General features: G+C 45.6%; 2 protein-coding genes across 2 annotated transcripts; both read right to left on the bottom strand.

Moving 5' to 3' along the window:
* Positions 1–11,428: 11,428 nt before the first annotated feature.
* On the bottom strand, positions 11,429–21,213 carry LOC144892154 (uncharacterized). Its single transcript, XM_078777389.1, has 4 exons — positions 20,962–21,213; positions 17,868–18,006; positions 13,390–13,500; positions 11,429–12,734 (listed from the first exon to the last, which is right to left on the bottom strand). The coding sequence occupies exons 1-4, from the start codon at positions 21,211–21,213 to the stop codon at positions 11,683–11,685; spliced, it is 1,554 nt and encodes a 517-aa protein (XP_078633515.1). The 3' UTR covers positions 11,429–11,682.
* Positions 21,214–60,105: 38,892 nt separating this feature from the next.
* Positions 60,106–128,419, bottom strand: LOC137428446 (uncharacterized). The gene is made up of 5 exons (XM_068118363.2): positions 128,317–128,419; positions 126,330–126,440; positions 64,130–64,264; positions 61,986–62,096; positions 60,106–61,328 (listed from the first exon to the last, which is right to left on the bottom strand). The coding sequence occupies exons 1-5, from the start codon at positions 128,417–128,419 to the stop codon at positions 60,106–60,108; spliced, it is 1,683 nt and encodes a 560-aa protein (XP_067974464.2).
* Positions 128,420–144,179: the final 15,760 nt, after the last annotated feature.

Genomic DNA, 144,179 nt, shown 5'->3' with positions numbered 1-144,179 from the left:
CCAGCTGCACCGAACCACGGCCTACCACCCCCAGGCCAACGGCCTGTGCGAGCGGTTCCACCGCTCGTTGAAGGCCGCACTCCGAGCCACCCTCAGCGACGGCGGCTGGGTCGACAGGCTCCGCTGGGTCCTGCTGGGCTTCCAGACGGCGCCCAAGGACGACCTGCGTGCATCCGCGGCGGAGCTGGTCTTCGGACAACCGCTGCGGGTGCCGGGTGAGTTCCTCCCCGACCCCACGGCACCATGGTCCGCGGCGCAAGAGCGCTCCATGTTGCAGGATACCGCCCGGAGGTTCACCCCGGTGCCAACGGCGCACCACGGGCACCCACCTACGCACGTCGCCCCGGAGCTTCGCACCGCGGAGTACGTCTTCGTCCGGCACAACGCCCACCAGACACCACTGCGGCCCCCGTACGACGGGCCTTTCCGCGTGCTGGAGACCGGGGTGAAACATTTCACCTTGGACATCGGCGGTACTCCCGACCGCGTCTCAGTGGATCGCCTCAAGCCGGCCCACCTCGACGTGGACCACCCACCGCCGGTGGCTCGGCCCCTGCGTCGAGGCCGCCCCCCTGTGGGCGGACCCCTGGCACCGCCCAGCCCCGCCGGCATGCCGCCCCCCGGTTCGGCACCCATCCCGGGTGCAGCCGGAGGCATCCCAGCTGGCATCCCTGCACCCCGGACGCCGCCAGAGGGTGCTTCGGCCGGGTCATCTGTTTGCCCCGCAAACTGGCCCTCCAGGTGCGCGGGAATTCTGTGGGGGGGGCGCGTGTGGCGGACACGAAAGCTCACTGGCGTGATGGCATCATTCCGCGCACCAAGTGGGCGGCGGCCACGCCCAAGGGGTAGGCGTGCCTCGGGATATACACCGGGCACGCAGCCCGGAGCGCTCCAGTGCTACAGTGGAGCTCTTGCAATAAAGACTCTTTTAACTTACCGCGTTGTCCGCTTCCTCCTTGCTAAACAAGTAGCGCGCGTAGCACCGCGCTTCAAGCCCCCAGTGTGGGCCCAGCTTCCTCTGCCAAGCCGTATGCCCCACCTCTTTTATATCCATCTTCCGGTTTAATCCCATGCAATACATAACATCTCCCCCCCCCTCCCATTAGCAGTGAAAATACCAATGTGAAAATAACAGTGAAAAGCATACCAATGCATACAAAAATATAGACATACAAAATTGCGAAATTTCAAATGCAAAATTGAATGCGAAAATTGAATTGAAATTGAAAATCGAATGCAAAATGCATACAAGAATATTAGCTACAAGTCAAGGCGAGAAGGCGCCTTTCGAACTCTGGATGATCGTCGGGGTGCAAAGCCGCCACACGGCTCCACTGGTGGTGCTGCAACAGCGTTATGGGGTTCAGCCTCGGGGAGTGGTGCAAAGACGTCACACGGCCCCACTGGTGGTGCTGCAACAGCGTTATGGAGTTCAGCCTCAGGGAGTGGTGCAGTGCTATCTGCGGGAACAATGTCGCTGTTCACAGGTTCAGGAAGTGGCGAGATATCCTTTGTGAAAATGACAGGAACACAGGACCGATACCGGACATGATCAAGGTGCCTCCGGACGACTCGATTGTCCTCTAGTTTGACAACGTAGGACAATGGTCCCTCATTTTTGTGAACCCGCCCTGGTAACCAAACCATTTCTCGACCAAGGTTTCTCGCAAACACCCGGTCCCCGACCTTTATAGAGCGCTGTACAGCATGTTTGTCATGGTGAAGTCTCTGTTTCCACTGATTTTGATGCACAACCGACACCACATCTGGTCTTAGACAATCCAGTCGTGTACGCAAACGTCGTTTCATCAGCAGCTCAGCCGGTGTCACCCCTGTTGTTGTGTGGGGAGTGATGTGGTGAGCGAAAAGCACACATGATAGTCTGGTCTAAAGGCTTCCGCCGGGTATCTTACTTAGACCAGACTTGACGAAACTCACAGAGCTTTCAGATAGTCCATTTGAAGCTTGATGGTGTGGGCTCACAAACTTGTGAATTATACCATTCAGGCGGGTGAATTCAGTGAATTCAGAACTTGAGAAACAGGTCCCATTGTCCGTGACTATCAAGCGTGGCAAACCATGAGTGGCAAAGCACTGGCGCAGCTTCTCTATGGTAGCGTGCGAGGTTGCTGTATGTGTTACATAGGTGTCGATCCATTTAGTGTGAGCGTCCATAACAACAAGGATCATACGGCCTTCGATGGGTCCAGCATAGTCAAGCTGAATCCTCTGCCATGGCTCAGTGGGCCATTCCCATGGGTGTAATGGTGCCTTAGCAGGGCAATTTCGACTGCTTTGGCATGGATAACAATGTTTCACACACTGTTTGATGTCAGAGTCGACGTGAGGCCACCAGACATAGTTCCTTGCCAGCGATTTCATTCTTACAATGCCTGGATGACAATCGTGAAGCTGGTCCAAAATCTTTGTGCGCAAGTTTGGGGGAATGACCACTCGGCATCCCCACAGCAAGCAGCCGTTCTCGACACTTAGTTGATTTTGCCTGACCTTGTAAGAATTCAATTCAGGGTCAGCATCACGTAGAAGGCCCCACCCATGCCCAGTAGCACGAATGACCTTGGAAATAAGTGGGTCACACCTGGTGTAGGTCCGTATCTGGTTGGCATCAATTGGGTTGTCATTCAAAAAGACCATCAGAGATATCACGCTGCCAGGTACAGGGGGGTCAAACACTTTGTCCGGAACTAGTAGGCGACTCATGGCGTCTGCATTTGAAATTGTGGAGCCAGGTCTGTACGTAATATCGTAATCATAAGCCGAGAGTGAAAGTGACCAGCGTATGATCCGAGGCGGTAAGACCTCTGAGGTAGCCTTTGGTGGACCAAACAAACGAATCAGTGGCTTGTGGTCCGTGTAAATCGTGAAATGCCGACCTAAAACGTACTGGTTAAATTTCTTAACTCCGAATACAATGCCGAGTCCTTCTTTGTCCAGCTGACTGTAGTTCTTCTCAGCAGGAGACAGTGTACGAGATGCGAATGCTATTGGTCTCTCTGTGCGATCTGGCATGATGTGTGACAGAACAGCACCAACCCTGTACTGACTCGCATCACACGACAGGACCATGTCTTTGTCTGGGTTGTAATGAACTAGCACATTTGAAGACCGCAGCATGTCTTTTGACTTCTGGAAGGCTGCTGACTCCGGAATGTCCCATTTCCAGCTGATGCCTTTTTTTAACAGGCAATACAGTGGGCCAAGCATGGTAGCAATGTTTGGGATATACCTGCTGTAGTACTGCAGCACGCCAATGTAAGCCTTGAGTTCAGTGATGTTGGTCGGAGCAGGGGCGTCTTTGATTGCTCTGATCTTCTCTTCTGTGGGATGTAAGCCTTCGGCGACGATACAATGGCCCAAATAGGTCACCGACGGAACCATGAACTCACACTTGTCTCTCCGCAGGCATAGTCCAGAGTCGGAAATAATACGTAGAACACGTTTGAGGTTGTCCAGATGATGAAGCTCTGAGCGGCCAGTGACTAGGATGTCGTCTTGGTAAACAACAACGTGTGGTTCAGCAGCGAACAGGCTATCCATACAACGTTGGTGGATTCCTGGTGCCGATTTGACACCAAAACTCAAGCGGTTGTATCTGTAGAGCCCCCGATGCGTGTTGATGGTGAGCTATTCTTTGGAATCCTCATCCAGACGACTTGTAGGTCGGCCGATCTCATGTCGAGCTTGGTGAAGGACTGTCCTCATGGGATATTTGTCCAAGGTGGAACATTTGTTGATCGACATTTTGTAATCCCCGCAAAGGCGTATCGATCTATCTGCCTTCACAACAGGAACAACTGGAGCAGCCCAATTTGAGTACTGAACTGACTCAATGACACCTAACTTTTCCAGTCTGGCTAATTCTGCATCAAATTTTTCTTGCAATGCGAGGGGGACTGGGCATGCTTTGCAGAAAATTGGCTCCACATCTTTCTCAACGTTGAGCTTGGCAGTGAAGTCCTTCAATGTCCCGAGTTCATCCTTGAAGATGTCCGGGTATCTCACGAGGAGGTGCTGCAGTACAGTTGCGGGCTTGGAAGCCTGTAGTTGGTGGATGTGTTCCCAATTGAGTTTGACAACATCGAGCCAGTTTCGCCCGAGAAGTGTGGGTCCATCCCCAGGGACGACCAAGAGTTGTAATTGGTGAGTGTTGTTTCCATAGGTTACTGTGACATCACATGACCCGCGGGCTTGTATTGACTCACCAATATATGTGGTGAGTTGGATTGGGGACCAATGGAGGCTGGGATGTTAACAATTCCCCCACAGGTTACGGAAAGCTGCTTCGCTCATGAGTGAGACGGCAGCCCCCATGTCTATCTCCATTTCCATGTTCCGTCCATCTATATCCACTATAAACCAGTATTGGAGTAGACTGTCTGCCAGACTTTGTGTGGAAAAGGTCATACGACTGAACACTGTGGCTGTTAGGGCTGTCTCCATCAGTCACATCTTCTTGGTTATGCTCTGAGTCAAGGAGATGGTTTTTGCATTCCTCTCCTTGCCCTCCATTTTTGAGAGAAGCACGCAGAGGCGATATGACCCACCTTGTGGCAGTAGTTGCAAGCGGCATTCTTGAAATGGCACGTAGTGGCAGAATGCTCCCCATTGCAGCGGAAACATTTGTCAGCACCAGCTGCCAAGCAGTTTCCAGGTGTTTTGGCGTTGGATTTTTTGGTCGGATGTTGTCCCACCCGGTTGACAGATGACAGGTCAGCTCTAGGCTGGTAAGTGATGGAGCATGCAATATCTGCAGCATTTTTGTCTGCACACCCCCATTGCGATAGCAATGTCCTTTGCACTGGAAAATGTCAGAGTCCTTTCAGCAAGTAGGCGCAGGCGAATCCGATCTTGCTCCACTCCCACTACGAGCAAGTCCCTTAGCATGTCGTCGAATGTAGCACCAAACTGGCAATGCTGGGTGTGATAAAATCGTCATCCAAGTTACTACACTGATGTTAATCTCCTCATTGCCGCTACGCGACACCACCGTGGCTCCTATAAAAGACTGCCTTTCAGTGCAGAGGGGAGTTCTGCATCTATCATCGCTATGTAACTCTATAGCACCTCTGGGCTTCCCTAGAATGGTGACGATTCTGCAATGTACACTATCTGCTCGCTTATTGAGATACCACCTTTATGCACCTGTATTCACCTGAAGTAATATTAATACAATGATTATTGGTTTCTCTCTAGATGCTGTTTGAGAACGATTACGATTAAACATACTCTTGGGACAATGTTGTATCTCTGATTTACAACAATTAATCGTAATCCTCTCCTGACATCCCTCGGAATCGAGATGATGCCCACGCTCCTGTGACTGCCCACCTCGGAGAAGAATGACCAGCGGAGGACCCGTCGAGCCAGCTCTAGCCACGGAGCACCAACTACTCTCGCTGCCGGTCTGCCATGAAGAGACCGGATGCATTGGAACCTCGCAAGCATTTCGTTCCGGAACTACGCCGTCTGAGCACGAACTGCTCTCCCGAGGTCCGAACGCCGGAGCAGGTGTGACAAACTCCAGCAAGACGCCTGGAGAACAATGCTACTGGGAAACGTCCTGCAGCTGAAACCCCGTCGGGTCGACGGACATGCTCGGAGCTGAAGGTACGAGTCTGGCTGTGACTGCCTCGGTTACGGGAAACGCCAGCGGCTGCTTATGCGAGAATCGGAGTCCTCTTGGATTTGCGTGCCGGGCACGAGATGTGATTTTCTACGCGGGTGTTCACGACGCGCCTGTCTAACGTGCCTCACTCCGCCGGCATATCCGACCACCGCTGGATGGAACCCCTTCTATGCGCGAATCGCACGCGCTGCTCCCATCGCTGGATGGAACCCCTTCTACACACGAATCGCACGCGCTGCTCCCACCGCTGGATGGAACCCCTTCTACGAGTGAATCGCGCGCGCTGCACCCATCGCGGGATGGACCCCTTCTACGGGCGAATCGCACGCGCTGCACCCATCGCTGGATGGAACCCCTTCAATGCGGAAATCGCATGCGCTGCACCCATTGCTGGATGGAAACCGGTCTATGCACGAATCGCGCGCACTGCACCCATCGCTGGATGGAACCCCTTCTATGCGTGAATCGCGCGCGCTGCACCCATCGCTGGATGGAATCCCTTCTATGCGCGAATCACGCGCACTGCACCCATCGCTGGATGGAACCCCTTTTATGCGCAAGTCGCGCGCGCTGCACCCATCGCTGGATGGAACCCCTTCTGCATGCGAATCGCGCACGTTTCCCCTCGCGGGCCCTACTCTGCGAGGCCGGCAGCCCCGATTGCTGCTTGTCGGAATCCCACCTACGCATAGCTACTCAGCGAGGCCGGCGAACGCCGCTGCCCGGAATCGCCTCAACGCTTGAAGCTCGTCTGGCACCACTCGAGGACTCGCCACAGCACGGATGCCCGGCTTGTTGGTGCCGTCATCTCTGTCCCGATTAACGGACAGGCAGCGAGCCTCGTCTGACGGCAGTTTCTGAGGCCATCGAGCGGGATCTTCATAGACTTTCACGGCACTCGGGCACTACAGGGGAATGTCGTATCAAGCTAGATGATTATACACCATAGCACGATGTATTCGGATGACCACCTACCGGTCTTGCCCACCATACTCTTTGCTCAGGTGATAGCAGGAATGGCTACCGCACTGTTGACGCTATTCCCCGCATCTAACTCCGGACAAACACGGCCCGATAGCTATCGAACGAGACGCTACTTCAGGACGTGCAATTTATCGCTGCCCAGCGTGCTCGCCCACTCGACTCGGCGTGCCGCGCTGGTTCGACAAGCCGAATTCGACTTTCGGTTTTCCCTCGAATGGAGTGCGCCCTAGGAAATACAATCCACTCGTCGAACAGGTTCGTATTCAGTACCCCAAACTCGAGACCGATCGAGTGCTGGTGCCAAATGGACGCGAGTCTATAGTTTCGGTGCGCCACTTTGCTCCTTGCAGGGATACCGCTCAGCTGGAACTCAGCTCGGGGAATCCAAGGATAGGGCGATTCACCGTCAATCCCGCCCGCACGCGCCCGAACCAATTGATGACGTCACCAACTAATCACGAGTTTGCCTGAAGGCGTCATTACCGTAATTGCGTGCTACAAGCGCTCTCGTCATCGGGGTTCGTTTACTCGAGTTTCCATGTACCTTGGTAACTCCACGGTTAGCGGAAATACTCAACCTGACCGCCCCAGCACATACGTGTGTGTCATAACGTTATCTGCGGCGCTACCTAGAGGTCGCGCGCCCGCGCCGTCTAGCCCTCAACGGGGACTCATGCCGTTGTTCGCTGGGGCCATAGTTCCTTCGGGGCATATAACACTCAACGGGGACTCATGCCGTTATTCGCGAGGACCACAGTGCCTTCGGGGCGTCTAGCACTCAACGGGGACTCATGCCGTTATTCGCTAGGACCATGGGGCATTTGGGGGTACACGGTGACCCATGAAATGGTAACATTGAGCGTAGCGCCCAACTCCCTTGTCTCCTGAGCTGGACACGGAGGCGCCATCCCGCCTGTTCGCCCTTGACTCTTGGCTTGTTGTTTCTAGGACAGAGCTCTTGGCTCGTTTCCACGACATTCGCGTCGGGATCGAGACTGCGAGATGCCTCGCCCGGCTGCTGCCTGTTTCCCTTTCCCTCCTGTTTCCAAAGGTGTTTTAGGTGAGCTATGAATGCCGAAATGGACTGCGTTGAGGTTTGGCGACACATGTAAAAATTGAATCGACTCACAATGACTGAGGGTGTAGGTTCGCAGTACTCCTTCATTGCTGCCACAAGCTCGGCGTGTGTTAAATCCATCGTGGTCCTGGGCATGGCGAGATTCTTCAGAATAGTAAACGTCTCGCTGCCGCATACCGACATCAGGATTGCTTTCTTCCTGGCATCATCCTCGATGCCGTCAGCTTGGGAGTAATACTGTAGACGCTCAATGTACGCCTCCCAGCTTCCTTCACACGGGTTGAACTCGTCAATCCGGCCGTAGGACATGGTGCTCAAGTAGCGTATGCTGTGAAATAACGAGTTGGTAGTCCAACAGCTAACTGCAATAGCTCAGCTTGCTTTGCATGCGCTCACCAGAATCCAATCCTCATCGCCATATAATGTATCAAGCTGGTAAGACAGTTTGAGTGCACCATCGGTAGTTTATTGCGCAGCCGGGAAAACCACAAGCCCCCAGTGTAGGCCCAGCTTCCTCTGCCAAGCCGTATGCCCCGCCTCTTTTATATCCACCTTCCAGTTTAATCCCCTGCAATACATAACAGACACGGAGAGTGTTGCTGTGTGAGGGAGATATGGACACGGAGAGTGTGGGTGTGTGAGGGAGAGATGGACATGGAGAGTGTGGGTGTGTGAGGGAGAGATGGACACGGAGAGTGTGGGTGTGTGAGGGAGAGATGGACACGGAGAGTGTGACTGTGTGAGGAAGAGATGGACTCGGAGAGTGTGACTGTGTGAGGAAGAGATGGACACGGAGAGTGTGGGTGTGTGAGGAAGAGATGGACACGGAGAGTGTGGCTGTGTGAGGAAGAGATGGACACGGAGAGTGTGACTGTGTGAGGAAGAGATGGACATGGAGTGTGACTGTGTGAGGGAGAGATGGACACGTAGAGTGTGGTTGTGTGAGGGAGAGATGGATATGGAGAGTGTGGCTGTGTGAGGAAGAGATGGACACGGAGAGTGTGACTGTGTGAGGGAGAGCGGGAAAGACAGCAGAAGCAGCATGTCCAGAGCAGAATAACCTGGTCTGAATCCAAATTGATGATCCGAGATCAAGCCATTGGAGAAGAGGAAGGATTTGAAGTCAGAAGCGATGATTGATTCCATGACCTTGCTGATTATTGGGAACAGGCTGATTGGTCTGTAGTTGCAGTGATCTGTTTTTGCCCCTTTTTTGTGTAAAGCGGTGATGTTGCTGATTTCCAAGCAGATGCCAGATGACCTTGAGCAAAGGATAGGGTGAAGAGAACAGAGAGAGGGTGAGACAGAGCAGCAGAGCAGGATTTTAGGACCGTGAGCTGATGCCGTCTGGTCCAGTTGCAGAATCAGAGTCGAGGTTTGACAAAAACTTCTCCACCTTGTCAAGAGAGAAAGACACAGAGTCCAGGAGCAGCTGGGTTCGACTGGGAAAGGTGGGTGCAGAGAGAGATGGGTTCGGGACACAAGATTTTGAGGCAAACACAGCGTTGAGGCATTCGGCTTTTTCACGTGCACACGATAATACAAAACAAGAAAGAGCAATCAGAGATTGCCAACCCTCGCCAGGATGTGTTTTCAGTGTTTTTTAAGGCTTTTGTGTTGAAAAATATATGGCGGCCGAAACACGTGACCGATGACATCATCATTTTTTTTTTCTCCACCAGTTTATGCTGACATGGTGCTCAAGAAATTGCATCTTGATTGGATGAAGTTTTGTACTTGTCGAATTATCGAATAATGACGTCATAATGGAGGCCTTGGGCCAAGAGAGTTAAAAATTGAGCAGAGTCTATTCCAGGGCAAGACCAATATGTGTGTAAAGTATGGCGATGCTATGTGCAATGATGTAGACATAGTACTGCGCACAAACAGACAGACAAACAAACCAACCAACATACCTGCCAGAATCTTTTCCGGCAAGTAACAAACGGACTCAAATGCAATACCCTCTCCTCAGGCGAGGGTAATAAGGCATGGTAAATACAACTAAAATCCTAAATTTAGGGACCCTCCACACAGACAAAGAGAAATATAACAGAACTAAAATAAATGTGTGTAATTTTAGTGGGGGACCAAGTTCAGGGCGTCTCCGAAATCTCGTCAGGGATCATCCAAGGCCTTGGCGGGGAAACGCACATTCTTTGGTGCGTAGCGCGTGGGCAGGAGTCCAGGCCTCGCTGTGAGTCTTTTCACTCCGGGTGTCACACGTGAATCGAACGGGCCGCGCCTGTCCACTCGCCATTCCTGCTTGGAAAACCGCGGTTCTCAGTCCGTGGCTTTTCCTCCTCATGACCACCAGCAAGATCTCGGCACACGGCCGTTCACGATCAGGTCCAAATCAGGAGGGGCAAGAGCAACAATAACAACCATTCGCTATTCGTGTCCAGAATGAGAAGCCAAGGCAGAGAAACAATAACGACCATCCGGTATGGCATCCAGAACAAGAAGGGGAAGATGTCCGCCGCTCCAACTATTTTGTACCCACCGCTCTGATGTCATCTGTCCTGCTTCACCAATCAGCGAGTCTCTTCTTACTCGTGCGTTCTGTCAATCAAACCCTCGACCAATCAATGCTCTTTTCGGGGCTTGGCTCTCGACCTGCCCATCCTTTGTCCTCTTACCAAGTCGGGGTAATCAGCAGTTGTGCTTCATGCCTGGCTTCCGGTTAGCCTTTTAATTTTTGAGCTTAATTAGGGTGTCGATTACGTGGCTTAGCTTTGTGTCTTGTGCGGTGTCATGAGGAACAAAGAATAAATCACAGAGGCAACGACATGCAGGGGATAAATTTACCTATAATCCTTGAGCTAATTAACACAAGAGGCACCCTCCGTATGGCCACACGTAACACTTATTCCGAACACCTGGAGCCGACTTATTTACATCAAGATGGCGATACAATATTCAGAGCATATTACCTCCACAATCTACCTGTACCAAAGTAATCGCTGCCTACCCCCGACAAACGTAACATATATACAAATATATCTATATATGTATACCTGACAAGCCGAGAAGGAGGTAGCATCCTGATGAGACTCAGCTAAATGCATAGAATGACAACTGTAGGATTGGCTAAGTAGGCGAAAACTTCAACAGACTACACAATCCAATGTGAGCGCAAACTCGAAGACAGAAACCCAGAGAAGGTACCACCAACCCCACTGAGAAAAATATTCCCAAAGACTGGTGTGAATTAAAGATGTCACAAATGAAACAGAAACAGCAATCAATACAAAGACCCGGTTGCAAAAAATATAAAGAAAAATATCAAGCAAAACATCAACAGACATACACCGACAACTAAGTCAACGACGACAAAAGAGCAATGACAACAAAAGAGCCTTTTCTCGGAATGCAAAAAAACTGTCAGAACATGAGCTCACATTAATTGATGAACGAATGTCCACTATTTTTGCATTTGCATGGAAATTCGCTTTGGTTGCAATCTCCTTGTTCTCCATTGTGAATTTTCAGGTGCATTTTCAGGTGGGGTGTCCAATTAATAGATTTTCTACAAATTGTGCTTTTGTACGGTCTCGTGTCAGAGATGATGTTGTTTCTTCCCGGAACATGCGAAGTGAGAAGCTGGGCTAAACAATTGGTTCATATCTAATATTATGTTGTTATACATGGAGTAGTTTGTGATAAGCAAGCAAAGAGAGTGTCCAGTCCATCCATACAATTGAAAAACTGTGGAAATCCTCGTTCACCATTATTTTATTTTTTCCCCCACATATTTTACATTTACAGAATACAGTATGTGCATTTTTCTTCTTTGCAATATTCTTTCTCCCCATTGTTAATTCATATATATTTTAAAGTTAGAGGAGCGAATAAAAACTTTTCACACAGTGAACATTTCTAGAGGCATTCTCCATCGTGTATTCTCATGTGCCTTTTATGGTTGCATGACTGACTACAAGATATTCCACAACTTGTGCATTTGTATCGGCGCTCACCATTGGGAATTTCCATGTCTTTTGAGGGTGGATGACTGATTAAAATATTTTCCACAACTTGTGCATTTGTATCGGCGCTCACCATTGTGAATTCTCATGTGTCTTTTAAGGTTGGATGAATGATTAAAATATTTTCCACAATTTGTGCATTTGTAAGAGCGTTCATCATTGTGAATTGACATGTGCATTTTAAGGGTGGATGAGCATTTAAAAGATTTCCCACAATTTGTGCATTTATATGGGCATTCATCATTGTGAATTTCCATGTGTCTTTTAAGGTTGAATGATCGATTAAAAGATTTTCCACAACTTGTGCATTTGCAAAGGCGTTCAGCATTGTGAATTCTCATGTGCCTTTTAAAGGTGGATGATTGGTTGAAAGATTTCCCACAATTTGTGCATTTATAAAGGCGTTCAGCATTGTGAATTGCCATGTGCCTTTTAAAGGTGGATGATTGATTGAAAGATTTCCCACAAATTGTGCATTTATAAAGGCGTTCAGCATTGTGAATTGCCATGTGTCTTTTAAAGGTGGATGATTGGTTGAAAGATTTCCCACAATTTGTGCATTTATAAAGGCGTTCAGCATTGTGAATTGCCATGTGCCTTTTAAAGGTGGATGATTGATTGAAAGATTTCCCACAAATTGTGCATTTATAAAGGCGTTCAGCATTGTGAATTGCCATGTGTCTTTTAAAGGTGGATGATTGGTTGAAAGATTTCCCACAATTTGTGCATTTATAAAGGCGTTCAGCATTGTGAATTGCCATGTGCCTTTTAAAGGTGGATGATTGGTTGAAAGATTTCCCACAAATTGTGCATTTATGAAGGCGTTCGACATTGTGAATTCTCATGTGTTTTTTAATGGTGGATGTTTTCTTTCCTTTGTCACCCTTACAGAAATTATTCTCTGCAACAATTTCCTTCTGAGGTTTTTCGTGTTTGTAAAAAGTCCTGTTGTTCATTTCATTTGGCGAGTCCTCCTGGCGTGTGGCTGCGTCGTTCGTAAAATGAAGTGCAGTCTCCCTTGTAGATTCCGTGGATTCACCTGTAAATACAGCATCACATGACCTGTAAAAAATAAATCAGATTCTGTTCAATACTTGTAATATCATTCTGACAAACGCAACCAAGTCCAACATGAACATTTGTATTTGTTCCACTTCATAAAAGTAAAAAATATTCTTTATGTAAATATACATTAAAATACCGTTCAAAACTTTGGGTTTTTCCAATGATATTCAAACTTTGGGATAAATCGATTCAATTATCAGTGACAGGTCATGTGCTTATTTTATTAAATTAACAGCTTTTATAAATGTGAATTTGCATGTGAAACACATGATAGGCTGGTACTGCATCCAGACCTCAACCAAAATCTAATCGGCCTGTCCTCATCACACACCAACCTGTCCACCAAGGTTTGTCCTCATCCAACCATAACATTTTGAGATATTTATAGACAGACAGACAGGGGTGAAAACACAACCTCCGTCCACCTCTGGTGGCAGAGGCAACAAGGTATATTCCAATCAAATGTTTGGTTCAAATCTTTCACATTACGATGAAGGAGATAATGGATGTTTGAGAAATTGCTCCATCGTGGAAATGTTTTTTCAAACAATTAAATCATAACGTATGGGTTTTTTAAGTAGTTCATCATCACATTGTCCAAAGCAAAATGTGGAAGCATTGATTATAACCTCCATGGTGATGGCTCTCGAAGAAAGAAGCTTCAGAGTCATTTGCCTCTGGTAGATCCAGGTGGACATCAATGTCATGCTCAGTTTTCACTTCCACTTTCTCAAATAAATCTGGAATAACAAGCAACCTTTATTTAATGCAGGCGTTAAAAAAAAACAAAAAAAAACTTTTCTTCAATGTCTTGTGTCATATACATGCAGTAGCTGGTTCCACACTCTTAAAATAGCGGCATAAATATTGCATCAAAATCATTCATTTGAGGTCTTCCTTGAAGAAAGAAAATAAAACATTTTCCCATTGGAATAGCATTGTAAAACATAACGATATCAAAGCATTACGTTCTGCACAAACTTCCTCAATGTTCCGAGACGTTTCATACCCGACCACAGCATCAGTGGGAATTTCACCACCACCCAGGCTGACAAGATGGCCTAAAGGTATGCAGACTCACCTCTGAGCTGATTAGTCTGGGTTTGAATCAAAAAATGTGCAATAAACTATCATCCCGGTGTTTCACAGGCAGCGTGATGCATAAACATGTATGCCGTCCCTCGGATGGACATTAAAGATCCCAGTGTCCTTCACGAAGAGTACGTCAGCTATCGCCGGTACCATGGCCAAGTTCCAATTTCCTGCCCTAATCAGCAGAGGGCATTGCATCAGCGGCACAGCCATGCCCTCAGCGAATGATGCCACTCCACAGCCTTTTGCTGCACACAAATGAGGAAGAAGACCACCACCCAATCTCTCAACAACCAAACTAAAGGCAAAGAAAAATATTTTTTCCCCAACCTACGTTATTTATCAAATTAAATACAATTTAGATCCAACATGTGACAAGTTGTTGTCTCAAAAGTCAACCCTCGTGGAAAACTCAATGACAGAATGTGGCAGGTTAACAGCTTGACAATGATTAGGCCAACAGGTTAACAGAATACCAAAGCCGGATTTCCAACAATGCTGCAAACCAAGAGCCAAGTGTTGCACACGAAATGAAGACTGAAGGACCTGAATTCCTCCACAGAAAAACATTCAGTCGATATTAGTGATTTTTTTTTTTTTTATATTTTTTTTTGTATACAAGATCGAGGCTCGTGAAAGAACTAACATTAATCACACAAAAAGTCAAACCGACACACAAAACACAAAAAACAAGGGGAGTGGCAGACAAGATGGGGAGAGAGGGGAAAGGACACAAACACAACATTTGAGAGCAGGGACATCGGGAGGACTTGGGGGGAGGTGGGAGAGGAATAAAACATATGAACACTGCAAGGACTCTGGGGTGAATTACCGGGGGTAGAAAAGATCAAGGTTTTCGATGGGGGAAGATAAGAGATGGTGGTGACAGCTGTTTTAAAGACCTGGAGGGAGGAGTGGGATTGAAGGGAGTGGGGGAGTTTGTTCCAGAGGCGGGATAAAAGGGGAATGAAAGAGTGAAGGTGAGCAGAGAGCCTAGACTTTGGCAGTTTAACCATAAGAGGGTTGCAGGCAGATCTTGTGCGACCTGAAGGAATATTGGGGGGACAGAGCACAGAGAGAGCTGGGGGAGCAAGGCCGGAGAGGAGTCGGTAGAAGACAGAAAGACCACCAACCTGCCTGCGGTGAGTGAGTGAAAGGCCCTCGGAGTTGACTTCATTGCAGGAGATTCCAATGATTCTGAAAGTTTTGGCCTCAACAGCTTGAAGCCGAGCAAGGTGTGAGGCAGAAGCACCAGCCCAGAGGGGAGAGCAGTATTCCATTGAGCTGCGGATGAAAGCCTTGTATGTGGTGAGGAGCTCAGGTGTGCCAAGGAAGGACTTCGCACGACGGAGGATGCCCAGTCGGCGACTGGCTTTGGAGGCCAGCTTGGAAATGTGGTTTTCCCAAGAAAGATCATGGCAGATAGTGAGACCCAAAAGCTTGAGCGACAGAACTTCTTGGAGAGGATTGTTGAGAAAGTAGATGGGAGGGTTTTCCAGTCGGTCCTTTCGGAGAGACATTGTAAGAGTGTGAGATTTGTCAGGATTGAAAGACATGTTCCACTTGTTTGACCAGTCTGTGATTTTGTCCAGGTCTGCAGAGAGTGAGGAGGCTGCAGACTGCCGATCTGAGGGATGAGGAATGGAGCGGCAGATAGTGGAGTCATCAGCAAAGAGATAGAGAGGATTTTCCAGAGAGTCGGAGAGATCATTGATGAAGACCAGAAATAGCACAGGGCCCAGAACACTACCTTGGGGAACTCCAGCCAGAACAGGAAGGGGAGATGAGAGAAATCCATTCAGGGCCACACGTTGCCTACGACCAGAGAGGAAGTCCGCAAGCCATGAGTGGAGATTTCCATGAATAACATAGGAGGTGAGTTTGGTGAGCAGAGCTGGGTGCCAGACCGTATCGAAGGCACGTGATATGTCAAGTGAGACAGCTCTGATTTCCTGTTTGGCATTGAGGACCTCCATCCATTGTTGATACAGCAGAAGCAACATGTCCAGAGTAGAATGACCTGGTCTGAATCCAAATTGATGATCAGAGATCAAGCCATTGGAGAAGAGGAAGGATTTGATATCCGAAGCAATGATGGATTCCATGACTGCTGATAATTGGGAGCAGGCTGATTGGTCTGTAGTTGCAAGGATCTGTTTTTGCACCTTTTTTGTGTAAAGCGGTAATGTTTGCTGATTTCCAAGATGCTGGCAGATGACCTTGAGCAAAAGAGAGGGTGAAAAGAACAGAGAGAGGGTGAGATAGAGAGACAGAGCAGGATTTTAGGACCCGAGGGCTGATGCCATCTGGTCCAGTTGCAGAATCAGAGTCGAGGTTTGATAACAACTTCTCCACCTTGTCAGGAGAGAAGGACACAGAGTCCAGGAGCAGTTGGGTTCGACTGGGAAAGGTGGGAACAGAGAGAGATGGGTTTGGGACACAAGATTTTGAGGCAAACACAGAGTTGAGGCATTCGGCTTTGTCACGTGCGGTGTCAACTGTGTCGCCATTTGAGGTAAGGGAGGGGATGGAGGGGGAACAAACACCAGAAACGGATTTGACCAGACGCCACCAGGATTTGGAGGAAGGAGACAGGTTTGAGAGTTCAATCTTGAGTGTGGAGAGATAGTGCTTCCTGGCACTCCTGAGGGTAGAAACACACTTGTTTCGAGCTTGGTGGACGGAACTGAGATTGCCTTCAGTTGGATTTGCCTTCCAGGACGCAAAGGCAAGTTGTTTCAGGGCAACTGCCTCACCACAAGATTCAGTGTACCATGGACGGGAGGAAGGGTAAGACAACTGAAGACGAGATGGGATAAATCTGTGCATGAGAGAGAGCAGTTTGCTTTGGAAGAATTCCCAGGAAGAATTGATGTCAGAGGCATTAGAGATGGGAGACCAGTCCAGTTGATTGATGGCTGTTTGCAGACCGTGCCATTCGGCCTGAGTGAAATGCCAGACTCGTCGTCGCTGAGGAGGCTCTCTGAGAATGGCCAGTGAGATGTCCACTTTAACAAGCACATGATCAGAAGAACCGATTGGAGCAGAAGAAACATGGCTGGCCTCCACACATGGCTGGATGAAACCAATCCAGCAGCTGATGTGAGCTTGTAGCATTGGGGTTTTCATTCTTGTGCTGCCTCGAAATGCCTGCAGCTGTGCAATAACTCACATGGAGCTTGACACAGTAAAGGTCTCAGCTTCTGCTCTCCCAACAATGGAGGCCCTCAATGGCACACAAGCAAAGGGCCATCTCTCATGCCAGATCTCGAGCTTTCTATCCAGGCTGGTACCTCATATCTTGCTCTCCAAACTCTCCGCGTATGGCATCCAAAGCCACCTCCACACATGGCTTACAGATTTCCTCTACTCTTCGATAAAACGTGTGCCTCTCACTGGAATCCTTTTACCTGCTCTCCCTGTCAAAGATGGAGTGCCAGTGTGCTGGGCCCAGACCACTTATTAATCACAAATCTCTCTGAATCTCTGGAAAATCCTCTTTATCTCTTGGATGATGACTCCAATTTCTGCCGTGACATCCCTCATTCCCCAGAAAAACAGGCAGAAGCATTTTCCCTCTTTTGACACCTGATAAAATCACAGGCAGCTCAAACACTCTGGATGTCTTTTCAATTCTGGCAAATACAACACTCTCACTATCTCTCTCTCTCTCAAAAAGAACCTTATGGCATCATCCTGCCCTACCCCCCACTCTCCCCAGGTTTCTGCCGAGAACACTTAGTCCACCAGAAACACCATTCTGGTGAAACTACCCAAATCCAGGATCAGTACTTGCTCCACTCCTTCCGCCTGTGGAACAAACAGTGAAACCAACAGTGGAACCAACAGTGGAACCAACAGTGGAACCAACTTCCACATTCTCTTCAATCTCTTCAAGACAGCTAATTACCACCATCTCAGATCATAACCTTAGTCAGGAGCGAGTGATGTTATCAAATATGATGGCAATCGCACAACTCTCCATTCGGCTGGTCCCTTTGCTCCTCTTCCAGACCCAAAGAGTCCACATCATCTATTTTTAACTGCAGAATTGCAGAAGATCCTTCCAGCTCCTCAATCTTCATTCCACTCCCAAGCACAGCCAGCTGTTCTGATTCCGGCGGCACACGACAGGAATCCGTCCAACAGCACACCTGAGGTCACATGATGGGTGAACCTTCAACGACGCAAGAAACATACAAACTTCCTGATGTTTGCTCCACATTGAGTACCTTGATTCAACAGTACCTACATGCAGTTTAAATTTTATACGTTTTTTAATTTTCTGACGTTGGAACTTGAGGAAGGACCTCCACAGTTTAAGTTGATAACGTTCAATGACAACTTTAAAGATGAGTGGGAAGAATAACTTTCATATTTTAAACTCCAACAGAAAGTGTGTGGTTAAATTGTAATGGACATGTAAATGGGGTGAAGAGAAGCAACAAAGAACGCCATTTTAACACACACCACGAGAGGATTGCAAGTGACTACCCTCCAAAAACGACCCCCAAGGAAGGTAAAAGTTAGAGCAGCTATGATTGCTTAATTTAAGATCATGCATGCATTTGCAAAGAAGAAGAATCCCTTTGAAGATGGTGACGTAATAAAGGAAGCTATATGCTGGCAGCTTCAAAAACGTTGAATTCAAGAATTCAAAAATTAGTCAGAAATTATGTCTGACAAACGATGTTCAGCTTTCTGGAAACTCAGTTACGAGGAGAACAAAATAAATGTTGAAAAATGTCACCTGGATGCATCAGCAGGATATGATGGGTTGTGAATTTTTCAGCATTGAAGTTGGCAAATCAAAGGATGTGTGTGACAACGCTCAGTTGTTCATTTTTGCCAATTATATTGATATGGAGGATTGTAGTTTTTCGTATACATAGTGGAGGCTGAACGGATCAGGACGCAATAGGACAAAAATAGCATTTTAAAGAGGAGGGAATCACAAACAGAGTGATTGTTTACAGAGTAACAGTAACAAGAGTAATTCTAAAGAGTAATTCTAAAGTGTAATTCGAAAGACTAATTCTAAAGAGTAATTCCAAAGAGTAATTCCAAAGAGCAATTCCAAAGAATAATTCCAAAGAGTAATTCGAAAGAATAATTCTAAAGAGTAATTCTAAAGAGTAATTCTAAAGAGTAATTCCAAAGAGTAATTCCAAAGAGTAATTCCAAAGAGTAATTCCAAAGAGTAATTCCAAAGAGTAATTCCGAAGAGTAATTCCGAAGAGTAATTCCGAAGAGTAATTCCAAAGAGTAATTCCAAAGAGTAATTCCAAAGAGTAATTCCAAAGAGTAATTCCAAAGAGTAATTCCAAAGAGTAATTCCAAAGAGTAATTCCAAAGAGTAATTCCAAAGAGTAATTCCAAAGAGTAATTCTGAAGAATAATTCTAAAGAGTAATTCCAAAGAATAATTCCAAAGAGTAATTCCAAAGAGTAATTCTTCAGAGTAATTCCAAAAAGTAATTCTAAAGAGTAATTCTAGAGTAATTCTAGAGAGTAATTCCAAAGAGTAATTCTAAAGAGTAACAGTAACAAGAGTCGCAGCATCATAACAGTAACAAGAGGGGAGAGTCTCTAATTTTCCCGAAACGCCCTGTATCTGGACACTCTGGCGTGTGGGTTTCAAAGTCGGTAATTGTCCCTTATTTATAGTACTGCTGGTCGCCCCCATATCCACCAAGAAATCTAGTGGCTGCCCATTTACATCTAAGGTCAAGGTCGGTTCTCATCTGGGGTCATCGTTATCAATGGACATTCCTTTGGCGGCCCGCGTTCGTCCCGTGAAAGAGGTGTTTCCCTACGGCAGCCCGTGCTGTCCCTTGGGCCCTCGTCGTCCCTTTGGACAATCCCGTCTCCAGTGGCCCATCTGCCCACATTTGAAGCATGCCCCTTGCCCTGGGGGCCCCTGTCCCGGAACCCCCTGTTGATTTGGCCTTCGCCCCCCTTTGTAGGGAGGTGGGGGCCCTTGCCCTCCCATTGGAATCTGTGGCCTGGGGCATGGGGCCCATACGGCACGCCCGAATTGGGGGGAGCCCACGGGGTGGGGCCCATGTTAGAGGGTCCCCATTGCGGTGCCCATCCTGTCATGGGTGTTTGTGGCGGCCAATAATAGTCAGGGCCCTTAGGGATATTTTGGGGCCGTTTGGTTCAAATTCTTCCAAAAGCACCAAATTTGGCCCAGATGTTGCCCATGCCATACTCTTTCGATTTTTGACGGGCGCCAAGACGGGCGCCCCCCCCCCCCCGGGGGCCTCATATTGGCGAAATACTAAATGGCCGCCACCCGGATTAGAGGAAAATCAGTTAAATAACCAAAAGGGTTGGAATCATGTATGATACCACTTTTCAGGGGTTTTCGAGGTCGAGGAATCCAATTATGATGTTATTTTGATGATTCGAGGTCAAGGTCAACCCTCAAGGTCATCTTAAAGGTCATTTTTGAGTCAAACATGTCGGTTTTTTAGTTTTTTGACAAGATTTACGTGAGGGTCACCATTTTATGTTTCTGGGTTGGGTAATCGAACTCTGACCTTATTTTTGACAATTAGAGGAAATATTTACATGTCTATTTTCTAATTTTCAGGCATATGCAGTTCATCAGTCTAATTACAAAGGTACGGATTTTGATGTTTTATGAACTGTATGCCATATCCTTGTGTTTAATTTTTGTGCGATCATGATCCGGGTTCATGTATACATGATTGTATACATGTCATAAATATGACGTCATAGGTCATGTGACCTGGCGGCCATATTGGATTTTATGAAAACCTTAAAAATAGATCCCTGCCTTCATTTTTCGATCGATTCATTTTGAACTTTGACCACTTATAGTACGCCATGTGATTGGATGCATATCCTAATTATGACGTCATAGGTCAGGTGACATGGCGGGATGGACCGGTATGGTCCCCGGATCATACCGCGCTTGGCACCCGTCAAAAATCGAAAGAGTATGGCATGGGCAACATCTGCACCAAATTTGATGCTTTTGGAAGAATTTGAACCAAAATATCCCTAAGGGCCCTGACTATAACCTGCCGGGGGTCTTGGCCCCGGATACGGTGGGGCGGCCCATTGGGGTTGGGGTGGTACCCACATCTGGTTCCCTGGCCCGCTGGGCCCTTGTGGTCCCTTTGGTATTTGCATTACGGCTGCCTGTGCTGAAGGGGTGGATGTGTCATCCTCGCTATCCCCATTCTCACTATCACTTCCCGTTATTTCTATTTCCATGCCGCCAGTTTTCTTCTTTTTCTTTCCCTTTGGTTTCTTAGCCTGTTGCTGCGCTATTTTATCTCGCACCAACATTTGCAGCATTTCCTCCTTAATTTCCCTCTTCTCCTCCATGGAGAAGCCCGGACATTGTTCGAGTTTCACACATAATTCATCGGTTCCCATTCCCTTCCAGCCGAAAAGGACGGTCTGCACTTGTTTCCTCGGTGCCGGCCGAAGCCCTTCTACGAAATAATTATTCACCAAGGGAGAGGGTAGTTCTGCGATTCGGATCGGCCCTAGTCCTCCCCATCGTGCTATTGCTTTTTCTATTCTCTCTCGAAAATCGCCAACCGTTTCTCCCGCCTTCTGTTTGATGTTCCCAATTTTTCCCCAATCTGATCCTCCCACAGGTGCCAATTCGTTATCAATACCTTGCAATAGCCGGTTTTTTAAACGGGTCCAATTAGCATGCGTCATCGGTGGGTTCAGCGCTAGGGGATCTTCAGCTGGCCAGTGCACACGAAGTTTGGCCTTTTCCCATACTTTAGGTGGCAGCACTGACGCTCCCAAATGACATATATCTCTCCAGTCCGCTTGTCCCTGTTCGATCCACTGGGTTAGGAGCGCGACTATTCCGGAGGGGTGATCAAGTAGTAGGTCCTTAACCCTATTTTTCATTGCCGTGAGATCCGTCTCTTTCCATGGCACCCGATCCCTCACTGAGGCGCCGTTTGCATCGATTCCCACGCATCGCACGTTCTACCGGTTCCTGATGCTCCACTAGTGAGGGATATAATTATTTTCACCCTGGAACTATCGGAGGTGGGAACCCCGGGGTATCAGTGCCACTATCTCCATCGTCCTCGACCTGAGGGGCCGATGGTTGTAGAGGTTTTTGAGTTCTGGGGGTGGGGGGGTAGCCCAATCATTCCCCCTACAGTGCCCTGGTGACGGGATGTACGTGCCTTAGATCCGTGCCTTAGAACGAACGAACGGCACACTGAAAGGTAAGTTGGCCAAGATTTGCGCCGAGACAGGCCTCAAGTGGCCGGAGGCCCTTCCGGTGGCGTTAATGAGCGTGCGTTCCACCCCATGGCGCACCACTGGCCTCTCTCCGCACGAGATACTGATGGGTCGGCCCATGAGCTTGCCGGTATCCGCGCCAGTGGACATGGCGGCACTTGAATTACCTATCATGGATGGCATGCTTTTAAAATTTTGCATAGGTTTGTCCCATGTGGCGCGCAGCATACATGAACGAGTTCGGGAGGCCCTACCAGAGCCAACGAGCAAGCCTATACACACCTTTGAGGCAGGAGATTACGCGCTGGTGAAGCATTTCACCCGGAAGACTGTGCTGGAACCAAGGTGGCAGGGACCGTTCCAGGTTCTCCTGACCACACCAACAGCGGTGTTTTGTGAGGGCAAGTCGTCTTGGGTACACGCCACGCATTGTAAGTTGGCCATACCCAAAGACACAGACACCATAGATGCACCACCTCAAACCAAGGATGTTGCTTCGCCACCTGTTAGTGGTGACGGTCATACTTAGCTTAATATATCTTGCCAGCACAGCACCCACCACCACGCAAGACCCCGAGTGGGTGAACATGGCCGAGTGGGCGGATATGGTGACATATGTTACAAAATTATATGAAAACCTCACCTCGAGGTCTCATGTCCATTATCAAAACGTCACCTGGGGTCAGAGGATAAACGTACCCTGTTGCTCCGTAACTAAGGGTGACACATGGATTTGGATAATGTGGAAGGCCGTGCTGATATGTCCAGATGGAAAGAAAACAACACAAGCTGTTCTCACCCATCAGAGACAGGTAAAGGGGAATGGACAGTTCGGATCCGGACCAACGATAACAAAGGCCAAACTGGGATACAAATGGGGAGTTAACACGTATAATTTAACAACACATGCTTTGTTAGAACCCAACACCACCTTGATACTGATATGTGAAATCATGACCACACAATTTCTCACGTCACAGCCACCATGCGTCACGGTCATACTGACACCACACCCACGTGTAGAAAGTAAGAAGAAGCCAAAGGAAAACACGTATTGGACGGTCACCCGCGCAATGGCAAAGGTACAGAACAGATCACGTTGTTGGATGTGTATGCATTTTCCCCATACCAGTACTACAGGAATAGATATGGTAGTACTGCCCCTGTCCCTACGAGATATTTGCTCAGGACCCTTACGAACTCCATGTCTGACCACAACCTTGGAGCTGGCAGGCCCAAGACACCCAGCGGTGTGTTCCCGTGTTTTCCAATATACCCCACCTATTAGTCAGGCCTTGTTAGGCAAACGACCAGACCCGGTCTGGGTGACGGAGAAAAAGGGACGGTTATGCCTCGTAGGAAAAGGACAGGTCCAGATGGGAACCTCGGAATGCACCCATACCCTGCCGTCCAACAATCTGCCATCCGACACGACAGAGCAACAAAAGGGAGGAACCCTTAAAATAACGGTGAATGACCAGGCCCAGCATAATGTAACGAGCCTAACGGTGTCTTGGGGAGCACCAAATGCCACCCTTTTCGAAATTAGTAAATGTATGGCCTCAGCCCTTATAGCACCCCATGGAGTAATGTTTGTCTGCGGTAACAAGGCATATCCATACCTGCCCGAAAATTGGGGAGGGACTTATTATCTAGGGTCCATATTTCCCAAGGTAAACTTGGTAGACTATTTTAACGAAACAGGGTACACCCATATCCACGAGAGGAATAAACGATTCTCTCTTTGGAACCCGGATGGGACAGTAAAATTGGACGGACGTTGGTGGCAGTTTCTACTAGGAGCATTTTTTCCCCAGGCGGGAGTAACTATGAATAGTTGGCGAATAGATAGCCTTGCATTAGAAATGGAATGAATTGGAAACGAAACCCGAATCGCAGAACTAAAAAAAGAAGACGAATTAGTACACATGTGAACCATGGTGATGCAGAATCACGTAGCTTAGATATGTTGTTGGCAGAGAAGGGAGGAGTATGCGGGGTAATCGATGGAAATGCTGCACATACATCCCGGATCAATCAGAAGGGATAGATGCCTCAATCACCCGGCTTAAGGCCGCTACCCAGGATCTAACGGATAGCCGGAGGGGGAGGGAAGAAGTTAGGACTTGTTAGTGTATGGTCCGGGATGGCAGCCTGGTTCCGAGGATGGACGGGAATCATTGTAAAATGGCTGTTGACAGGCCTGGCCATAATCGTAGGAATCGTACTCACCCTGGTTATAATGAAAGTCTTAATCATGATTTGTGTGAGAAAATGTTTCACAGGATGGACCACATCACCCGCTGCTACCGAGATGTTTCTCTCACTACATGGGAAGGATCCGAAGGCCCTCGGCGAACCGGCCAATTCTATCATCTCATGGCAAGATTCGAACACCCACAATTGGGCCGACGGCCTGGACGTCTCATGGCAAGAGGACATGGCTTTGGAGGTTTACGATTCCTGGCATGGCACCAATGAACATGCCGATGCGTGGGATTCCGATGACGACTATGACTTTGGTTCTCTTAATTGGGATTCCTATAATTTTAGTAGTGTAGGTTCCTTCAAAAGCTATTGCTATTATGCAAGTAGCGAGGAGAGATTGGCAAACACATATCCAGGATATCTGGGAGAACCACCTTCACCACCACCTTCACCACCTGTAGCAAACCCTTTCGGGTCATCCCAGCGCAAGGCACCCGACACCATGAAAACTGACACTGATTCAGACAATGAGGAGATGGAGATTTGTGATAATGGATGTGCCACCTTCTCTCCCGCAGAATAATCACATGTACAAGGCTTGATGGCATTGGACGTCGATTGTTTGTCCTGATTCGCGAGGACCGCACCTGCATAAGGAGCGCCCCTCATCAGGCCGGCGACTGAGTTGCACCTACGCTGGGGGAAAGGTGGGCTCGTAACCCGGCCGGGCCTCAGCTATCTCCGAACCAGGCGTCTTCGTCGCGATTTACGGCTAACAATATGCGTTGAATGTTGGACAGCCACAAACAGGGGCCGGTATCCCTCCCAGAGTATGCGTAACGCATTGCACGCATGGCATGCTACTGTGGGGCTCTGGCCTGCTGGGGTTTATACATTGTCTCTTTCGATATGTTGTCTGAGAGACAAAAGGGAGGAGTTGTCGGGCATAGGGGATTTAGTACCCTTTACACCACGTGTCATATATATATATATATATATATATATATATATATATATATATATATATATATATATATATATATATATATATATATATATATATATATATATATATATATATATATATATATATAGAGTGAAACCTTGACTTACGAGTGCACCAACTTACGAGTTTTCCGAGATACGAGCCGTCGCTCGGGCGGTTTTTTGCTTTGAGATGCGAGCCGAGATCTGAGTTACGAGCTTACGCCACCCGCCACTAGGTGGCCCAACGAGCGTTCCGGTCACGTGGTTATCTTGCTGTGCAAGCATCTCTGCCGTATATCGCTGCTGCTTTGTTTTCGCATGTTGGTTATTTTGGAAAATTTCTTAGTTTTAACCATGGGTCCTAAGAAATTGAGTGCCAAGGGCAGTACTGAGAAGAAGAAGAGGATGATGTGCTTGGATATAAAACACGCAATCGTCGAAAAACATGAGCGAGGTGTGCGTGTTGTCGACTTGGCGAGGCAGTACGATCGTAGCAGTACGATCGAAACATTTTGAAAGGGAGGAAGAAACAAACCTCGTTGGACAGGTTTTTATTGAAACGCCCTGCAAGTGAAAGTGAGGAAAGTGAGGAAAGTGTGGCGAAAAAGGCAAAAGTCATCTCCTCCACCTCCCCCAGCATCTTCGGCTGATCTTCAAGGTAAATACACTTAATAAAACCAGTTTATTTCTTTACATTGTGGCGGACACGGAAGCTCACTGGCGTGGTGACATCATTCCGCGCACCAAGTGGGCGGCGGCCATGCCGAGGGGTAGGCGTGGCCTCAGGATATACACCGGGCGTGCAGCCCGGAGCGCGCCAGTGTTACAGTGAGCTCTTGAATAAAGACTCTTACAAATTACCGCGTTGTCCGCTTCCTCCTTGTTTACAAGCAGCGCACGTAACGCCGCTTATTATGTACAGTATATACGAGGTTAAAGCGCGATGCTGCGCACGCTAATGCTTACGCAAAGAGCAAGCGGACAACGCGGTTCATAAAAGAGTCTTTATTCAAAGTACTCAAACTGCAGCACTAAGCTGCTCAGGGCTCCGCGCTCCGCGTATATCGTGAGGCCACGCCTCTCTCCCTGGCCTGGCCCATCCCCACTTGGTGTGCGGGGTGATGTCACCGCGTCAGTGCTTTCGTGTCCGCCACACGCGCCCCCCCAGAATCCCCGCGCACCTGAAGGGTCAGTTTGCGGGGCAAACGGATGACCCGGCCGAAGCGCCCCCTGGCGACTGGCGGCGTCTGGGATGCAGGGATGCCATCTGGGATGCCTCCGGCAGCAGGACGGGGGGCGGCGGGGCGGCGGGGCTGGGCGGTGCCGGGGGTCCGCCCGCAGGGGGGCGGCCCCGACACGGGGGTCGGGCCACTGGCGGTGGATGGTCCACGTCGAGGTGGGCCGGCTTGAGGCGGTCTACAGAAACGCGGTCAGGAGTACCGCCGATGTCCAGGGTGAAGTGCTTCGCCCCGGTCTCCAGCACGCGGAAAGGCCCGTTGTACGGGGGCCGCAGTGGTGTCCGGTGGGCATCATGGCGGACGAAGACGTACTCCGCCGTGCGTAGCTCCGGGGCGACGTGCGTCGGTGGGTGCCCGTGGCATGCCGTTGGCACCGGGGCGAACCTCTGGGCGGTCTCTTGCAGAGCGGAGCGCTGCTGTGCCGCGGACCATGGTGCCGTGGAGTCGGGGAGGAACTCGCCCGGCACCCACAGCGGTTGCCCGAAGACCAACTCCGCCGCGGATGCGCGCAGGTCCTCCTTGGGCGCCGTCCGGAGGCACAGCAGGACCCAGGGGAGCCTGTCAATCCAGCCGCCGTCGCGGAGGGTGGCCCGGAGCGCGGCCTTCAATGAGCGGTGAAATCGCTCACACAGGCCGTTAGCCTGGGGGTGGTATGCCGTGGTTCGGTGCAGCCGGACCCCGAGCCCCTGCGCGACCGCCACCCAGAGCTCCGAGGTGAACTGGGGGCCGCGGTCGGACGAGATGCCTGAGGGGGCGCCGAACCGGGCGACCCAGGTGGCGATGAAAGCCTGCGCGACATCCGCCGCCGTCGTCGTCGACGCCAAGGGCATGGCCTCCGGCCACCGGGTGGTGCAGTCCACCATGGTGAGGACATGGGTGAAACCCCGCGAGGGGGGCAGAGGTCCCACCAGGTCCACGTGGACGTGGTCAAACCGGCGTTCCGGCACCGTGAACGGGGCCAACGGGGCCTGGGTGTGCCGGTGCACCTTGGCGCGCTGGCACGCGAGGCACGTCCTGGCCCAGCCGCGGACGGCCTTCCGGAGGCCATGCCAGACGAACTTGTTGGCAATCAACCTTTGGGAGGCCCTCGCGCCCGGGTGGGACAGGCCGTGGGTGGCGTCAAACACCTGGCGCTGCCAGCCCGCGGGCACGATGGGGCGAGGACGCCCGAGGGAGACGTCGCACAAGAGGGCCGCGCCTGCGCTGTCGAACGGCACCTCGGTGACACGGAGGCCCGTGACGGCGGTCCGCAAGGCCTGGACGTCGGGGTCAGCGGCCTGGTCCGCTGCCATCCGGGCATAGTCGATGCCGAGGTGGACTGCGTGGGCGACGGCCCGGGAAAGGCAATCCGCCACCGGGTTGTCCTTCCCCGCGACGTGCCGGATGTCCGTCGTGTACTCGGACACGGCCGAGAGGTGACGCTGCTGCCGGGCCGACCACGGCTCGGTGACCTTGCCCATCGCGAAGATCAGCGGCTTGTGGTCGACGAAGGCCGTGAACGCACGGCCCTCGAGCAGATGGCGGAAGTGCCTGACCGCCAAGTGAAGCCCGAGCAACTCGCGGTCGAAGGTACTGTAACGGCGTTCGGGCGGGCGAAGCTGCCGGCTAAAGAACGCCAGCGGTTGCCAAGCTCCACGCACCCATTGCTCGTGCACCGCGCCCACCGCGTAGTCCGAGGCGTCGGTGGTGAGGGCGATCGGTGCATCGGGCGCCGGGTGTGCGAGCATGGTGGCCTTAGCCAAGGCGAGCTTCGCGCCCGTGAACGCCGTGTCCATCTGCTCGGTCCAGGTAATGTCGCCTTTGCCCGGCTTACCTCGGAGAGCTTCGTGCAGGGGGCGCAGGAGCTGGGCGATACGGGGCAGGAACCGATGGTAAAAGTTCACCATGCCCAGGAACTCCTGCAGCCCTCTGATCATGCGGGGGCGCGGAAACCCCTTCACCGCCTCCACCTTGGCCGGCAGGGGGACGGCTCCGTGCCTGGTGACACGGTGCCCCAGAAAATCGATTATGGCGGCACCGAACCGGCACTTTGCGGGGTTCACAATCAGGCCATGCTGGCCCAGGCGTTCGAAGAGCGTGCGGAGGTGGCGTAGGTGCTCTTCGCGGGATGAGCTGGCGACGAGGATATCGTCCAGGTAGACGTAGACAAAATCCAAGTCGCGCAGGACGCTGTCCATCAGTCGCTGGAACGCCTGAGCCGCATTCTTCAGACCGAAGGGCATCCGCAGGAACTCGAAGAGTCCGAATGGCGTGATGACCGCCATCTTCGGGACATCCTCCGGCCTGACGGGGACCTGATGGTAGCCGCGTATGAGGTCCACCTTCGAGAAGAAGGACATGCCCGCCAAACGGGCGGAAAAGTCCTGAATGTGGGGGACGGGGTAGCGGTCGGGGGTGGTGGCGTCATTGAGACGGCGATAGTCCCCGCACGGTCGCCATCCCCCGCCGGGCTTCGGCACGATGTGCAGCGGCGACGCCCAAGCGCTCTCCGAGCGCCGAACGATGCCAAGTCGCTCCAGGGTAGCGAACGCCGCTTTTGCCACCGCCAGCTTCGTCGGCTCGAGGCGGCGTGCCCGGGCGTAGACCGGTGGCCCGACGGTGGGGATGTGATGGGCCACCCCGTGCTTGACGGCCCCCGCCGAGAAGGTGGGCCGCGTGAGGGCCGGGAAGCCGGCGAGGAGGCGGGTGAATGCGTCCGCTGCCGGAAGCGTACAGACCAACGTGGCCGGAACCGAACCGTTCAGCAAACCGCTTGGCAAGCCGCTCGTTGAGCTGCTCGACGAGCTGGGCAGCGCACAAGCGAGCGAGCTGAACGTCTCGGCCTGGACAAGACATCTGCGCTTTACGTCGACCAGGAGCCCATTAGCGCACAGGAAGTCCGCGCCAAGCAGTGCCATGGGCACGTCGGCGGTGACGAACGTCCATCGGAAAACCTGCCCTCCGAACCGCAGAGAGAGGCAGCGTTTTCCGTACGTACGGATGGGCGTCCCGTTCGTGGCAAGCAGTGCGGGGCCCCCGCCTGCGGCGTGCTTGTCTGACGTGCCGGCGGGAACGACACTCACCTGCGCTCCCGTGTCGCACAGGTAACGGCGCCCGGATAAGGTGTCCGTTATGAACAGCAGGCTGCTCGAACGGCCGGCGTTCATCGCCACTATTGAGCACCGGCCCGGGCGTTTCCCGACCTGTTGAAGGAGCATGGCGGATGACATTGCCGAGCCTCGTGGCCAAACTTGGCGTGGAACCAGCACCAGGTGGTGGAGCTGGAGGAGCGCGGCTGGCTCCGCCAGGCCGGTGGAGTTGGCGGGTTTCCCCGCGGTGGCGGTTTTCGCCGCGGCGGTGGGCGGGGCGTGGCGGCGGTCACGAGGTGCGTATCAGCATGCTGCGTATGCTGTATAAGCTGATGCTGTGGAACAGCAGCATCAGCAGCATCAGCCACGAGGGCCGTGACGGCCACGCCGACTCTCGCCCGCGTGTCCGAAGCGGCGAAGTACTTGTCCGCCTCGGCCGCCAATGCTCGGGGTTCCGTTAGCCCGGTCCCGGCCAACACGAGGCGAACCTGCGCTGGAAGTTGGCGACGGAAAAGCGCCCGGAATAGAGAACCGGGGGCTTCGTCGCCCAACAGTGACAGCATATGGTCCATTCTGACCGACGGGCGCGTGTCGCCGAGCTCGGGGAGATCCAGGAGGCGGTCGGCCCGTGCGTCGTCCGTGAGGCCGAACGTGGCTAGGAGTAGCCGCTTGAGTGCCTCGTACTTGTGGCCGTCCGGTGGGTGGCGAAGGACGGACACAACTCGAGCGGCCGTGCCGGGCCCGAGGGAGGCGACGACGTGGCAGTAGCGCATGTCATCGTTGGTGAGGCGCCGAAGCTGAAAATGGGCTTCGGCTTGAACGAACCAGACTTCGGCCTGGGCCTCCCAAAATTCGGGAAGTTTAATCTCCATTGCCTTGTCGTTGGCCATTGCAATGGCGTCGTGTTCGGAAGGATCGCTACGGCAGATCCAACGTCGAGGTCACCATATAAAGCGCGATGCTGCGCACGCTAATGCTTACGCAAAGAGCAAGCGGACAACGCGGTTCATAAAAGAGTCTTTATTCAAAGTACTCAAACTGCAGCACTAAGCTGCTCAGGGCTGCGCGCTCCGCGTATATCGTGAGGCCACGCCTCTCTCCCTGGCGTGGCCCATCCCCACTTGGTGTGCGGGGTGATGTCACCGCGTCAGTGCTTTCGTGTCCGCCACAAGGTCGTGCTTGTTTATACATTATTTGTTATTTATAAAGTACATTTTTCTTATTTAAAAACACGTAACAAAAAAAATTGGTGTGGTTTTTTGGGGGCTGGAACGGATTAATAGCATTTCAATGCATTTTAATGGGGAAATTTAATTTGAGAAACGAGCAAATTGAGTTACGAGCTCGGTCACAGAACGAATTAAACTCGTAAGTCAAGGTTTCACTGTATATATATATATATATATATATATATATATATATATATATATATATATATATATATATATATATAATTGTGTTTTTCCTTTTGCTTGCTTTAAAACAGCTGGATTCACTTGCAAAAACATGTTGTTCACGGCTTGGTCAGAACTAGCCTTGAAGATATTGTAACGGTTTTGAGAAGTGGGTAACGAATTTGAGAAGTGTAACGGTTTTTAAGAAGTGTAACAATTTTGGAGGAAGTGTAACGAATGTGAAAACGTTACAATGTGAACGTTACAAAAGTATGGTTTTGTTATGTGTAACATCCTCGTAATGTAAATAATGGTCGCAGCCGTCCTCCTAGTTAATTCCATGAAACTTACACGCAGGCCACGATATATCTTTTTAAATAGTTTATTTCCTTATTCTATGTAGGTTAAATATGTGTTTCCCACTAGATTGACTTTGCATTGTATCAAACAAAATAAGCGTAGGCCCTTCCAATTTCCCCAAACATCTCCGCTCTCCAAAGTTCCTTTCAAAAGGGTGCGAGTTGTGTTCAATCCCGCAAGCCGCCATTGCCCATGTGCTAACCTCGGAGAAGAAAGGCGTGTCTCCACCTCGTCATAGAGGGGAGGAGTGAGCCAGAGGGTCGCATGGCCAATCAGCACCGCGGTGAGCGAACCGGTAGGCGTGCCCTCGCAGCCGGCGGCTTGATTCCGCCCCGAGTTATAAAAGCGACTGTAAGGGACTGCTTTACGAGATGACCTGGGAGATGAGCGAAGAGGCGGCACCAAGAGGAGCGGTGAGATGCGAAACGCTCCAAGCCAAAGAGGAGAGGTACTCGGCAAGGAAACCAGCTTTGGAGAGACGCGCTGAAAGGAGGGAGACGGCTCCACCAGAAGCAGAGGAGCAGGTGTGCCGAACCAGCGCGTGACGTCTACAGCAGCGGATACGCGACGGAGGGTTTTCCCGCCAAAACCGCAAGGAATTGAGAGCTGCTGCCTCCGACCTTGCCTCCCTCTCAAGCAATCCACCTCAAGCCCTACCTGCCTGCAATATCCCCTGTGTAAGTGTGAACGTCCTGTCCTACTCGTTGTCTTGGGATTAAGTAAATTGAGTAGAATAAGCTAACGATGCACTGTGTGACTGTTTTTTCCATCCATTGCTTGTAAATAATTTTGGTCGCTCTTCCTTTTTGCTTGTGTGTGTATAATAAATCTGTTCTTCCTCCGTACTCCGTCTTTTTCTCTTTTCCTTCTCTTTCGGTCGCTTTAGAGGTTTCCCGATTGAATATCTGTGGGGCGATCTGGTCAACGTCGGGTGGAATCGGGCTAATCGGGGAGTAACTGTTCGGACGCGGTAATACCAAACCGCTCGGTAAACTAACATCTAAAACCGCGTCTGTAACAATATCTTTCAACGTCTGCCAAAGGGAGATAAGAACTGGAATGTGGAAAACATGTTGACCAGAGTCATATTAAATAAATGTGGATAGTTTGCCATATAATTCTTGTTTGCCTTCAGTTAACCTTGAGCAGAGTAGAATTGAATATGTATCCTTTGATTTGTATGTAATCAATCATTCAAGCCTGGCCCAATATGCTTTACTAGCCGAAACCCGTGGAACATCCACGGAAGGGAGGATGTGGTGTATGGATAGAGTGTACCATTATGGATGGCATAGGGGATTTGCTTGTCCGAGTAAGAGTTAGGAAGAAAGATGAGAATGAAGAGTGCGGAAATGAACAACGTATTTATTGCAATCTACTTAAATGACAACGCGACGATATACTTTTGAAAAATGAATGGATTCGTAATAGGAATCGGCATAGCACCACTCTGGGATTGTCCACTCAGTGGACGGCTTGCTGTCGCCTTCGACTGTCCAATCAGCGGACGGCTTGCTTCGCCTTCACCCAGCAGACGCCAATAACATGGCGTCGTATGGGCAGTTAATCGGATACTTTTGGGCTCCAACGTCAGCTAATTCAGATTTTTCGAGTATGGCTGTACGTGATAAACAAAGTGCGCGGTTCGTAGATCGTAAATCAATTAGTGCCATGGGCATCGGGTCACTGGGTGCGGCATAAAAGGGATAACAAAGTCGAGTCCTTACGCTATTATTATATAGATTGCCAAGTGTAAAACAATTAGACTCCCTTGTGAGAACACATCCCTTAGCCTTGCAGGCCTGGTTTGTATAGATAAGGGCTTGGGAACATCACCATATCTAACTCCCACATCCTTGGCTTCTAACTTTGGCCCTACCACAGGATTGGACCATGGTGAGAGTTTGTGGAGCCCACTTTTTCGTTTGTCTTTAGCGCAGCGTTTTTTCTGTTATTCCGTCTATATAACAACTTGCCTGTTGCTGAGTTTCTTTAGTGCGTGCCTCGGTTGTGTACTGCTTATGTGTTGAGCTTTGCATGGCCAGCCATACTCCGCAATTGCGTTTTTAATTGATTTTCATGAAACCACTGTTGCTCTAACCTTGTCTCTCTCCTTTCCTATGAAGGGAAGACCGTCAAAAGTAGTGGTGAGTGGAAATAAATGGTGTGCGGAATAAAAGGTGTGGAATGCTTGGTGTGCAATAAAAGGTTGGAATGCATGGTGCAAAGGAGTGAATGGAGGGAAGTGGAGTCCATTCACGAAAGCCCGGGGGGTGAGGGGGGGTAGTGTAAAGCCAGTTAGAGGGCATAGGCAAAATTTGTATGGATATTGACACCTGTGGTGCAGGTAGTAGCAAGTAGTGCTTTGGAGGATGCATGAGTCAGTGACATGGCTGGGCGTGTGGCTTTATTGGTGCGTATGGCTATTGGGGCACTCCGCCCCTGGTAGTTTGTCGGCCAGGTGAGGCCGCAGGTAGGCTCTGGGAGCCGGTTAGGGTAGTTGTGAGTGGGGCCCGAGGATCCCAGGAGAGGACCCGGGTTGCCCGATGCCAAGGGGGGCACAGAGGGGGTAAGCGCCAGGAAGGGCCTTCCCCAGTTAGGGTAGTTGTGAGTTAGTGAGTGGGGCCTGAGGATCCAAGGGAAGGACCCGGGTTGCCCAATGCCATGGTGGGCATCAGGGGGTAAGTGCCAGGTAGGGCCTTCCCCAGTTAGGTAGTCGCGGGAGCAGGTAAGCTTGGGTGGCGGCTTCAGTGGCAGAGGTGCGTAGGTAGGTAGACCTGCTGGTAGGGCCACACGACCCAGCCCCAAAATTGTGCGAGGGCACAGATAGAAAATTTGCGGGAGTAAGACCCAAATTCAGATGGCACCGCAGAGTGGGCAATGGGAATTCAGGTTCTTAGAACCACATAGTTTAAAGAGGCCGATTGGCAGGGTACGACCCCGGGTAGTTTAAAAGTGTAAATGTCAGTAGTGTAGTTAGGATGTGAGAAGTCCCTCCGCACCATCCACAGCCAGTCACCAAGGAGGGCGAGCTCCACACCGAGGCTCTGTAAGCTGTTTGGATGGTAAAGACGCATCACGACGTAAGGGTGACATTGTGTTTGTTCCATCCCTTCCTTCTTGGGAGGGATTGGGAGAGGAATTTGGTATAGAGGGGGATATGGGAGACAAGACGCAGAGACGGATTGTGAATACAAGGGGGGTTAGGGTAGTGTAGCCGACGGTGGGGGGGGGGGGGGGGAGAGGGGGGTACGGACGGATAGGGACGAGCCTGCTCTGCTCGCTCTTCCACGTCCCTCGCACCGCATTACCTTGTTTTTCTGTGTGCCACTGTGTGCTTTCCGCTTTGCTTGTTGTGCCTTGTCTCTCCCCCCGACCCAGGACCATTTTGGAGACCGAACTGTGCAGCACCATCGACCTGAGCAGCATCCATTCTGCACCGTTTCATCACTGCAGCTGAACTGCGCTGCACTTTGCTGCCATATCCTTTTGCTGCACCCTTGTTGCACATGTGCAGCACTTTGCTGCCACAAACCACTTTGCTGCACCTTGTTACACTCACACTTATGGACCACAAGCCTTGTGGCCTTGCACCTCTGCTGTACAGCATTTTGCTGCAAAATCATCTTGCACCTTCGGACCACTTGTTTGAGTGGCATTAATGCCACACAGTCGGACCATGTGAGATTGGCCCTGCTGGCAAAATAAAAGCATTTTTGTGCATTTTATTATGGTGTGCTAGACATAAGAAGATGTGTAAGTTTAGATGGCCCTGAAGTTTAAAATGGCCTGTATGCCGGTCCGGGGGCTAGCCGGTTTGATATATGCACACAGAAGAAGCAAGAAGCAAGATGCAAGAAGCAAGCAGCAAGTGTCATGATTTACGAGTGTGTTTTGCTGTGTTTTCACTCCCCTCCAATCTTCTCTTCCAAAAAAAGCAGGTCCTGGGTCATAGAATTGTAAATAAAGTTAAGTTTTGTGCTTGTAAATATAAGAATGTGCCCACCGGCTTTGTGTGTAGTTTGAAAATTCCGGAAATACTCGGGTAGTTGTGGGTGTGAATCTGTTAGAGTAGCTGCTCAATACAATAGGGGGGACATATCTAGTGTTTAAAATGTCGCACACATGGGTCAGAATAAATGCTAGAGGGATTACACCTATGTGTCACATTTTAAAGTAATGGCAACTTTGCATGCCAGGCTCTACCGGTCGTTCCATTGTTGGGGTCGACTCGGGACGAGTCTGGTGAGAGAGGGGTGTCGTGTTGCGGTTTTGTGAATAAAGAATTACCCCCCCTCGTAGGTAGTTGCACCACAACATGTAGCCTCGCTTTAGTTCAGTTATTTCTTAGTAAATGTAAGCGTAGTCTCCTTTCCTGTGTTAGTTTCCGTTGAGCAGGCCAGTGAGTTAGGTGTTCTTTGGGCTGGAATGCCACGTGCTAGGCCTGGAACAAGTCTGGCAAGGCCGAAGGGAGGAGTTGCAGGGGGGAGTGGCCGGTAAGCAGGAGCAGCCAATCGGAGCTCAAGGGGAGTGGCTCACAACGGCAGCGAGAGAAGGGGCTTGAAACATTCGGGTAAGGCTGGGGAGGGGCTATATAAGACCCTGCCCTGAGCCCCCCGCGTCAGAGAGAGCTGGGAGAGACGTGGTGGTAAAAGTGGAGTGTGCTCTAAAAGTCGTGGTGGTTTCGTCGGAGATCAAAGAGACATTGTAGCCACGAGTGGATTGAGTTGCTTGTTGTAGCCTCTCTGTACACGAACTCTCCCTGTGCCCTGCTGCTGCCTGTGTTAATCGCGCTTGTGGAGACGATCCATTCCGGGCCACAGACGCGCGATCTCCTTGCCTGCGTTCCCAGCACACGTGCCATGAACATCCGAGGGCCACGCCCGGCAAGCGTCGAAGCGTGTTTGGAGCGTGACCTGTCTTTCCTTCTTTTCCCTGCGTGAGTGAGTGGGCCCTTGTCTGGGCGATAAGTTAAGATTGATTAAGCCTGCTCTGTCTCTTCACCTTGTAGAGTTGTAAATAAACCTGTTCTTTTTTTTCTTTTTTTTTTCTTTTTTTTTTTTTTTTCTTTTTTTTTTTTTTTTTTTTTTTTTTTTTTTTTTTTCTTTTTTTTTGTATACAAGATCGAGGCTCGTGAAAGAGCGAACATTAATCACACAGAAAGACAAACAGACACACAAAACAAATAACATCGGGAGCGGTAGACAAGATGGGGAGAGAGGGGGAAGGACACAAACACAACATTTGAGAGCAGGGACCGAGAGACATGGAGACATCGAGAGAACTGTGGGAGGGAGAGGGCTTTGGGGGGAAGGCATGGGAAGGGGGGGGGGGTGGGAGAGGTATAAAACATATGGACACTGCCAAGACTTCCAGGAAAGAAGTTGGAATTTCAAACAAGGTGGATCTGGGGTGAATTAGTGGGGGTAGAAAAGATCAAGGTTTTGGATGGGGGAAGATAAGAGATGGTGGTGAACAGCTGTTTTAAAGACCTGGAGGGAGGAGTGTGATTGAAGTGAGAGTGGGAGTTTGTTCCAGAGGTGGGAGAAAAGAGGAATGAAAGAGTGAAGGTGAGCAGAGAGCCGAGATTTCGGCAGTTTAACCATCAGAGGGTGGCTGGCAGATCTTGTGCGACCTGTAGGAATATTTGGGGGACAGAGCACAGAGAGAGCTGGGGGAGCAAGGCCGGAGAGGAGTCGGTAGAAGACAGAAAGACCACCTACCTGCCTGCGGTGAGTGAGTGAAAGGCCCTCAGAGATAGCTTCATCGCGGGAGATTCCAATGATTCTGAAAGCTTTGGATTCAACAGCGTGAATCTTTCTTCTTCTTTCTTCTTTCTTCTAATCTTTCTAATCTTCTTTCTTCCATTTGACCGTTCCCGTCATTTCACTATTGGCCAAGCATTGCACGAATAAAACGCTTGAATCGGGTTCAATCAAAGTAACAGCACGAGTCGCGTGATACGCAAACCGCTCGGGCGTATTCGATTAGCGTGACTTGTGCGAGGTCCAGTCCCTGTTTTCTTGGCAGCGTGGGTACCGAAGGTACGTGTGGAATCGACCCGATACCCTTTCCCACGCTCGCTACGGGAGTGGCGACTCGGCCTCGTGGACTCGAAGACCCGAGGGGGGAAAAGGGGTTTAACCCCCCCTCTGTACGTCGACGGGCTTCGAGAGATCCGCAACAATATCTATCTCTATATATAAAGGAGGAGTGTCTGTGTGTGTGTGTGTGTGTGTGTGTGTGTGTGTGTGTGTGTGTGTCTGTCTGGATGTCCGCTTATAACTCAAGAACTACACATCAGAGAAAAGTTTTAGACACAGATTCGGAATCAGCATTAAATTCCGGTGGTTATAGGCTACTTTTTATTTTAATATCAATGGTTTAAAAAACCGGGCCAGCTGCAATTCCATGGTGTAGTTTGTGGCGGCGCTATTGCCCCTTTCCGATCGCATGACGCATTGCGGTTCCGATTCGCGATAAGGTCTATGCGCTATCACCGACACTTTTCCACCTTTTAATCAGATTTACCTTATCGTCCATCGTAACCACATTACGCTTGGAAACACTAGCATTATCTTTCTTCGGACCCATGGCTAACACAGACACAGTAAAGGAATACTGTACATCGCCTCTGTTTTGAATGAGAATCAGCGGTTGCGCGTACGTACAGTATACTGTACGTACATATTTATATATTTTTAATGTGCTTTTTATTGTATTTGAAATTGTTTTTTAGCTTCTTTTATTGTTAATTTATGTACTATTTTATTTATTTTAAATATATTTTTGAGGAAAACATGTTTTCACGTCCGTAGGAGTGACGTAATGTCGCACATAATGACGTTCGCTGCCCGGTCATGAAGGAAATTATGATTCTCTTGCCAAAGTGACATGCAGATCAGGCAGTAAACCTCCCAACTGAGTTTCTCAACAGTCGTCAGCCTCAAGGACTCCCAACACACAGGTTGATTCTCAAGGTGGGAGCACCAATCATGCTTCGAAAGAATCCTAATCCACCAAAGCTGTGTAATGGAACACGATTGACAATCCAGCAAATGATGCCGCATGTCCTAGAGGCAATCATCCTCTCAGGACAATACAGAGGAGAGAAAGTATTCATTCCAAGGATATCACTTATTCCACCTGACCTTCCATTCTCCTTCAAGAGGATTCAGTTCCCCATCAGGCTATGTTTTGCTATGTCCATCAACAGGGCGCAGGGGCAATCAATGAAGGTTGTAGGCCTGAACTTCACAGAACAAGTGTTTGCCCATGGCCAGCTGTACGTGGGCTGCTCGAGGGTTGGAAAACCAAGCAATCTTTATGTCTTGGCACCACGTAAGAAAACCAGAAATGTTGTATACCCAGAGGTTTTGAGAAATTGAAAAAACGTCATGTAGGAAATGTACTGTGATATTGCTCTAAAATATACATGTTCTTTTCATCATATATTTGTATTATTCTTATTCAACCCGGGCGAAGCCAGGTACCTCAGCTAGTATATATATATACACAAAGAATTAAGTTAAGCACCCCCCCCGTTTTTTTACAACCTCGCACATTACAAGTTTGTTGTCGTCAAAACAGTGTAATATACCCATGATATTGCTATATTTTCTGGAGAAGTGATATTATGGTCACATAAAAACATAACAATCATGCCGTTTTCAATATTTTATTCTGAATAATTTAAGGTGAAATTTTTTGGGAATTTTAGGCATATTTTCACCTCAATTTAAGTATGGAGCTATAGGTCCATCACGGACAGTGTGGATGACGTTTATGTTTTCTAACGTACAGTCATTGTTCTGAGAAGACCTCTAGCGATCTTTGCGTCAATAACGTGTGTAGGACCCACGTGATCGGATCACTGACTCAACCAATCACTTTTTTTCACTTTGATCACTCAATTTCATCAATGGATAATTGCTAATGTCAAACCAATCATTATTTGATCTCACATACCTTAGAATATATGCCAATGTATACATATACACAAAGAATATATATTAGGGGGTGCTTACCTTAATTCGTTGTGTAGGGGTGCTTAACTTAATTCTTTGTGTATATATATATATATATATATATATATATATATATATATATATATATATATATATATATATATATATATTGTTGTGGATATGAGAATGTTTTTTTATTTTGTTGTTGTGGTAAAATGTTGTTGTAAAAGGTTGTTGTAAAATATCACCCCTCCTCCCTCCGTTTGTGGTTGTATAAAGGTCAAAGGGCGTTTCCGTAGTTAGTCCATAAAACATACATGCAGGACACGATATATCCTTTCTTTTGACAGTTATATCCTTATTATGTGTATTAGCGTAAGGCTGTGTCTTCCATTAATTGAAATACTCCATTGCACCAGTGAAAGAGAATAGATCCCCTTTCCTTCCCATCCCCAAAATCTCCATCCCATATTACATCCCCTCTCGTCATTGCCGAGCCTCGATTGCCAATATTACCTCCCCTCCAATAACCGCCATTGACCACGAGGCTCGAGTCAGGGAAGAAAGGCGTGTCTCCACCTCGTCAGAGGGGAGGAGGGGCGTGCCCGCCCGTCGTCATCCAGGGCGGAGCCCGAGGGTCGCGCGACCAACCAGGGCCGAGGTGAGCACCCCGATGGGCGTGTCCTGAACGCCGGCGGCTTAACCGCCGGAGGCGCTATAAAAAGGGGCGCACGGAAGTAAAAGGAGAGGTGGTTGGACAGTTGGTTGGTTGCACAGAGTTGGTTGCACCGTTGGTCAGAGTTGGTTGCACAGAGTTGGTTGCGGTGAGGAGTCGGTGGTCAGAGTGAGGGACCAAGAAAGAGTGGAGGGTTTGGACCAGACGAGTGGGACAAGGCCTGGCAAGGCAAATGGAGGCGGCAGCAGCAGCGACACCCGGCAGCCGCTTGGGGCCTGGGCGGCGGTTTGGAGCAGGGCCGAAAAGGAACGGCGGCTGCTAAACGCGCCGATCGTGCTGCATGACCCCCCCCTTGGACCTCCCTCTCCCTCCAGCCATCCACATCCTGCGATTCCTGCAATTCCCCGCGTGAGTCAGTCTTTTGTTTGTTCTGTCCTGGGATAAGTTAAGCCTGTAGATAAGCTAGTATTTGCACTGTGTCACCTGCGTCTTATGTGTTGTAAATAAACTTGATTGCTCCTTTTTGCTTGTGTGTGTAAATAATAAACCCCATTACTCGTCTGTACGTCTTCTCGTTTTAATTCCTTTTCCTCTTACATTGCGTCGCTTTTGTCTTTTCCCTCATTGAGCAGCTAGGGTGCGATACGGCCAAAGTTCTGGGTGAATCGGGTGAGTTTTGTTAGGTCGCGGTTTTACACCACCGCTCGGTCTATAACATCCAAACCGCGACCTATAACAATTGGTGTCTGGGAGTGAGATTCGGGGCCCGAACCAAATTTTTAAAACATCTAAAAAAAAATTTTGGTCAAAATTACGAGCTGCCGAACTTTGTTTTTTTTAAGCAAAACCCGAATTTTGAAATCGCGCCATGGCTGTTCAAGGCGACGGGATGCCGGTGGGAGAGATAGACGGGGTAGAATCGACCCAGGACTTAGGAAAAAAAATGGTGGAGGAGAGTAAAGAAGGTGTGGTTGAGGGTGTATCAGGTGCACAAAATGGCGGCCTCGCGCACGTGGTTGAGGGGGCAGCTGCGGCCGCACCCTTTGTACTACCAACGGTGGTCCAAATGCAAGCCTTGAGGGGGCAGCTGCGGCCGCACCCTTTGTACTACCAACGGTGGTCCAAATGCACGTGGTTGAGGGGGCAGCTGCGGCCGCACCCTTTGTACTACCAACGCAATTCGCCGAGATGCTGAGAATAAACGGGGAGAGATTGAGTAATAAAATGGAAGCAATAACGAACGGAATGAGGGCCGATAGGGAGGAAAGGGAGCAGAGGGACAGAGACCGCAGGTTGGGCGAGCAGGTCCCACGGGTGCACGAGGAGGTAAAGCGGGTCGAAAAGCGCTGGTTGAGCGAAGCGGAGGAAAGCACGGGTACAATGACGGGGGTAGAAATCGCGACACGGGGTTTGAAAAAGCCGGCGACCGATGAGGTAGAGGGAATTTTATTAAAGCCAACGGTCGTCGAGGTGAACAAAGAAATTATGGGTATAGTTGAAATTGGAGAGACCGGGGACTTAAAGTTAAAAGAGCAACAATCGGAGGAAGGAATGGAAATTGCTCAAAGTCTAAATGCACATCCTGATGCTGTACTCGCTAACCCGAATGGAAGTTTGCAGGTTCGCGTGGAGAAAAGGATCCCCCAGGTGAGTCGTGCTGTATATTGTGCGGGTAGATTTTGCAGGAGGATGTTTAGCGACAAAAGAATTTTCGCGCGCTTGGGATCGAGGAAGCACCCGGGCGTTGGTGAAGGGTCCCGTGTGAGTGGAAATGGCACGCGTGGGAGAAAAAAGTGTGCGTCGGCGAGTGGGTGTGTTATAAAGTGTGGGAGTGAAACCGAGTGCGAGCGAGAATGCACGTCGGTGTGTACGGGGTGTGACACAGGGAGTGAGAGCAATACGGAGTGCACGCTCATGGTGAGTGTTACGGAGGACGTAACGGAGGAGAGGTGTGGACCGAAGTGTGCGCAAGAGGTGTGGTGTGTAACAGAGAGAGCGTTGGTGGAATGTACGGACGGCGTTGGAACGCCAGGTTTTGTGAGGGTGAAAGGGGTAGCGTATGCTTGTAAGTATGCAAGTAAAGCACCGACGGTGACCGGTTTAGTGGTTAGAGTGACGGATAGCCGATGCGAGCACTCGGTGCGAGCGGTGCTTGGTTGGGTGCGAGGCCCGGCGTCGATCGAAGCTGCGTCGTTTCTCTTCGAAGCGTCGTTGCCGATTCGGGCTTGGCCCCGCCCCGCACGGTCGAGTCCGGGCTTTGTCGGGCGAGGCGACCGGTCCGGTTCGAGGGCGAGTGGGAGGAAGCGGAACGGTGCCCCCTCGTGGGGACGGGGTTCCGACCGGGGGAGATTGAGCCATCGGGCCCGGGACCGCAAGGTGCCGCGCCGAGATGGTGCGTGGAATCTCGGTCCAACCAAACCACCTCCCTTGAACCGAAAGCCGGACGGATTCAACCTGCAGGCGACCAAACCACCCGAATTCATAAAGCCGAGTTTAATGATGTCATGGCGCACCGAGAGGATGTAATAAGTAGACGGACGATGATGGTAGTGATTTGATACGAAATTTATAATAGTGGGTAGAATTGGCAGTAAATGGAAAATTTTTGAATTGGTTGGAATTTGGTGTGCCAAATTGATAGTGAGAGACCCCCGATGTGGTGGGATGGCAAATCCACCATCCCTCACAGGTGGGGGCAAAGGAGCTATAGTTTATGGGGTGTATGGCAGTGAAAACTAGCCCGGGTGGGTTAGGTTATATTGTAGGGATCTAGAAGAGATTGACATTAGGTGACGTTAAGTTTAGTTAGTGACTGATACCTGTAGTGGGGACGCAGGTAGATTAGTATGGATGATAATGACGTGGGAGCGCAATAGTTTAAAGGGACGACTGGGAAGCGCAAGTTTCAGAAGGGAGTAGTTAGCTGAGATGATGCCGTGTGTGTGAGGATTGAACAGGTGTGATTGAACAGGTGTGATTGCACAGGTGTGCAACTGAACAGGTGAATGGAGCAGTGTATGAGTGAGTGATGGTGATGTGTGTTGTGTTGACCAACTGGTCCAGGAAGAGGAGGAGGGTGCAGGTGGCACCAGGTGTGAGAGCACAGGTGTGCAGGTACAGGTGTGTGGAGAGAGTTGGAGTGAGTGGTACGGAGTGGTGTGCATGGTGCGAAGGTGTGGATGGGGGAAGAGTGGACCCCTTTCACGAGCACCCGGGGCGGGTAGTGTAAGTGTTAGGTAGAGGGTGCAGGTAAATTGTGGTTGGATATTGGCATTTGTGGTGCGGTTGCAGAATGGTGTTGTGAATGGGTGCATTAGTGTTGTGGAAATGGCTGGGCGTGTAGCCTGTTAGTGTGTGTAGTTGGTTGGGCACTCCACCACTGTGAGGATGTCGGCCAGGTGAGGCCGCAGGTGGGCTCTGGGAGCCGGTAGTTGTGAGTGGGTGCCTGAGGATCCCGGGTGTGGATCGGGCAGCCCAGTGCCAGAGAGGGCACGGAGTGGGGAGAGAGCCAGAGGGCCTTCCCCAGGTAGTTAGGTTAGGGTGAGGAGCAGGTAAGCTCGGAGGCAACTGCAGTGGTGGAGGTGTGCAGGTGGGTAGACCCACTGGGAGAGGTACACGTCGCAGCCCAGAAATTGTACGAGGGCACCGGGAGATGAATCGGGGGAGTGAGACCCCAAATTGAAGAGCACCACAGTTTGGCCAATGGGAATTGGTTTTTAGAACCCATAGGGTAAGAGGGCCAATGGTTTGGCCGGAGAAAGACCCCGGGTAGTGTAAAGTGTGTTAAAATCATTTAGAGGATAGTTAGGATGAAGGATCTCCTCGCACCATCTGCATCCACTCACCTGAGGTGACAGGTACTCCACACCATGCCATGTTTAATTATTTTTACTGTGCAAATGTTTGGAATGAGAGACGCATCATGACGTGGGTGTGACATTGTGCGTAATTCCATCTCTTCCTCCTTATGAGGATTGATGATGAATTGATGATGGCAAATTTTTGAAGTAGAGGGATTGTGGTGACGAATTTGGTATAGGGGAAATATGGGGAAGACGTGACAGTAGTGACGAATTGTTAATGTGTAGGTTTTGTACATATGGGGTAAGGGCAAGGGTGGGCTAGGTAACAGGGGGGTGACGTACGGTAGGGACGAGCTTTCTCACTTCGCCCTCCGTACGCATTTCGCCTTGCATTGCCTTATTGATGTGTACCCTTGTGACCTTACCCCTCGCTCAATTGTCTTTCTTTTGTCTCCCACATGACCTGTGCGCCGTTGGGCGCCGAGGGGAGCGTGCGTGGGTCGGCCATTGTGCGCCCGAAATTCCCAGAACCAGCTGTCTGCATCGATGCACCACATTATGGACCACATGCCTGTGGCCGAGCACCACTTATGGACCCCATGGGTTGGGGCATGGCCCCTCTGCTGGAACCGGCCAAGAGGGCCCGAAATCTTGCTGGCGGACCTTGGCCACAGGGCACCGATGCCCCACAGGTGAACCACACATAGTCGGCCCTGTGGGCCATAAATAAAATAAATAAGAAGGACACATTGGGCACACTTTATTGCAAATAGGCCGCCAGTAAGCAAAGCAAAAGAGAATGACAACATCTGGAAGACAAATAATAATAACCAGCAGAGGGAGCCGAAGAGCAAGAGACACCTGCAGGGTTAGGGGTTGTTTGGTTATTTTTATTCATGAACAGTGATGACTGTGCACCGATTGGTGCTTGAGGGTGCTTTGGTGCGTTTTTGGGTGCTTTAATGGTGCATTGATGCAGAGCAGACTGTCTCCCCCCCAGAAAGAACAATTACAGGTCCTGGGTTAGTTTTGTAAATAAAAATAGCGTCAGTGTAAATAATGCTCCCCACCGTCAGTGTTTAGTTTGAAGACCATTCCGCAATTCGGTTAACTGTGGGCGTAAGTCTGTTAGGCAGGGTGCAATGGAGCAGCGGGACACATTTATTTATGTTTTAAAACTGTCGCACTCAGGGTCAGGTTAAAAGTAGAGGGAACTACACCTACGTGCCACACTAAGGTAAAAGTAATAGGCCCGGGACGTGCCTAAGGGGAGGAGGGTGCAGTGTTGTGGATATGAGAATGTTTTTTTATTTTGTTGTTGTGGTAAAATGTTGTTGTAAAAGGTTGTTGTAAAATATCACCCCTCCTCCCTCCGTTTGTGGTTGTATAAAGGTCAAAGGGCGTTTCCGTAGTTAGTCCATAAAACATACATGCAGGACACGATATATCCTTTCTTTTGACAGTTATATCCTTATTATGTGTATTAGCGTAAGGCTGTGTCTTCCATTAATTGAAATACTCCATTGCACCAGTGAAAGAGAATAGATCCCCTTTCCTTCCCATCCCCAAAATCTCCATCCCATATTACATCCCCTCTCGTCATTGCCGAGCCTCGATTGCCAATATTACCTCCCCTCCAATAACCGCCATTGACCACGAGGCTCGAGTCAGGGAAGAAAGGCGTGTCTCCACCTCGTCAGAGGGGAGGAGGGGCGTGCCCGCCCGTCGTCATCCAGGGCGGAGCCCGAGGGTCGCGCGACCAACCAGGGCCGAGGTGAGCACCCCGATGGGCGTGTCCTGAACGCCGGCGGCTTAACTGCCGGAGGCGCTATAAAAAGGGGCGCACGGAAGTAAAAGGAGAGGTGGTTGGACAGTTGGTTGGTTGCACAGAGTTGGTTGCACCGTTGGTCAGAGTTGGTTGCACAGAGTTGGTTGCGGTGAGGAGTCGGTGGTCAGAGTGAGGGACCAAGAAAGAGTGGAGGGTTTGGACCAGACGAGTGGGACAAGGCCTGGCAAGGCAAATGGAGGCGGCAGCAGCAGCGACACCCGGCAGCCGCTTGGGGCCTGGGCGGCGGTTTGGAGCAGGGCCGAAAAGGAACGGCGGCTGCTAAACGCGCCGATCGTGCTGCATGACCCCCCCCTTGGACCTCCCTCTCCCTCCAGCCATCCACATCCTGCGATTCCTGCAATTCCCCGCGTGAGTCAGTCTTTTGTTTGTTCTGTCCTGGGATAAGTTAAGCCTGTAGATAAGCTAGTATTTGCACTGTGTCACCTGCGTCTTATGTGTTGTAAATAAACTTGATTGCTCCTTTTTGCTTGTGTGTGTAAATAATAAACCCCATTACTCGTCTGTACGTCTTCTCGTTTTAATTCCTTTTCCTCTTACATTGCGTCGCTTTTGTCTTTTCCCTCATTGAGCAGCTAGGGTGCGATACGGCCAAAGTTCTGGGTGAATCGGGTGAGTTTTGTTAGGTCGCGGTTTTACACCACCGCTCGGTCTATAACATCCTAACCGCGATCAGCAACAATATATATCCCTGCCAAGACGAGAAGAAGGTAGCATCCTGATGAGACACAGCTAAGTGCACAGAATGACAACTGTAGGATTGGCTAAGTAGGTGAAAACTTCAACAGACTACAAAATCCAATGTGAGCGCAAACTCGAAGACAGAAAGCCAGAGAAGGTATCCCCAACCCCACTGGGCAAAATTTTCCCAAAGACTGGTGCGAATTAAAGATGTCACAAATGAAACCGAAACAGCAATCAATACAAAGACCCGGTTGCAAAAAATATAAAGAAAAATATGAAGCAAAACATCAACAGATAAACACCGACAACTAAGTCAACGACGCCAAAAGAGCAATGACAACAAAAGAGCCTTTTCTCGGAATGAAAAAAACTGTCAGAACATGAGCTCACAGTATTTGATGAAGGAATGTCCACTATTTTTGCATTTGTATGGAAATTCGCTTTGGTTGCAATCTCCTTGTTCTCCATTGTGAATTTTCAGGTGCGTTTCAGGTGGGTGTGCGTCCAATTAATAGATTTTCTACAAATTGTGCGTTTGTACAGTCTCGTGTCAGAGATGATGTTGTTTCCCTGCACATGCGAAGTGAGAAGCTGGGTTAAACAATTGGTTCATATCTAATATTATGTTGTTATACATGGAGTAGTTTGTGATAAGCAAGCAAAGAGAGTGTCCAGTCCATCCATACAATTGAAAAACTGTGGAAATCCTCGTTCACCATTATTTTATTTTTTTCCCCCACAGATTTTACATTTTTTTTTTTTTTTGGGTTTTTTTGTATACAAGATCGAGGCTCGTGAAAGAGCTAACATTAATCACACAAAAAGACAAACCGACACACAAAACACAAAAAACAAGGGGAGCGGCAGACAAGATGGGGAGAGAGGGGGAAGGACACAAACAAAACATTTGAGAGCTGGGACATCGGGAGGACTTGGGGGGAGGTGGGAGAGGAATAAAACGTATGAACACTGCAAGGACTCTGGGGTGAATTACCGGGGGTAGAAAAGATCAAGGTTTTCGATGGGGGAAGATAAGAGATGGTGGTGAACAGCTGTTTTAAAGACCTGGAGGGAGGAGTGGGATTGAAGGGAGTGGGGGAGTTTGTTCCAGAGGCAGGAGAAAAGGGGAATGAAAGAGTGAAGGTGAGCAGGGAGCCTAGACTTTGGCAGTTTAACCATAAGAGGGTTGCAGGCAGATCTTGTGCGACCTGAAGGAATATTGGGGGGATAGAGCACAGAGAGAGCTGGGGGAGCAAGGCCGGAGAGGAGTCGGTAGAAGACAGAAAGACCACCAACCTGCCTGCGGTGAGTGAGTGAAAGGCCCTCGGAGTTGACTACATCGCAGGAGATTCCAATGATTCTGAAAGAATACAGTATGTGCATTTTTTTAATTTTTTTTTGTATACAAGATCGAGGCTCGTGAAAGAGCGAACATTAATCACACAGAAAGACAAACCGACACATAAAACATATAACATCGGGAGCGGTAGACAAGATGGGGAGAGAGGGGGAAGGACACAAACACAACATTTGAGAGCAGGGACCGAGAGACATGGAGACATCGAGAGATCTGTGAGAGGGAGAGGGCTTTGGGGGGGGGCATGCGAAGGGGGGAGGGGGGTGGGAGAGGTATAAAACATATGGACACGGCCAGGACTTCCAGGAAAGAAGTTGGAATTTCAAACAAGGTGGATCTGGGGTGAATTCGCGGGGGTAGAAACGATCAAGGTTTTGGATGGGGGAAGATAAGAGATGGTGGTGAACAGCTGTTTTAAAGACCTGGAGGGAGGAGTGGGATTGAAGGGAGTGAGGGAGTTTGTTCCAGAGGCGGGAGAAAAGAGGAATGAAAGAGTGAAGGTGAGCAGAGAGCCGAGATTTCGGCAGTTTAACCATCAGAGGGTTGCTGGCAGATCTTGTGCGACCTGTAGGAATATTTGGGGGACAGAGCACAGAGAGAGCTGGGGGTGCAAGGCCGGAGAGGAGTCGGTAGAAGACAGAAAGACCACCTACCTGCCTGCGGTGAGTGAGTGAAAGGCCCTCAGAGATAGCTTCATCGCGGGAGATTCCAATAATTCTGAAAGCTTTGGTTTCAACAACGTGAAGTCGAGCTAGGTGTGAGGCAGGAGCACCGGCCCATAGGGGAGAACAGTATTCCATTGAGCAGCGGATGAAAGCCTTGTATGTGGTGAGGAGCTCAGGTGTGCCGAGGAAGGACTTCGCACGATGGAGGATGCCCAGTCGGCGACTGGCTTTGGAGGCCAGCTTGGAAATGTGGTTTTCCCAAGAAAGATTCTTCTTTGCAATATTCTTTCTCCCCATTGTTAATTCATATATATTGTTACAGATCTGGGACGACGGCTCTCCCGTTAGCAAGGGGGGTTAACCCCTTGTCCGTTATACTGGACGTCGCAGATCCTGGGGGTCTGTGACGTCACTGGTGGTCAGCCACGACCAGGGTAATCGGGCCAGAGGCCCAAAAGAAAGACCCCCCGAATACCTGCTTACCGTGACCTCCCAACCAGCGAGGAGACAGCCCCGACCGAGTCGCGACGGTAATAGACACGCCGAGCGAAGCGAGTCACGACCCAGGCCGTTAACAATTACTAACCCGATTATAGCGGTTTTAATCGTGCCACGTAGACCAATGGACCGAAAAGACTAAAGCAACTGGATGGAGACGAAACCAAAGCTTGGAGAAAGAGCACACATTTATTATAACAAACACAGGAGGAAAAGAAAGATCAAAGCTGTACAAAGGTAGAAGGATGTAAAAAGAACACAGGGCAGCCTTATCTACACAGTCTTACTTATACCCAGGACAGAACAAACAAAGACAGACTCACACGGGGATGATGAGAGGAATCGCAGGAGAAGGTCCGTTCAGCTGGCAAAGGTGGCCGGTTCGGCTCGTTCAGCCGTCGAGGTTCCGTTCCGACCTCGCGTCGTTGGTTTAAAGCGAACCCGACAACCGCTGGGACAGATATTGCCACGTCGATGCCACGACCCTCTCTCTCTGTCAGTAATAATGGGATTTCCTCTCTCAAGCAAGGCACGATCTCTCGCGTCAGGCAACCCTCTTTTGCTGCGCACTCGTCACCTCTGCTGGTCTCAATGGCTCGTCTCCTCCCATCTCCTCTGTGCGCGATCCTCAAACGCATATATTAAGCGGGGTCGCGACACGCCCGCGGCCGTTTGGGTCCCGCCCACGTGCTCTGTTTGTAGCCTTATTTGGTAACGGAGCTGAACAGCTCCGCCCTTGTGGCGAGCCACAGTCACGCCTCTTCTCGGCGACCCCGCCTTCTTGTCCAATACAGAGCACGGAGCACATGTTCAAAATGGCGGCGAACGCAGCTTTAAAACCAAGGCCAGTTGAGAGGGCGCACACCCCACCCTTGTCGAGCTGCTTTGCAGAGAGATAGAGAGTTTGCTGGGGTATGGAGTTATTGAAGGGGAGCTATCCTGATTTGTTAATGCAACGTGGTGTCAATCTAGTGGATACAGAGCCTTAATTAAATATAGAATAGGAAATAATTAGCAAGATGATTCTAAGATTGACTGCGTGTTGCGATGGCCTAGGGTGCGATATTTAATAATTAATAAAAGGGGATTATATTACAAAGGGGGATATTTACAAGTGAAGGGGGGGGGGGGGTTCCCAAATCTGTAACACTGCACCCTTCTCTTTCCCAGGGCCATCCCTAGCCTGACAACTTTACTTTTAGTGTGGCACTTAGATGTAAAACCCTCTGATATTACACTGACCCTGAGTGCGACAGTTTTACCAGGGAATTAAATATGTTCCCCTGCCACGTTGCATTCTGTCTAACAGACTTACACCCACAAACTCACCGAATTGCGGAATTAATTTCAAACTACACATTTACGGTGGGGAGCTTATTTACAAGAGACTACACTATTTGGTATTTACAACACTAACCCAGGACCTGTTCTTTTGGGAAACAAAATGCAGATGTTGTTTTTGAAAAGGAGAGGAAAGGCATTGCACTGCACCGATACACCAACCCATGGGTGCTCGGAGGCACGCATTGATATGCAGAACAACCTCAGAGCACCGATAAAAGCACCATAAGCACCAATAAAGCACCACACCCAAAATACAGCCATGCAGTTAGCACCATCCAGTGCACAGTTATTTCAAACAAAGTTCAAATGTCACTGGTGGTGTCAGCACGGCCGATGGTCCGCCGTGCTCCGATGGTCTGCCGATGGCGATCTTCTGTCTTCTTACTTGGCTGGACTTCCTGGCTTGCGGCCTATTTAGAAATAAGGGGGGAAAGCACAGAAAGGGCACAAAAGTGTCCACCTTTTTTATTTATGGCCAACAGGGGCCGACTACAGGGTGGTCCACCTGTTAGGCTTAGGTGCCCCCTCCCGAGGTCCGCAAGCCAGCATGCTGGCAGCAAAGCTGTCCCAGCAGAGATGCCAGGCCCCATCCCGTGGGGTCCATAAGTGGGTGGTGCTTGGCCACAAAACCCGTGGTCAATACTTGGGTGGTCACACAGACCGCGTGGTCCATAGGTGTACCGGTCCAGGCAGCAGGCAGCGGAAGTGCGGGCACACAAATGCAGTGCCGGCACATCCTCCCCCCCTCAGTGCCCAGAGAGCACGGTCCTTGGGTGGGAGACAGGGAGACAGAAGACAGGTGAGTAATGGGTCAGGGCGAAAGGGTACACATCAAAACAAGGCAATGCAGAATGAGGGGCGCATGGGAGCGAGCTGAGAAAGGTTCATCCCTACGTACGCCCCCCACATGTGACCTACACTGCCCCCCTTGCCCCTCCCCATATTTACGAAAACCTACACATTACACATCCGTCGCTATCTGTCTCGTCTTCCCCATATCTCCCCTATACCAAATTCGTCTTCACTCCCACTAATCCAAAATTTGCCATCACCCAATTCATCATCAGTCCCTCCTAAGGAGGAAGAGATGGAATTACGCACAATGTCACACCCACGTCATGATGCGTCTCACAATCCAAAACATTTGCACAAAAAAACAATAACAACCATGGCATGGTGTGGAGCACCGTCACCTCAGGTGAGTGGATGTAGATGGTGCGAGGAGATTCTTAATCCTAACTATCCTCTAAATGACTTTAATACACTTTACACTACCCGGGGTCTTTCCCTGCCAATCCATTGGCCATCTTACTCTATGCGGTTTTAAGAACCAAATTCCCATTGACCAAACTGTGGTGCTTCATCAATTTGGGGTCTCACTCCCCCGGTTCACCTACCTGTGCCTTTGCACAATTTCAGGACTGGGTCATGTGGCTCTCCCAGCAGGTCTACCCACCTGCACACCTCCACCACTGCAGTTGCCTCCGAGCTTACCTGCTCCTTACCATAACCTATCTAACTGGGGAAGGCCCTCTGGCGCTCTCCCCACTCGGTGTCCTCTCTGGCACTGGGCTACCCGGGTCCGTCTTCCGGATCCTCGGGCCCCATCCACAACAACTCTACCGGCTCCCAGAGCCCACCTGCGGCCTCACCTGGCCGACATCCTCACAGTGGTGGAGTGCCCATTTAACTACACACACTAACAGGCCACACGCCCAGCCATTTCCACGACACTAATGCACCCATCCAAACACCATTCTTCCACCACGCACCACAGATGCCAATATCCAACCACAATTTACCTACTCCCTCTACCTGACTCTTAAACTACCCTCCCCGGGTATTCGTGATGGGGTCCATCCTCCCCATACACACCTTCGCACCATCCACTCCACTCCACAGTTTCCACCATACTCACTCCTCACCATATATTCCATACTCCATGTATTCCACACACCTGTTCATTTGCACACCTGTGCCATCACACCTGGTGCTTCCTGCACCCTCCTTCCTCCCAGGCCCATTTGCTCAACACAACACACAATCACCATTACTCAGTCATACACTGCTCCATACACCTGTTCACGCTCAATACAACTCACAATCACCTCACACTTTTCACAATACACTTCTGAATCTCTAAGTCTAAACCATTGCCTCTGGCACCCAGATTCTCCCACGCTCATACACACATCCTTCCCGAGCATTGCCTAGCAATTCTTCATTTCACCAAGCCCAAGAGGCACCCATCGGCTGCGCCACGGACACACCCATCGGCTGCGCCACGGACACACCCACCGGCGGCGCCACGGACACACCCACCGGCGGCGCCACGGACACACCCACCGGCGGCGCCACGGACACACCCACCGGCGGCGCCACGGACACACCCACCGGCGGCGCCACGGACACACCCACCGGCGGCGCCACGGACACACCCACCGGCGGCGCCACGGACACACCCACCGGCGGCGCCACGGACACACCCACCGGCGGCGCCACGGACACACCCACCGGCGGCGCCACGGACACACCCACCGGCGGCGCCACGGACACACCCAGCGGCGGCGCCACGGACACACCCACCGGCGGCGCCACGGACACACCCACCGGCGGCGCCACGGACACACCCACCGGCGGCGCCACGGACACACCCACCGGCGGCGCCACGGACACACCCACCGGCGGCGCCACGGACACACCCACCGGCGGCGCCACGGACACAGCCACCGGCGGCGCCACGGACACAGCCACCGGCGGCGCCACGGACACACCCACCGGCGGCGCCACGGACACACCCACCGGCGGCGCCACGGACACACCCACCGGCGGCGCCACGGACACACCCACCGGCGGCGCCACGGACACACCCACCGGCGGCGCCACGGACACACCCACCGGCGGCGCCACGGACACACCCACCGGCGGCGCCACGGACACACCCACCGGCGGCGCCACGGACACACCCACCGGCGGCGCCACGGACACACCCACCGGCGGCGCCACGGACACACCCACCGGCGGCGCCACGGACACACCCACCGGCGGCGCCACGGACACACCCACCGGCGGCGCCACGGACACACCCACCGGCGGCGCCACGGACACACCCACCGGCGGCGCCACGGACACACCCACCGGCGGCGCCACGGACACACCCACCGGCGGCGCCACGGACACACCCACCGGCGGCGCCACGGACACACCCACCGGCGGCGCCACGGACACACCCACCGGCGGCGCCACGGACACACCCACCGGCGGCGCCACGGACACACCCACCGGCGGCGCCACGGACACACCCACCGGCGGCGCCACGGACACACCCACCGGCGGCGCCACGGACACACCCACCGGCGGCGCCACGGACACACCCACCGGCGGCGCCACGGACACACCCACCGGCGGCGCCACGGACACACCCACCGGCGGCGCCACGGACACACCCACCGGCGGCGCCACGGACACACCCACCGGCGGAGCCACGGACACACCCACCGGCGGCGCCACGGACACACCCACCGGCGGCGCCACGGACACACCCACCGGCGGCGCCACGGACACACCCACCGGCGGCGCCACGGACACACCCACCGGCGGCGCCACGGACACACCCACCGGCGGCGCCACGGACACACCCACCGGCGGCGCCACGGACACACCCACCGGCGGCGCCACGGACACACCCACCGGCGGCGCCACGGACACACCCACCGGCGGCGCCACGGACACACCCACCGGCGGCGCCACGGACACACCCACCGGCGGCGCCACGGACACACCCACCGGCGGCGCCACGGACACACCCACCGGCGGCGCCACGGACACACCCACCGGCGGCGCCACGGACACACCCACCGGCGGCGCCACGGACACACCCACCGGCGGCGCCACGGACACACCCACCGGCGGCGCCACGGACACACCCACCGGCGGCGCCACGGACACACCCACCGGCGGCGCCACGGACACACCCACCGGCGGCGCCACGGACACACCCACCGGCGGCGCCACGGACACACCCACCGGCGGCGCCACGGACACACCCACCGGCGGCGCCACGGACACACCCACCGGCGGCGCCACGGACACACCCACCGGCGGCGCCACGGACACACCCACCGGCGGCGCCACGGACACACCCACCGGCGGCGCCACGGACACACCCACCGGCGGCGCCACGGACACACCCACCGGCGGCGCCACGGACACACCCACCGGCGGCGCCACGGACACACCCACCGGCGGCGCCACGGACACACCCACCGGCGGCGCCACGGACACACCCACCGGCGGCGCCACGGACACACCCACCGGCGGCGCCACGGACACACCCACCGGCGGCGCCACGGACACACCCACCGGCGGCGCCACGGACACACCCACCGGCGGCGCCACGGACACACCCACCGGCGGCGCCACGGACACACCCACCGGCGGCGCCACGGACACACCCACCGGCGGCGCCACGGACACACCCACCGGCGGCGCCACGGACACACCCACCGGCGGCGCCACGGACACACCCACCGGCGGCGCCACGGACACACCCACCGGCGGCGCCACGGACACACCCACCGGCGGCGCCACGGACACACCCACCGGCGGCGCCACGGACACACCCACCGGCGGCGCCACGGACACACCCACCGGCGGCGCCACGGACACACCCACCGGCGGCGCCACGGACACACCCACCGGCGGCGCCACGGACACACCCACCGGCTGCGCCACGGACACACCCACCGGCTGCGCCACGGACACACCCACCGGCTGCACCTCGGACACACCCCCGGCTGCACCTCGGACACACCCCCGGCTGCACCTCGGACACACCCCCGGCTGCACCTCGGACACACCCCCGGCTGCACCTCGGACACACCCCCGGCTGCACCTCGGACACACCCCCGGCTGCACCTCGGACACACCCCCGGCTGCACCTCGGACACACCCCCGGCTGCACCTCGGACACACCCCCGGCTGCACCTCGGACACACCCCCGGCTGCACCTCGGACACACCCCCGGCTGCACCTCGGACACACCCCCCGGCTGCACCTCGGACATACCCACCAAGCGTTCCACACACCTGTTCTTCCCTTGCACCCCCTGCAAGCTCATTCACTCAACACAATGTCACTCATCTCACACTTCTCACAATACGCTGCTGAGTAAACTTTCAACACACACACACACGGCATCATTCACGAGCATTGCCTCATTTGCTCGATATCGAGATTCTCACACACACACGGCATCATCTGATCTACCTGGTTTCCTTCTAACTTGGTGCTCCCCGTTTTCCCTTTAAACTAAGCACATCCCACGTCATTAACAACCATTCTAACCTCTCTATGTCCCCGACTACCTGTCCAATGTCGCTACTTACCTCTACCGTTACCTATGGTCATCTCTAGGTCCCTATACATTATCCTAACCCTCCCGGGCTAGTTTTCACTGCCAAACCCCATAAACCTATAGCTCATGTGCCCCATGTGTGAGGGATGGCAGAGTTGCCATCCCACCACATCGGGCATCTTCCACTATCAATTTTTTTGCCATCAAATTCCAACCAATCAAAATTTGCCAATCACTGCCAATCAGTTTACCAATCATCAATTTCGGATCCAAAACACTATCATCATCACAGTCCGCTATATCTGAGACTTGGTGCGTCATTACATCATTAAAACTAGGCTTCGCGAAGCCGAGCAATGAATTCGGGTGGTTTGGTCGCCTGCAGATCAAGTCCGTCCGGCATTCGATTCAGGGGAGGCGGTTTGGTCGGGCCGAGATTCCACGCACCATCTCGGCGCGGATCCTTGCGGCCTCCGGCCCGATGGCTCGATCCCGCCCGGTCGGAACCCCGTCCCCACAAGGGGGCACCATTCCGCTCTGGCCTCCCTCCCCCGGAATCGCGCGGATCGCCGCTCTGACGCGGCACCGACCATTCAGTGCGGGACCCGGCCCGAATCACGCACGACGCTCCGAAGAGCGACGCACTTACGGTCCTGGCCGGTCCTCGCTGCAAACAAAGCGCACCGCGCACGCTATCCGTCGCCCTAAACGCTGCCCCGGTCAACGTCGATGCTTCACCTGCAGGCTCACACGCATACGCTACCCTTTTCACAATCACCAAACCCGGCGTTCCAACGCCGCCCGTACATTCCACACACTCCGTCCATTCCACCACCACACTCCCTGTTACACACCACACCTCTCGCGCACCCTCTTGCTCACACTCGTCGTTCGCACACTTTGTTCCACACCTCTCCTCCGTTACGTCCTCCGTAACACTCACCATGGGCGTGCACTCTTGCATCCACCCACTCACGCGCTTCCATGGGCTCTCCCACGCCCGCGCCACAACCAACTCAGGTGTGCTTCTTCGCACACTCATCCCAAGCGTGCATCCTCGCACCCGCTCCTCGGTCACATCCTCTGTGACAACGATGGGTGTGCACTCTTTTGCACACCCGATCACGCGCTTCGGTGCGCCCTCCCGCACACGCGCCACCACTAACTCAGGTGTACACTCTCGCACACGTTCCACCACCATACTCTCTGTGTCACACTCCATACACTCCGACGTGCATTCTCGCTCACACTCGGTTTCACACTCGCGCTCCGATGTGCCCTCTCGCACCTGCGCCACCACCAACTCACTCTCCGTGTCACACTCCGTACACCCCGACGTGCATTCTCGCTCGCACTCGGTTTCACACTCGCGCTCCGATGTGCCCTTTCGCACCTGCGCCACCACCCACTCACTCTCCGTGTCACACTCTGTACACCCCGACGTGCATTCTCGCTCGCACTCGGTTTCACACTCGCCCTCCGATGTGCCCTTTCGCACCTGCGCCACCACCAACTCACTCTCCGTGTCACACTCCGTACACCCCGACGTGCATTCTCGCTCGCACTCGGTTTCACACTCGCGCTCCAATGTGCCCTCTCGCACCTGCGCCACCACCAACTCACTCTCCGTGTCACACTCCGTACACCCCGACGAGCATTCTCGCTCGCACTCGGTTTCACACTCGCGCTCCGATGTGCCCTTTCGCACCTGCGCCACCACCAACTCACTCTCCGTGTCACACTCCGTACACCCCGACGTGCATTCTTGCTCGCACTCAGTTTCACACTCGCGCTCCGATGTGCCTTCTCGCACCTGCGCCACCACCAACTCACTCTCCGTGTCACACTCCGTACACCCCAACGTGCATTCTCGCTCGCACTCGGTTCCACACTCGTGCTTTGTAACACGCTCATTCCCCGATGCACACTTTTTTTTTCCACAAGCGCGCCATTTCCACTCACACCATTCACAGGGGACCCTTCACCAACGCCCGGATGCTTTCTCGATCCCAAGCGCGCGAAAATTCTTTCTGCGCCAAACATCCTCCTGCAAAATCTCCCCGCACAAAAAAGCACGACTCACCTGGGGGATTCTTCTCCTTCGCTCTAACACCACCTGCAAACTTTCATTGGTGTTATTAAGCACAGCATCGTGATGTGAGCAGGGACTTTGCACATTTTCCATCTTTCCCTGCCGCGAGTGTTTTTCTAAGTCACCGGTCTCTCCAATTTTAATTCCCACTACTTTTTCTTTACTCACCTCGATGACCGCTGGCTTTATTAAAATTCCCTCTACCTCAGCGGTCGCCGGCTGCCCCATACCCCGGGTCGCGATCTCTACACCCGTCATTTTACCCGCGCTTTCCTCCGCCTCGCTCAACCAGCGCTTCTCGACCTGCTTTACCTCGTCGTGCACCCTTGGGACCTGCTCGCCCGATTTGCTCCCAAGGTTCTCCCCTACTGCCAAATTCGTCCCCATCTTTTCCATATCACACCTGGATTCCTACCTTTTTGACCCTGTATTCATTTATTTTAGTCCCTTAGTCATTTGAACACCCATGTTGTTAATTTCTCTGGTGGATGAGCCCCTGGGCATACATTTTGTTTTCTTCATCCCACTGGGTCAAAAATGTCAACAACTGTCCCATTAAACGGTCCCATTCCGTTGGCACCACGGGCTCAACCCTCGTCGCCACCATGTGCGAGGCGCCATTTTGTGCGCCTCCAACCTCGTGCGCGGCGTCGCCATTTTGTGCACCTGCAACCCCCACTGTTAGTGTTACACCTTCTCCAACCTCCTCCCTGGGGTCCTGGGCCATTAACTCTACCTTATCTTCTAGCCCCACCGGCATCCAGTTGCCTTGGTCCTCCATGGCACGACTCAAATTTGGGATATTCTAAAATTTCGGGCGCTCTTAATTTTGACCAAATTTTTTGATGTTATAAAAAATTTGGTTCGGGCCTCAAATCTCACTCCCAGACACCATTTGTTACAGATCTGGGACGATGGCTCTCCCGTTAGCAAGGGGGGTTAACCCCTTGTCCGTTATACTGGCCGTCGCAGATCCTGGGGGTCTGTGACGTCACTGGTGGTCAGCTACGGCCAGGGTAATCGGGCCAGAGGCCCAAAATAAAGACCCCCCGAATACCTGCTTACCGTGACCTCCCAACCAGCGAGGACAGCCCCGCCCGAGTCGCGACGGTAATGGACACGCCGAGCGAAGCGAGTCACGACCCAGGCTGTTAACAATTACTAACCCGATTATAGCGGTTTTAATCATGCCACGTAGACCAATGGACAGAAAAGACTAAAGCAACTGGATGGAGACGAAACCAAAGCTTGGAGAAAGAGCACACATTTATTATAACAAACACAAGAGGAAAAGAAAGATCAAAGCTGTTCAAAGGTAGAAGGATGTAAAAAGAACACAGGGCAGCCTTATCTATACAGTCTTACTTATACCCAGGACAGAACAAACAAAGACAGACTCACACGGGGATGATGACAGGAATCGCAGGAGAAGGTCCGTTCAGCTGGCAAAGGTGGCCGGTTCGGCTCGTTCAGCCGTCGAGGTTCCGTTCCGACCTCGCGTCGTTGGTTTAAAGCGAACCCGACAACCGCTGGGACAGATATTGCCGCGTCGATGCCACGACCCTCTCTCTCTGTCAGTAATAATGGGATTTCCTCTCTCAGGCAAGGCACGATCTCTCGCGTCAGGCAACCCTCTTTTGCTGCACACTCGTCGCCTCTGCTGGTCTCAACGGCTCGTCTCCTCCCATCTCCTCTATGCGCGATCCTCGAACGCATATATTAAGCGGGGCCGTGACACGCCCTCGGCCGTTTGGGTCCCGCCCACGTGCTCTGTTTGTAGCCTTATTTGGTAACGGAGCTGAACAGCTCCGCCCTTGTGGCGAGCCACGGTCACGCCTCTTCTCGGCGACCCCGCCTTCTTGTCCAATAGAGCACGGAGCACATGTTCAAAATGGCGGCGAACGCAGCTTTCAAACCAAGGCCAGTTGAGAGGGCGCGAACCCCACGCTTGTCGAGCTGCTTTGCAGAGAGATAGAGAGTTTGCTGGGGTATGGAGTTATTGAAGGGGAGCTATCCTTATTTGTTAATGCAACGTGGTGTCAATCTCGTGGATACAGAGCCTTAATTAAACATAGAATAGGAAATAATTAGCAAGATGATTCTAAGATTGGCTGTGTGTTGCGATGGCCTAGGGTGCAATATTTAATAATTAATAAAAGGGGATTATATTACAAAGGGGGATATTTACAAGTGAAGGGGGGGGGGGGGGGGGTTCCCAAATCTGTAACAATATTTTAAAGTTAGAGGAGCGAATGAAAACTTTTCACACAGTGTACATTTCTAGAGGTATTCTCCATCGTGTATTCTCATGTGCCTTTTATGGTTGCATGACTGACTACAAGATATTCCACAACTTGTGCATTTGTAAGGGCATTCACCATTTTGAATTTCCATGTGTCTTTTGAGGTTGGATGAATCATTGAAATATTTTCCACAACTTGTGCATTTGTAAGGGCGTTTAGCCTTTGTGAATTGCCATGTGTCTTTTAAGGTTGGATGTTTGATTAAAATATTTTCCACAACTTTTGCATCGATATGGGCGCTCACCGTTGTGAACTGCCATGTGTCCTTTAAGGGTGGATGAATACTTTAAAGATTTTCCACAACTTGTGCATTTGTAAGGGCGTTCATCATTGTGAATTCGCAAGTGTCTTTTAAGGTTGGATGAATGATTAAAATATTTTCCACAAATTGTGCATTTGTATGGGCGCTCACCGTTGTGAATTTGCATGTGTGTTTTAAGCGTGGATGACAGATTAAAAGATTTCCCACAACTTGTGCATTTGTATGGGCGTTCACCATTGTGAATTCGCATGTGTCTTTTCAGGTTGGATGTATGATTAAAAGATTTTCCACAACTTGTGCATTGATATGGGCGCTCATCGTTGTGAATTGTCATGTGTGTTTTAAGGGTGAATGATCGATTAAAAGATTTCCCACAACTGGTGCATTTGTATGGGCGTTCATCATTGTGAATTGCCATGTGTCTTTTAAGGGTGGATGGATGATTAAAATATTTTCCACAACTTGTGCATTGATATGGGCATTCAGTGTTGTGAATTATCATGTGGTTTTTAAGGTTGAATGATCGATTAAAAGATTTTCCACAACTTGTGCATTTGTATGGGCGTTCACCATTGTGAATTGCCATGTGCATTTTAAGGTTGGATGACTGATTAAAAGATTTTCCACAACTTGTGCATTTGAAAGAGCGTTCATCATTGTGAATTGCCATGTGCATTTTAAGGCGGGATGACCAATTAAAAGATTTTCCACAATTTGTGCATTTGTATGGGCGTTCATCATTGTGAATTGCCATGTGTGATTTAAGGTGGGAAGATTGTTTGAAAGATTTTCCACAAGTTGTGCATTTATATGGGTGTTCAGCATTGTGAATTGCCATGTGCCTTTTAAAGGTGGATGATTGGTTGAAAGATTTCCCACAAATTGTGCATTTATGAAGGCGTTCGACATTGTGAATTCTCATGTGTTTTTTAATGGTGGATGTTTTCTTTCCTTTGTCACCCTTACGGAAATTATTCTCTGCAACCATTTCCTTCTGAGGTTTGTCGTGTTTGTAAAAAGTCCTGTTGTTCATTTCATTTGGCGAGTCCTCCTGGCGTGTGGCTGCGTCGTTCGTAAAATGAAGTGCAGTCTCCCTTGTAGATTCCGTGGATTCACCTGTAAATAGAGCATCACATGACCTGTAAAAAATAAATCAGATTCTGTTCAATACTTGTAATATCATTCTGACAAACGCAACCAAGTCCAACATGAACATTTGTATTTGTTCCACTTCATAAAAGTAAAAAATTATTCTTTATGTAAATATACATTAAAATACCGTTCAAAACTTTGGGTTTTTCCAATGACATTCAAACTTTGGGATAAATCGATTCAATTATCAGTGAGAGGCCATGTGTTTATTTTATTAAATTAACAGCTTTTATAAATGTGAATTTGCATGTGAAACACATGATAGGCAGGTACTGCATCCAGACCTCAACCAAAATCTAATCGGCCTGTCCTCATCACACACCCAACCTGTCCACCAAGGTTTGTCCGAATCCAACCATAACATTTTGAGATATTTACAGACAGACAGACAGGAGTGAAAACATAACCTCCATCCACCTCTGGTGGCGGAGGTAACAAGGTATATTCCAATCAAATGTTTGGTTCAAATCTTTCACATTACGATGAAGGAGATAATGGATGTTTGAGAAATTACTCCATAGTGGAAATGTTTTTTCCAACAATTAAATCATAACGTATGGGTTTTTTAAGTAGTTCATCATCACATTGTCCAAAGCAAAATGTGGAAGCATTGATTATAACCTCCATGGTGATGGCTCTCGAAGAAAGAAGCTTCAGAGTGATTTGCCTCTGGTACATCCAGGTGGACATCAATGTCATGCTCAGTTTTCACTTCCACTTTCTCAAATAAATCTGGAATAACAAGCAACCTTTATTTAATGCAGGCTTTCAAAAAAAAACAACAAAAAAAACTTTTCTTCCAGGTCTTGTGTCATATACATGCAATAGCTGGTTCCACACTCTTAAAATAGCAGCAAAGATATTGCATCAAAATCATTCATTTGAGGTCTTCCTTGAAGAAAGAAAATAAAACATTTTCCCATTGGAATAGCATTGTAAAACATAACGATATCAAAGCATTACGTTCTGTACAAACTTCCTCAATGTTTCGAGACGTTTCATACCCGACCACAGCATCAGTGGGAATTTCACCACCACCCAGACTGAAAAGATGGCCTCAAGGTATGCAGACTCACCTCTGAGCTGCTTAGCCTGGGTTTGAATCAAAAAATGTGCTATAAACGATCATCCCGGTGTTTCACAGGAAGCGTGATGCATAAACATGTATGCCGTCCCTCGGATGGACATTAAAGATCCCAGTGTCCTTCACGAAGAGTACGTCAGCTATCGCCGGTACCATGGTCAAGTTCCAATTTCCTGCCCTAATCAGCAGAGGGCATTGCATCAGCCGCACAGCCATGCCCTCAGCGAATGATGCGACTCCACAGCCTTTTGCTGCACACAAATGAGGAAGAAGACCACCACCCAATCTCTCAACAACCAAACTAAAGGCAAAGAAAAATATTTTTTCCCCAACCTACGTTATTTATCAAATTAAATACAATTTAGATCCAACATGTGACAAGTTGTTGTCTCAAAAGTCAACCCTCATGGAAAACTCAATGACAGAATGTAGCAGGTTAACAGCTTGACAATGATGAGGCCACAGGTCAATAGAATACCAAAGCCGGATTCCCAACAATGCTGCAAACCAAGAGCCAAGTGTTGCACACGAAATGAAGACTTGAAGGACCTGAATTCCTCCACAGAAAAACATTCAGTCGACATAAGTGATGAAACCAATCCAGCAGCTGATGTGAGCTTGGAGCATTGGGGTTTTCATTCTTGTGCTACCTCGAAATGCCTGCAGCTGTGCAATAACTCACATGGAGCTTGACACAGTAAAGGTCTCAGCTTCTGCTCTCCCAACAATGGATGGAGGCCCTCAATGTCACAACAGAACAGGGCCATCTCTCATGACAGATCTCGAGCTTTCTGTCCAGTCTGGTACCTCATTTTGCTCTCCAAACTCTCTGCGTATGGCAACCAAAGCCACCTCCACACATGGCTTACTGATTTCGTCTACTCTTCAATAAAACGTGTGGCTCTCACCGGAATCCTTTCACCTGCTCTCCCTGTCAAAGATGGAGTGCCAGAGTGCTGGGCCCAGTCCACTTATTCATCACAAATCTCTCTGAATCTCTGGAAAATCCTCTTTATCTCTTTGATGATGAATCCAATTTCTGCTGGGACATCCCTCATTCCCCAGAAAAACCGGCAGAAGCATTTTCCCTCTTTTCAGACCTGATAAAATCACAAGCAGCTCAAACACTTAGAATGTCTTTTCAATTCTGGCAAATATCTATCTATCTATCTATCTAATCCATCCATCCATCTATCTAATCCATCCATCCATCTATCTAATCCATCCATCTAATCCATCTATCTATCTAATCCATCCATCCATCTATCTCATCCATCCATCCATCCATCTATCCATCTATCCATCTCTCTCTCTCTCTCTCTCTCTCTCTCTCTCTCTCTCTCTCTCTCTCTCTCTCTCTCTCTCTCTCTCTCTCTCAAAAAGAACATTATGGCATCATCCTGCCCCACCCCCCACTCTCCCCTCTCCCCTCTCCCCAGGTTTCTGCCAAGAACACTCAGTCCACCAGAAACCCCGTTCTGGTGAAACTACCCAAACCCAGGATCAGTACTTGCTCCACTCCTTCCGCCTGTGGAACCAACAGTGGAACCAACTTCCACATTCTCTTCAATCTCTTTCTACCCTCCAACTCTTCAAGACAGCTGATTACCACCATCTCAGATCATAACCTTAGTCAGGAGCGAGTGATGTGATCAAATATAATGGCAATCGCACAACTCACCATTCGGCTGGTCCTTTTGCTCCTCTTCCAGACCCAAAGAGTACACATCATCTATTTTTAACTGCAGAATTGCAGAAGATCCTTCCAGCTCCTCAATCTTCATTCCACTCTCGAGCACAGTCAGCTGTTCCGCTTCTGGCGGCACACGACAGGAATCCGTCAAACAGCACACCTGAGGTCATATGATGGGTGAACCTTTAAAGAGGCAATAAACATACAAACTTCCCGATGTTTGCTCCACACTGAGTACCTTGATTCAACAGCACCTAAATGCAGTTTAAAATTTATACGTTTTTTAATTTTATAACGTTGGAACTTGAGGAAGGACCTCCAAAGAGTAAGTTGATAACGTTCAATGACAACTTTAAAGATGAGTGGGAAGAATAACTTTCATATTTTAAACTCCAACAGAAAGTGTGTGGTTAAATTGTAATGGACATGTAAATGGGGTGAAGAGAAGCAACAAAGAACGCCATTTTAACACACACCACGAGAGGATTGCAAGTGACTCCCCTCCAAAAACGACCCCCAAGGAAGGTAACAGTTAGAGCAGCTACGATTGCTTAATTTAAGATCATGCATGCATTTGCAAAGAAGAAGAATCCCTTTGAAGAAGGTGAGGTAATAAAGGAAGCTATATGCTGGCAGCTTCAAAAACGTTTAATTCAAGATTTCAAAAATTAACGAGGAATTATGTCTGACAAACGATGTTCACCTTTCTGGAAACTCAGTTATGAGGAGAACAAAATAAATGTTGAAAAATGTCACCTGGATGCGTCAGCAGGATTTGATGTGTTGTGAATTTTAACTCTAAAGAGTAACCCGAAAGAGTAATTCCAAAGAGTAATTCTAAAGAGTAATTCCAAAGAGTAATTCTAAAGAGTAATTCTAAAGAGTAATTCCAAAGAGTAATTCTAAAGAGTAATTCCAAAGAGTAATTCCAAAGAGTAATTCCAAAAGAGTAATTCTAAAGAGTAATTCCAAAGAGTAATTCTAAAGAGTAATTCCAAAGAGTAATTCCAAAGAGTAATTCCAAAAAGTAATTCCAAAGAGTAATTCCAAAGAGTAATTCCAAAGAGTAATTCTAAAGAGTAATTCTAAAGAGTAATTCCAAAGAGTAATTCTAAAGAGTAATTCCAAGGAGTAATTCCAAAGAGTAATTCTAAAGAGTAATTCCAAAGAGTAATTCCAAAGAGTAATTCCAAAGAGTAATTCCAAAGAGTAATTCCAAAGAGTAATTCCAAAGAGTAATTCTAAAGAGTAATTCTAAAGAGTAATTCCAAAGAGTAATTCTAAAGAGTAATTCCAAAGAGTAATTCTAAAGAGTAATTCCAAAGAGTAATTCCAAAGAGTAATTCCAAAGAGTAATTCCAAAGAGTAATTCCAAAGAGTAATTCCAAAGAGTAATTCTAAAGAGTAATTCTAAAGAGTAATTCCAAAGAGTAATTCCAAAGAGTAATTCCAAAGAGTAATTCCAAAGAGTAATTCTAAAGAGTAATTCCAAAGAGTAATTCCAAAGAGTAATTCTAAAGAGTAATTCTAAAGAGTAATTCCAAAGAGTAATTCCAAAGAGTAATTCCAAAGAGTAATTCTAAAGTGTAATTCTAAAGAGTAATTCCAAAGAGTAATTCCAAAGAGTAATTCCAAAGAGTAATTCCAAAGAGTAATTCCAAAGAGTAATTCTAAAGAGTAATTCCAAAGAGTAATTCTAAAGAATAATTCCAAGGAGTAATTCCAAAGAGTAATTCTAAAGAGTAATTCCAAAGAGTAATTCCAAAGAGTAATTCCAAAGAGTAATTCCAAAGAGTAATTCCAAAGAGTAATTCCAAAGAGTAATTCCAAAGAGTAATTCCAAAGAGTAATTCCAAAGAGTAATTTTCAAGAGTAATTCTAAAGAGTAATTCCAAAGAGTAATTCTAAAGAGTAATTCCAAAGAGTAATTCTAAAGAGTAATTCTAAAGAGTAATTCCAAAGAGTAATTCCAAAGAGTAATTCTAAAGAGTAATTCTAAAGAGTAATTCTAAAGAGTAATTCTAAAGAGTAATTCTAAAGAGTAATTCCAAAGAGTAATTCCAAAGAGTAATTCTAAAGAGTAATTCCAAAGAGTAATTCCAAAGAGTAATTCTAAAGAGTAATTCTAAAGAGTAATTCCAAAGAGTAATTCCAAAGAGTAATTCCAAAGAGTAATTCCAAAGAGTAATTCCAAAGAGTAATTCCAAAGAGTAATTCCAAAGAGTAATTCTAAAGTGTAATTCTAAAGAGTAATTCCAAAGAGTAATTCCAAAGAGTAATTCCAAAGAGTAATTCCAAAGAGTAATTCCAAAGAGTAATTCCAAAGAGTAATTCCAAAGAGTAATTCCAAAGAGTAATTCTAAAGAGTAATTCTAAAGAGTAATTCCAAAGAGTAAATCCAAAGAGTAATTCCAAAGAGTAATTCTAAAGAGTAATTCTAAAGAGTAATTATAAAGAGTAATTCTAAAGAGTAATTCTAAAGAGTAATTCTAAAGAGTAATTCTAAAGAGTAATTCTAAAGAGTAATTCTAAAGAGTAATTCCAAAGAGTAATTCCAAAGAGTAATTCTAAAGAGTAATTCTAAAGAGTAATTCTAAAGAGTAATTCCAAAGAGTAATTCCAAAGAGTAATTCCAAAGAGTAATTCTAAAGAGTAATTCCAAAGAGTAATTCCAAAGAGTAATTCGAAAGAGTAATTCCAAAGAGTAATTCCAAAGAGTAATTTTCAAGAGTAATTCTAAAGAGTAATTCCAAAGAGTAATTCTAAAGAGTAATTCCAAAGAGTAATTCTAAAGAGTAATTCTAAAGAGTAATTCCAAAGAGTAATTCCAAAGAGTAATTCTAAAGAGTAATTCTAAAGAGTAATTCTAAAGAGTAATTCTAAAGAGTAATTCTAAAGAGTAATTCCAAAGAGTAATTCCAAAGAGTAATTCTAAAGAGTAATTCCAAAGAGTAATTCCAAAGAGTAATTCTAAAGAGTAATTCTAAAGAGTAATTCCAAAGAGTAATTCCAAAGAGTAATTCCAAAGAGTAATTCCAAAGAGTAATTCCAAAGAGTAATTCTAAAGTGTAATTCTAAAGAGTAATTCCAAAGAGTAATTCCAAAGAGTAATTCCAAAGAGTAATTCCAAAGAGTAATTCCAAAGAGTAATTCCAAAGAGTAATTCCAAAGAGTAATTCCAAAGAGTAATTCTAAAGAGTAATTCTAAAGAGTAATTCCAAAGAGTAAATCCAAAGAGTAATTCCAAAGAGTAATTCTAAAGAGTAATTCTAAAGAGTAATTATAAAGAGTAATTCTAAAGAGTAATTCTAAAGAGTAATTCTAAAGAGTAATTCTAAAGAGTAATTCTAAAGAGTAATTCTAAAGAGTAATTCCAAAGAGTAATTCCAAAGAGTAATTCTAAAGAGTAATTCTAAAGAGTAATTCTAAAGAGTAATTCCAAAGAGTAATTCCAAAGAGTAATTCCAAAGAGTAATTCTAAAGAGTAATTCCAAAGAGTAATTCCAAAGAGTAATTCTAAAGAGTAATTCCAAAGAGTAATTCCAAAGAGTAATTCTAAAGAGTAATTCTAAAGAGTAATTCCAAAGAGTAATTCCAAAGAGTAATTCTAAAGAGTAATTCTAAAGAGTAATTCCAAAGAGTAATTCCAAAGAGTAATTCTAAAGAGTAATTCTAAAGACTAATTCTAAAGACTAATTCTAAAGAGTAATTCCAAAGAGTAATTCCAAAGAGTAATTCCAAAGAGTAATTCCAAAGAGTAATTCCAAAGAGTAATTCTAAAGAGTAATTCCAAAGAGTAATTCCAAAGAGTAATTCCAAAGAGTAATTCTAAAGAGTAATTCCAAAGAGTAATTCTAAAGAGTAATTCTAAAGAGTAATTCCAAAGAGTAATTCTAAAGAGTAATTCCAAAGAGTAATTCCAAAGAGTAATTCCAAAGAGTAATTCTAAAGAGTAATTCCAAAGAGTAATTCCAAAGAGTAATTCTAAAGAGTAATTCTAAAGAGTAATTCTAAAGAGTAATTCTAAAGAGTAATTCTAAAGAGTAATTCCAAAGAGTAATTCCAAAGAGTAATTCTAAAGAGTAATTCTAAAGAGTAATTCCAAAGAGTAATTCTAAAGAGTAATTCTAAAGAGTAATTCCAAAGAGTAATTCTAAAGAGTAATTCTAAAGAGTAATTCTAAAGAGTAATTCCAAAGAGTAATTCCAAAGAGTAATTCCAAAGAGTAATTCCAAAGAGTAATTCTAAAGAGTAATTCTAAAGAGTAATTCTAAAGAGTAATTCTAAAGAGTAATTCTAAAGAGTAATTCTAAAGAGTAATTCTAAAGAGTAATTCTAAAGAGTAATTCTAAAGAGTAATTCCAAAGAGTAATTCTAAAGAGTAATTCCAAAGAGTAATTCTAAAGAGTAATTCTAAAGAGTAATTCTAAAGAGTAATTCCAAAGAGTAATTCCAAAGAGTAATTCTAAAGAGTAATTCCAAAGAGTAATTCCAAAGAGTAACTCTAAAGAGTAATTCCAAAGAGTAATTCTAAAGAGTAATTCCAAAGAGTAATTCTAAACAGTAATTCCAAAGAGTAATTCCAAAGAGTAATTCCAAAGAGTAATTCCAAAGAGTAATTCCAAAGAGTAATTCCAAAGAGTAATTCTAAAGAGTAATTCCAAAGAGTAATTCCAAAGAGTAATTCCAAAGAGTAATTCCAAAGAGTAATTCTAAAGAGTAATTCTAAAGAGTAATTCCAAAGAGTAATTCTAAAGAGTAATTCCAAAGAGTAATTCCAAAGAGTAATTCCAAAGAGTAATTCCAAAGAGTAATTCTAAAGAGTAATTCCAAAGAGTAATTCCAAAGAGTAATTCTAAAGAGTAATTCCAAAGAGTAATTCCAAAGAGTAATTCCAAAGAGTAATTCCAAAGAGTAATTCCAAAGAGTAATTCCAAAGAGTAATTCTAAAGAGTAATTCCAAAGAGTAATTCCAAAGAGTAATTCCAAAGAGTAATTCTAAAGAGTAATTCCAAAGAGTAATTCCAAAGAGTAATTCCAAAGAGTAATTCCAAAGAGTAATTCCAAAGAGTAATTCTAAAGAGTAATTCTAAAGAGTAATTCTAAAGAGTAATTCTAAAGAGTAATTCTAAAGAGTAATTCTAAAGAGTAATTCTAAAGAGTAATTCTAAAGAGTAATTCTAAAGAGTAATTCCAAAGAGTAATTCTAAAGAGTAATTCCAAAGAGTAATTCTAAAGAGTAATTCCAAAGAGTAATTCTGAAGAGTAATTCCAAAGAGTAATTCCAAAGAGTAATTCCAAAGAGTAATTCTAAAGAGTAATTCTAAAGAGTAATTCTAAAGAGTAATTCTAAAGAGTAATTCTAAAGAGTAATTCTAAAGAGTAATTCTAAAGAGTAATTCTAAAGAGTAATTCTAAAGAGTAATTCTAAAGAGTAATTCCAAAGAGTAATTCTAAAGAGTAATTCCAAAGAGTAATTCTAAAGAGTAATTCCAAAGAGTAATTCTGAAGAGTAATTCCAAAGAGTAATTCTAAAGAGTAATTCCAAAGAGTAATTCGGAAGAGTAATTCTAAAGAGTAATTCGGAAGAGTAATTCCAAAGAGTAATTCTAAAGAGTAATTCTAAAGAGTAATTCTAAAGAGTAATTCTAAAGTGTAATTCTAAAGAGTAATTCTGAAGAGTAATTCCGAAGAGTAATTCCAAAGAGTAATTCCAAAGAGTAATTCCAAAGAGTAATTCCAAAGAGTAATTCCAAAGAGTAATTCCAAAGAGTAATTCTAAAGAGTAATTCTAAAGAGTAATTCCAAAGAGTAATTCCAAAGAGTAATTCCAAAGAGTAATTCCAAAGAGTAATTCCAAAGAGTAATTCCAAAGAGTAATTCTAAAGAGTAATTCCAAAGAGTAATTCCAAAGAGTAATTCCAAAGAGTAATTCCAAAGAGTAATTCCAAAGAGTAATTCCAAAGAGTAATTCCAAAGAGTAATTCCAAAGAGTAATTCCAAAGAGTAATTCCAAAGAGTAATTCTAAAGAATAATTCAAAAGATTAATTCCAAAGAGTAATTCCAAAGAGTAATTCCAAAGAGTAATTCTAAAGAGTAATTCCAAAGAGTAATTCTCAAGAGTAATTCAAAAGATTAATTCCAAAGAGTAATTCTAAAGAGTAATTCCAAAGAGTAATTCCAAAGAGTAATTCTAAAGAGTAATTCTAAAGAGTAATTCTAAAGAGTAATTCTAAAGAGTAATTCTAAAGAGTAATTCTAAAGAGTAATTCTGAAGAGTAATTCTGAAGAGTAATTCTAAAGAGTAATTCTAAAGAGTAATTCCGAAGAGTAATTCCAAAGAGTAATTCCAAAGAGTAATTCCAAAGAGTAATTCTAAAGAGTAATTCTAAAGAGTAATTCTAAAGAGTAATTCTAAAGAGTAATTCCAAAGAGTAATTCCAAAGAGTAATTCTAAAGAGTAATTCTAAAGAGTAATTCTAAAGAGTAATTCTAAAGAGTAATTCTAAAGAGTAATTCTAAAGAGTAATTCCAAAGAGTAATTCTAAAGAGTAATTCCAAAGAGTAATTCCAAAGAGTAATTCTAAAGAGTAATTCTAAAGAGTAATTCTAAAGAGTAATTCCAAAGAGTAATTCCAAAGAGTAATTCCAAAGAGTAATTCCAAAGAGTAATTCCAAAGAGTAATTCCAAAGAGTAATTCCAAAGAGTAATTCCAAAGAGTAATTCCAAAGAGTAATTCCAAAGAGTAATTCCAAAGAGTAATTCCAAAGAGTAATTCTAAAGAGTAATTCCAAAGAGTAATTCCAAAGAATAATTCCAAAGAGTAATTCCAAAGAGTAATTCCAAAGAGTAATTCTAAAGAGTAATTCAAAAGAGTAATTCCAAAGAGTAATTCCAAAGAGTAATTCCAAAGAGTAATTCCAAAGAGTAATTCCAAAGAGTAATTCGAAACAGTAATTCCAAAGAGTAATTCCAAAGAGTAATTCCAAAGAGTAATTCCAAAGTGTAATTCCAAAGTCATTCCAAAGAGTAATTCCAAAGAGTAATTCCAAAGAGTAATTCCAAAGAGTAATTCCAACGAGTAATTCTAAAGAGTAATTCTAAAGAGTAATTCCAAAGAGTAATTCCAAAGAGTAATTCCAAAGAGTAATTCCAAAGAGTAATTCCAAAGAGTAATTCCAAAGAGTAATTCCAAAGAGTAATTCCAAAGAGTAATTCTCAAGAGTAATTCTAAAGAGTAATTCTAAAGAGTAATTCTGAAGAGTAATTCCAAAGAGTAATTCCGATGAGTAATTCCGAAGAGTAATTCCAAAGAGTAATTCCAAAGAGTAATTCTGAAGAGTAATTCTGAAGAGTAATTCTGAAGAGTAATTATAAAGAGTAATTCCAAAGAGTAATTCCCTCCCACACATTCCCGATGTCCGTGCTCTCAAATGTTGTTTTTATGTGCTTCCCCTTCTCTCCCCATCTTGTCTACCGCTCCACTTTTTAAATACTTTGTTTGTTTGTTTGATTTGTTTGTGTGACAAATGTTAGCTCTTTCACGAGCCTCGATTATGTATACAAAAAAGAAGAAAAAAAAAAAGATGTACTCAGTCAAGTTTCAATGGTATGTAATTAATAGATGGACTCTGGTTTTAACAGTATGTAATTAATAGACGTACTCTGGTTTTAACAGTATGTAATTAATAGACGTACTCTGGTTTTAATTGGACACAATTAATCAACGTACTCAGGTTTCTACAGTATGTAATTAATAGACTTATTCAAGTTTCAATGATCTTTTTTATTATAATGAAGCAAAAATGTTTTATTATAATTCAATGTGGTTATGTATGTATATTTGTGACCGAAACGTCTTCTTCAAATTTTTCTTTAACATATTCCATCATGTTTTTTATATTTTTTTAAATTTTTTTTATACACAAGATCGAGTCATTTGAGAACACAACATTTGAGAGCAGGGACATCAAAAGAAATGTGGGAGGGGGAGGGCTTGGGGGGAGGTGGGAGAGGTGTAAAGCATATGGAAACAGCAAGGACTTCCAGGTAAGAAGTTGGAATTTCAAAAAAGTGGATCTGGGGTGAATTAGCAGGGGTAGAAAAGATCAAGGTTTTGGATGGGGGAAGATAAGAGTTGGTGGTGAACAGCTGTTTTAAAGATCTGGAGGGAGGAGTGGGATTGAAGAGAGTGAGGGAGTTTGTTCCAGAGGCGGGAGAAAAGAGGCATGAAGGAGTGAAGGTGAGCAGAGAGTCTTGATTTTGGCAGTTTAACTATAAGAGGGTTGCTGGCAGATCTTGTGCGACCTGTAGGAATATTTGGGGGACAGAGCACAGAGAGAGCTGGGGGAGCAAGGCCGGAGAGGAGTCGGGTCGGTAGAAGACAGAAAGACCACCGACCTGCCTGCGGTGAGTGAGTGAAAGGCCCTCAGAGATAGCTTCATCGCAGGAGATTCGAATGATTCTGAAAGCTTTGGTTTCAAGAGCGTGAAGCCGAGCTAGGTGTGAGGCAGGAGCACCAGCCCAGAGGGGGGAACAGTATTCCATTGGGCTGCGGGTGAAAGCCTTGTATGTGGTGAGGAGCTCAGGTGTGCCAAGGAAGGACTTCGCACGACGGTGGATGCCCAGTCGGCGACTGGCTTTGGAGGCCAGCTTGGAAATGTGGTTTTCCCAGGAAAGATCATGGCAGATAGTGAGACCCAAAAGCTTAAGCGACAGAACTTCTTGGAGAGGATTGTTGAGAAAGTAGATGGGAGGGTTGTCCAGTCGGTCGTTTCGGAGAGACATAGTAAGAGTGTGAGATTTGTCAGGATTGAAAGACGTGTTCCACTTGTTTGACCAGTCTGTGATTTTGTCCAGGTCTGCAGAGTGAGGAGGCTGTTTTACATGATGTTTATATATTTAAAGCTAACCGAAGAAACACATTGGTGATTTACCCATATTCATCAGCGGTACTTTTTTTTTGTTACTTTAACATGATTAATCGAGATCGAGATCAGGACAAAATACAAGATATGACGTAAAAACTCGGCCAGAATTCCAAAGCAGGTGGTGCATTGGGGGCACGTCTGCTCTGCGAGGTTGGAGGTTCAAGTATCCCATCCAGTTTTTGATAAATTTGTATTGACCTTCCCATCCAGCTCCAACTGATAATTTAAAATAAATATATATTTGCACTCAGTTCCTTTTTATTTATACGTGTTGAGTTCTGATTTACAGTCTATATTCAATCAGAGCACAAAATATATTTGGTCGACCACAAAATATATCCCACCACCATTCCTCCCCCCCCCCCCCCCTCCCACCATTCCTCCGCCCCCCCCCTCCCACCATTCCTCCCCCCCCCCTCCCACCATTCCTCCCTCCCCCCACCCAGAACACCACCCCCCATTCCCCACCATCCCCCTCCCCCAGTACACCATTCCCCATCCCCTCCCCCAGTACACCACCGCCCCTCCCCTCCCCCAGTACACCACCGCCCCTCCCCTCCCCTCCCCCAGTACACCACCCCCTCCGTCCCCCCAGTACACCACTCCCCATCCCCCTCACCCAGTACACCAATACAGCACCTCCCCTCCCCTCCCCCTAGTACACCACCTCCCCTCCCCTCCCCCTAGTACACCACCTCCCCTCCCCCTAGTACACCACCTCCCCTCCCCTCCCCTCCCCCTAGTACACCACCTCCCCTCCCCTCCCCCTAGTACACCACCTCCCCTCCCCTCCCCTCCCCTCCCCTCCCCTCCCCCTAGTACACCACCTCCCCTCCCCCTAGTTCACCCCTCACCCCCAGCACCCCTGCAGACCTGGGCAAACGAACCGGATGCAAGTTTGATCCACGCACCACTCTTCTTCTTCTCTACATAGTTTATTTTCCCTCTTTCGAAACCCTTTCGTGTCACTCTCATTCCTTCTCGCGTCTATTACCACAGCATTCTATCCAGCCTATGATCTTATTCAAATAATTCTTCACAAAAATACCTAACGTTGAAAAAAACAAGGAAAAAGAAGGTTCGACAAGCCAAGCTAGAATATACACCCTCGTTTGTATTTTGAGAGGTCTCCACCGCTAAAGGGTTGTTGTTGTTTATTCAATACCAGTTGTTCGACTCGACGACAAGATACTTTGTCTGAGTTGTCCATCATTACCTCATTGCTGCTGCTGAAGTGACCTCCTCCCCCCTTCTGTTGAACCTCTACTTTTTGTTCTCCTGTGTAGTGTGTTTGCACTTTGCACTACCCATATTGTGTGTGTTCCAGCTGTGTGTTCCAGCTGTACTGTGTTCCAGCTCCTCCACGAACCTCGACACTGAATGTGAAACAAACATGTCTGGGTGCATTGGAGAGTCAAATGTCAATGCAACGGATGGAGAGAAGGAAGAATGAGAGGAGAGCAAGAGTTTTACAGAAATCATCTTTAATGGGGTGTGGATCTTTAATGGGGTGTGTGAGGAAGAGATGGACACGGAGAGTGTGACTGTGTGAGGGAGAGATGGACACGGAGAGTGTGACTGTGTGAGGAAGAGATGGACACGGAGAGTGTGACTGTGTGAGGGAGAGATGGACACGGAGAGTGTGACTGTGTGAGGAAGAGATGGACAGGGAGAGTGTGACTGTGTGAGGGAGAGATGGACACGGAGAGTGTGACTGTGTGAGGGAGAGATGGACACGGAGAGTGTGACTGTGTGAGGAAGAGATGGACACGGAGAGTGTGACTGTGTGAGGGAGAGATGGACACGGAGAGTGTGACTGTGTGAGGGAGAGATGGACACGGAGAGTGTGACTGTGTGAGGAAGAGATGGACACGGAGAGTGTGACTGTGTGAGGAAGAGATGGACACGGAGAGTGTGACTGTGTGAGGGAGAGATGGACACGGAGAGTGTGGCTGTGTGAGGGAGAGATGGACACGGAGAGTGTGACTGTGTGAGGGAGAGATGGACACGGAGAGTATGACTGTGTGAGGGAGAGATGGACACGGAGAGTGTGACTGTGTGAGGGAGAGATGGACACGGAGAGTGTGACTGTGTGAGGAAGAGATGGACACGGAGAGTGTGACTGTGTGAGGGATAGATGGACACAGAGAGTGTGGCTGTGTGAGGGAGAGATGGACACGGAGAGTGTGATTGTGTGAGGAAGAGATGGACACGGAGAGTGTGACTGTGTGAGGGAGAGATGGACACGGAGAGTGTGACTGTGTGAGGAAGAGATGGACACGGAGAGTGTGACTGTGTGAGGGAGAGATGGACACGGAGAGTGTGACTGTGTGAGGAAGAGATGGACACGGAGAGTGTGACTGTGTGAGGGAGAGATGGACACGGAGAGTGTGACTGTGTGAGGGAGAGATGGACACGGAGAGTGTGACTGTGTGAGGGAGAGATGGACACGGAGAGTGTGACTGTGTGAGGAAGAGATGGACACGGAGAGTGTGACTGTGTGAGGGAGAGATGGACACGGAGAGTGTGACTGTGTGAGGAAGAGATGGACACGGAGAGTGTGGCTGTGTGAGGGAGAGATGGACACGGAGAGTGTGACTGTGTGAGGAAGAGATGGACACGGAGAGTGTGACTGTGTGAGGGAGAGACGGACACGCAGAGTGTGGCTGTGTGAGGGAGAGATGGACACGGAGAGTGTGGCTGTGTGAGGAAGAGATGGACACCGGGAGTGTGACTGTGTGAGGGAGAGATGGACACCGGGAGTGTGACTGTGTGAGGGAGAGCGGGAAAGAGCAGAAGCAGCATGTCCAGAGTAGAATGACCTGGTCTGAATCCAAATTGATGATCCGAGATCAAGCCATTAGAGAAGAGCAAGGATTTGATGTCAGAAGCGATGATTGATTCCATGACCTTGCTGATTATTGGGAGCAGGCTGATTGGTCTGTTGTTGCAATGACCTGTTTTTGCCCCTTTTTTGTGTAAAGCGGTAATGTTGCTGATTTCCAAGCAGATGCCAGATGACCTTGAACAAAGGACAGGGTAAAGGGAACAGAGAGAGGGTGAGATAGAGCAGCAGAGCAGGACGTCAGGACCCGTGAGCTGATGCCGTCTGGTCCAGTTGCAGAATCAGAGTCGAGGTTTGACAAAAACTTCTCCACCTTGTCAAGAGAGAAAGACACAAAGTCTAGGAGCAGCTGGGTTCGACTGGGAAAGGTGGGTACAGAGATGGGTTCGGGACACAAGATTTTGAGGCAAACACAGAGTTGAGGCATTCAGCTTTTTCACGTGCACACGATAATACAAAACAAGAAAGAGCAATCAGACATAACAAACCCTCACCAGGATGTGTTTTCAGTGTTTTTTGAGGCTTTTGTGTCAAAACAAATATGGCGGCCGAAACACGTGACCGATGACGTCATCATTCTTTTTTTTCTCCACCAGTTTATAGCAACATGGCGCTCAACAAATTTCATCTTGATGGGATGAAGTTTTGTACTTGTTGAATTATGACATCATAATGGAGGCACCTATGACATCATCATTAACATATTTTATTCCCCATGGAGAGTTCTTTACAGAGCGGTCTCAATTTTTTATATTCAGCACTTTAGGAGATATAGAGGTGCAAAGTTTTTCGATTTTTCCAAGATGGCGGCCAAACCACCTGACCTATGACGTCATAATTATCATATAAAAATTGTACGGGTGGAATTGCATCTATGGTGAAATTTTCCTGTCAATCGGACCAACGGTTGCAGAGAAAATCATATTTATTCTGTGCGGACAAACAAACAAACAGACAGACAGATGAAAAATCGGTCAGAGACCGAGGACGTGCGGAAATGTACTTTTTTTTTTAATCGGCCATTTTGGATCAAGTTTTTCGGTTTTTCCAAGATGGCGGCCGAACCACGTGACCGATGATCTCATCATTATTTGTTTTCTAAACTAATTTATTCCAAGATTATGCTCAGGAAATTTCATCTTGATCGGATGAAGTTTTGTACTTGTCAAATTATGACGTCATGATGTAGGCACCTATGACATCATCATTAACATTTTTTATTCACCATGGAGAGTTCTTTACAATGAGCAGTCTCAATTTTTTCTTTTCAGCACTTTCAGAGATATGGAGGTGCAAAGCTTTTCGGTTTTTCCAAGATGGCGGCCGAACCACGTGACCGATGACGTCATCATTATTTTTTATTTTTTTCTCCACCAGTTTATGCCGACATGGTGCTCAAGAAATTGCATCTTGATTGGATGAAGTTTTGTACTTGTCGAATTATCAAATTATGACATCATAATGGAGGCCTTGGGCCGAGAGAGTTAAAAATTGAGCACAGTCTATTCCAGGGCAAGACCAATATGTGTGTAAAGAATGGCGATGCCATATGGAACGATGTAGACGTAGTACTGCGCACAAACAGACAGACAAACACACAGATGAAAAATCGGTCAGAGACCGAGTACTTGCCGGAATGTACTTTTTTATCAGCCATTTTGGACAAATATGGCGGCTGCACCACGTGACCGATGACGTCATCATTATTTTGTTTTCTATACTAATTTATTCCTTGATGATGCTGAATAAATTTCATCTTTATCGGATGAAGTTTTGTACTTGTCGAATTATGACGTCATAATGGAGGCACCTATGACATCATCATTAACATATTTTATTCCCCATGGAGAGTTCTTTACAATGAGCCTTGCCTCAATTTTTTCTATTCAGCACTTTCGGAGATATAGAGGTGCAAAGTTTTTCCGTTTTTCCAAGATGGCGGCCGAACCACGTGACTGATGACATCATCATTAACTTATTTTATTCCCCATGGAGAGTTCATTACAATGATCCATGTAAAAAAAAATTCTATTCAGCACTTTCGGAGATATAGAGGTGCAAAGTTTTTTGGTTTTTCCAAGATGGCGGCCAAACCACGTGACCGATGTCATCAATTGGGCACGGTCTATTCCAGGGCAAGACAAATATGTGTACAAAGTTTGGCGATTCTACGTGCAACGGTGTAGACGTAGTGCTGCAAAAAGACAGACAGACAAACAGATGAAAAATCGGTCAGAGACCGAGGACTTGCAGGAATTTACTTTTTTATCAGCTATTTAGGACAAATATGGCGGCCAAACCACGTGACCGATAACATCATCATAAACACATTTTATTCCCCATGGAGAGTTCTTTACAATGAGCCATGTCTCAATTTTTTCTATTCAGCACTTTCGGAGATATGGAGGTGCAAAGTTTTTCGGTTTTTCCAAGATGGCGGCCGAAACACGTGACCAATGACGTTATCATTAACATATTTATTTCCCCATGGAGAGTTCTTTACAATGAGCCATGTCTCAATTTTTTCTATTCAGCACTTTTAGAGATATGGAGCTGCTAAGTTTTTCGATTTTTCCAGGATGGCGGCCGAACCACGTGACCTATGGCGTTCTCATTAACATATGTTTTCCCCCATGGAGAGTTCTTTACAATGAGCCATGTCTCAATTTTTTCTATTCAGCACTTTCAGAGATATGGAGGTGCACGGTTTTTCGGTTTTTCCAAGATGGCGGCCGAACCACGTGACTGATGACGTCACAATTAACATATTTAATTCCCCATGGAGACTTCTTTACAATGAGCCATGTCGCAATTTTATCTGTTCAACACTTTCGGAGATATAGAGGTGCAAAGTTTTTCGGTTTTCCCAAGATGGCGGCCGAACAACGTGACTGATGACGTCATCATTAACATATTTTATTCCCCATGGAGACTTCTTTACAATGAGCCATGTCTCAATTTTTTCTATTCAGCACACTTTCAGAGATATGGAGGTGCAAAGTTTTTCGGTTTTTTCAAGATGGCGGCCGAACCATGTTACCGATGACGTCATCAATTGGGCACAGTCAATTCCAGGGCAAGACAAATACATGTGCTAAGTTTGGCGATTCTCCGTGCAAAGGTGTAGACGTAGTGCTGCAAACAGACAGACAGAGACAAACGAACAGATCAACATACTTGCCGGAATCTTTTCTGGCAAGTAACAAACAGACAGACAGATGGAAAATCGGTCAGAGACCGAGGACTTGCCGGAATGTACTTTTTTATCAGCCATTTAGAACAAATATGGCGGCTGAACCACGTGATAGATGACGTCATCATTAACTTATTTTATTCCCCATGGAGAGTTCTTTTCAATGAGCCATGTCTCAATTTTTTATATTCAGCACTTTCAGAGATATGGAGGTGCAATTTTTTTCCAAGATGGCGGCCGAACCACGTGACATATGACGTCATCATTAACATATTTTATTCCCCATGGAGAGTTCTTTCCAATGAGCCATGTCTCAATTTTTTCTGTTCAGCACTTTTGGAGATATAGTGGTGCAAAGTTTTGCCGTTTTTCCAATATGGCGGCCGAACCACGTGACTGATGACGTCATCATTAACATATTTTATTCCCCATGGAGTTCTTTACAATGAGCCATGTCTCAATTTTTTCTGTTCAGCACTTTTGGAGATATAGTGGTGCAAATTTTTGCCGTTTTTCCAAGATGGCGGCCGACCACGTGACTGATGACATCATCATTAACATATTGTATTCCCCATGGAGTTCTTTACAATGAGCCATGTCTCAATTTTTTCTGTTCAGTTCTTTCGGAGATGTAGCGGTGCAAATTTTTTCGGTTTTTCCAAGATGGCGGCCGAACCACGTGACTGATGACGTCATCATTAACATATTGTATTCCCCATGGAGAGTTCTTTACAATGAGCCATGTCTCAATTGTTCCTGTTCAGTACTTTCGGAGATATGGAGGTGCAAGGTTTTTCGGCTTTTCCAAGATGGCGGCCGAACCACGTCACCGATGACGTCATCAATTGGGCACAGTCTATTCCAGGGCAAAACCAATATGTGTGCAAAGTTTGGCGATTCTACGTGCAACGGTGTAGACGCAGTGCTGCAAACAGACAGACAAACAGACAGACAGACAAATGAAAAATCGGTCAGAGACCGAGGACTTGCCGGAATGTACTTTTTTATCGGCCATTTAGGACAAATATGGCGGCCGAACCACGTGACCGATGATGTCATCATTAACATATTTTATTCCACGTGGAGAGTTGTTTACAATGAGCCATACCTCAATTATTTCTATTCAGGACTTTTGGAGATGTGGAGGTGCAGAGTTTTTCGGTTTTTCCAAGATGGCGGCCGAACCACGTGACCGATGACATCATCATTAACATATTTTATTCCCCATGGAGAGTTCTTTACAATGGGCCATGTCTCAATTTTTTCTATTCAGCACTTTCGGAGATATGGAGGTGCATAGTTTTTCGGATTTTCCAAGATGGCGGCCGAATCACGTGACCGATGACGTCATCATTAACATATTGTATTCTCCATGGAGAGTTCTTTGCCATGAGCCATGTCTCAATTTTTTCTATTCAGTACATTCAGAGATATGGATGTGCAAAGTTTTTCGGTTTTTCCAAGATGGCGGCCGAACCACGTGACTGATGACGTCATCATTAACATATTTTATTCCACATGGAGAGTTCTTCACAATGAGCCATGTCTCCATTTTTTCTGTTCAGCACTTTTGGAGATATAGTGGTGCAACGTTTTTCGGTTTTCCCAAGATGGCGGCCGAACCACGTGACTGATGACGTCATCATTAACATATTTTATTCCCCATGGAGAGTTCTTTACAATGAGCCATGTCTCAATTTTTTCTGTTCAGGACTTTCGGAGATATGGAGGCGCAAAAATTTTCGGTTTTTCCAAGATGGCGGCCGAACCACGTGACTGATGACGTCATCATTATCATATTTTATTCCCCATGGAGAGTTCTTTACAATGAGCCATGTCTCAATTTTTTCTGTCAGCACTTTGAGATATCGAGGTGCAAAAAATTTCGGTTTTTCCAAGATGGCGGCCGAACCACGTGACCAATGACGTCATCATTTGGGCACAGTCTATTCCAGGGCAAGACCAATATGTGTGCAAAGTTTGGCGATTCTCCGTGCAACGGTGTAGACGCAGTGCTGCAAAAAGACAGACAAACAGACAAACAGACAGACAAACGAACAGATCAACATACTTGCCGGAATCTTTTCTGGCAAGTAATGAAAAATCGGTCAGAGACCGAGGACTTGCCGGAATGTACTTTATCGGCCATTTAGGACAAATATGATGGCCGAACCACGTGACCGATGACGTCATCATGAACATATTTTATTCCACATAGCAGAGGTACCCGGCTTTGCACGGGAGTGGGAGGAGGAGGGGAGGGGGAAGAGGAGGGGAGGGGAACGGGGGGGAGGGGGGAGGGGGAAGCGGGGGAGGAGGAGGGGAGGGGGAAGAGGAGGGGAGGGGAATGGGGGGGAGGGGGGGAAGGGGGGGGAGGGGGGGAGGGGAAGGGGGGAGGGAAGGGTGCGGGGGTGCCCAGGGGAAGAAGGGCCCCTCCCCTCCCCCTCCCCCCCTTTCCCCTCCCCCCCCTCCCCTCCCCCCTTCCCCCTCCCCCTCCCCCTTCCCCCTCCCCCCTCCCCCCTCCCATCCCCTTCCCCCTCGTTCCCCTCCCCTTCTCTTCCCCCTCCCCTCCTCCTCCCCCTTCACACCAGGGGGGTTGACTCAGCCTGTCATCCCACCGAGGTCGGAAGTCGGAACTCATTGTCGTCAAATAAATGTAGCCTGTATGTTTCACTCTTTGTCACATGCCGTTGGTCCCATGTCAATCGGATGAAGTTGAAAAATTAACGTTACGAAGGTTCTCTGGGACGTACTGATTCCGAATAATGAAGTTGAAAAATTAACGTTCCGAAATACGCTAATTACGCTAACAGAAGCGCTGGAGGGAGCACTGCGCTCCCTCCCTTAGATTCCCTCCCTCTTCTGCTAGCGCTAATTACGCGTAACACACTAATTTTAAAACCCGAAGTTTTTTTAATTTTAAGGTGTGCTGTAGTCAGAAGCGCTAGAAGCGCTGCGCTCCCTCCCTTCGAATCCCTCTCTCTTCTGCTAGTGCTAATAATACGCTAATTTTAAAACCCGAAATTTTTTAAATGTTTATGTCTCCGTGACATTCCTGGGACCATCCCGAGTCGAACAGTACTTTCCGCTCGCAAATCCGTCCACGGGTTCTCGAGATCTTAGAGATCATAGATAGATCAGGATACAGACACAGAGGCCAACTCTACTTTATATATATAGATGGAGAGTTCTTCACACTGAGCCATGTCTCCATTTTTTCTGTTCAGCACTTTTGGAGATATAGTGGTGCAAAGTTTTTCGGTTTTCCCAAGATGGCGGCCGAACCACGTGACTGATGACGTCATCATTAACATATTTTATTCCCCATGGAGAATTCTTTACAATGAGCCATGTCTCAATTTTTTCTGTTCAGGACTTTCGGAGATATGGAGGCGCAAAAATTTTCAGTTTTTCCAAGATGGCGGCCGAACCACGTGACTGATGACGTCATCATTATCATATTTTATTCCCCATGGAGAGTTCTTTACAATGAGCCATGTCTCAATTTTTTCTGTCAGCACTTTGAGATATCGAGGTGCAAAAATTTTCGGTTTTTCCAAGATGGCGGCCGAACCACGTGACCAATGACGTCATCATTTGGGCACAGTCTATTCCAGGGCAAGACCAATATGTGTGCAAAGTTTGGCGATTCTCCGTGCAACGGTGTAGACGCAGTGCTGCAAACAGACAGACAAACAGACAAACAGACAGATGAAAAATCGGTCAGAGACCGAGGACTTGCCGGAATGTACTTTTTTATCGGCCATTTAGGACAAATATGGCGGCCGAACCACGTGACCGATGATGTCATCATTAACTTATTTTATTCCCCATGGAGAGTTCTTTTCAATGAGCCATGTCTCAATTTTTTCTATTCAGGACTTTCGGAGATATGGAGGTGAAATTTTTTTCCGTTTTCCCAAGATGGCGGCCGCACCACGTGACCGATGACGTCATCATTAACATGTTTTAGTCCCCATGGAGAGTTCTTTTCAATGAACCATGTCTCCATTTTTTCTGTTCAGCACTTTTGGAGATATAGTGGTGCAAAGTTTTTCGGTTTTCCCAAGATGGCGGCCGAACCACGTGACTGATGACGTCATCATTAACATATTTTATTCCCCATGGAGAGTTCTTTACAATGAGCCATGTCTCAATTTTTTCTGTTCAGGACTTTCGGAGATATGGAGGTGCAAAAATTTTCGGTTTTTCCAAGATGGCGGCCGAACCACGTGACTGATGACGTCATCATTAACATATGTTATTCCACATTGAGAGTTCTTTACAATGAGCCATGTCTCAATTTTTTCTATTCAGCACTTTCGGAGATATGGAGATGCAAAAAAAATATTCTGCACCTTTGGGAGATGGGGCCAAAAACGATATATAACATGATATTTAAAAAATTATGGATGAGTTATGACTAAACTAGGTGGATGAGTTGGTTCGGTGACAAGAACAAGCCGATTCGATTTTGGTTCAGGTCCGAATCCAGATCTGGTCTATCAGTGCATACAAACATAAACTGTTTAGCCTGGCGGGGGCGTTGTTCCAAGTGCCGTTCTCGTTCATCATATTTTGGATAACGCAGCCTCGGGCTCTGGCATTATACATGGAAACGCAAATCGATTACACCCCGCCCCGGACGAGGCAAAACGCTGGTGCACGTGACCGTGACGCCGGAAATGACGTTGCTGACACCACCCAGTCGTAGCTATGGTGACGCCGGAAAGGACGTTACTGAGACACTCGGTCTTAACCCTGGTGGAGCTCCGTACTAAAGCACGCGAGGAAATTGTGAGACTGAGATTTTATATACACATTCACCTTAGAAAAGCTTTTTTTATACACATTCACTTCATTCAGAAGTTCAAAAAGATGCGATTACAAATCTCCCCTCACCCTCCCCACAACCCCTCCACCCTCTCCCCCCCCCTCCCCCACACTCCGCTTGGTCACTTGCATAATATTTAGCCATATTTACTGGCATAACATTCACTCATAATTCATATTTACCCATAAATTATATTCACCCATAAATCATATTTACCCCTGCTATCGAAGGTGGGTGAAGGATGTGTTATGTGTCTGTGTCTGTGTTACCCATGTCTGTTTGTCTGTTTGTCTGTGAACAAGATATCTCAAAAAGTTGTGGGCGGATTTGGACGGAATCTGTCGGAGAGGTAGCATATGTCATATATGACAAGGACGAAATGATTCGATTTTGGTGAAGATCCGGATCCGGCTGCTATCATTTTTTAAGTGATTCTTCACCATTGGGAGATAGGGCCAAAAACGATACATAGCGGGATATCTCAAAATGTTGTGGACAGATTTGGACGAAACTTGGTGGACTGGTTGGGTGTCTGACAAGAAAGAAGTGATTCAATTTTGATGACGTTTCGAATCCGGATCCGGATCAGATAATTTTAAAGTGATTTTTCACCATTGAGTTGTCGGGCTAAAATCGATATATAACACGATATCTCATTGCCCGCCGATGTCACTCTCCGAAGTATTATTTGTGCACATTTACCTCAGAAGTGCATTTGTACACAATGCACGCGGTGCAGCATCAGCGGACGCCAAAGGATATGTTGTCTATGATATCCCGCTGTTGTCTATGATATGATATGTTGTCTATGATATGTTGTCTTTTTTTTTTTTTTTTTTTTTTTTTGTATACAAGATCGAGGCTCGTGAAAGAGCGAACATTAATCACACAGAAAGACAAACAGACACATAAAACAAATAACATCGGGAGTGGTAGACAAGATGGGGAGAGAGGGGGAAGGACACAAACACAACATTTGAGAGCAGGGACCGAGAGACATGGAGACATCGAGAGATCTGTGGGAGGGAGAGGGCTTTGGGGGGGAGGCATGTGAAGGGGGGGGGGGGCATGTGAAGGGGGGAGGGGGGGATGTCGGAGAGGTTTTTGTCTTTCTTGATATATGTCTATGATATGATATCCCGATATGATCAGATATGATATCCCAATACAGTGTCTATGAGCTGCACGGCGGTATTGCCGGGCGCCGAAGGCCGAAGGTGCCCCGGCAATGCCGCGCTGGAGGATATTTATTTATTTGAAGTGGGGGCGATGTACTTTGAATGTGTCTATGCTTGTATGTTATATTTTTAGTTCCCCTGTCGTATAAATATACCTATGAAATAGCTAATTGATATCTCAAAAGTTACATCTGCGATTTGCAAATAAATACAGTTGTGTAAATAATATTCAAGCGGTTGGAACTGCTCGAATGATTAGTTCAATTGTTTCAACTAGGGCGTGCCGGTACGTGGGTGCAAAAAAACATGCGTGCAAACAACAACAACAAAAAAAAACTTTGAAACCACGTGGCAGTAACGACCACAGAACCCCCCCCCTCTATTTACATGAAATGGTTTGGTCCATTCGCAAAGCCAAAGCGAACGGCTTGCGAGTACGGTGACCATACCTTGGGAACCACTTGTCCGATTAATTTCAAACCTTGAAAAGGCACATCCTCTGGTCCCCAGCAATATACCTGGCAAGTTTCAAGTATATCGGACCCGTGGTTGTCGAGAAACAGCGGTCACAGACAAACACACACACACACACACACACAGACACACACACATACACACAGAGATTACTGGAATTATAGATAGATGTTGATCTTAATGGAAAATATTGTTTTTTGGTGATGAGAATATTCACTTTTTCTTTGCAGGTGCAGTTTTGTACTTGTTTGCCGAACAGTTGTTTGCCGAACGCTTGACATCACCTGCTGACTTTGGTGAGAGTTTTTAGATCTGCTGTGGTGATAGTCAGCAGAGCTTTTCCGATACTCATTCGTCCGGCATCGTCTGTCATCTGTCTGCCGGTGTCTTATCAACTTTTTTCAAAGTGTATCTTCTCAAAGAGCTCATTGTGGATTCTTTCAATACTTGTTACACTGATTGTATGGGCTCCTCCCCTCAAAGTAGTAGATAATTTTTGGAATTTGTCTGCTTTTGAATTTTCTGAAACTTCAAATTGGACTTTATCATTGGAATTTCAAACTCTATCATTTCTCGAAAATCATCTTTTCTAATCATGCATGTAGCAGGTTTAGGACCTTACTAGGTACCCAAGCAGTATGGGTGCTGTTGAATCATCCAAAGGGACAGAACATGGTACGAATGCTACACATTCGTACAGATCCAAAGGGCCAATTTTAGGGCGGTTTATATGATCTAAAATGACAGTTTTGGGGGCGAAGTTACCATTACTTCTGCAGGCTTAATTATTAGGTATAACATGTTTGTGGTATAGGGCAATGAAAGAAATCATATCTGATTTTCCTATAAACCGGATACAGCAGACTAACTGGAGGGCCGTGTGTTCAAACCCAGGCCCGGCATGAAGCAAGTTTTGTTTTTCATCCTGGTTGAAAAATTGAGGTTTTCCCTACTGAACCATGTTTACTGAATTCTGAATTCACAATTGTGTCACCCGATGCAAGGGCGTTCGATGACGGGTAGAATTGCCTTCGTCCAAACGTCGTAAAATAAATACCAATTCAGAAATTAATATAAACTTACAAATATTCTTATTTGTGTTTTTTTTCTCTTTTCAGGTGCTGTTCCTGGTATCATTCTTCATATCGTTATCACGCGTGGTCCTGCCATTATCAAACTCCATCGCACCTCATCAAAAAGAGAAAAGTCACCAAAATCCATAGCAAATTTCACATCATCTTTGTCCTAAACAAAAGGTTTAAAGAAAAACGAAAAGTTACGAAAAAAACCGACTTTAAATAAAGTCTGATTTTGTTGATTTACTGCACAAATTACATTTTAAGCACACATCGATATAAATATCTTCCAATTTTTTTGTAAATTCGGAAGTTTATCATGGGTAAACCAAAAGGCAAAAGCACTGCTCAAAGAAGAGAAGAGTCTAAGTTAAGAATGAGAAAATCGCGTGAGAATGAAACACCAGAGAAGAGAAAACTGAGGCAGAACACAGATCAAGAGAAACACACAGAATCAAGGGAAAACGAAACAACAGAGAAGAGAAAACTGAGGCAGAACACAGATCAAGAGAAACACACAGAATCAAGGGAAAACGAAACAACAGAGAAGAGAAAACTGAGGCAGAACACAGATCAAGAGAAACATACAGAATCAAGGGAAAATGAAACAACAGAGAAGAGAAAACTGAGGCAGAACACAGATCAAGAGAAACACACAGAATCAAGGGAAAACGAAACAACAGAGAAGAGAAAACTGAGGCAGAACACAGATCAAGAGAAACATACAGAATCAAGGGAAAATGAAACAACAGAGAAGAGAAAACTGAGGCAGAACACAGATCAAGAGAAACACACAGAATCAAGGGAAAACGAAACAACAGAGAAGAGAAAACTGAGGCAGAACACAGATCAAGAGAAACATACAGAATCAAGGGAAAATGAAACAACAGAGAAGAGAGTTAAAAGACAGAGAACAGTGAAAAGTTCAATGCAACACATTCGTGAGAATGAAACACCAGAGAAGAGAAAACTGAGGCAGAACACAGATCAAGAGAAACATACAGAATCAAGGGAAAACGAAACAACAGAAAAGACAAAACTGAGGCAGAACACAGATCAAGAGAAACATACAGAATCAAGGGAAAACGAAACAACAGAGAAGAGAAAACTGAGGCAGAACACAGATCAAGAGAAACATACAGAATCAAGGGAAAACGAAACAACAGAGAAGAGAGTTAAAAGACAGAGAACAGTGAAAAGTTCAATGCAACACATCCGTGAGAATGAAACACCAGAGAAGAGAAAACTGAGGCAGAACACAGATCAAGAGAAACATACAGAATCAAGGGAAAACGAAACACCAGAGAATAGAAAACAGAGACAGGAAAATGTGAAAAAATCAATGAGAATCATTAGAGAAGTGAAGATTAACATAATCCCAGAAAATGAAACAGTGATTTCAGAGTTTTTGAAAAATGTTAAGGATTCTGCAAATTATATATGTTGTTCATGTCACCGTTTAATGTACAGAATGACAGTTATACACTTGAATGAAGATAGATACAAGAAGTGTTCCAGCAGTTTGCTCAATGATGTACTTTCATATAGATTAAAGTCGCATGATGGCCAAGAGTGGATATGTAGAACATGTGATTTGACTCTGAAGACAGGAAAAATGCCTGCACAATCAAAGGCTAATAACTTGTCGCTACAACAACAGCCACGTGAACTGAAAGACCTAAATGCGCTGGAATTAAGATTGATATCGCAAAGAATCCCATTCATGAAAATGGTTGGTTTACCAAGAGGAAAACAACATGGTATACATGGTCCTGCAGTTAACGTGCCATCAAAATTAGATGCTGTTTGTAAACTGTTCCCACGATTGCCATCTGAATCACAGATAGTGCCCATGAAGTTGAAACGGAGTCTGAAACATTCCTCTCATTATATGTACTAGGACGTGCCCGTACGTGGGTGCCCGTACGTGCGTGCAAAAAAACATGCGTGCAAACAACAACAACAAAAAAAAACTTTGAAACCACGTGGCAGTAACGACCACAGAACCCCCCCCCCTCTATTTACATGAAATGGTTTGGTCCATTCGCAACGACCACAGAACCCCCCCCACCCCCCTCTATTTACATGAAATGGTTTGGTCCATTCGCAAAGCCAAAGCGAACGGCGAACGGCTAAATCGCCATAGCTCGGTAACTACTTGTCCGATTAATATGAAACCTTGAAAAGGCACATCCTCGGGTCCCCAGCAATATACCTGGCAAGTTTCAAGTATATCGGACCCGTGGTTGTCGAGAAACAGCGGTCACAGACACACAGACATACACACAGACATACAGAGATTACTGGAATTATAGATAGATGATTATGTACATGCTGATAGAGTTTTGAATGCTTTGCGCAGGTTAAAGTTAGACAACCCTCATTACACAAATATTGAAATCAATGAAAACTGGGCCTGTGATGCTGCACATGATGACGTTGAGCTTTGGCAAGCAATTAGCTGTGATGATCCTAGCTTGAAGAAACGAAAACAAAGTTCGTGTGAAACACAATCAACACCTGGCTCTACTGACCATAGTTCAGAAAGTGTAGCACAGGGCTGTTCAGAAGAAAAGCAACCAACATTTGTGATTGATGTATCAATGTCAGATCTGCCACAACATTGTCAGACAGACTATGCAAAGTTGAATGTCTTAGCTAGGAAAAACAGGATGAATATTGTTGACGTTCCACGTGATGGCAATTGTATGTTCTATTCTGTTTGTTACCACCTTGACAGGCTAGGAGTGACTACATGTAACCCAGCTTTGTTGCGTGAACAAGTTGCTGATTTCATGAGCACAAATGCTGAGAATTATCGTGACTTTATATCAGCCAGGATAGCAACAGAAAATTTGTCTAATGCTGATACTGAGCAACCAACGGAACATGATAGAGCTATCAGGGAAATACAGGATATCGAAACACAAAGAGAGTTGCAATGGATAAGGTACATTGATGAAGTTCAATATGGAAATCAATGGGGAGACCACGTAACACTACAGGCACTGGCAGATATGTTTTCATTCACTGTTTATGTTCATGCAACGTCAAGCTCTACCATGCACACTGTATGTTCCAGATATCACAGTGATAAGGAATTTCATCTTGGATTGATTGGTCAATCTCACTATGTTGTGTTTGAGCCATACTCTGTATGCGATGGTACAAGTGTATCCTTGTCAAATGACGAAGTGCTTGAAAAACATGTTAATATGTCTGACACGAGTAGAGTGGCATCATCTTTGGAGACTGAAACGTGTGATGGAAAGACAACTGTGACTAAGGAAAACACAGAAAGTGATGACTCTGATGAGGAACTAGTTGCTGAAGATGAGCATGCTTTTGAAGAAGCTTCTAAAGTTTGCGGCTTGCCATATGAAACCAGCATGATGAATGAAAATCCAGAATTAGTAAACAAATTGATAAGTGTTGCACCAGGAGATAACGAGAAGCCAATGCCACTTCTGAGTGATCCTAATTTTGAGGAATTGTCACATCCAGATAAATATCCAGATGGATCAAATGCACTGACAACTGATCGACCAATTCATTTAACTCCACGAAAATACTTCAACCAAAGACTACTTGATGTAGATGGACGATTTGCGAAATCAATTGAATATCTCCTTAGTGCACAATATGCTACTGAAAGCAAACAAGTTCAGAGTGATATCAATCACTTCATGTTTCGTAGAGCTAGTGGCAAACACTTTCGTGGCAAAAGACTCACAGCTGGTATGGTGAAAAGTGTTGAACACATGAGTAGACTTATACAATCTGACCATGCATATAGAATCCTGAAGAATGTTAGAGGGACACAGGCCTACTTTCAAACTGTATTTTATGATGTACTCGCCATGGTTCGACAAGTAGGTAATCCTACATGGTTTTTCACAGTATCTGCTGCCGACATGCAATGGCCTGATGTAATTCAACCAATAGCTCGACAGTATGGTACAATACTGAGTGACGATGATGTGAAAATTATGTCATTTGCAGATAGATCAATGTGGTTGAGATCAAACCCTGTCACTGCTGCACGCCAGTTTCAATACAGATTAGAGCTTTTGTTCAGAGATGTACTGAAATCGAATGCTCATCCACTAGGTGAGATTGTTGACTATGTGATCCGTATAGAATTTCAAGCTCGTGGATCTCCTCATGCTCACACATTACTTTGGGTAAAAAATGCACCAAAATTAGATGTTGCATCTGATGAAGCTGTTGCATCTTTCATGGACAAACATGTATCTTGTGCTCTGCCAGATGATGATCCTGTGCTACACACATTAGTTGAAAGGTTGCAAGTCCATAGTCACTCGTCTTACTGTAGAAAAAAGGGTTGTTGTCGATTCAAATACCCAAAACCACCGAGTTCAAGAACTATCATTGCCAGAGAACCAGATGAACAAAATTCAAAACTGGTCAAGGAAAGTGCCAAGTGTGTTCTCAGCAAAGTGAAAGAGGTATTGTCCGATGAAAGTACCCCAAAGAATGTTAGTATGACAAAACTGTTGGATATGGCGAATGTACCAGAAGAACTTTATGCAAATGCGTTGCCAGTTTCTGAGAAAGGCAAACATATACTGCTGAGGAGAAACCCTTCTGAAGTTAATGTTAATCCATACAATCCTACTGTATTGAAAGCATGGCAAGCAAACATTGATATCCAGTTCATTGTTGATGCATATGCATGTGTTATGTATGTAGCTGCTTACATGACCAAGAATGAAAAAGGTGTAGGAGAGCTATTGAAACAAGTGTGCAAAGAATACAAAGATCAGGACATCAAAACAATGTTGAGACGTGTGGGATCAGTATTCTTGAACCATCGTGAAGTAAGTGCACAAGAAGCTGTGTATCGAATTTTGTCAATGCCAATGAAGAAATTCAGTAGACAGGTGTTGTTTGTCAATACTGATGCAAAAACAGAACGATCAGCTGTGCTGAAACCACAAAAAGAGCTTGATGATCTGGATGATGGAGATGAGGATATATTCCAAAGTAACATCATCATAAGATATGCTTCAAGACCTAACATATTGGAAAACCTGTGCCTTGCTGATTTTGCTGCCAATTATACGGTTAGTCATTGTGACAGAGGTGAAGAGATAGATGACAGTGTTCCTGTGGTATTAGAAATGGATCAAGAACAGGCAGGATTAGCTGACAGAGATAGACTCCCGAAGTACATCAAGTTGAAAGATGGCAAAGGAACAATGCATAAACGTCGATGTGAAGCAGTAATTCGATTTAGAAAGTTTAGTTTTGAAAAAGACTCCAGTAACTTCTATCGAGCAAAACTGATGCTATATTTACCATGGAGAAATGAGGATGTTGATCTGACTGCAGGCTTTCCTGATTATGCTTCTCATTATTTTGCCGTTGCCGATGCCATATGTGAAAATGAGGCAAAATTCACACAAAATTTGGAACTAATTGATCAAGCTATGCATGATCATGCAGAATATGGACCACCAGAACACGCATGGGCAAACATTGCACCCGGTGCTGAGCATAACAATTTGCAAGATATAAATGAAGACATTGATGTGGAGAGGGATATTGACCAGGAAGATCTTGATGCAAATGCCAACATGATTGAATCGCCAAAATGTATCCAGACATCAGAACTTGTAGCACGTTATCAAGCTGAAGCTGACCGAGAGCTTATGTCACCCTCAGAATATCGAAAAATGATTCGTAGACTCAATGTGAAACAGTCAGAGATCGTTTTTTATCACAGACAGTGGTGCAAAGCTGCAGTAATAGCAATGAAACAGGGTAAAACTGTAAAACCATACAGACTTTTCTTGAGTGGTCCTGGTGGTGTTGGAAAAAGTCATGTGATAAAACTGATACATTCAGACACTAGAAAGTTGTTAGCACTGTCAGGTGGGATAAAACCAACAGATGTCACGGTGTTGTTGACTGCTCCTACAGGAGTTGCTGCATTTAATATTGGAGGAATGACCGTTCACTCAGCGCTGCTTCTCCGAACAACTAAGTATGGGAAAGAAGGTGACCATCTGTCATTTGAGAAACTGAATTCTCTACGATCCAAGCTGGAACATCTGCACTTGGTTATCATTGATGAAATTTCCATGGTTGGATCAGATATGTTGTTGAACATCCACAAGCGTCTAGAGGAAATTAAAGGAGTTACTGGAGATTCAATATATTTTGGTAATGTGTGTATTCTTGCAGTTGGAGATTTGTATCAACTTCCTCCAGTGAGACAGTCACAAATATATCAACCTGTACGTGATCCAGTCGAAAGGTTGAATGGTTGTCTCTGGAAAGAAGAGTTCAAAATACATGAGTTGGATGAAGTTATGCGTCAGAAAGATGACTGTGCATTTGCAGAATTGCTTTGCCGTGTTAGAGTTGGGAAATGTACAAATAGAGATCTGGATGTATTGAAATCTAGAGAAATCAGTTTAGATGATCCAAATTACCCACACGATGTACTCCACGTATTTGCATTCAACTGTGATGTTGATGACAGGAATATGGCAAAATTGGAGAAACTTGCACCAAGTCCTAAACAGCGTATTTACATTCATGCATCAGATGACAAAACGGACAGCACAGGACAACTAAATTTGGAAAGAATACCAACTTCACAGAAACGTTCTGAAACTGCTGGTCTTCATACGACTCTCATTTTGGCAATTGGTGCACGAGTGATGCTCACATATAATGTGGATACTGGAGATGGACTTGTTAATGGTGTAATTGGAACTGTTGAAAGTATCATAGAAAATACAAACAAAGGAGTTGCTATAGTTCTGGTGAAATTTGACAACGAAAATGTAGGTACAAGTGCTATTTCTGGAAGTCAGTGGAAAGACCGATATCCCAATGCAGTTCCAATCAAAAGACACGAAGGGAAATTTGAAAAAGGAAACAGGAAGGCAGCGCAAATCTCCAGAAGACAATTCCCGCTTACACTGGCTTGGGCAGTAACAATTCATAAGTGTCAGGGTCTCACAGTGGATGAAATTGTTGTCAGCATGAAGGGTGCAAAACGATTTGGAAAAGGACAAGCATATGTGGCATTCAGTCGAGTGAAGACTCTGCTTGGTTTGCATATACTTGACTTTGATTCAGCTGGAATAAAAGCTAATGATAAATTGGAACATGAAATTAATGAAATGCGTGTTAATACATTGTCAATGGAAGAGTTAAATCTTTTGACCTTGCACAAACCTGACTGGATAACAGTGGGTCACTTAAATATCCATTATTTCCTAGAGAAATTAGCAGACCTGATGAGTCATAGAGAAAATCAAATTTTAGCTGAAACAGATGTTATGTGTTTCACTGAAACCTATCTGACAGATGATCATAATGTTGATGAATTTGCTGAGAAATATGGATATACAGTTTTCAGACAAAATATTCCAAGCATGCATGATCATGGTAATTTGCACGGAGTGATGATATGTGCACTGACTGATCTGCAACCTAAAGAACTAGAACTGATATCTGTGAAAGGATTGGAGTCAAAAGCGATAGTTTTAGAAACGCAGAAATCACGTTTTGTTGTTGCTGTAGTTTATAGGAAACCATCATTCCCAATGAAAACCTTCTTGCTACAACTAAGTAGTCTTCTTGATTTGATGCCGTTACATGTGCCAACAATCATACTTGGTGACTTCAATGATGATTTGACAAACGAAAGACAAACAGAGTTGACAAAGCTCATGCAACGCTATGGATTCAAACAATGTATTAACCAGGCAACAACAGATAGAGGTACAATGATAGATCACATATATTTCAATAAAAATGAACCGGAACAAGTTCACATGGACGTGCATGATACGTACTATTCTGATCATGACATGACTTTTGTCACCACAGACTGTACATGAATGGTTCATGAGACATAATTTATGTCGTTGTAAGTTGTTATAGCAGATATTCTCCGCAAGCATGACATATATGACAGCATACTATGATTTCAAACAGTACATTACATATCTTAGCCCAGACAGAGCTACATTATCAAATATTTACCTCATTGTAATTAACATCAGTAATTAAATATTGATACATGTGAACTTCCTCCAGTGAGACAGTCACAAGTCTATCAATCTGTATGTGATCCAATAAAGGTTGAATGGTTGTCTCTGGAAAGATGAGTTCAAAATACATGAACAGCAACACTTCAAATTGGATACACTTCTTCATCAGAAGCTATATCAAATTCTCTAGAACTGCTAAACCCAATGGTGTCAATCATGACCAGTGAATGATCTCGTCATCTGAATCTTGTAACACCAATGACCTCTGGTGTGATACTATACTGTATGTGACTTGATTAGTGTTGTACAATGTTGACTACCCTTTGTTAAAATACCTGAAAATGAGTGTGATTTTACATCATTTGTGATTTTACATCATGTGATTTACATTTTACACGTCCAGCATGGTGATTTTAGTTCGGTGGGAATCAGAATATGGTTTTGACATACACTCAATATCACATTTCACATCTCTGGTACAGAGTAGTATGTTGTGCACATGTGTTCTGAGCATCTGTATTAAAGATAGTATCTCATCTTGCATATAATGCACTTGTGTGATCTTACTCTTCACAACCTTTGATTTTCTCCTCAGTGCTAGTGGACACAGCCTTCATAACATTCAATCGACTCAGTTGAAAGTTCAATGACATTCTAGAATGGCTGAAACTGGTCAGAAAGTATCTCTAGTATTGTTCTTTGTCAGGTCGATCTTGATTCCTGGATGTGACTTGTTTTTAGTTAAATACCAAAATGAGTGGTGTTTGGATCAACGATTACAAAGAAATTACGACTGATGAAGCTGAGAACATCTGTTATATTGCAGACAGAGTTAAATGTAATTATGACGTCATAAGGGAGGCACCTATGACGTCATCATTAACATATTTTATTCCCCAGGGAGAGTTCTTTACAATGAGCCATGTCTCAATTTTTTCTATTCAGCACTTTTGGAGATATCGAGGTGCAAGGTTTTTTGGTTTTTCCAAGATGGCGGCTGAACCACGTGACCGATGACGTCATCATTAACATATTTTATTCCCCATGGAGGATTCTTTACAATGAGCCATGTCTCAATTTTTTCTATTCAGCACTTTTGGACACATAGAGGTGCTAAGTTTTTCGGTTTTTCCAAGATGGCGGCCGAACCACGTGACCGATGATATCATCATTAACATATTTTATTCCCCATGGAGAGTTCTTTACAATGAGCCATGTCTCAATTTTTTCTGTTCAGCACTTTTGGAGATATAGTGGTGCAAAGTTTTGCCGTTTTTCCAAGATGGCGGCCGACCACGTGACCGATGGCATCATCATTAACATATTTTATTCCCCATGGAGAGTTCTTTACAATGAGCCATGTCTCAATTTTTTCTATTCAGCACATTCAGAGATATGGAGGTGCAAAATTTTTCGGTTTTTCCAAGATGGCGGCCGAACCACCTGACATATGACGTCATCATTAACAAATTTTATTCCCCATGGAGAGTTCTTTACAATGAGCCATGTCTCAATTTTTTCTGATCAGCACTTTTGGAGATTTCGTGGTGCAAAGTTTTGCCGTTTTTCCAAGATGGCGGCCGACCACGTGACTGATGATGTCATCATTAACATATTTTATTCCCCATCGAGAGTTCTTTACAATGAGCCATGTCTCAATTTTTTCTGTTCAGCACTTTTGGAGATATAGTGGCGCAACGTTTTGCCGTTTTTCCAAGATGGCGACCGAACCACGTGACTGATGACGTCATCATTTACATATTTTATTCCCCATGGAGAGTTCTTTACAATGAGCCATGTCTCAATTTTTTCTGTTCAGTACTTTCGGAGATATAGAGGTGCAAAGCTTTTCGGTTTTTCCAAGATGGCGGCCGAACCACGTCACGGATGACGTCATCAATTGGGCACAGTCTATTCCAGGGCAAGACCAATATGTGTGCAAAGTTTGGCGATTCTACGTGCAACGGTGTAGACGCAGTGCTGCAAACAGACAGACAAACAGAAAATCGGTCAGAGACCGAGGACTTGCCGGAATGTACTTTTTTATCGGCCATTTTGGACAAATATGGCGGTCAAAACACATGAACGATGACGTCATCAATAACATATTTTATTCCCCATGGAGAGTTCTTTACAATGAGCCATGTCTCAATTTTTTCTATTCAGCACTTTTGGAGAAATGGTGGTGCAACGTTTTGCCGTTTTTCCAAGATGGCGGCCGAAACACGTGAACGATGACGTCATCATTAACATATTTTATTCCCCATGGAGAGTTCTTTCCAATGAGCCATGTCTCAATTTTTTCTATTCAGCACTTTTGGAGATATGGTGGTGCAACGTTTTGCCGTTTTTCCAAAATGGCGGCCGAAGCACGTGACTGATGACGTCATCATTAACATATTTTATTCCCCATGGAGAGTTCTTTCCAATGAGCCATGTCTCAATTTTTTCTATTCAGCACTTCCGGAGATATGGAGGTGCAACGTTTTTCGGTTTTTCCAAGATGGCGGCCGAAACACGTGACCGATGACGTCATCATTAACATATTTTATTCCCCATGGAGAGTTCTTTCCAATGAGCCATGTCTCAATTTTTTCTATTCAGCACTTCCGGAGATATCGAGGTGCAAAGTTTTTCCAAGATGGCGGCCGAACCACGTGACCGATGACGTCATCATTAACATATTTTATTCCCCATGGAGAGTTCTTTACAATGAGCCATGTCTCAATTTTTTCTGTTCAGCACTTTTGGAGATATAGTGGTGCAAATTTTTGCCGTTTTTCCAAGATGGCGGCCGACCACGTGATATATGACGTCATCATTAACATATTTTATTCCCCATGGATAGTTCTTTACAATGAGCCATGTCTCAATTTTTTCTGTTCAGCACTTTTGGAGATATAGTGGTGAACAGTTTTGCCGTTTTCCAAGATGGCGGCCGACCATGTGACTGATGACGTCATCATTAACATGTTTTATTCCCCATGGAGAGTTCTTTACAATGAGCCATTTCTCAATTTTTTCTGTTCAGCACTTTTGGAGATATCGTGGAGCAAAGTTTTTCCGTTTTTCCAAGATGGCGGCCGACCACGTGACATATGACGTCATCATTAACATATTTTATTCCCCATGGAGAGTTGTTTACAATGAGCCATGTCTCAATTTTTTCTGTTCAGCACTTTTGGAGATATAGTGGTGCAAATCTTTGCCGTTTTTCCAAGATGGCGGCCGACCACGTGACTGATGACGTCATCATTAACACATTTTATTCCCCATGGAGAGTTCTTCACAATGAGCCATGTCTCAATTTTTTCTGTTCAGTACTTTCAGAGATATAGCGGTGCAAATTTTTTCGGTTTTTCCAAGATGGCGGCCGAACCACGACACCGATGACGTCATCAATTGGGCACAGTCTATTCCAGGGCAAGACCAATATGTGTGCAAAGTTTGGCGATTCTCCATGCAACGGTGTAGACGCAGTGCTGCAAACAGACAGACAGACAGACAGATGAAAAATCGGTCAGAGACCGAGGACTTGCCGGAATTTACTTTTTATCGGCCATTTAGGACAAATATGGCGGCCGAACCACGTGACCGATGATATCATCATTAACATATTTTATTCCCCATGGAGAGTTCTTTACAATGAGCCATGTCTCAATTTTTTCTTTTCAGCACTTTCGGAGATATGGAGGTGCAAAGTTTTGCCGTTTTTCCAAGATGGCAGCCGACCACGTGACTGGTGACGTCATCATTAACATATTTTATTCCCCATGGAGAGTTCATTACAATGAGCCATGTCTCAATTTTTTCTGTTCAGCACTTTTGGAGATATAGTGGTGCAAAGTTTTGCCGTTTTTCCAAGATGGCGGCCGACCACGTGACATATGACGTCATCATTAACATATTTTATTCCCCATGGAGAGTTCTTTCCAATGAGCCATGTCTCAATTTTTTCTGTTCAGCACTTTTGGAGATATCGTGGCGCAACGTTTTGCCGTTTTTCCAAGATGGCAACCGAACCACGTGACTGCTGACGTCATCATTTACATATTTTATTCCCCATGGAGAGTTCTTTACAATGAGCCATGTCTCAATTTTGTCTGTTCAGTACTTTCGGAGATATAGAGGTGCAAAGTTTTTCGGTTTTTCCAAGATGGCGGCCGAACCACGTCACCGATGACGTCATCAATTGGGCACAGTCTATTCCAGGGCAAGACCAATACGTGTGCAAAGTTTGGCGATTCTACGTGCAACGGTGTAGACGCAGTGCTGCAAACAGACAGACAAACAGATGAAAAATCGGTCAGAGACCGAGGACTTGCCGGAATGTACTTTTTTATCGGCCATTTAGGACAAATATGGCGGCCGAACCACGTGACCGATGACGTCATCATTAACATATTTTATTCCCCATGGAGAGTTCTTTACAATGAGCCATGTCTCAATTTTTTTTCTATTCTGCACTTTTGGAGATATGGAGGTGCAAAGTTTTTCGGTTTTTCCAAGATGGCGGCCGAACCACGTGACCTATGACGTCATCATGTACATATTTTATTCCCCATGGAGAGTTCTTTACAATGAGCCATATCTCAATTTTTTCTATTCAGCACTTTTGGAGATATGGAGGTGCAAAGTTTTTCGGTTTTTCCAAGATGGCGGCCGAACCACGTGACATATGACGTCATCATTAACATATTTTATTCCCCATGGAGAGTTCTTTACAATGAGCCATGTCTCAATTTTTTCTGTTCAGCACTTTTGGAGATATAGTGGTGCAAAGTTTTGCCGTTTTCCAAGATGGTGGCCGACCACGTGACATATGACATCATCATTAACATATTTTATTCCCCATGGAGATTTCTTTTCAATGAGCCATGTCTCAATTTTTTCTGTTCAGCACTTTTGGAAAGATAGTGGTGCAAAGTTTTGCCGTTTTTCCAAGATGGCGGCCGACCACGTGACTGATGACGTCATCATTAACATATTTTATTCCCCATGGAGAGTTCTTTACAATGAGCCATGTCTCAATTTTTTCTGTTCAGTACTTTTGGAGATATAGTGGCACAAATCTTTTCGGTTTTTCCAAGATGGCGGCCGAACCACGTGACTGATGACGTCATCATTAACATATTTTATTCCCCATGGAGAGTTCTTTACAATGAGCCATGTCTCAATTTTTTCTATTCAGCACTTTCGGAGATATGGAGGTGCGAGGTTTTTCGGTTTTTCCAAGATGGCGGCCGAACCACGTGACTGATGACATCATCATTAACATATTTCATTCCCCATGGAGAGTTCTTTACAATGGGCCATGTCTCAATTTTTTCTATTGAGCACTTTCGGAGATATGGAGGTGCAACGTTTTTCGGTTTTTCCAAGATGGCGGCCGACCACGTGACATATGACATCATCATTAACATATTTTATTCCCCATGGAGAGTTCTTTACAATGAGCCATGTCTCAATTTTTTCTGTTCAGCACTTTTGGAGCTTTTGTGGTAAAAAGTTTTGCCGTTTTTCCAAGATGGCGGCCGACCACGTGACTGATGACGTCATCATTAACATATTTTATTCCCCATGGAGAGTTCTTTACAATGAGCCATGTCTCAATTTTTTCTGTTCAGCACTTTTGGAGATATAGTGGTGCAAAGTTTTGCCGTTTTTCCAAGATGGCGGCCGACCACGTGACATATGACGTCATCATTAACATATTTTATTCCCCATGGAGAGTTCTTTACAATGAGCCATGTCTCAATTTTTTCTGTTCAGTACTTTCGGAGATATAGAGGTGCAAAGTTTTTCGGTTTTTCCAAGATGGCGGCCGAACCACGTCACCGATGACGTCATCAATTGGGCACAGTCTATTCCAGGGCAAGACCAATATGTGTGCAAAGTTTGGCGATTCTCCGTGCAACGGTGTAGACGCAGTGCTGCAAACAGACAGACAGACAGACAAACAGACAAACAGACAGATGAAAAATCGGTCAGAGACCGAGGACTTGCCGGAATGTACTTTTTTATCGGCCATTTAGGACAAATATGGCGGCCAAACCACGTGACCGATGAAGTCATCATTACTTGTTTTCTAAACTAATTTATTCCTTGATGATGCTCAAGAAATTTCATCTTGATCGGATGAAGTTTTGTACTTGGCGAATTATGACGTCATAATGGAGGAACCTATGACATCATCATTAACATATTTTATTCCCCATGGAGAGTTCTTTACAATGAGTCATGTCTCAATTTTTTCTATTCAGGACGTTTGGAGATGTGGAGGTGCAGAGTTTTTCGGTTTTTCCAAGATGGCGGCCGAACCACGTGACTGATGACGTCATCATTAACATATTTTATTCCCCATGGAGAGTTCTTTACAATGAGCCATGTCTCAATTTTTTCTGTTCAGCACTTTTGGAGATATAGTGGTGCAAAGTTTTGCCGTTTTTCCAAGATGGCGGCCGACCACGTGACATATGACATCATCGTTAACATATTTTATTCCCCATGGAGAGTTCTTTACAATGAGCCATGTCTCAATTTTTTCTGTTCAGGACTTTTGGAGATTTCGTGGTGCAAAGTTTTGCCGTTTTTCCAAGATGGCGGCCGACAACGTGACTGATGACGTCATCATTAACATATTTTATTCCCCATGGAGAGTTCTTTACAATGAGCCATGTCTCAATTTTTTCTGTTCAGCACTTTTGGAGATATAGTGGTGCAAAGTTTTGCCGTTTTTCCAATATGGCGGCCAACCACGTGACATATGACGTCATCATTAACATATTTTATTCCCCATGGAGAGTTCTTTACAATGAGCCATGTCTCAATTTTTTCTGTTCAGCACGTTTGGAGATATAGTGGCGCAACGTTTTGCCGTTTTTCCAAGATGGCGACCGAACCACGTGACTGATGACGTCATCATTTACATATTTTATTCCCCATGGAGAGTTCTTTACAATGAGCCATGTCTCAATTTTTTCTGTTCAGTACTTTCGGAGATATAGAGGTGCAAAGTTTTTCGGTTTTTCCAAGATGGCGGCCGAACCACGTCACCGATGACGTCATCAATTGGGCACAGTCTATTCCAGGGCAAGACCAATATGTGTGCAAAGTTTGGCGATTCTACGTGCAACGGTGTAGACGCAGTGCTGCAAACAGACAGACAAACAGACAGACAGACAGACAGACAGACAAATGAAAAATCGGTCAGAGACCGAGGACTTGCCGGAATGTACTTTTTTATCGGCCATTTAGAACAAATATGGCGGCTGAACCACGTGATAGATGACGTCATCATTAACATATTTTATTCCCCATGGAGAGTTCTTTACAATGAGCCATGTCTCAATTTTTTCCATTCTGCACTTTTGGAGATATGGAGGTGCAAAATTTTTCGGTTTTTCCAAGATGGCGGCTAAACCACGTGACATATGACGTCATCATTAACATATTTTATTCCCCATGGAGAGTTCTTTACAATGAGCCATGCCTCAATTTTTTCTGTTCAGCACTTTTGGAGATATAGTGGTGCAAAGTTTTGCCGTTTTTCCAAGATGGCGGCCGACCACGTGACATATGACATCATCATTAACATATTTTATTCCCCATGGAGAGTTCTTTACAATGAGCCATGTCTCAATTTTTTCTGTTCAGCACTTTTGGAGATTTCGTGGTGCAAAGTTTTGCCGTTTTTCCAAGATGGCGGCCGACCACGTGACATATGACGTCATCATTAACATATTTTATTCCCCATGGAGAGTTCTTTACAATGAGCCATGTCTCAATTTTTTCTGTTCAGCACTTTTGGAGATTTCGTGGTGCAAAGTTTTGCCGTTTTTCCAAGATGGCGGCCGACCACGTGACTGATGATGTCATCATTAACATATTTTATTCCCCATGGAGAGTTCTTTACAATGAGCCATGTCTCAATTTTTCTGTTCAGTACTTTCGGAGATATAGAAGTGCAAGGTTTTTCGGTTTTTCCAAGATGGCGGCCGAACCACGTCACCGATGACGTCATCATTAACATATTTTATTTCCCATGGAGAGTTCTTTACAATGAGCCATGTCTCAATTCTTTCTATTCAGCACTTTCGGAGATATGGAGGTGCAAGGTTTTTCGGTTTTTCGAAGATGGCGGCCGACCACGCGACTGATGACGTCATCATTAACATATTTTATTCCCCATGGAGAGTTCTTTACAATGAGCCATGTCTCAATTTTTTCTGTTCAGCACTTTTGGAGATATAGTGGTGCAAAGTTTTGCCGTTTTTCCAAGATGGCGGCCGACCACGTGACATATGACGTCATCATTAACATATTTTATTCCCCATGGAGAGTTCTTTACAATGAGCCATGTCTCAATTTTTTCTGTTCAGCACTTTTGGAGATATAGTGGCGCAACGTTTTGCCGTTTTTCCAAGATGGCGACCGAACCACGTGACTGATGACGTCATCATTTACATATTTTATTCCCCATGGAGAGTTCTTTACAATGAGCCATGTCTCAATTTTTTCTGTTCAGTACTTTCGGAGATATAGAGGTGCAAGGTTTTTCAGTTTTTCCAAGATGGCGGCCGAACCACGTCACCGATGACGTCATCAATTGGGCACAGTCTATTCCAGGGCAAGACCAATATGTGTGCAAAGTTTGGCGATTCGCCGTGCAACGGTGTAGACGCAGTGCTGCAAACAGACAGACAGACAGACAGACAGACAGACAGACAGACAAACAGACAGACAAACGAACAGATCAACATACTTGCCGGAAAAATTTTTCCGGCAAGTAATGAAAAATCGGTCAGAGACCGAGGACTTGCCGGAATGTACTTTTTTATCGGCCATTTAGAACAAATATGGCGGCTGAACCACGTGATAGATGACGTCATCATTAACATATTTTATTCCCCATGGAGAGTTCTTTACAATGAGCCATGTCTCAATTTTTTCCATTCTGCACTTTTGGAGATATGGAGGTGCAAAATTTTTCGGTTTTTCCAAGATGGCGGCTAAACCACGTGACATATGACGTCATCATTAACATATTTTATTCCCCATGGAGAGTTCTTTACAATGAGCCATGCCTCAATTTTTTCTGTTCAGCACTTTTGGAGATATAGTGGTGCAAAGTTTTGCCGTTTTTCCAAGATGGCGGCCGACCACGTGACATATGACATCATCATTAACATATTTTATTCCCCATGGAGAGTTCTTTACAATGAGCCATGTCTCAATTTTTTCTGTTCAGCACTTTTGGAGATTTCGTGGTGCAAAGTTTTGCCGTTTTTCCAAGATGGCGGCCGACCACGTGACATATGACGTCATCATTAACATATTTTATTCCCCATGGAGAGTTCTTTACAATGAGCCATGTCTCAATTTTTTCTGTTCAGCACTTTTGGAGATTTCGTGGTGCAAAGTTTTGCCGTTTTTCCAAGATGGCGGCCGACCACGTGACTGATGATGTCATCATTAACATATTTTATTCCCCATGGAGAGTTCTTTACAATGAGCCATGTCTCAATTTTTCTGTTCAGTACTTTCGGAGATATAGAAGTGCAAGGTTTTTCGGTTTTTCCAAGATGGCGGCCGAACCACGTCACCGATGACGTCATCATTAACATATTTTATTTCCCATGGAGAGTTCTTTACAATGAGCCATGTCTCAATTCTTTCTATTCAGCACTTTCGGAGATATGGAGGTGCAAGGTTTTTCGGTTTTTCGAAGATGGCGGCCGACCACGCGACTGATGACGTCATCATTAACATATTTTATTCCCCATGGAGAGTTCTTTACAATGAGCCATGTCTCAATTTTTTCTGTTCAGCACTTTTGGAGATATAGTGGTGCAAAGTTTTGCCGTTTTTCCAAGATGGCGGCCGACCACGTGACATATGACGTCATCATTAACATATTTTATTCCCCATGGAGAGTTCTTTACAATGAGCCATGTCTCAATTTTTTCTGTTCAGCACTTTTGGAGATATAGTGGCGCAACGTTTTGCCGTTTTTCCAAGATGGCGACCGAACCACGTGACTGATGACGTCATCATTTACATATTTTATTCCCCATGGAGAGTTCTTTACAATGAGCCATGTCTCAATTTTTTCTGTTCAGTACTTTCGGAGATATAGAGGTGCAAGGTTTTTCAGTTTTTCCAAGATGGCGGCCGAACCACGTCACCGATGACGTCATCAATTGGGCACAGTCTATTCCAGGGCAAGACCAATATGTGTGCAAAGTTTGGCGATTCGCCGTGCAACGGTGTAGACGCAGTGCTGCAAACAGACAGACAGACAGACAGACAGACAGACAGACAGACAAACAGACAGACAAACGAACAGATCAACATACTTGCCGGAAAAATTTTTCCGGCAAGTAACAAACGAACAGATCAACATACTTGCCGGAAAATTTTTCCGGCAAGTAACAAACAGACAAACGAACAGATCAACATACTTGCCGAAAATTTTTTTCCGGCAAGTAACAAACGAACAGATCAACATACTTGCCGGAAAAATTTTCCGGCAAGTAACAAACAGACAGACAGACAAACAGACAAACGAACAGATCAACATACTTGCCGGAATCTTTTCCGGCAAGTAACGAACAGATCAACATACTTGCCGGAATCTTTTCCGGCAAGTAATGAAAAATCGGTCAGAGACCGAGGACTTGCCGGAATGTACTTTTTTTATAGGCCATTTTTGACAAATATGGCGGCCGAACCACGTGACCAATGACGTCATCATTATTTGTTTTCTAAACTAATTTTGTTCCTTGATGATGCTCAAGAAATTTCATCTTGATCGTATGAAGTTTTGTACTTGTCGAATTATGACATCATAATGGAGGCACCTATGACATCATCATTAAGATATTTTATTCCCCATGGAGAGTTCTTTACAATGAGCCATGTCTCAATTTTTTCTATTCAGCACTTTTGGAGATATAGAGGTGCAAAGTGTTTCGGTTTTTCCAAGATGGCGGCCGAAACACGTGACCGATGACGTCATCAATTGGGCACAGTCTATTCCAGGGCAAGACAAATATGTGTGTAAAGTTTGGTGATTCCACGTGCAACGGTGTAGACGTAGTGCTGCGCACAGACAAACAGACAGACAGACAGACAGACAGACAAACCAACCGATCAACATACTTGCCGGAATCTTTTCCAGCAAGTAATGAAAAATCGGTCAGAGACCGAGGACTTGCCGGAATGTACTTTTTTATTGGCCATTTAGGACAACTATGGTGGCGGAACCACGTGACCGATGACGTCATCATTAACATATTTTATTCCCCATGGAGAGTTCTTTACAATGAGCGATGTCTCAAATTTTTCTATTCAGGACTTTCGGAGATATCGAGGTGCAAAGTTTTTTGGTTTTTCCAAGATGGCGGCCGAACCACGTGACTGATGACGTCATCATTAACATATTTGATTCCCCATGGAGAGTTCTTTACAATGAGACATGTCTCAATTTTGTCTATTCAGCACTTTTGGAGATTTAGAGCTGCTAAGTTTTTCGGTTTTTCCAAGATGGCGGCCGAACCACGTGACCTATGACGTCATCATTAATATATTTTATTCCCCATGGAGAGTTCTTTACAATGAGCCATGTCTCAATTTTTTCTATTCAGCACTTTCGGAGAAATGGAGGTGCAAAGTTTTTCGATTTTTCCAAGATGGCGGCCGAACCACGTGACCTATGACGTCATCATTAACATATTTTATTCCACATGGAGAGTTCTTTACAATGAGCCATGTCTCAATTTTTTCTATTCAGCACTTTCGGAGAAATGGAGGTGCAAAGTTTTTCGATTTTTCCAAGATGGCGGCCGAACCACCTGACCGATGACGTCATCGTTAACATATTTTATTCCCCAGGGAGAGTTATTTACAATGAGCCATGTCTCAATTTTTTCTGTTCAGCACTTTCTGAGATATAGAGGTGCAAATTTTTTCCAAGATGGCGGCCGAACCACGTGACCGATGACGTCATCAATTGGGCACAGTCTATTCCCGAGCAAGACCAATATGTGTGCAAAGCTTGGCGATTCTACATGCAACGGTGTAGACGTAGTGCTGCAAACAGACAGACAGACAAATGAAAAATCGGTCAGAGACCGAGGACTTGCCGGAATGTACTTTTTATCGGCCATTTAGAACAAATATGGCGGCCGAACCACGTGACTGATGATATCATCATTAACATATTTTATTCCCCATGGAGAGTTCTTTACAATGAGCCATGTCTCAATTTTTTCTGTTCAGCACTTTCGGAGATATGGAAGTGTAAATTTTTCGGTTTTTCCAAGATGGCGGCCGAACCACATGACTGATGACGTCATCATTAACATATTTTATTCCCCATGGAGAGTTCTTTACAATGAGCCATGCCTCAATTTTTTCCATTCTGCACTTTTGGAGATATAGTGGTGCAAAGTTTTTGCCGTTTTTCCAAGATGGCGGCCGAACCACGTGACCGATGGCATCATCATTAACATATTTTATTCCCCATGGAGAGTTCCTCACAATGAGCCATGTCTCAATTTTTTCTATTCAGCACATTCAGAGATATGGAGGTGCAAAATTTTTCGGTTTTTCCAAGATGGCGGCCGAACCGCGTGACATATGACATCATCATTAACAAATTTTATTCCCCATGGAGAGTTCTTTACAATGAGCCATGTCTCAATTTTTTCTGTTCAGCACTTTTGGAGATATAGTGGTGCAAAGTTTTGCCGTTTTTCCAAGATGGCGGCCGACCACGTGACATATGACATCATCATTAACATATTTTATTCCCCATGGAGTTCTTTACAATGAGCCATGTCTCAATTTTTTCTGTTCAGCACTTTTGGAGATATAGTGGCGCAAAGTTTTGCCGTTTTTCCAAGATGGCGGCCGAACCACGTCACCGATGACGTCATCAATTGGGCACAGTCTATTCCAGGGCAAGACCAATATGTGTGCAAAGTTTGGCGATTCTACGTGCAACGGTGTAGACGCAGTGCTGCAAACAGACAGACAGACAAACAGACAGACAAATGAAAAATCGGTCAGAGACCGAGGACTTGCCAGAATATACTTTTTATCGGCCATTTAGAACAAATATGGCGGCAGAACTACGTGACCGATGACGTCATCATTAACATATTTTATTCCACATGGAGAGTTCTTCACAATGAGCCATGTCTCCATTTTTTCTGTTCAGCACTTTTGGAGATATAGTGGTGCAAATTTTTTCGGTTTTCCCAAGATGGCGGCCGAACCACGTGACTGGTGACGTCATCATTAACATATTTTATTCCCCATGGAGAGTTCTTTACAATGAGCCATGTCTCAATTTTTTCTGTTCAGGACTTTCGGAGATATGGAGGTGCAAAAATTTTCGGTTTTTCCAAAATGGCGGCCGAACCACGTGACTGATGACGTCATCATTAACATATTTTATTCCCCATGGAGAGTTCTTTACAATGAGCCATGTCTCAATTTTTTCTGTTCAGGACTTTCGGAGATATGGAGGTGCAAAAATTTTCGTTTTTTCAAAGATGGCGGCCGAACCACGTGACCGACGACGTCATCATTAACATATTTTATTCTCCATGGAGAGTTCTTTACAATGAGCCATGTCTCAATTTTTTCTGTTCAGCACTTTGAGATACCGAGGTGCAAAATTTTTCGGTTTTTCCAAGATGGCGGCCGAACCACGTGACCGATAACGTCATCATTTGGGCACAGTATATTAGAGAGCAAGACAAATACGTGTGCAAAGTTTGGTGATTCTACGTGCAACGGTGTAGACGTAGTGCTGCAAACAGACAAACAGACAAACAGATGAAAAATCGGTCAGAGACCGAGGACTTGCCGCAATGTACATTTTTATCGGCCATTTAGGACAAATATGGTGGCCGAACCACGTGACCGTTGACGTCATCATAAACATTTATTCCCCATGGAGAGTTCTTTTCAATGAGCCATGTCTCAATTTTTTCAATTCAGCACTTTCGGAGATGTTGAGGTGCAAAGTTTTCGGTTTTTCCAAGATGGCGGCCGAACCACGTGACCGATGACGTCATCATTAACATATTTTATTCCCCATGGAGAGTTCTTTACAATGAGCCACGTTCCAATTTTTTCTATTCAGGACTTTCGGAGATATGGAGGTGTAAATTTTTCCGGTTTTTCCAAGATGGCGGCCGAACCACGTGACCAATGACGTAATCATTAACATATTTTATTCCCCATGGAGAGTTCTTTACAATGAGCCACGTTCCAATTTTTTCTATTCAGGACTTTCGAAGATATGGAGGTGCAAAGGTTTTCGGTTTTTCCAAGATGGCGGCCGAAACACCTGACCGATGACGTCATAAATTGGGCACAGTCTATTCCAGGGCAAGACGAATATGTGTGCAAAGTTTGGCGATTCTCCGTGCAACGGTGTAGACGCAGTGCTGCAAACAGACAGACAAACAGACAAACAGACAGACAGCCAAACAGACAAACAAACGAACAGATCAACATACTTGCCGGAAATTTTTCCGGCAAGTAATGAAAAATCGGTCAGAGACCGAGGACTTGCCGGAATGTACTTTTTTATCGGCCATTTAGGACAAATATGGCGGCCGAACCACGTGACCGATGACGTCATCATTAACATATTTTATTCCCCATGGAGAGTTCTTTACAATGAGCCATGTCTCAATTTTTTTTCTATTCTGCACTTTTGGAGATATGGAGGTGTTAAGTTTTTCGGTTTTTCCAAGATGGCGGCCGAACCACGTGACCTATGACGTCATCATTTACATATTTTATTCCCCATGGAGAGTTCTTTACAATGAGCCATATCTCAATTTTTTCTATTCAGCACTTTTGGAGATATGGAGGTGCAAAGTTTTTCGGTTTTTCCAAGATGGCGGCCGAACCACGTGACATATGACGTCATCAGTAACATATTTTATTCCCCATGGAGAGTTCTTTACATTGAGCCACGTCCCAAGTTTTTCTATTCAGGTCTTTCGGAGATATGGAGGTGTAACGTTTTCCGGTTTTTCCAAGATGGCGGCCGACCACGTGACATATGACGTCATCATTGACATATTTTATTCCCCATGGAGAGTTCTTTCCAATGAGCCATGTCTCAATTTTTTCTGTTCAGCACTTTTGGAGATATAGTGGCGCAACGTTTTGCCGTTTTTCCAAGATGGCAACCGAACCACGTGACTGATGACGTCATCATTTACATATTTTATTCCCCATGGAGAGTTCTTTCCAATGAGCCATGTCTCAATTTTTTCTGTTCAGCACTTTTGGAGATATAGTGGCGCAACGTTTTGCCGTTTTTCCAAGATGGCGACCGAACCACGTGACTGATGACGTCATCATTTACATATTTTATTCCCCATGGAGAGTTCTTTACAATGAGCCATGTCTCAATTTTTTCTGTTCAGTACTTTCGGAGATATAGAGGTGCAAATTTATTCGGTTTTTCCAAGATGGCGGCCGAACCACGTCACCGATGACGTCATCATTGAGGCACAGTATATTAGAGGGCAAGACCATTATGTGTGCAAAGTTTGGCGATTCTCCGTGCAACGGTGTAGACGCAGTGCTGCAAACAGACAAACAGACAGATGAAAAATCGGTCAGAGACCGAGGACTTGCCGGAATGTACTTTTTTATCGGCCATTTAGGACAAATATGGCGGCCGAACCACGTGACCGATGACGTCATCATTAACATATTTTATTCCCCATGGAGAGTTCTTTACAATGAGCCATGCCTCAATTTTTTCTATTCAGGACTTTTGGAGATGTGGAGGTGGAGTTTTTCGGTTTTTCAAAGATGGCGGCCGAACCACGTGACCGATGACATCATGAACATATTTTATTCCCCATGGAGAGTTCTTTACAATGAGCCATGTGTCAATTTTTTCTGTTCAGCACTTTTGGAGATATAGTGGCGCAACGTTTTGCCGTTTTTCCAAGATGGCGACCGAACCACGTGACTGATGACGTCATCAATTGGGCACAGTCTATTCCAGGGCAAGACCAATATGTGTGCAAAGTTTGGCGATTCTACGTGCAACGGTGTAGACGCAGTGCTGCAAACAGACAGACAGACAAACAGACAGACAGACAGACAGACAGACAAACAAACGAACAGATCAACATACTTGCCGGAAAATTTTTCCGGCAAGTAACAAACAAACGAACAGATCAACATACTTGCCGGAAAATTTTTCCGGCAAGTAACAAACAGATCAGAGACCGAGGACTTGCCGGAATGTACTTTTTTATCGGCCATTTAGGACAAATATGGCGGCCAAACCACGTGACCGATGAAGTCATCATTACTTGTTTTCTAAACTAATTTATTCCTTGATGATGCTCAAGAAATTTCATCTTGATCGGATGAAGTTTTGTACTTGGCGAATTATGACGTCATAATGGAGGAACCTATGACATCATCATTAACATATTTTATTCCCCATGGAGAGTTCTTTACAATGAGGCATGTCTCAATTTTTTCTATTCAGCACTTTTGGACACATAGAGGTGCTAAGTTTTTCGGTTTTTCCAAGATGGCGGCCGAACCACGTGACATATGACGTCATCATTAACAAATTTTATTCCCCATGGAGAGTTCTTTCCAATGAGCCATGTCTCAATTTTTTCTGTTCAGCACTTTTGGAGATATAGTGGTGCAAAGTTTTGCCGTTTTTCCAAGATGGCGGCCGACCACATGACATATGACATCATTAACATATTTTATTCCCCATGGAGAGTTCTTTACAATGAGCCATGTCTCAATTTTTTCTGTTCAGCACTTTTGGAGATTTCGTGGTGCAAAGTTTTGCCGTTTTTCCAAGATGGCGGCCGACCACGTGACTGATGACGTCATCATTAACATATTTTATTCCCCATGGAGAGTTCTTTACAATGAGCCATGTCTCAATTTTTTCTGTTCAGCACTTTTGGAGATATAGTGGTGCAAAGTTTTGCCGTTTTTCCAAGATGGCGGCCGACCACGTGACATATTACGTCATCATTAACATATTTTATTCCCCATGGAGAGTTCTTTACAATGAGCCATGTCTCAATTTTTTCTGTTCAGCACTTTTGGAGATATAGTGGCGCAACGTTTTGCCGTTTTTCCAAGATGGCGACCAAACCACGTGACTGATGACGTCATCAGTTACATATTTTATTCCCCATGGAGAGTTCTTTACAATGAGCCATGTCTCAATTTTTTCTGTTCAGTACTTTCGGAGATATAGAGGTGCAAAGTTTTTCGGTTTTTCCAAGATGGCGGCCGAACCACGTGACCGATGACGTCATCAATTGGGCACAGTCTATTCCAGGGCAAGACCAATATGTGTGCAAAGTTTGGCGATTCTACGTGCAACGGTGTAGACGCAGTGCTGCAAACAGACAGACAAACAGACAGACAGACAGACAGACAGACAAACAAACGAACAGATCAACATACTTGCCGGAATTTTTTCCGGCAAGTAACAAACAGACAAACGAACAGATCAACATACTTGCCGGAATCTTTTCCGGCAAGTAACGAACAGATCAACATACTTGCCGGAAACTTTTTCCGGCAAGTAACAAACAAACAGATCAACATACTTGCCGGAATCTTTTCCGGCAAGTAACAAACGAACAGATCAACATACTTGCCGGAATCTTTTCCGGCAAGTAACAAACCAACCAACCAACATACCTGCCAGAACCTTTTCCGGCAAGTAACAAACGGACTCAAATGCAATACGCTCTCCTCAGGCGTATTGAGGAGATATTATCATGTCATCATCAAAGGGTGTTGGTTAATGTTGATTAATTCAGCAAGGGATGAATTTACCATAAGGCATGGTAAATAAAACTAAAATCCTAAATTTAGGGACCCTCCACACAGACAAAGGGAAATATGACAGAACTAAAATAAAAGTGTGTAATTTTAGTGGGGGAGGCACCTATGACCTAGTTCAGGACATCTCCGAAATCTCGTCAGGGATCATCCGAGGCCTTGACGGGGAAACGCACATTCGGTGGAACGCAGCGTATGGCGGGAATCCAGGCCTCGCTGTGCATCTTTTCACTCCGGGTCTCACGCGTGAATCGAAAGGGCCGCACCTGTCCACTCGCCGTTCCTGCTTGGAAACCCGCGGTTCTCAGTCCGTGGATCTTCCTCCTCACGACCACCAGTAAGATCACGGCACACGGCCGTTCGCGATCGGATCCAAATCAGAAGGGGCAAGAGCGACAATAACAACCATTCGCTATTCGTGTCCAGAATGAGAAGCCAAGGAAGAGAAACAATAACGACCATCTGTTGTGGCATCCAGAACGAGAAGGGAAAGATGTCTGCCGCTCCAACTATTTTGTACCCCCCGCTCTGATGTCATCTGTCCTGCTTCACCAATCAGCGAGTCTCTTCTTACTCGTGCTTTCTGTCAATCAAACCCTCGACTAATCACTGCTCTTTTCGGGGCTTGGCTCTTGACCTGCCCGTCCTGTGTCCTCTTACCAAGTCGGGGTAATCAGCGGTAGTGCTTCATACCTGGCTTCCGGTTGGCTTTTTAATTTTTGAGCTTAATTAGGGTGTCGATAGCGTGGCTTAGCTTTGTGTCCAGTGCGGTGTCATTAGGAACAAAATAAATTGCAGAGGCAACGACATGCAGGAGATAAATTTACCTATAATCCCTGAGATAATTAACACAAGAGCCACCCTCCGTATGGCCACACGTAACACTTATTCTGAACACCTGCAGCCGACTTATTTACATCAAGATGGCTATAAGATATTCAGAGCATATTACCTACACAATCTACCTGTACCAAAGTAATCACTGCCTTCCCCCGACAAACGTAACAATATATATACAAATATATGTATGTATTCTTGCGGATCTCGAGCCCGTCGACGTACTGAGGGGGGATTAAGCCCTTCTCCCCCTCGAGCTTCGAGTCCACGAGGCCGCTACCCACTCTACACTCATGGGGGGCGGATTGCTGAGCAATTCCAGCTGCCAAACCCGCAGCGAGCGCGTGGAAGGGTTTCCGGTCAATAACCCGAGTACCTTCGATACACATGCCGCCGCGAGGACGGGGGCTGGACCTCACACGAGTCACGCTGGTTTGATACGCCGGAGTGGTTTGTGTGTCACGTAACTCGTGCCGTTATTTACTAGGAACCCGATCGAGCGGTTTTATCTCGTGCAATGCGAGGCCAATGGTGAAGAGACGAAAACGGCCAAGTTGGAAACAAACACAGGTTTATTAACAAATGTACAATGGTGAGAGAAAAGAGACACAGGAGAGAAACTTAGCCATTCTTACTTACGTTTCCAAGACAAGGACCCTCTGACTCACTCGTGGAAAGGGAGGAAGGAGAGGACGCGCTTAAAGCGCGGCCGCTTAGTGCAGTTCGCCCCAGACGGCTCGTTGGGTGTTTCCCCTCGAGGATGTTCGCGGCAGGGACGTCGGCTTCAGTCGTGCACGTACGGGAATCTGCACAGCATGTCCCAAAGTCAGCGAGGTGAAGCGCACGAGCAAGGAGTCCAGGCAGGGAGATCGTCAGAGTACAGGGCCAACGAGAGAGATCGTCCTGCGAGAGCCTCAATCTCAAGAGCGCAAGGGCAAAAGAGAGACCAGAGCCAGGGAGAACGGGGCAGCAGAGAGCGGCGGCAGAGAGACGGGCAGAGCGCTGAGAGCTTTCTCGGGGGTCCGGGGTGGGTCTTATATCCCCCCGGAGCCCCACTAGAATGTTCCACGGGCCTCCACTGGCCGCCGGGGGTCACGTGTCGTGATAGCCCCCCATCAGTTACTCCCCTTAGTCATCATTGGCCGCTTGCTGTTGGCCACTCCCCTTTAGCTCCCATTGGCCGCTGTTGTTGGCCACTCCCCTTGAGCTACCATTGGCTGTTTGCTGCTTACCAGCCATGCCCTCAGACTCCTCCCTCGGGCCTCCTCGATTTGTCTTCGGCCCAGCACATGGCATTCCAGGCTCAATGAGGCCTACCCTTACTTACCTGCCTCAACTCATACTAACACTGGGAAGGAGAATATACTTCACAGTTAATAAGAAATAACTGGTGAAAGCGAGGCCACATGTTGTGGTGCAACTAACTAAAAGGGGGGTTGCCTTTATTCTCAAAACCACAACAATATATATACCTGCCAAGACGAGAAGGAGGTAGCATCCTGATGAGACTCAGCTAAGTGCAGAGAATGACAACTGTAGGATTGACAATGACAACCTGTTCTTTCTTCCATTTGACTGTTCCCGTCATGTCACTATTGGCCAAGCATCGCACGAATAAAACCGCTCGAATCGGGTTCAATCAAAGTAACGGCACGAGTCACGTGATACGCAAACCGCTCAGGCGTATTCGATTAGCGTGGCTTGTGCGAGGTCCAGTCCCCGTTTTCGTGGCAGCGTGGGTACCGAAGGTACGTGTGGAATCGACCCAATACCCTTTCCCAAGACGAGGTAGCATCCTGATAAGACTCAGCTAAGTGCACAGAATGACAACTGTCGGATTGGCTAAGTAGGTGAAAACTTCAACAGACTACAAAATCCAATGTGAGCGCAAACTCAAAGACAGAAAGCCAGAGAAGGTATCCCCAACCCCACTGAGCAAAATTTTCCCAAAGACTGGTGCGAATTAAAGATGTCACATATGAAACCGAAACAGCAATCAATGCAAAGAGCCGGTTGCAAAAAATATAAAGAAAAATATGAAGCAAAACATCAACAGACATACACCGACCACGAAGTCAACGACGCCAAAAGAGCAATGACAACAAAAGAGCCTTTTCTCGGAATACAAAAAAACTGTCAGAACATTAGCTCACATTATTTGATGAACGAATGTCCACCATTTTTGCATTAGTATGGAAATTCGCTTTGGTTGCAATCTCCTTGTTCTCCATTGTGAATTTTCAGGTGGGGTGTCCAATTAATAGATTTTCTACAAATTGTGCGTTTGTGCGGTCTCGTGTCAGAGATGATGTTGTTTCCCTGCACATGCGAAGTGAGAAGCTGGGTTAAACAATTGGTTCCTATCTAATATTATGTTGTTCTACATGGAGTAGTTTGTGATAAGCAAGCAAAGAGAGTGTCCAGTCCATCCATACAATTGAAAAACTGTGGAAATCCTCGTTCACCATTATTTATTTTTTTCCCCACAGATTTTACATTTACAGAATACAGTATGTGCATTTTTCTTCTTTGCAATAATCTTTCTCCCCATTGCTAATTCATATATATTTTAAAGTTAGAGGAGCAAATGAAAACTTTTCACACAGTGTACATTTCTAGAGGCATTCTCCATCGTGTATTCTCATGTGCCTTTTATGGTTGCATGACTGACTACAAGATATTCCACAACTTGTGCATTTGTATGGGCGCTCACCATTGTGAATTTCCATGTGTCTTTAAGGTTGCATGCATGAATGAATGAATGAATGAATGATCGTTTTAAGGCCATTTTCCCTGCTAGAGCGGGGGTTAGCCTTGCGGGCCCCATGACATTCATGGTTCCCTGTTTGAGGCAATGTTTTTATGGCCGGATGCCCTTCCTGACACCAACCCTTGGTCACGCTCTTACGATGCGCAGGGATACGGTGTACCTATTCTAAATCGGGGTACACAATCGGGGATCATTCATCCCAGCAAGCTTGTACTCAATTTGCCGACCTCGGAAGGATGACAGGCTGAGTCAACCCCTCTGGCGTTAATTCAGCGATCAACCGGGATTTGAACCCAGGATCCTATGATCCTAAGCCGGCACCTGAACCGCTAAGCCAACACCAACACCAACACCAACACCCTTTGATGATGACTTGACAAATTATTTTTTTCTGGTGATTAAAATTGATTAAATTAATTAAAATTAATTGATTAAATGATTAAACTGATTAAAATTGATTAAAATGCATGAATGATTAAAATATTTTCCACAACTTGTGCATTTGTAAGGGCGTTTAGCCTTTGTGAATTGCCATGTGTCTGTTGAGGTTGGATGTTTGATTAAAATAGTTTCCACAAATTGTGCATTGATATGGGCGCTCATCGTTGTGAACTGCCATGTGTCTTTTAAGGTTGGATGGATGATTAAAATATTTTCCACAACTTGTGCATTGATATGGGCGTTCACCATTGTGAATTATCATGTGGTTTTGAAGGTTGAATGATCGATTAAAAGATTTCCCACAACTTGTGCATTTGTATGGGCGTTCACCATTGTGAATTATCATGTGGTTTTGAAGGTTGAATGATCGATTAAAATATTTTCCACAACTTGTGCATTGATATGGGCGTTCACCATTGTGAATTATCATGTGGTTTTGAAGGTGGATGATCGATTAAAGGATTTCCCACAACTTGTGCATTTGTATGGGCGTTCACCATTGTGAATTATCATGTGGTTTTGAAGGTTGAATGATCGATTAAAAGATTTCCCACAACTTGTGCATTTGTATGGGCGTTCACCATTGTGAATTATCATGTGGTTTTGAGGGTGGATGATCGATTAAAGGATTTTCCACAACTTGTGCATTTGACTTGGCGCTCACCATTGTGAATTCGCATGTGTCTTTTAAGGGTGGATGGATGATTAAAATATTTTCCACAACTTGTGCATTGATATAGGCCAGGGGTCAGGAACCTTTTTGACTGGGAGAGCCATAAAAGCCAAATATTTCCAAATATATTTCATTGAGAGCCATATAGTATTTTTAACGTATAATAAATTAAATATGTCTTACTTTTAATGCGACTTCTGGTGCTGCATGGTTTTGCTGATGGCCTTGTAGTCTGGTTCATACGTGGTGAGGTTGAGCTTCATGCAGGCGTTGAGGCTTCCATCAGTTAAACGTGAGCGTAGGTTGGTCTTAATGTTCCTCATATGCGAGAATGACTGCTCACATGCATATGTAGAGCCAAACATGGTCAATACGGCAATACTCACACGCTGCATTGTGTGGTATGTCACAGGAAGCTCGTTCCAAGTTTTAAGAATCAGCTGGTCTTCAGGTTGAAGATTTTTCATTTCTGTCCACTTGTGTTCCCTTGCCAGCTCTGCTCGCTGTCGCGCAAGACTTTCCAACTCTCCATTAAGTGACTTGAACTTACTCATCCACATGTCTGATGCCTTCAGGTCAGCAACTTCCAGCTCAAAGTCTCCGATAGAGACCCCGGGGATGCATGTCAGGTCGATTTTGTCCACTGCACACTCATGTGGATGAGTGATGAACTTGAAAAGACCAGTGCACGCACGAAATTCTCCAAAACGTGCTTTGAATGACTGCAGGAGATTGGACGTAAAGCCAGCTAGCTGCTGGAGATCCAGATGTTGAGTGGAGTCACTTGCTAAGCATGCATCTCTAAATTGTTGCAGTCTTTCAAAGTGCAGAAGACGACCTGTTTCAATGTCCCTGAGAAAGACTTCCAGCTTGCTTTCAAATGCAAACACTGCTTGTTGAAGGGATGAGATTGTATTTCCAATACCTTGCATTTTCACATTGAGCTGGTTCAGATGGCCAGTTATGTCCACGAGATAGTGAAACTGCAGGAGCCAGTCAGTGTTGTCTAGCTCAGGATGCTTGATGCCTTTCATTTCAAGAAAAGTCCGGATTTCACTCAGGCAAGCTGCAAAACGGCTGAGCGCCTTCCCCCTTGACAACCAACGCACGTTGCTGTGTAAAAGCAGACCGGGATAATGATTCCCAACTTCTTCTAACAGAGCTTTAAACTGGCGATCATTTAAAGCTCGGGCAACAATAAAGTTGACCACTCGAATGACCAGCGACATCACCTCACCAAGCTCCTGGCCACACGTCTGAGCGCAAAGCGCCTCCTGGTGCAGGATGCAATGAAAACTTAGGATGGCTCTCTTTTCATGTTCACGGAGAAGCGCTACAAATCCTTTGTTCTTCCCCAACATACAGGGTGCACCATCAGTACAGACAGAAATAAGTTTATCCATCGGTAGTTTTTTTTCTTTAGCAAACTCCATGAAAGACGTGAATAAATCCTCTCCTCTTGTTGTCCCTTTCATTGGCAAAACAGCCAAGCTTTCCTCACGCAGTGTGTCACCTGCAGCATACCTGGCAATTATACTGCACTGAGATAGATGGCTAACGTCTGTTGACTCATCTAACGCGAGAGAAAAATATGTCCCGGCGTTTATGTCCTTAATTTGTGTTTCCTCGACTTGATTTGCCATCATGATGCTACGTTCGTGCACAGTTCTTGCTGACAGGGGCATGTCTTTTATTCGTTTGATTATCTTGTCTTTATTTGGGAAGTCATCAAACAGTTCATTGGCCACATCAAGCATGAATGTTTTGGCATACTCGCCATCTGTGAATGGCTTTCCATTCCTTACTATTGCCAAAGCACCCGCAAAGCTAGCGGAATTCCCGTCACCTTGCTTGGTCCACACACGTAGTTGCTGCTGACTCGTCTGCACTCTCCGCTGTAGCTCCTCGCATGCCCTTTTCCTGCTGTCCCCCGCTGGATATTTCGATGCAAATGAAGCATGGTGCGTATCGAAGTGCCGCTTTATATTTGACCGTTTCATCGATGCAATTTTATCATTGCATATTAGACATACCGCAGATCCTGCTCTCTCACCAAATGCAAATTCCTCTGTCCACGCAGCCTGGAATGCACGGTAATCATCGTCTTTTTTTCTTTTCGCCATCTTTTCCGTTACAAGGGTTGAAGCGGATAAACTAGTTGGCTATCTGATAAAATTGATTTCTTCACCTTTACAATGACGCGGACATGCTCGCGAGCCATTGGTTCCCGACCCGACCCACGGGTGACCCGTGAAATTTATCTTCAAAACTAATTTCTGTTTACTTTAAAATGACACAGTATTATTAAGAAATATCACAAGTATTTTAAAATCAGTTCCAAACTGATTTTTTTTTTTTTTTTTTCAACTCAAAATTGTCTGGGAGCCATATGCCGTCACCGGAAGAGCCATATATGGCTCGCGACCAATAGGTTCCCGACCGCTGATATAGGCGTTCACTATTGTGAATTATGATGTGGTTTTGAAGGTTGAATGATCGATTAAAAGATTTCCCACAAGTTGTGCATTTATATGGGCGTTGAGCATTGTGAATTGCCATGTGTGATTTAAGGTGGGAAGATTGTTTGAAAGATTTTCCACAAGTTGTGCATTTGTATGGGCGTTCATTATTGTGAATTGTCATGTGCCTTTTAAGGGTGGATGATTGATTGAAAGATTTCCCACAAATTGTGCATTTATATGGGCGTTGAGCATTGTGAATTGCCATGTGTGATTTAAGGGTGGATGATCGATTAAAAGATTTTCCACAAGTTGTGCATTTATATGGGCGTTCAGCATTGTGAATTGCGATGTGTGATTTAAGGTGGGAAGGTTGTTTGAAAGATTTTCCACAATTTGTGCATTTGTATGGGCGTTCATTATTGTGAATTGTCATGTGCCTTTTAAAGGTGGATGATTGATTGAAAGATTTCCCACAAATTGTGCATTTATGAAGGCGTTCATCATTGTGAATTGTCATGTGTTTTTTAATGGCGGATGTTTTCTTTCCTTTGTCACCCTTACGGAAATTATTCTCTGCAACCATTTCCTTCTGAGGTTTGTCGTGTATATAAAAAGTCCTGTTGTTCATTTCATTTGGCGAGTCCTCCTGGCGTGTGGCTGCATCGTTAGTAAAATGAAGTGCAGTCTGCCTTGTAGATTCCGTGGATTCACCTGTAAATACAGCATCACATGACCTGTAAAAAATAAATCAGATTCTGTTCAATACTTGTAATATCATTCTGACAAACACAACCAACTCCAACATGAACATTTGTATTTGTTCCACTTCATAAAAGTAAAAAAATATTCTTGATGTAAATATACATTAAAATACCGTTCAAAACTTTGGGTTTTTCCAATGATATTCAAACTTTTGGGATAAATCGATTCAATTATCAGTGAGAAGTCATGTGTTTATTTTATTAAATTAACAGCTTTTATAAATGTGAATTTGCATGTGAAACGCATGATAGGCAGGTACTGCATCCAGACCTCAACCAAAATCTAATCGGCCTGTCCTCATCACACACCCAACCTGTCCACCAAGGTTTGTCCTTATCCAACCATAACATTTTGAGATATTTAGAGACAGACAGACAGGGGTGAAAACATAACCTCCATCCACCTCTGGTGGCGGAGGTAACAAGGTATATTCCAATCAAATGTTTGGTTCAAATCTTTCACATTACGATTATTACGTGGTCCTCCCGGTAACTACCTGGTCTCGGTGACCCCCGGACCGTGGGAGGCACCCTGCCAGAAAGATATATGATTTATACGCTTTCGTAACGCATTCAATATGAATTCCAGTCAATAAGAAACCCCCACACCAAGGATCCGGAGTAATCAATAATATATTCCCCCAAGGAATCAACAACCATCAACAATCAACAATCAATCACTAAGATGTAAACTCATCTACAATAGCTCTAAGATGGCCATCTTATACCTTCCTCACGTGAGCCCCACTCCCGACTCCCTCCATGGTCAATGTCTCTCACAATGTCTCCGTACTCCTGTAGTTCGATCTCCGCACGTGGGCGGTTGAACGGACCCTTCCTGACGTGCTTCCACCGTGCATGTCCCGTACCGGGAACAGCTGCTGCAGCGCACACCTCCTTGCCAAGCAACGGGGCAAAACCAAGCGCGGCTTGCAATGCACGCGAGGCCCAAGGTGCGACCCATACGCGTCCTTGTAGACGGGGAGGCGAACTGTGCCGGACGCTGGGTTCCGTGCACGAACCCACGGCGACTTGACGTGTAAAGGGGTAATTACCCCGCCCAGGTAACTCCTCTCGCCAGACGGGCTGTCAAACGCAGCGTTCCCCACGCTGCTCAATATCGATCCCGCTCTTCTCGGCGCTGGGCGAGGAAGAGGAAGAAGATCGCCGCTTCTCCCGAACCTCGTGTCTTTTCTTCTTCCGTTTCCGGTCTCCTTTTCCCCAGAAGGGCTCCTGACCCTTTAATCACAACAACCTTTAATCGACTACACATTCATAAGCAAAGACCTGAATAGTAATTCACATAAATTCACATAAATCCGTAACACTCCCCCCCTTCAAGAAAGAAAGTTTGAACCCAGCGAAAACTTTCTTTGCCGGCCAACTTGGATAAACAAATCAGATAACTCACACCCCCAAATCATCAGTTCCCCCCGGGCACAATTATCACTTAAAAATAAAGCAACAAAATTTCACCAAAACCCCTAGATTAATTCACTCTGGACCAAGCGTCAACCACTTCTAGTTTCTCTTGAATGACGGTTAAGAGGTGGTGACCAAAGCCCCAAAGTTAAACCTCTCGACAGCACTTTTTCTGGAGGCCCAGCTGAGTATTCCCTACATGGACGCCTTAAGGAATGTGGAGTTCACGGTTAGTCCGGGGAGGAAAGTTCATTACATGGACGCCTTTAAGAACGTGGAGTTCACGGTTAGTCCGTGTAGGAAAGTTCACGACCTGGACACCTTTAAGAACGTGGCGTTCACGGTTAGTCCGTGTAGGAGCCCCGGCTCGGCGGCTCCCCCGTATATAGTGCTTCAACTTCGCCAGACTCCTAACAGTTACGGTGGGACCCCTTGTCCCAGCCGTTACCTGACTGGCGGTCTCCTTCTCGGCCAGTGCTCTGACATTCATTCTTTCGGGAGGTGCCGTAACTCTGGGAGCCTCCATAGTAATATCGGCTGCTGCCAACCCTAAAACTACTGCCAAGTTGTCCTCTTCTGTAGACCTCTCGACGCCTACGAAATGCCTTCCCTACTGTTATGGTCCGACCCTCCAAATCCTTACCATTCCAATTCTTCTCTGCCTCTCTGGCGTCTCTTGTGCTTGCAAACGTGACAAAGCCGAACCCTCTTGACCGTTGCGTTTCCCTGTCTTTTACCACCCGCACTTCCACCAGCGGCCCATATCTGTTGAAGACAGAGGTCAGAACTTCTTCCTCTGTGTTGAAGTTCAGTCCCCCTACAAATAACTTGGAACTTTTGTCGCCATCCCAAGCGGGGGTGGTGTTATATCCCCTGCGGGGCTCTTTACCCACCCTCGGGTTACCATAAATTTGCCCCCGGCCAAATCATTCCCGATAATCACAGATACTCCCTCTACAGGAAGCGTGGCTTATAAACCGACAGTGACCGGTCCTGACACCAAATCGGATTCCAAATGGATGACATGAAGTGGGGCACTAACACAGCCACCGATCCCTTGTAACCGAACACTATCACCAGTTGCGGTACTCTTTGAGAATGGCAAAATGCCTTCAAGCATTAAGGATTGATGGGCTCCTGTGTCCCTCAAAACCCTAACCGGTCTTGGGTTAGTCAAGTCTCCCTTGAGTGAGACCAACCCCTCATAAATAAATGGTTGGTAACTCTTCTGTGGGCGATTTCTTACGCTTGCCATCGCATTCGGAGTGGTAATCGTCGGACTCCGCTCTGGGTTTTCCCTTTTCATGAGGTAACAACTGGACATCAAGTGTCCAGGTTTTTTGCAAAAGGCGCAAGTCGGCCCAGAGGAAAAACTCGTGGTCTGCCTCGGGCCCCCCGAAAAATAAGTTTGTCTTGGGCCCGTAGCCCCCTGATTTCGAACCGTTCGGGTATCAGCGTTGTCCCCATAATCATCTCGAGGCCGCCGCCATGTATTGTCGTTCTCCGCACCTGCTGTTCCACACCTCCCCTGCGGAGATCTAGGCGAGGAGTTAGGTTCGTGGACCCCTATCCGGTGTGTTAAGGCATAATCATCTGCCATGGTGGCTGCATCCCACAACTTCGGTACTTTCTTTTCCTGCAGGTACACTTTGATGTCCTCGTGGACACACTGTTGAAATTCCTCCACCAGCATCAGGTCACGCAATGCTTCGAAATCATTCCCGACTCCTTTTGACTCACACCACCGATCAAACATGTTTTCTTTCACTCTAGCAAACTCCACATGGGTCTCACTCTCCCTCTTCCTGGCATTCCTGAATTTCTGCCGGTAAGCTTCCGGAACCAACTCATAGGCTTTGAGGATGTGCTTCTTCAATACCTCATAATCTGCACATTGGTCCATTGGTTGCGCCGAATAAATCTCTTGAGCTTTACCCACCAGCACACTTTGCACTAGTATGGTCCAGGCCTCCTCCGGCCAGTTTAACTGTCGAGCCACTTTCTCAAAGTGTGGAAAAAATTGAGTGACTTCCTTTTCACTGAAGGGTGGAACCAGCCTCACATGTCTGCCCACCTCCCAGGTGTTCTGGCTAGGTGTCGACCCCGTCAGCAAGGGTGGTACCTCTCCCCGTTCTCTCATTAAATCCAGCTCCTTGAATTTAATCTCTTGCTGAAGCGCCAGATCACGTTCCTTCAACTCCCTTTTGGCTTTTCTCTCCTCTGCTTCGAGTTCCCTGGCAGCTCTCCTCTCCTCTGCTTTTCTCCCTTCTAACCTTTCCTGGAGTTCTCGTTCCACTCTCCTTTCCTCTGCTTGTTTCTCTTCTCTCCTCTCTTCTGCTTTCCTTTCTTCTTCTGCTCTTTCCTTTTCTGCTTTCCTTTCTTCTTCTGCAAACCTTTCCTGGAGTTCTCGTTCCACTCTCCTTTCCCCTGCTTGTTTCTCTTCTCTCCTCTCTTCTGCTTTCCTTTCCTCTTCTTTTAACCTTTCCTGGAGTTCTCGTTCCACTCTCCTTTCCTCTGCTTGTTTCTCTTCTCTCCTCTCTTCTGCTTTCCTTTCCTCTTCTTTGATCCGTTCCTGGCTCCGTAATTGCAACTCCAGTTTCCGGAGCTCAACGTCTCCTGGTTCTTCGGGTAGCCACTGCCAGGCTAACTCGTCCCATGTTCCTAATCCCACCATAGACTGTATCACTGTGGTCTGCAACTCTGCCTTCCTCAAATTAGTTCGGACCTCCAAGTTAAAATGTTTGGCCAATTTCAAGAGGTCCGCTTTTAGTAACGCTCGGAACTGTGCCTCACTAGGTGTTACCGCAAAGTTCTGTGCAACAAACGTCATGGTGACTATCGGTAACACCTGTTAACCTTCACCCAAGACTTTACCACAATTTCTCAAAAATTTACCAATTAATAATTAATTAATAAATTTTAATTAATAAAAAGTATTATTTTATTATGTTATACAATTTTAAATCCCGGAATTCAATTGGACGAGCCCCCAATTCTGTTACGTGTTCCTCCCGGTAACTACCTGGTCTCGGTGACCCCCGGACCGTGGGAGGCACCCCGCCAGAAAGATATATGATTTATACGCTTTCGTAACGCAATCAATATGAATTCCAGTCAATAAGAAACCCCCACACCAAGGATCCGGAGTAATCAATAATATATTCCCCCAAGGAATCAACAACCATCAACAATCAACAATCAATCACTAAGATGTAAACTCATCTACAATAGCTCTAAGATGGCCATCTTATACCTTCCTCATGTGAGCCCCACTCCCGACTCCCTCCATGGTCAATGTCTCTCACAATGTCTCCGTACTCCTGTAGTTCGATCTCCGCACGTGAGCGGTTGAACGGACCCTTCCTGACGTGCTTCCACCGTGCACGTCCCGTACCGGGGACAGCTGCTGCAGTGCACACCTCCTTGCCAAGCAACGGGGCAAAACCAAGCGCGGCTTGCAACGCGCGCGAGGCCCAAGGTGCGACCCGTACGCGTCCTTGTAGACGGGGAGGCGAACTGTGCCGGACGCTGGGTTCCGTGCACGAACCCACGGCGACTTGACGTGTAAAGGGGTAATTACCCCGCCCAGGTAACTCCTCTCGCCAGACGGGCTGTCAAACGCAGCGTTCCCCATGCTGCTCAATATCGATCCCGCTCTTCTCGGCGCTGGGCGAGGAAGAGGAAGAAGATCGCCGCTTCTCCCGAACCTCGTGTCTTTTCTTCTTCCGTTTCCGGTCTCCTTTTCCCCAGAAGGGCTCCTGACCCTTTAATCACAACAACCTTTTATCGACTACACATTCATAAGCAAAGACCTGAATAGTAATTCACATAAATTCACATAAATCCATAACAACAATGAATGAAATGAATGAATGATCGTTTTAAGGCCATTTTCCCCGCTAGAGCGGGGGTTGGCCTTGCGGGCCCCATGACAATCATGGTTCCCTGTTTGAGGCAATGTTTTTATGGCCGGATGTCCTTCCTGACGCCAACCCTTAGTCGGCTCTTACGATGCGCAGGGATAAGGTGTACCTATTCTAAACCGGGGTACACACCGTGATCATTCATCCCAGCAAGCTGGTACTCAATTTGCCGACCTCGGAAGGATGACAGGCTGAGTCAACCCCCCTGGCGTTAATTCAGCGATCGACCGGGATTCGAACCCAGGATCCTAGGATCCCAAGCCGGCACCCTAACCGCTAAGCCAACACCAGGCTTTCACATTACGATGAAGGATATAATGGATGTTTGAGAAATTGCTCCATCGTGGAAATGTTTTTTCCAACAATTAAATCATAACGTATGGGTTTTTTTAAGTAGTTCATCATCACATTGTCCAAAGCAAAATGTGGAAGCATTGATTATAACCTCCATGGGGATGGCTCTCAAAGAAAGAAGCTTCAGAGTCATTTGCCTCTGGTAGATCCAGGTGGACATCAATGTCATGCTCAGTTTTCACTTCCACTTTCTCAAATAAATCTGGAATAACAAGCAACCTTTATTTAATGCAGGCATTCAAAAAAACAAAAACACACAAAAAAACTTTTCTTCAATGTCTTGTGTCATATACAAAGAGTAGCTGGTTCCACACTCTTAAAATAGCAGCAAAGATATTGCATCAAAATCATTCATTTGAGGTCTTCCTTGAAGAAAGAAAATAAAACATTTTCGCATAGGAATAGCATTGTAAAACATAACGATATCAAAGCATTACGTTCTGTACAAACTTCCTCAATGTTCCGAGACGTTTCATACCCGACCACAGCATCAGTGGGAATTTCACCACCACCCAGGGTGACAAGATGGCCTAAAGGTATGCAGACTCACCTCTCAGCTGCTTAGCCTGGGTTTGAATCAAAAAATGTGCTCTTAACTATCATCCCGGTGTTTCACAGGCAGCGTGATGCATAAACATGGATGCCGTCCCTCGGATGGACATTAAAGATCCCAGTGTCCTTCACGAAGAGTACGTCAGCTATCGCCGGTACCATGGTCAAGTTCCAAATTCCTGCCCTAATCAGCAGAGAGCATTGCATCAGCGGCACAGCCATGCCCTCAGCGAATGATGCTACTCCACAGCCTATTGCTGCATACAAATGAAGAAGAAGACCACCACCCAATATCTCAACAACCAAACTGAAGGCAAAGAAAAATATTTTTTCCCCAACCTACGTTATTTATCAAATTAAATACAATTTAGATCCAACATGTGACAAGTTGTTGTCTCAAAAGTCAACCCTCATGGAAAACTCAATGACAGAATGTGGCAGGTTAACAGCTTGACAATGATTAGGCCAACAGGTTAACAGAATACCAAAGCCGGATTTCCAACAATGCTGCAAACCAAGAGCCAAGTGTTGCACACGAAATGAAGACTGAAGGACCTGAATTCCTCCACAGAAAAACATTCAGTCGACATAAGTGATGAAACCAATCCAGCAGCTGATGTGAGCTTGGAGCATTGGGGTTTTCATTCTTGTGCAACCACGAAATGCCTGCAGCTGTGCAATAACTCACATGGAGCTTGACACAGTAAAGGTCTCAGCTTCTGCTCTCCCAACAATGGATGGAGGCCCTCAATGTCACACAAGCAAATGGCCATCTCTCACGACAGATCTTGAGCTTTCTTTCCAGTCTGGTACCTCATCTTGCTCTCCAAACTCTCTGCGTATGGAAAACCAAAGCCACCTCCACACATGGCTTACAGATTTCCTCTACTCTTCGATAAAACGTGTGCCTCTCACCGGAATCCTTTTACCTGCTCTCCCTGTCAAAGATGGAGTGCCAGTGTGCTGGGCCCAGTCCACTTATTAATCACAAATCTCTCTGAATCTCTGGAAAATCCTCTTTATCTCTGCGATGATGACTCCAATTTCTGCCGTGACATCCCTCATTCCCCAGAAAAACAGGCAGAAGCATTTTCCCTCTTTTCAGACCTGATAAAATCACAGGCAGCTCAAACACTTCGAATGTCTTTTCAATTCTGGCAAATACAACACTCTCACTGTCTCTCTCTCAAAAAGAACATGATGGCATCATCCTGCCCCACCCCCCACTCTCCCCAGGTTTCTGCTGAGAACACTCAGTCCACCAGAAACCCCATTCTGGTGAAACTACCCAAATCCAGGATAAGTGCTTGCTCCACTCCTTCCGCCTGTGGAACCAACAGTGGAACAAACAGTGGAACAAACAGTGGAACAAACAGTGGAACCAACAGTGGAACGAACTTCCACATTCTCTTCAATCTCTTTCTTCCCTCCAACTCTTCAAGACAGCTGATTACCACCATCTCAGATCATAACCTTAGTCAGGAGCGAGTGATGTTATCAAATATGATGGCAATCGCACAACTCACCATTCGGTTGGTCCCTTTGCTCCTCTTCCAGACCCAAAGAGTACACATCATCTATTTTTAACTGCAGAATTGCAGAAGATCCTTCCAGCTCCTCAATCTTCATTCCACTCCCGAGCACAGTCAGCTGTTCCTCTTCTGTCGGCACACGACAGGAATCCGTCAAACAGCACACCTGAGGTTACATGATGGGTGAACCTTTAAAGAGGCAAGAAACATACAAACTTCCTGATGTTTCCTCCACATTGAGTACCTTGATTCAACAGCACCTACATGTAGTTTAAATTTTATACGTTTTTAAATTTTATAACGTTGGAACTTGAGGAAGGACCTCCAAAGAGTAAGTTGATGACGTTCAATGACAACTTTAAAGATGAGTGGGAAGAATAACTTTCATATTTTAAACTCCAACAGAAAGTGTGTGGTTAAATTGTAATGGACATGTAAATGTGGTGAAGAGAAGCAACAAAGAACGCCATTTTAACACACACCACGAGAGGATTGCAAGTGACTACCCTCCAAAAACAGCCCCCAAGGAAGGTAAAAGTTAGAGCAGCTATGATTGCTTAATTTAAGATGATGCATGCATTTGCAAAGAAGAAGAATCCCTTTGAAGAAGGTGAGGTAATGAAGGAAGCTATATGCTGGCAGCTTCAAAAACGTTTTATTCAAGAATTCAAAAATTTGTCAGAAATTATGTCTGACATAAACGATGTTCAGCTTTCTGAAAACTTAGTTATGAGGAGAAAAAAATAAATGTTGAAAAATGTCACCTGTATGCGTCAGCAGGATTTGATGTGTTGTGAATTTTTCAGCATTGAAGTTGGCAAATCCAAGGATGTGTGTGACAACGCTCAGTTGTTCATTTTTGCTAATTCTATTGATATGGAGGATTGTAGTTTTTGTATACAAAGTGGAGGCTGAACGGATCAGGACGCAATTGGACAAAAATAGCATTTTAGAGAGGAGGGAATCACAAACAGAGTAATTGTTTACAGAGTAATTCTAAAGAGTAATTCCAAAGAGTAATTCCAAAGAGTAATTCTAAAGAGTAATTCTGAAGAGTAATTCCAAAGAGTAATTCCAAAGAGTAATTCTAAAGAGTAATTCTGAAGAGTAATTCTAAAGAGTAATTCTGAAGTGTAATTCCAAAGAGTAATTCCAAAGAGTAATTCCAAAGAGTAATTCTAAAGTGTAATTCCAAAGGGTAATTCCAAAGAGTAATTCCAAAGAGTAATTGTAAAGAGTAATTCTGAAGAGTAATTCTGAAGAGTAATTCTAAAGAGTAATTCTAAAGAGTAATTCCAAAGAGTAATTCCAAAGAGTAATTCCAAAGAGTAATTCCAAAGAGTAATTCCAAAGAGTAATTCTAAAGTGTAATTCCAAAGCGTAATTCCAAAGAGTAATTCCAAAGAGTAATTCTAAAGTGTAATTCTCAAGAGTAATTCTAAAGAGTAATTCTAAAGAGTAATTCCAAAGTGTAATTCCAAAGAGTAATTCCAAAGAGTAATTCCAAAGAGTAATTCTGAAGAGTAATTCTAAAGAGTAATTCTAAAGAGTAATTCCAAAGTGTAATTCCAAAGAGTAATTCCAAAGAGTAATTCTAAAGAGTAATTCTAAAGTGTAATTCTAAAGAGTAATTCTAAAGAGTAATTCTAAAGAGTAATTCTAAAGAGTAATTCTAAAGAGTAATTCCAAAGTGTAATTCCAAAGAGTAATTCCAAAGAGTAATTCTAAAGAGTAATTCTAAAGAGTAATTCTGAAGAGTAATTCTAAAGAGTAATTCCAAAGAGTAATTCTAAAGAATAATTCCAAAGAGTAATTCAAAAGAGTAATTCAAAAGAGTAATTCTAAAGAGTAATTCAAAAGAGTAATTCTAAAGGGTAATTCTAAAGAGTAATTCTAAAGTGTAATTCTAAAGTGTAATTCTAAAGAGTAATTCTAAAGTGTAATTCCAAAGAGTAATTCTAAAGAGTAATTCTAAAGAGTAATTCTAAAGTGTAATTCTAAAGTGTAATTCTAAAGAGTAATTCTAAAGAGTAATTCTAAAGAGTAATTCTAAAGAATAATTCCAAAGTGTAATTCCAAAGAGTAATTCCAAAGAGTAATTCTAAAGAGTAATTCTAAAGAGTAATTCTAAAGAGTAATTCTAAAGAGTAATTCTAAAGAGTAATTCTAAAGAGTAATTCTAAAGAGTAATTCTAAAGTGTAATTCTAAAGAGTAATTCTAAAGAGTAATTCTAAAGAGTAATTCCAAAGAGTAATTCTAAAGAGTAATTCCAAAGTGTAATTCCAAAGAGTAATTCCAAAGAGTAATTCTAAAGAGTAATTCTAAAGTGTAATTCTAAAGAGTAATTCCAAAGAGTAATTCTAAAGAATAATTCCAAAGAGTAAATTCAAAAGAGTAATTCAAAAGAGTAATTCTAAAGAGTAATTCTAAAGAGTAATTCTAAAGAGTAATTCTAAAGAGTAATTCTAAAGAGTAATTCCAAAGAGTAATTCCAAAGAGTAATTCTAAAGAGTAATTCTAAAGAGTAATTCTAAAGAGTAATTCTAAAGAGTAATTCTAAAGAGTAATTCTAAAGAGTAATTCTAAAGAGTAATTCTAAAGAGTAATTCTAAAGAGTAATTCTAAAGAGTAATTCTAAAGAGTAATTCCAAAGAGTAATTCCAAAGAGTAATTCTAAAGAGTAATTCTAAAGAGTAATTCTAAAGAGTAATTCTAAAGAATAATTCAAAAGAGTAATTCAAAAGAGTAATTCTAAAGAGTAATTCTAAAGAGTAATTCTAAAGAGTAATTCCAAAGAGTAATTCCAAAGAGTAATTCTAAAGAGTAATTCTAAAGAGTAATTCTAAAGAGTAATTCTAAAGAGTAATTCTAAAGAGTAATTCTAAAGAGTAATTCTAAAGAGTAATTCTAAAGAGTAATTCTAAAGTGTAATTCTAAAGAGTAATTCTAAAGAGTAATTCTAAAGAGTAATTCTAAAGAGTAATTCTAAAGAGTAATTCCAAAGTGTAATTCCAAAGAGTAATTCCAAAGAGTAATTCTAAAGAGTAATTCTAAAGAGTAATTCTGAAGAGTAATTCTAAAGTGTAATTCTAAAGAGTAATTCCAAAGAGTAATTCTAAAGAATAATTCCAAAGAGTAATTCAAAAGAGTAATTCAAAAGAGTAATTCTAAAGAGTAATTCTAAAGAGTAATTCAAAAGACTAATTCTAAAGAGTAATTCAAAAGAGTAATTCTAAAGAGTAATTCCAAAGAGTAATTCCAAAGAGTAATTCCAAAGAGTAATTCCAAAGAGTAATTCTAAAGAGTAATTCTAAAGTGTAATTCTAAAGAGTAATTCTAAAGTGTAATTCTAAAGAGTAATTCTAAAGAGTAATTCTAAAGTGTAATTCTAAAGAGTAATTCCAAAGAGTAATTCCAAAGAGTAATTCCAAAGAGTAATTCCAAAGAGTAATTCTAAAGAGTAATTCCAAAGAGTAATTCTAAAGAGTAATTCTAAAGAGTAATTCTAAAGAGTAATTCTAAAGAGTAATTCTAAAGAGTAATTCCAAAGAGTAATTCTAAAGAGTAATTCTAAAGAGTAATTCTAAAGAGTAATTCTAAAGAGTAATTCTAAAGAGTAATTCCAAAGAGTAATTCCAAAGAGTAATTCCAAAGAGTAATTCCAAAGAGTAATTCTAAAGTGTAATTCTAAAGTGTAATTCTAAAGAGTAATTCTAAAGTGTAATTCTAAAGAGTAATTCCAAAGAGTAATTCCAAAGAGTAATTCCAAAGAGTAATTCCAAAGAGTAATTCTAAAGTGTAATTCTAAAGTGTAATTCTAAAGAGTAATTCTAAAGTGTAATTCTAAAGAGTAATTCCAAAGAGTAATTCCAAAGAGTAATTCTAAAGTGTAATTCTAAAGTGTAATTCTAAAGAGTAATTCTAAAGAGTAATTCTAAAGAGTAATTCTAAAGAGTAATTCTAAAGAGTAATTCTAAAGAGTAATTCCAAAGAGTAATTCTAAAGGGTAATTCTAAAGAGTAATTCTAAAGAGTAATTCTAAAGAGTAATTCTAAAGAGTAATTCCAAAGAGTAATTCCAAAGAGTAATTCCAAAGAGTAATTCCAAAGAGTAATTCTAAAGAGTAATTCTAAAGAGTAATTCCAAAGAGTAATTCTAAAGAGTAATTCTAAAGAGTAATTCCAAAGAGTAATTCCAAAGAGTAATTCTAAAGTGTAATTCTAAAGAGTAATTCTAAAGAGTAATTCTAAAGTGTAATTCTAAAGTGTAATTCTAAAGAGTAATTCCAAAGAGTAATTCCAAAGAGTAATTCTAAAGAGTAATTCCAAAGAGTAATTCCAAAGAGTAATTCTAAAGTGTAATTCTAAAGAGTAATTCTAAAGAGTAATTCTAAAGTGTAATTCTAAAGTGTAATTCTAAAGAGTAATTCTAAAGAGTAATTCTAAAGTGTAATTCTAAAGAGTAATTCTAAAGAGTAATTCTAAAGAGTAATTCTAAAGAGTAATTCTAAAGAGTAATTCCAAAGAGTAATTCCAAAGAGTAATTCCAAAGAGTAATTCCAAAGAGTAATTCTAAAGAGTAATTCCAAAGAGTAATTCTAAAGAGTAATTCCAAAGAGTAATTCTAAAGAGTAATTCTAAAGTGTAATTCTAAAGTGTAATTCTAAAGAGTAATTCTAAAGAGTAATTCTAAAGAGTAATTCTAAAGTGTAATTCTAAAGTGTAATTCTAAAGTGTAATTCTAAAGTGTAATTCTAAAGAGTAATTCTAAAGAGTAATTCTAAAGAGTAATTCTAAAGTGTAATTCTAAAGAGTAATTCTAAAGAGTAATTCTAAAGAGTAATTCTAAAGTGTAATTCTAAAGAGTAATTCCAAAGAGTGATTCCAAAGAGTAATTCTAAAGAGTAATTCCAAAGAGTAATTCCAAAGAGTAATTCTAAAGAGTAATTCTAAAGAGTAATTCCAAAGAGTAATTCCAAAGAGTAATTCCAAAGAGTAATTCCAAAGAGTAATTCTAAAGAGTAATTCCAAAGAGTAATTCTAAAGAGTAATTCCAAAGAGTAATTCTAAAGAGTAATTCTAAAGTGTAATTCTAAAGTGTAATTCTAAAGAGTAATTCTAAAGAGTAATTCTAAAGAGTAATTCTAAAGTGTAATTCTAAAGTGTAATTCTAAAGTGTAATTCTAAAGTGTAATTCTAAAGAGTAATTCTAAAGAGTAATTCTAAAGAGTAATTCTAAAGAGTAATTCTAAAGAGTAATTCCAAAGAGTAATTCCAAAGAGTAATTCCAAAGAGTAATTCTAAAGAGTAATTCTAAAGAGTAATTCTAAAGTGTAATTCTAAAGAGTAATTCTAAAGAGTAATTCTAAAGAGTAATTCTAAAGAGTAATTCTAAAGTGTAATTCTAAAGAGTAATTCTAAAGTGTAATTCTAAAGAGTAATTCTAAAGAGTAATTCTAAAGAGTAATTCTAAAGAGTAATTCTAAAGAGTAATTCTAAAGAGTGATTCTAAAGAGTGATTCTAAAGAGTAATTCTAAAGAGTAATTCTAAAGAGTAATTCTGAAGAGTAATTCTAAAGAGTAATTCCAAAGAGTAATTCCAAAGAGTAATTCCAAAGAGTAATTCCAAAGAGTAATTCCAAAGAGTAATTCCAAAGAGTAATTCTAAAGAGTAATTCTAAAGTGTAATTCCAAAGAGTAATTCCAAAGAGTAATTCCAAAGAGTAATTCTAAAGAGTAATTCTAAAGAGTAATTCTAAAGAGTAATTCTAAAGAGTAATTCTAAAGAGTAATTCCAAAGAGTAATTCCAAAGAGTAATTCCAAAGAGTAATTCCAAAGAGTAATTCTAAAGAGTAATTCTAAAGTGTAATTCTAATGAGTAATTCTAAAGTGTAATTCCAAAGAGTAATTCCAAAGAGTAATTCCAAAGAGTAATTCAAAAGTGTAATTCTAATGAGTAATTCTAAAGTGTAATTCCAAAGAGTAATTCCAAAGAGTAATTCTAAAGAGTAATTCTAATGAGTAATTCTAAAGAGTAATTCTAAAGAGTAATTCTTAAGAGTAATTCTAAAGAGTAATTCTAAAGAGTAATTCTAAAGAGTAATTCAAAAGAGTAATTCTAAAGAGTAATTCTAAAGAGTAATTCAAAAGAGTAATTCTAAAGAGTAATTCCAAAGAGTAATTCCAAAGAGTAATTCTAAAGAGTAATTCTAAAGTGTAATTCTAAAGAGTAATTCTAAAGAGTAATTCAAAAGAGTAATTCCAAAGAGTAATTCCAAAGAGTAATTCAAAAGAGTAATTCCAAAGAGTAATTCAAAAGAGTAATTCCAAAGAAAGAGTAATTCCAAAGAGTAATTCCAAAGAGTAATTCCAAAGAGTAATTCCAAAGAGTAATTCTAAAGAGTAATTCTAAAGTGTAATTCTAATGAGTAATTCTAAAGTGTAATTCCAAAGAGTAATTCCAAAGAGTAATTCAAAAGTGTAATTCTAATGAGTAATTCTAAAGTGTAATTCCAAAGAGTAATTCCAAAGAGTAATTCTAAAGAGTAATTCTAATGAGTAATTCTAAAGAGTAATTCTAAAGAGTAATTCTTAAGAGTAATTCTAAAGAGTAATTCTAAAGAGTAATTCTGAAGAGTAATTCAAAAGAGTAATTCTAAAGAGTAATTCCAAAGAGTAATTCCAAAGAGTAATTCTAAAGAGTAATTCTAAAGTGTAATTCTAAAGAGTAATTCTAAAGAGTAATTCAAAAGAGTAATTCCAAAGAGTAATTCCAAAGAGTAATTCAAAAGAGTAATTCCAAAGAGTAATTCAAAAGAGTAATTCCAAAGAGTAATTCCAAAGAGTAATTCCAAAGAGTAATTCCAAAGAGTAATTCCAAAGAGTAATTCTAAAGAGTAATTCTCAAGAGTAATTCTAAATTGTAATTCTAAAGAGTAATTCTAAAGAGTAATTCCAAAGAGTAATTCCAAAGAGTAATTCTAAAGAGTAATTCTAAAGAGTAATTCAAAAGAGTAATTCTAAAGAGTAATTCTAAAGAGTAATTCTAAAGTGTAATTCCAAAGTGTAATTCCAAAGAGTAATTCCAAAGAGTAATTCTAAAGAGTAATTCCAAAGAGTAATTCCAAAGAGTAGTTCCAAAGATTAATTACTCCGCCAGGGAGTAATGCATTCACTCGTGTCCGTGTGTGTGTGTGTGTGTTCGTGTGTTTGTGAACAAGATATCTGGAAAAGTTTTGAACGGATTTGAATGAAAGTTGGTGGGATGATTGCCCTTGGGATAAGGAAGAATTGATTAGTTTTTGGTGAAGCTCAGGATATTATTCCCGATCCAGGAATTTTTTGAAGGATTTTTTTTACCATTGGAAGATAGGGCTCATTTTTTTTTAACATTATCTTCTATATATTCTATATTTAACATTGTGATATGAAAATAGTTTTCATATTTGTTGTAAATGTAGTTTAAACTCGTGGTTATGCATAAGAGCGGTGTATTTTTTTTCGCAGCGCCGTCTTCAATTTTTCATTTTTTTTTTCTTCTAATAAAGACATATTCTGTCATTTTAAAACCACCAAAGTGTGTATTCGGTTTCCCCGTTTCATAAAATGTATCGTTTGATACGTATAATGCTTTAAAACTGTTGTTTTTTTTTTTGTTTTTTTTTTACCGAAGAAGAGATATCAACATTTAGCTCAGCGAATGTCATTCGCGGTGTCAGTATTTGATGAACTTATCAAGACTTAGTTCCAGATTTGTCAATAGCTGAGGCATATTAATAAACGAATAAAACAGATTTGGCAAAATTCCAACTTTTTTTTCAAAGATCGCATATTCATCTGGGGTTGTGAGAGGCTGAAGAAGAAGAAACCTCGCATGGGCTTCCCAGACCAAATAAATAATTCTGGTTCCGGCTCTGCGATTTTCTGGTTTATTACTCCCGCCAGGGAGTAACGCATTCGATCGTGTCCGTCCGTGTGTGTGTGTGTGTCCATGTGTCTGTGTGTGTGTGTGTGTGCGTGTGTGTTCGTGTGTTTGTGAACAAGATATCTGGAAAAGTTCTGAACGGATTTGGATGAAAGTTGGTGGGATGATTGCCCTTGGGATAAGGAAGAATTGATTAGTTTTTGGTGAAGCTCAGGATATTATTCCCGATCCAGGAATTTTTTGAAGGATTTTTTTACCATTGGAAGATAGGGCTCAGTTTTTTTTAACATTATCTTATATATATTCTATATTTAACATTGTGATATGAAAATAGTTTTCATATTTGTTGTAAATGTAGTTTAAACTCGTGGTTATGCGTAAGAGCGGTGTATTTTTTTTCGCAGCGCCATCTTCAATGTTCATTTTTTTTTCTATTAAAGACATATTCTGTCATTTTAAAACCACCAAAGTGTGTATTCGGTTTCCCCGTTTCGTAAAATGTATCGTTTGATACGTATAATGCTTTAAAACTATTTTTTTTGTTTTGTTTTTTTACCTAAGAAGAGATATCAACATTTAGCTCAGCGAATGTCATTCGCAGTGTCAGTATTTGATGAACTTATCAAGACTTCGTTCCAGATTTGTCAATAGTGATGTTGTGAAAATCAACCAGATCCCAACTTGTCCCATAGGTAGGTTTCATCTCAATTAGATCTTTGACATCATCCTGTAAAATACAATCATGCAATAGATATCAGGATCTTGGTATCATACTGAGCAGACCGATAATAATAGACAAAGCAAGCGAGTCTAGCATATATGTGCGAGTCTAGCATATACGTACCATTCAAGACTACATGTAAAGTAAATGTCACAGGTGTGGCTCCGCGTCGTGGACATCCCAGGTTTTATAGACACCTTTCAGTGGCTGAAGCGAGTAACTCTCCTGGGTTCAACTTTGGTATAATTTCACTACATTCTCCCCGCCGTTAGAACTATACTGCCGCTAGGCAGATCGCAAGCGTGCGTCAGCATTAATTGATTAGGGTACGTCATTCCATGTTGGTGTTGGGCTAGCGGCTAGGGTGCCGGCTTAGGATCCTAGGATCCTGGGTTCGAATCCCGGTCGATCGCTGAATTAACGCCAGGGGGGTTGACTCAGCCTGTCATCCTTCCGAGGTCGGCAAATTGAGTACCAGTTCACTGGTAATTCCCTGCTTGTCGTAAAAAGGCGGCAAAAAGGGTTGGCGTCAGGAAGGGCATCCGGCCGTAAAACATTGCTTCAAAAAGGGGACCAAAAAACAACAACAACCACGGTTCCCGAAAAAGGCCAACCCCCGCTTGCGGGGAAAAATGGCCTCTAAAGGTGGTTATATATTTTATATTCCATGTCACTCGGTCCACCCGTAGCGGTCGGGGCGGCGAACTACCCTGCCAGCCCGCATCCGGAAACTACTGGGTGCGGCGTCCCCAAGCCCAGAGTCCCCGTCGGAGTAGCCGCTGGAGTCGGAGGGGGAACCTCAGAGCCTTCAGGCAGGGGTGTAGGTGACGAGAGGGGTGACGGCAAAGGTTCCATAGAGGAAGCTTCGGTAGAGTCCATAGACTCGTAGATCGGTTCGTCGATATCCCAATAAGGGTCGATGACCCCACAAGGGGCGAGATGGCGTACGGAGACAGTGGACTCGCGTCCATCTGCCGTCAGCACACGAGCATGCTCGGGATTAGCCTGGAGTACCTGCACGTTATCCACAAAGGGGTCGTATTTGCTCGTGCGCACCGCTCGTTTGAAATAAGCCGGCCCCGGCTCAGCGAGCCAGCTGGGTAAAGATCGGATACTACCCGAGCTTCTAGGGTGGTGGAACAGTCGCTCGTGAGGAGTCTGGTTGGTGGCCGTACAAAGGAGAGCCCGGATCGAGTTCAGAGCCGCAGGTAGCAACCAAGCCCATTTATCGAGACCCCAGCCGAGGGTCCGGAGGCTTAGAGTGACGGCCCTCCATATAATCCCATTGAAGCGTTCGATCTGCCCATTCGCCTGGGTTCTGTACGGTGTGGTGTAACTCGAAGCAACATTATTTTGGAGCAAATAACCCCTCACCTCCTGCGACAGGAACACCGCACCCCGATCGGTATGCACGTAGGCCGGATACCCAAACATAGAAAACAAATTCTGCAGGCACCGTATGACTGTGGCAGCCGTCATATCCCCACACGTATAAGCAAAGGGGAATCGCGAGTACTCATCAACGATAGTGAGCAGATAACGAGAGTTGCTCGACACCGGCAGCGGTCCTTTGAAATCCATCGCCAATCTCTCCCACGGTCTAGTAGCCCTAACCAGCGACCCCATGGGAGGGTTGTAAAAACGCGGTTTGAGTTCCGCACATATAGCGCAGTCTCGGCAGATCCGGCGGATGTCCTCAACCGAGTACGGCAGATTACTACTACGCACAAAATGAGCGAAACGCGTCATCCCCGGATGACACATAGTGTCGTGCAGAGTGCGCAGCCCCTCCAAAGTTACGATCCCCGCGCACGTAGCCGGCCTCGATAAGGCGTCGGCGACCAGGTTATCCTTCCCCGGGCGGTATTTGATGGTGTAGCAGAAGTCGGCGAGTTCGATACGCCAGCGAGTGATTTTCTCATTCTTAATACGTTGAGCATGCAAGGTGTCATACATGAACGCAACGCTTTGTTGGTCCGTGATGATTTGGAAGCATCGCCCGAGTAAGTACGGTCGCCACCGCCGAATCGACTCGACGATCGCGTACGCTTCCTTTTCGACAGACGAATGCCTCTGCTCAGCGGAGGTGAGAGTCCGCGAAAAGAAAGCCACCGGGCGCCCCCCTTGGGAGAGAGTCGCCGCTATCGCATGATCTGAGGCATCACTTTCTACAACGAAAGATTCGCTCTCGTCGATTGTCGCCACAGCGGCGCCAGCGATGTCGGCCTTAAGGCCCCCGAAGGCCGCCAAGGCGGCCGGGCTCATGGGGAACATGTCGCAGGCCACAAGGGGGCGGAGCTTCGTGGAGAAATTTTGCACCCACTTCGAATAGTGGGCGAACAGCCCGAGAGCACGCTTCAGCGAAGCTCAATCGCCGGGCGGGGCCATATCGAGCAAAGGTCGCAGACGCTCCTTATCCGGAGAGACAGAGCCATGGGTCATGGTGTACCCCAGAAGATCTATCGTGTGTTGAGAGTAACGACACTTAGCCTCATTCATGGTTAGGCGATACCTATGCGCAACCTCGAGGAAGCGCCTCAGATTAGCATCGTGATGCTCCTGGTCATACCCACAAACCGTAAGATTGTCCAGATAGACGAAGACATCTGTCAAGTTCTCCTTAGTAACGAGGTCGTCCATAGCCCTCTGAAAACAGGTGACCTCGTTCGTTACCCCAAAAGGTAATCGGGTGAACTGGTATAACCTTTGACCCGATTCAAAGGCGGTGTAGATGCGATCAGCCCTAGAGATGGGGATCTGATGATACGCACTACGCAGATCGAGAGTGCTGTAGACGGAGTACTGGGCCACCAGTCGTACTAGCGTGTCCATCCCCGGTAAGGGGTAGGCGTCCAGCTGTGTAAAGCGATTAACCATCTGTGAGTAGTCGATTACCATGCGCCGGCGATGGGCCTCACTTCGCACCACTAAGACCTGGGCCCGCCACGGCGACCGGCTAGGTTCGATAACACCGTCCTTTAAGAGTTGGGCCGTTTCTTCCGCAATGAATTGCGCGTCCGCTCGTGAGTAGCGCTGCGATTTTGCTGCTACAGGAGCGCAGTCAGTGGTCAGGTTGGGGAACAGCGAAAGAGGCTCAATTTCCATTTTCGCTAGTGCACACACAGCAAGCATGTCCGTCCCACCGAATTCAATTTCCAAACGTCCATGCCGCTTAAGGAAATCGTGTCCTAACAGGATGTCGGCACATAAGGCAGGCAAGACCATGAGATGTACATCGGAAAACATGCGTCCCTTTATCACAAGTTTTTATCGACATTCCCCCTTCGTGCTTAGCCGAAGTCCCTGGGAGGCCATGAAGATCCGTTGTGTAGTCCCGATGACCGGCCAACCATGTTGACGCACCAGCCGCTGATCGATGAAACTATCCGTAGATCCTGTGTCGATTAGGGCCCGTGCAAAAATGCCTTCGACCAAGAGAGGGATAATGGCCTGGTCCAGGCCAGAAGATCCGGCAGGTATTGCGCCGTCCGAGCGAGAAGATCGCGCCTCACGCGTGGATCCCACACCGGCTGCAGTTTTCCGGTCGTCGAAGGAGCCTCCGGAGGGCCCCCCGTGCCAAATGCATAGTTGGACGTGCCGATCCAAGAGCGTGTAATTCGTATGAGCTGCCGTCAGATGGCGCTCGTGTCACGTGCGAAAGATCGCAGTCAACATGTGCTCGATCAAGAGCGTGTAATTCGTACGAGCTGCCGTCAGAGGGCACTCGTGTCACGTGCGAATGATCGCAGTCAATTGTAATTTCACTGCCATCAGACGGCGCATGCGCAGGAGCTTTCAAAGCCGGAACTTTTTGTTTGTTCCGAACGGAAGGCGTTCGAACGCCAGTCAAGGTCGATAGCTCCGCGGCCGGTCGCGTTCGCGACATTTGTTGTGGCGGCCCGATGTATTTCACCAAGGACATGCGTGCAGCCAGGGGCCCGGGAGGAGGAGGACAGCTCATCAAGGCCGGGTGAGGCGCCCCGCTCCGTGCTCGGTCCGCCGGCTCGGCGATTAGCCCGTTCAAGGTCATGCGTGCTCGAATGCCCCGCGTGGCCTTCTTGCAGACTTTAGCAAAGTGTCCTTTTGTAGAACACAAATGGCATATGGCTTCCCGAGCCGGACACGCTGACCTGGGTTGCTGCCGGTTGCCATAAAAGTAACACGTCGCGTTCTGGTCAGGCCTGGGCCGGGCTGCTGTAGCTGCAGCTAGGCCGGAATCCGAGTCCACCTCGGGAGCGGCCAGGGGCTCGGCCGTAGTCGAGTCCGCACGCGTATCCTCGGCGGTAGCCCTCTCCAGTCGCGCGAGTTGAGTAGTCCCCGCAACGATCCGAGAGTGGTCATAAGCGGTGGATTGTTTCTGGGCCTCAGTGTAAACGTTGGCCACCCGTAGAGCCTCCGCGAACGTTAGGTCAGCTGTCTCCAAGAGCCTGAGCCTCAGATCTGTAGAGCTCATTCCGGAGACGAAAGCGTCTCGGACAAGATCGTCCTGGACTTGCTCGTGTCTCCGTACCTTTTGAGTACTGTCCGCGAGGAGGTGCCGCAGCTCCTGAGCGAAGCGGTCGATCGACTCGGTTGGCTGTTGACGTCGCGTGGCGAGCAGATGCCGGTTGTACACCACGCTCCACTTCTTAATGTAGAGTCGCTTTAGTTCTGCCACGGCGGTATCGTACGTCGTACATTGAACGATGCTCCTGTAAACGTTGTGGTCGACTTTGGTCTGTAGCACAGACAGCTTCGTTTCAGTGGTGGGTACGGCATCTTGCGCGCCGAACTGGTTCTCCAGCGTTTTGAGCCAGTGAGCGAACACCGAGCCCGACTCCTCAGCTTGTGGGTCAGAGCCGAGTATCGGTACGTTGATCATCTTGTGTCCCGCCATTTCCGTAGATCTTAATTGAGATTAAGTGTTGTGAAAATCAACCAGATCCACAACTTGTCCCATAGGTAGGTTTAATCTCAATTAGATCTTTGACATCATCCTGTAAAATACAATCATGCAATAGATATCAGGATCTTGGTATCATACTGAGCAGACCGATAATAATAGACAAAGCAAGCGAGTCTAGCATATATGTGCGAGTCTAGCATATACGTACCATTCAAGACTACATGTAAAGTAAATGTCACAGGTGTGGCTCCGCGTCGCGGACGTCCCAGGTTTTATAGACGCCCTTCAGTGGCTGAAGCGAGTAACTCTCCTGGGTTCAACTTTGGTATAATTTCACTACAGCTGAGGTTATTAATAAACGAACAAAACAGATTTGGCAAAATTCCAACTTTTAAAAAAAAGATCGCATATTCATCTGGGGTTGTGAGAGGCTGAAGAAGAAGAAACCTCGCATGGCCTTCCCAGACCAAATAAATAATTCTGGTTCCAGCTCTGCGATTTTCAGGTTTATTACTCCCGCCAGGGAGTAACGCATTCGATCGTGTCCATCCATGTGTGTGTGTGTTCGTGTGTCTGTGTGTGTGTGTGTGTTCGTGTGTTTGTGAACAAGATATCGGGAAAAGTTCTGAACGGATTTGGATGAAAGTTGGTGGAATGATTGCACTTGGGATAAGGAAGAATTGATCAGTTTTGGGTGAAGCTCAGGATATTATTCCGGATCCAGGAAGTGTTTTTGGGAATTATTTTGTGAATTTTTTTTTTCTGTTTTCCTAAACCATTTTCTCTGCAATAATTGGACCGATTGAGAGCAATTTTTTTACCATGGGAGGGACTCAGTCTGCAGAATATTTTAATGGTAATTATGACGTCATAGGTCACGTGGTGACTTATTTTGCACTTATTATTTTGCACTTACTTATTTTTGCACTTTTGGCTGCACTTATTTTTCGATCCCTGACAGCGGCAGTCTATATAATAGGCAATGTTCTTCTTCCCACATGAGCAGTTTGTGTTGCAGCCCTTGGTGGAGCCACAGGAGAGGTTTGTGTTGCAGCCCTTGGTGCAGCCACAGGAGATCGCCTGCATCATCTGCTGTGGCCAGGTCGGGTGTGTGGATTGCACTGGTACCAGCTTTCCATCATATACGGCCCACCCGCAGTCCTCACATGGTTTGACACTCGGCTTGCAAATGTGAGCACTCTTGTTGATTGCAGTCGCCAGTGCCGCACATTTGAGATGTTGTTGGAATGAATGCATTCTCTATGGGCGGTAGCAGCTTCAGCAGAGGTGACTTGTTGTTGAACAACTTGTGAACTCGGAGCTTTCCAAGGTCTGAACCCTCGAAGTTATCACCCTTGTTGGTATGTACAGCAACCACAAGCTCTTTTGTCTGGTTCATTACATCTGCATTGATCCGAGGAGGACCTTGATCTTTGTCTGCAAAGTCTTCCAATGCCGAGATGTCGGTTGTCTGGCTTCTGTTGATTAGCCACATGTTCTTCCCAGTAAAGTAGGAGTAGCTGGTGATGTCTCGTCCACTCAGACTGTGAATGAAGGTCAGTCCTCGGCTGCTTGCAGGTCCCAGTGCAGCAGAAATCTCATGGATTGGTAGATAGCTCTCTCGTGCAGTTTGAACCCACAGTTCAGGCGAATCTTTCAGCAGCGTTGCAGCATAGCACACGCATATAACAATGATATCTGTGTCATTTGCGTGGATGATCATTCGGTCCACCTCCTCGTTCTGGACACTGAACACAGAGTGCGGTATGACCCTGGTATCGGCCTCTTCTTGAGTTGATTCTTGAAAGCCCACAGAATCTTGTTTCTCACAGTCTGAGAGTCCTTTAGGTGCTTTTTTGCAAACTCAAGCGGGCTTTCATGTGTCTTTCATGGAGGAGAGGCTTCCGTCTGGCCACTCTGCCATAAAGCCCAGATCGGTGGAGTGTTGCAATAATGGTTGTCCTTTTGGAAGTTTCTCCCATCTCCACACAGGATCTCTGGAGCTCAGCCAGAGTGACCATCGGGTTCTTGGTCACCTCTCATACCAAGGCCCTTCTCCCCCGAATGCTCAGTTTGGCCGGACGGCCAGCTCTAGGAAGAGTCCTGGTTGTTCCAAACTTCTTCCATTTAAGAATTATGGAGGCCACTGTGCTCTTGAGAACCTTCAATGCAGCAGAATTTTTTTGTAGGCTTCCCCAAATCTGTGCCTCGACACAATCCTGTCTCTGAGCTCTGCAGGCAGTTCCTTCGACCTCATGGCTTGGTTTTTGCTCTGATATGCATTGTCAGCTGTGAGACCTTATATAGACAGGTGTGTGCCTTTCCA

The sequence above is a fragment of the Myxine glutinosa genome, chromosome 5 (genome assembly GCF_964187855.1).
Source record: "Myxine glutinosa chromosome 5, kmMyxGlut1.1, whole genome shotgun sequence".
NCBI classification, from domain to species: Eukaryota; Metazoa; Chordata; class Myxini; order Myxiniformes; family Myxinidae; genus Myxine; species Myxine glutinosa.
Note: the sequence above shows the minus strand (reverse complement) of the source record. Positions and strands in the feature narration are given on the sequence as shown.

Bases quoted from the DNA above. Each gene is read 5' to 3' on its own strand.
- LOC144892154 (XM_078777389.1), bottom strand. From the start codon at position 21,213: ATGGAGGAGAAGAGGGAAATTAAGGAGGAAATGCTGCAAATGTTGGTG. The intron at 18,007-20,961 runs GTACCACCCCAA...ATGTGACCTCAG, and splicing joins GGCCAGGGAACCAGATGTGG to GTGTGCTGTTGGACGGATTC. The intron at 12,735-13,389 runs GTTATAATCAAT...CTGTATTTACAG, and splicing joins CGAGAGCCATCACCATGGAG to GTGAATCCACGGAATCTACA.
- LOC137428446 (XM_068118363.2), bottom strand. From the start codon at position 128,419: ATGAAGATTGAGGAGCTGGAAGGATCTTCTGCAATTCTGCAGTTAAAA. The intron at 64,265-126,329 runs GTTATAATCAAT...GTGTGCCGCCAG, and splicing joins TGAGAGCCATCCCCATGGAG to AAGCGGAACAGCTGACTGTG. The intron at 62,097-64,129 runs GTGAGTTGTGCG...TTGTTATTCCAG, and splicing joins GCAAAAGGACCAGCCGAATG to ATTTATTTGAGAAAGTGGAA.